Raw genomic sequence first — 117,805 nt, forward strand, 5'->3', positions numbered from 1 at the left:
CGAAAAGAGATAGTGATGTCAAACTTTCTCCAATCGATTTCTACGAGTTCAAGGATCAGTGCTATTGTATATGAGCTGGATTAAAAGTCTGGTTGCCGTATACGAGCTGAGTGGCAAAAAATTCCCCTACTGAAAATCGTATGCGATTCTTCGTATCTTGTTTAACTTCCCCTAGCAAATTTCCAACCATTAAGGGTATAACTAGCAACAGTATCATAAACTACAATTCAAACTGCATAGATACTGATACGGGGGATCCCAAGAGTCTATTACATGAGCTCACGATGTACTGTGATGATCCATAAGTTTTGATAACACATAAAGATACTTAAATATTAGAACGCCAACCTGCAGCTTCTTGCTTTATTCTCCAATAGGTAATCTTGATAGACTTTATCACTGTACCATTATACTGTATCATTGTACCTACTTAACCCCGCTCTCGCGTATAACCTTTTAGATAGGTAGGTATATTTGTATCGTACGAATATTTTTTGGCCGTTACAAGCACTCTTGTTTTTAACTCAGGTAACAGCTTAATTTTTTGATATCTTGTTTGATAAATCAATAACATATCGATTAATGAAATCGAATTGAATCATATGACTTTGTAATAGAAGTTACACTAAGCTCGGCTGTACCAGTAGTCCCCAAGGGAATTTTCAACATCGATTTCTTCCATGGTTCATCTTTCTTTTTTCATTCCGTAAAGAGGTACCTACCCACAGACACCTAGAGTGGTAACTATAGAAAGCCCCTCTGCACTTCTGTGAACATAAAAGAAGTAAACTTGTATTCTCTACTAACTTATAGTGTTGCCGCGAGACGAGACGAGACGAGACTTTCTAAAGTCTCGTCTCGTCTCGTTACCTCGAGACGAGGCCAAGTCTGAGTCTCGTCTCGTCCTGGTTCAGTCTCGTCTCGTCTCGTCTCGTCTCGTCTAGTCTCGTTTGGTCTCGCCTGGTCTCGAGACACTATCCAAATATAATGTATGTAGGTAGAGCAATGAGCATATGGCATATAAAAGACCACGAACTACGAAGGCATGACAAGTAAATAATAGGAGTAATATAGTAGGTACGAGAGCCGGACGCATGGAACCAGTAGTGATAAGCTAACAAGATGAAATCTTTGTTACTGGATTCCTTGCAACTTGAATAACACAAAATGAGTTTTCTGCCAGCCTTTTTCTGGCCGGAATGTTATTAAAAATAGGCACTTCCGGTGAATTTTTTTCCGCAAATTAAACCGAAAACCAAACCACCTGAAATTGATAACCGTAGGTTGAGGGCGATGGGTTTTAAGGAAAAATTCTTTTCTACCGAGTTTTGTCCAGCCGGAAATAGCGGCAGAAGCGGATTAATTGAACTGTTTTTTTGTGAATTGCTATACTCATAACACAACAACTGGAGGCCTCAAGATGGCCTCCGTGTCCGTGGGCACAATTAAACAAGATATGTACGAAGAATCGCATACGATTTTCAGGGAATTTCTTGACAGCTCGTAATCGGAAACACGACTTCTAATCCGCAGTGATCCTTGAACTCGTAGAAATCGATTCGCAAAAGTTTATCTTTTTTTGTTCTCGATTTAGACTATTCCGCTAAAACAGTACAAATAAATACAAACAAATTCGAGACCAAACGAGAGTCTGACGAGACTCATGCTTAGTCTCGTCTCGTCGAGACGAGACGAGACGAGACTGAACCTCGGTCTCGTCTCGAAAATTCGAGACGAGACGAGACGAGACGAGACTGAGTCTCGTCTCGGCGGCATCACTATTTACAGGTACAAGGGAGGTTCTTGAGGCTGTTATTAAGTATAATTTTATAAACATTTGTATATCGGCAGTATCCATGTTATGTTTTAATTCAAAAGGAGAATTGGAAGAAATTAAAAACTAAACCTTCCCCATACGTTTGAATTTAATGCGACTAGTTTCGGCACCAACGTCATCTTCTGGCTATAAGTTTTCAATTACACAAGTATAAACCAGTTCAATTTTCCGCCTTGTTTTGAAGATTTGTACTCCATTGCTTTAAATATCTGTGTAATTGAAAACTGATTACCTATAGCGAGAAGATGACGTTTGTGTCGAAACTAGTCGCTTATTAACACATTAAAATCTGACGTATGGGGAAGGTTTAGTGTTTAATTTCTTCCAATTCTCAAAGATTTGTATGACTAAGTTCAGAGAAGTTTTGCAAACAGATCTCCCAAGACTATTTTCTTCAGTAGCTTTCCATAAGATAAGTTTACCACTTCTCAGAAGGTTTCGATGAATCCCAATGAGTTTTCAAGGTTTCCAATATGGTTTTCTGGAATCGCTCGCAATGCATCATGAATGTTTTCAAAACGCTTCTAAGCTAAAAAAAAGTAATTATTCTTAAAAAGATTTTCAAAACGGATTCTTCCAAAATTTATAAGAAAATGTCACGGACCGATTTTAAGAAAGTTCCATCAGATTTCAAAGAAGATTCCCGAGGATTTTTTTCCAAGAACCTTTCTACAGTGGCGTGACTACCACGAGAGTTGAAGGATGTTGATTTTTAGGCTGAGGGGATCAATATTTCGCATTTTCGGATTCCTCTAATTTCTTCCCTTCAAAGTTGAATGACGAAAAGAAGAACCACCGATTGTAAAATACAAATATAAATGTTTGTACAAAATGTGGTTAATAAGTTTGTAGATTTTAGAAATTGGAATTGGAATGGCGCAAAAATTTAATGAGCATATGTTGCCAAGATGACTCTTTCTAAAAACGATCCTAGAAACATTCCGATTTTTCTGTTTTCGAAGATGTTTCCAAAGGAAGTTTGAAAAACGAATCCTAGGAATATTTATAAAAAAAATTTCACGACTACGGTGCTTCAGGAACAATTTTAGTGCTAGTAGGTATCTCGACATTTAGTATAATATTGTATTAAAGTATAAAGGTGAAAAATACCATTTTCCCCTTTTTTTAAATTCTAAAGTACCTAGACCTCTATAGCAAAAAAATTGAAGTGCTTTTCCAATTTCAGAAAAGCCTCACGAACAGAATTTTATACACTCTAAGCCATAAGCCACAGTGCACCCTTCGTAATTGTGTGCCACAGCGTAATTATTACAATAGCTCCACTTCCGAAGTGGTTCCATGTGCATGTTGATATCATAAATAGAGCCATTGGAAAAGACGAAATCACCTTAAAATCGAGACTTCGATTTATCTGAAAGTAAGAGGCAATAGCTTTTGCGAATATAAACATTATATTTGTAGTTAATATCAAAAAACAAAGTAAGTAAATATTTACTCTCGGATTCTAATGTATGAAAACTTCATATGGGCATATTACGCAGTGTATATTTCCACATTAACAATCCGATCAATAATTAGGCACGTAGCTAGGAGAATTTTAAGAATGGGCATTTAGACTGGGCCAAAAAGGGCTTTGTAGCATGATGTTTTGTATAAAAAAGACCTGCTGTTGTTATATTTGTACCTTTTTTGTTTATAATTTGAAACAGAAAAAATATTACCACAGGCAGACTTTAACAGTTACTCAATAATTGCATGCGCGATTCTGCCCAAAAACTTTTCATCCCTTTGTTTTATGTTTAAGAATAAGTGTACCAAATATGGTTCCACCCGGTTCATCCCTTTGATCGGAAATTAGAGTACAGACAGACAGACCCACATCATCGAGATTTTGTTTGATTCGGATTCCTGGTGCTTCAAAACGTGTTTCCGTCAAAAAGGGGGGGGGGCATTTTTTACCCCAATGCAATACCTCCCTTATTAACGTGCGTTGCCGTTTATTCAACTAGAAAGTGGACAAGAGCGCAATACACATTATTGTGCATCAGGAAAGGACGTTTCCCCGACGAAATTAATGGATTATTATTTTGCTCAACTTTGGAACCCTGTGCGCCTTACACATTTTTGATAATAGCGGTTAATGTATACTTTAATAAAAAAAAGGGATTTTCGGACATGCGGTTGGTCACTAGACCAGTGGTTCCCAAAGTTCACTGGGCCCCGACCCATCTAACAAAAATTTCCAATCTTGGGGCCCACCTCTTAGTTTTTTTCCGTAACTTAACAGGTATTTTAATTTTTAGCAATCATTAATATCTGAATGAAATTTTAAATTTATCACATATTTTTGTGAATTTTTGCAAATTTATTTGTGAAAAGGTACCTTTTCATCTCACTTTGGCCGGGCGCATAAAAGAACGCTTGTAGAAAGACGAGGAATGTACCTACTGAGGCCGTCTAATTAACAACCTTAGGGGCTACATGATCTGGGCGCCATCCCCGAGCATGGTGATTTTTAACTTTTTTTCTTCTTTTACAGTTTTGGTCCGATTTTTTCAAATTGGCGTCGTCGGAATTTTATTTTTTCCTGGGGGCCAAATGAATCACCTTTTGCAAGGCGCGCGTCTTCGAGGGGCAGCAGACTTCTGGCACCCAAAAGTTTCTTAAAGTTCGAATTGCGGCCTCTCTTTCTCGAACTATAAAAAGTGCCCCAAAAATTGAGTATTATTTTGTGGAGGGAAGTGGGTACCGACAAAGGGAATATAGTAGACCCCGACAAGATCTCTTTGATGATGGAGTCAAAACAGGGTAATAGAATACTGATCTGCCACACAAAAATCCGCTGAAGTCCTTTCGATCTCACATGAGGACTTTGATCATTTTTGATATTTATGTCTTATACAATGGCGAATTGCCCATTCCCTCTCTGGGGCGTGACCCATAGTTTGGGACTAGACTATTATGTATAAAGAAGACCATTTTTAATAATTTAATTTGCTTCGGATTACCTAGGTCTTTAGCTCCCGATGGTTCCAAGATTCTTACTTCAACATGGCGTTCTAAATGTGTTGAAAACACTTATAGGATGCTAGTTTCCAAGTTATATGTAACGAAAAAATGAAACGCTCAGATGTTAGCGAGCGGAATATGCGAGACTGGGGAAGGGCGAGCGACTTGGAGATGCGGCCGTTCCTGAAAGTGAATTACTGGCGGTTTGTCATTGGTAGTGGTTACATGTTGAGTAATAAGCAAAGAGGTAAGTACTTATAAGCATTTTTTAACACAAGATAGCCAAATGCAGATGTAATTACGATTACTGATAATTTGTTAGCTGATGATAAACATATATGTATACGAATTTTTTAATGACCAAGTTAGGAAAAAATCCGATCTTAACGTCGGAAGTGGGTACTCATAAAGGGAAACTCGTAGGTGTTGTCGAGACGCATAGAGTGGTACTCGTCTGCGGGTGCGGTTGCATGTTTATTTTTAGATCGCTGCTTTAAGTCACCCTACATACCATTGGAATCTAGTTCCATTTTGGTAATATGTGTACGTATAATAGGGAGTAATGCAGTATTTCGCACAGTTGTGCTTCTTTCCCCTGAGTAAAGTTTCTGCCTTCGTGTTGATGACATGCAAATTTTTCTCTTGGTACGCCTTTAGTTTTACCGACTTCGTGTCTTACCGTTTGGCTGTCACCATTTATCTTTGGAGTGCTTTCACTTTCTTCTTGATGTCTGTGCTCCTTTAAAGCGCTTATGCATATGCATTTGCATATAAACAGTACAAGGTATGATAAATGATTACTCGGGATACCATGTTTTTAGGCTTTCCCTCAAAGTTTTCCTATTGCTCCCCTTACGTTCTTTCTTTTGGATTACCTTTTACGTTCTGTTTTATTTGGATATTACCTACTACCTACGTAGTACCTAAATGATATCGCATTTTTACACCATATTAGGAGTGGTATTGGCGCGCCTTACGCGATGGATGTTTCTACATTACCGGCTTGAAAAATTCTACCAACATTACATGGTGACTTATTTATACCTGGAGATTTCAAGATAGTTCCTAGAACTGCAAGTATTAACGAAACCTCTTTCTGATATACCTGATACTACGTTCTTTGTTTTTGTCGCTACCGTGTTATTGGTGATATTAGTACCGTTGCTTTGTAAATTAGTTTTCAAAGCTACCGAGACTTTGTCCGAAGCCGATATCTGCAATTTTTTATTACGTTATTTGTTTTACTCCGAAGAAATTGTTAATGCCAGCTGATTTACATTTTTAATTAATTATCATTACTGTTGAATATAAATTTAGTTATTTGTGCATCGTACAGTACTTTTTTACTGTTTTATACAGATGTAAGGACAATCGTAGTCGAAGTTGAATTATTGGTTCTTATTGTGTACGAGTAGTAATTACGGTTTAGTATCAGATTGGCCTCCGTGTCAGACGTTAGAATTGCTTATGCAATATTTTACGTGCCGCGCTATTTACTACCCCTCTTGTTGTTTGTTGTGTTGTCTGTTACAGATATGGCCAAACGCGCCCTTTTGGGCTCACAACGTTGCGACCCGAAGTGCAAAGGTAATTTTTTTTGTTTTCGTCGACTTCTTGATATAAGTGCTTTTCGATACAATCGAATTGTAATTACTACCTTTGGTTGAGATTCATTTAACGATCCGTTGTTTTCTACGGAAGCACAATTTCATATTAATACTTTCTCCGACTACGTGTTGATCCCCTTTTTACAAAAATTAGTATAATTTAGCTCTTGATATTGCAAATTATCATTTAATCAAGTATTGTATTTCTTTAGCTTATCAAGACAAGAACGAGGATCTCTTAGTCTGCCTTGTGTTCTCTTTTTTGTAAGTATTTTATATATTCTCTTTTGAAATTTACTAAAGAATAAGTGGCACCTGACACCTGGTTTTTGAGTGCGACCGCCATTTTGAATTTTTTTAAATAGCAACATAGGTCATGAGATACGTCATTAGCCAGCCAAGCGTATGGCAAGGTTTTTCTAATTTTTCTGCATTATTTTACCACAGGTATACGTTTAAGAGAGTAAGAAAGAGAAAAACTACGCTTTCTAATAACTATCACATGACGTATGTTGTAATAGTGTCAAAATTTTTTTTAGCTCAAAATAAGTGAATCTCTCAAACGCTTTTAGGGTGAGAGCTTTGGCTCCATTTTTAATAGCGACCTTGTATGTTATTGTCATAAAAAATTTGTCTCTCTGATGTAATAATACAATTTTCTTTCATTAATGTTATTTTGGAAAGATTTCGGCAAGAAGAGAAAGTGCACAGGCAGGGATTGGTCCCGGAGAAACGAAACCTTCCGTAGGTACTATGGTTATAGCCTCAAATTGGAACTAAATAAATATTTTGCAAAATAGAATTATGGAAAAGGAAAATATTTTTTCCAATACACTTCTGGTAAACCATTGTTATGATGGGTGAACAAATGGAGTAGGAAGTAAGTCACTTGTGTGTAGAAAACATGTTTGGTTAATACAACTTCCAAATCCCATAAAAAATCCTAATATACAAACATGCCTATTCTTGGCAATGAAGAGTTTTTTGGTAACTAAATATTTAATTAAGCTGACAAGTAACGCAATATGGATTAATGGTACCTACCTATATTCAATATTATCACAGATTAAATACAATCTGTGATATTATGTACCGTATTTGGAATAATACATTTTTATAGCTTAGATAATCGAAGCCATGTAAAATCAACTGCTTTTTAAAATACGCCACCTCCAATACGATTTTCCACTTTGAAACAAGAGCGACTCTTTGAAACGCGAATTTTCTTTCGAGTATTTCTATTATCTACCGTTTCGAAGACTGTTTGCGTGCTACACAGACAGTCGGTATTGATTTTCTTAAAATGAAATCTGTACCAAGTACCGGAAGCGGTGATTGGAGCAAGTAATTTTCCTTCCATATGTCATATTTGTCAGAATTAAAATGACGGACGCGCATACACCCACTTAAATTTGGTGGTAGCTTTAGCGAAAGTGAAGAACAAGCGACAATGAACTTTCGTCAGGATAAGCTCAGGAATATTGAGCCATCCCCAAGTGCACGAAATGGAGGCGCAAACAAAAATGTACCGAACTTTTTGGGTCAAGGATAATTTCGTTATTGACATCCATTTGCAGCCCTTACAATCCCCTGAATCCAAAATATTTTGTTACAAGCTACGTACTTAATGTAGGTCATGAAATTATTGATGGAACAATTAAGCGTGGAAAAACCGCCTTCTTTCCATTAGAAATATTGATGCCGAAAAAAAAGCAAAAAAAAGTGCAAAAGCGATGATAATACATACTCATGTCAAGTGGTAGCACTACAATGAAACTGTTAGGGTTGAAACACACACAGTCTTGGATGACACAATACGTTCAAATATCCTTCATCGATCCCACAGGCACCGGTGACTCGGTCACATGACGATCACGCGCATTCCACGTGACATTGCCAGCTGGAGAGCCTGGAATTTCGAACCCAAGAGCAGCTGATTTCAATTTAATAATAGAATACATCGTTAATTGCACTCAATTATTTACAACTATTAGGAAACTCGACGAAATCACGACCGTTTCGGGTGTAAAATACTCAACTCAATCAATATCCAGCTAATTTACATGAAATTTCAAAGAAAAATGTTGCACGTGAATACAATAGGTTAATCATCATTATTCGTTCTTCCGGTAAACGACAGGTGAATGAGTAATTACGACCGCAAACAAGGACAATGTCATTTACACCATTAAAGATTGTTTATTTTTTCCTAAAATATCCGAATTTTGCTTGGTTTCATTGAAGGAATTAAAATATTTCACGGAGAAACAATCCTTTTTTCATTAATTGAATTCCTTCCCTACTGGGCCATCACGCTCATCACCCGAATGGAAAGAAAAGTCGATAAGACGACACGAAAATTGGAGGAAAATCCAAGGGCGGCATGTAATTGAACACGTTTTTTAAGCTACTTCAGAAGCTCGATTCCTTACTGGGCGCATAATAAAAGAATTTCCACTGCGGACATATTTCTATGAATGGTGGAAACTAATGGAAATTTCCAAGCGCCTCATGGAAACATTGGAGATATCTCTACTTTGAATCTAAGCAAAGGTTTTATAGGTACGTGTTTGTGTAGCTAGTAGTAACATGATACGGATTAGGGGATCAAGGGATTGAAGTGATCCATACGGGCAATGAACGCAGTGTTCAAAATATAAAACAAGATTACGATATTAATAGACACACATTTGTGAGATAGGTATAATCCTGTCAGCCATTTTATTAAGCGTATTTTATTGGACTGTAAGTTGTTCTCGTATTCTGCCTGAAAAATATGGAATCGATACTTTCCGCGAAGCGCGAACGAATCTTCCTGTTGACCAATTAATCGAGGATAAGACCAAAATTCTGGTTGGGAAAGGATTGGCAACTGGGTTTCTGAAGAATCTGTACTCGTACTCAACAAAGAATGATTTCTAAAGGTGCAATTATTTCTAGTTCAACCTTGCGGATGGTGTCGATGAGGGACAACACTTTTTGTGATGGCTGCGGAGCTGGAGGCCTAGCTCACAGCCTGTGAAATCACGCAAAAATATAGTGTGCTACAGTCACAGCTGCTATCGCTATTGAAAGGTGTGCGGTGCTATGTGGGTTTTAGTTTCTTGCTCAATGGTTACATTTAAAGGAGTTTGAATGAAGGGGTGGACAAAATGAGAGACAAAGGGGGAAAAGGGCCACAAGAAAAGAGACACATGCTAGCTAGGACAGGATACTGTTTACCTCCAACAATACTGGCTGGCACATAGGAAAATCTGATAAAAACGTTTTATGGAGCGTTTTGTTTGTTATTACAGAGAGAAGAGAGAGAGAGAGAGAGAGAGAGAGGACGAGAGAGAGAGAGAGAGAGAGAGAAGAGAGAGAGGACGAGAGAGAGAGACAGAGAAAAGTAATGTTCTTTCAAATATAACGTATGAAACTATAATCTGGGACTGAAATAAAAGATCTACTCAGGGTCGCTTTGCACAAATGTCTTTGGATCGTATCCTTTGCTGGAAGCTTGCAGAAAGGCACGTGATTTAGGGTATGCTGCCAAAACTATTCCAATTTTTAACCGCAGCATTGTTTGAAAATTTAAATGGTGCGCCAATGGATGCGTTTGATATTTATTCCATGTCACAATCACAATTGTCGGTGCATTTAAGATTTTGTTCGTAAGTTGCTTCCTATTCATTCACACCTGAACTTTTCATATTCTTTATAATAGGCCTTTACATTTGTGCAAGTATCATCTTTTTTTCTGTTTCTGCAACAAGCCACTGTTTGGACGGTGTGTTATCATTTTCAAGTCATTTTAATTACAAAGACGGCGATTTTGATAAGCAAACTGTGACATTCCAATGGCAATCAACGAAATACGGTTACTCAGCCCACGGAATTAGAAATGTATTCGAGTGCAATATTTTAGGTTTAATTTTAGGGTATTTAAGATGGCTACATTTTAATCTTTTATTTAATATTTAATATTGGCGTTAATAGGTCCGACCCTAGCCTTCGACTGCCTCCTTATTTAATATGCAATAATTATCCGTGCTACTTTCCAGTATGCATACATTGAACGCCTTTGGATGCACAGTACACGCAGGAAGTGTGACGTAGAAAACAAACATACTATTTGACTTATGGCCGTTTGCACTGACAAATTTAAACGGAGCTTAGCTTAAGCGTAGCTTAAAAGCTTAAAAGCGATTATTGAAACAATGGTTGCCATGGATTTTAAGCTAAAACGGCCATTAAAGATTTAGGGCAAATATAATTTCCGTGTGGCTCACCCTATCCGCGGTATCTTTCTCCTCGTCCGAAGTAAGGAGTGCGGTTGCACGTTTATTTTTAGATTGCTGCTGTAAGTCACCCTATATACCATTAGGATCTAGTTTTTACCACCACACGAGTTGTACGTAATACGATTTTATTTTATTTTCCTTATTGTTAAATTATATTGCAGGTGAAATTAAAAAAAACACTCTAAGAAACGCAATTGATACATTGATGCAATTGATGCATTGTCTCCAACTTCTTTATCGTGCTGTATAAAAATGCACCTATACTCCTTCACAGTTTTGTAAGACTCGTTCTTGGGTCGGCGATCTGTGGAAACCGCAGTAATTTGGATATTATATCTGGTGGTTAATTCCGGTCAATTTTTTATTGGCACTTAATTGAGAATTGCTTTGTTTTGGAGTCCTTTTAAGGTTTGTGCATCTTTTTCTTACAGGACTCAACGCACTTTCCATCAAGCATGCGAAAATGGTTTAACGATCTTTTAAAAAGTCAAAGCCTAAAATCTGCGAAAATTGCCTCGTTTTTGCATTCTTTTCGTGTGGTTTTTTTAAAGAACACATATTTCCATTTGTTGGAGCAGCAACTGTCTCGACAACGGCAATGTCACGTTGAAAACGCCGGTTCATATCCAGCGGGCGCGGTCAATACTTGAACATATAATTAATAATTTATTGTAATTCCTAATTAGAGTTAATTCAGTTTTGCCACAGATATACGTAATATCTGTGGTTTTGCAAAAAAAAATATTTTAGTTTGTCATCATTTTTTATCAGTTTTTTTGTAATGAAACCTGGCACAATTTTTTGTTTCAGAAAAATAAGGTCTTTCGATTACCCTACCTAATAAAAATTTTAAGTTGCTTTTTGAAAAAAAAACATCGATATCGATGCGGCGCTCCAAAAATTTGTTTCAAAAGTCCGTTACTTTCCGTTTCCGTATGCGAATCTTTCGACCCCTTACCTTGGAAAATTACCAACATACGTACGTACATACAGACGGACAAAATAGTTATTTGTGTACCAAGGCCGTAAAAGTGATCTTTTTTGGCCGAAGCTGCTGTTTGTGGCCGAGGCGGTAGCCGAGGCCGCAATTCAGATGAGGCCTAACAAATCACTTTTGGCCAAGGTGCACACAACATTTTTTAGGCGATCATTAAAAAAGAATTCAAAAATTTGCTCATAAACAAATTTTTTCTGAAAATCATAGCTATCTTAGACAATTAAAACCAAGCATTTCCCGAGGCATTTCCTGTCATATGTAATAAATTATAATTAGCATCTTTGCGTGTGTTGTGCGTATCAAAATGGGTGACAGTTCAGATACCCAAAATGAAATTTTGGAAGCTGCGAGCGTTGCGACCCTAAGTAATAGGTATGATATAAGAGCAGGCGTTTGAGAGTAAAAGTACAATCGCAACTTCCTCCGCTGCACAAGATTTTAATAATGTCAAATGCAATAGGTCCTTCGTAACTGTGGCTTCCAAGACCGTATAGTTAACATGCTGTACAATTATTAGAAACCTGATTATTGCTGGTGATTCTTCGTATAATAATGTAAGCAATAACATCTTCCTCATGTTTTGGTTCTACACTTCAAAAAGGTCTGCAAGCAGCAAAACGTCAAACTATAATTTTAAATGTGAACATTGTGATTATGCAAAATGATGTGAAACATTCCTACAAGTCCGAAAACGAAAAAAACGCACGTGGATGGCTCAATCATTGATGGGGCGAGACCAGATAGACGCTTTGTATCAAACAGATTACTGTTTCTCACACATCAGTTTCAAATAAGTACAGTTTGACAGATGTGTACAATAAAGTAAAGTTTGACAGAAGCGTACAATAAAGTGAAACTTTATGGCCGCAAAAGCGACCATAAAATCAACGCTTTTGTGATGATAGCCTAAAAATGTTATTCTTTGTTGCTTAAAATGATGTAAAACGTCGACATTTGATGAAATTTTGTCCAAAAATAGGTGAACGCAATAGCTACCCTAGCTCATGCTACGAAGCTAAAAATTAGTTCCCGATCCAAACCGGGTTTTTTATGTAGGTAAAGTGATTCGAAATTACGGAAAAATGCGTAATTAAAACAGCTGAATTTTTCCGCGAGCGATATCTCGGGGGTTGAAGGGGTGGAAAGTGATATTTTGCCATTTGTGGCAAAACTATTTTAGGCGAAAGTGTTTGAAATAAAAGTTATAGGGTATAAAAAATGAACAACTTTTGTATTTACACTTCTTTCACATAACCTTACGTTAATTAAAACAACTTGGATTGCCGCTATTAAATATTTTTCGAAATTAACCCGTATCTCTCTTTTCTTTAATGTGAAATATTTTCTTTTGATTCCTAATGCTCAACTACGTTAATTAAAACATCTTTATTACTTCTTTTTTCCCCATTTTTACCGCAATAAAAGCAATTAGAAGTAAAATCGAATTCTTTCCTGAACAAAAAAAAACAGTTTTTCCGTTTTCTCGCGGAAGATTTTAGGTTAGGTATGTGAAAAAAAGTGTAGACACAAAAATTGTTTATTTTTTATTCCCTACGAACATTTTCGCCGAAAGTTAATAATTTTGCCACAAATTCCAACCCTTCTCAACCTCCGGGATTCAGCTGTTTTAATTATTTTTCCTCAATCTCTAATCGTTTCACCTGCATGAAAAACCCGGTTTGAATCGGGAAATAATTTCTTTAAATCAATTATGTTAGATATTTAGCATGGACTATTAAAAATTGATCTCTACAGCCACCATCTTTCCGATGGGCACGAAGCCACATGTATTTTATCCAAAAAATCGTTATTCATTCACCAAGATCGTTGGGAAAAAGGCTAAGAGCATTATCTCAATGCCCAAGACCTGAAGCCCGAAACTGCTTGAAGTCCATCTAACATAGTATTCGCAAATTTTATAATTTGACTTTGAAATCCTTGCAAAGTTCCAGTTCAGTCCTGACATGTGGAATCTGAGTCCAACAACTCAAAATCTAATTTGAAATACCGTAAAATCGAATTAAACATTTAGGGGGAGATCTCAATTGGTTACCCTTCTGGAGTCAATTCAAAAGAATGATATATTACGAGATAAATTCTAGACAATATTGAATAATTCTGGCTTCAAATGGACCAAGCCTCATATTCTACATTTTTGGGCTTTCAACACAAGCAACTGAGAGATACATAATTGCTATTGCAAAATTGTCTTTAGAGATCTACCCGAACTTGGGAGTGTTTAGCTTTAACATTCAAAACTGATTCTGATAAAAATAAAAGAGTGCAAGTTTTGAAACAATCAATCAACGTCAAATTTTAAAATTGGGGTAGTGCAGTGACATCCTAGGACAACAATCTTTTACAAAACGGTCATTAGGCGCTTCTGCTTTTTGAAAAGTTTGGGAAATCATTTGCAAGTCAATACGAAATTCTAATCAGTCATATTACACTAAATCAATATTGTACAAACTGGGTAAATATGTAACTAGGGTAATCTATTAACACGATTTACTCGTATTTTGGAGTACACTATAGTGTTCGTATCTTTTTAGATATATGAATGTGTTAATTTTTTTGTACAACTCTCAAACCAGGAGACTGTTTTTTGTTACTGCGAAATCGCTTTCTCATTGTTCACGGCGATTTTCCTATACAAAGTGTACTATCACCTTTGGCAATAAATATGAATCTAAACTAACGATCACGTGCAATTAATAGCTCGGAATTATATCCATTAGTGGATATAACCTAATTAACATTCCACAGGGTCAGATAATTTTTTGTAATGCTGTATGGCGGCTGCTTATCGCTCATATATCAATGCTATGTGTGGGTGACTTTAATATGGGTATTTGTTTACAAATCACACTTAATACTGCTAATTTTGTACGGTTCAAGTGTGTTTTAATGCTAGTTAGTTTTGCACTTAACTTACCCCCTTATGCATTAAGAATTGCCTGCACACGTTAATTTTAAGTACATTGTCCGTCAATACACGCTTCTCACTTACTACTGTCCTAGATGTAGATAGTCAAACGGAAGCTTCGGCGTCAGTTGGCATTTGGGATTAGGCTTTGTGTGGTGTGGTTACATGCTGCGTTTAACACGCACAAAGAACTGCAGCATTTTATCTCTGTCAATAGGGATTGTCTGTATGGGGGCGAATGTTATAAGTATAGACCCTATGGGTACCGTTTCCATCACTGCCACGGTCGAATGTAGGTATAAGTCTTTGTTTGAGGTTTCAAGATGTTACGTAGTGTACATTCCATCAATTATAGCATCTGGTGTGTTTGACCGACTTAATGAATACAGTTCCATTCAACCACTTTATTTAAGTACAATTGCGATTCGTATTCTGTTGATGGGTGATTAAAATTATTCCAAAAACAGTACGTTTCCATTGAAGCAAATCAGTATTGACACTGTTTTATGACGCAATTAGGTAATCCACCATCCTACAGGGCACAAATACACTGGTAGCGAAGGTAAAAGGACTACCATCAGGAAGGGTCATAACACTGAGTGCACGAATAATATTATGGTCGAAAGAAAGTTTTACTTTAAAAACAAAATCTGGTGAATGTTGAATGTTGGATAATTCACTTTGTCGTCTCCAAGTAAACTTTTTCTTAAAGGGCACAGGTAATTCGCTCTCCGAAAATTCGTCTCTGGAATGTTCTTTCCCAAATCAACAAAATCTTTTACCCAGCGATTTGGTGCTGTGAACTTATTGTCAATTGTAGGCAAGTCCAGACCAGCAAACTCGTTTTATTATTTTGTCCTCAATAAAGGCTTCAGTCCCAAAGAACTCCCAAGATTTTCCCCCAAAGGGAACGCGCCCCCAGGTAAATTTCAACTGGGAACATTGTAGGCGGATAACCTATTGACGGCTGTGGGAACATCCGCTTTTAAAAATTAATATAATAGTCGTCCTCCAGGAAACTTCTCTCTAGGAAATTCGCCCTGGAGAATATACGCTCACCAGAAAATCTTTGTCCGAAAGGTTTACTCGTGACGTAGCGTTATACACCGACGACCTGATCCACAGCAAACTGCAAACATCGCCGTCCGAAGGATGCAGGCATCCATCGATGACAACGCTTCTGCAGGCTGGAAGATGTACGTCAGTAAAACCAACGCCCAAAAGATGGAAACGGTGTAGTCCATCGCCTTACGAACTGTCAGCAGGGCAGGTAGGTTCGTAAGGAACGAAGACATCCGGCACTTCCCGAAAATACCCATTCTACTCGACCACTTCCGCTCGCTGGCCGAGAAGGTATTCGCGAAGCTGGGGAAATCCGATTTCGGGCACATCAGAAATATCGCACCTGTGGCTGGAATACAGGAGCGAAAGTGGAAACGGCCCAAGAGGATGCTGCAATAAGAAAACTAAATGCATCCATTTCAGCTTCACCATCAGCACGGATGACGCTGTCTGATGGATTCCGTGCCTTCAAAACCCAACCGGGGACCGGAATCGGTAAAGCGCAGCGCTCCAAGATGAAGAAGGGCAGCCACAGCCCCAACCAATGGCGGATGTCAATGTCATTGATTTATTTGATTTATTATTCCTCGCTTGTTTTGCGCCCTCAACAGTCTTGCACCCAATTATAGTCTCAGTGGTCGCTTTAAGGGTAAAGTAGACTTTCCCACTTTCCCGCTCGCCGTGGTGTTTGGATTGGACGCGCCGCGCTGACCAATAGGAGGCTCGCTTCGTTTTCGGGCTCGTCCGACCAGTCTAACCGCCTTATTAATGCTCTTTTGGTGTGGTCTTGATATCAGGGTAAAACTCAAGTAGTAATAGCATTAGTATATCTCCCGGGAGATTCTGGTAACTTACACTGTGAGAAAAACAATCCCCTTATTGTAGGGTGTGACTCAAATGCTCACCATACTACAAGGGGGGGCACCAACGTCAACCCTAGGGGTAAATCATTACTTAAATATCTGACAAGTACCTACTAATCTAGAAATTCTCAATCGGGGCAGCGAACCCACGATCGTAGATTAATTTCATTTGAAATTAACTCTAAGCGAGCCGTCCAGAAGCGTTATCGCAACCCCAGGGTAACCTTACCAACTCCAATGTTGAGTATAAACTTTGATTATAAAGGTTATCTGCACAGCTTAGTATAACAGTGCGATAGTGCGATCCATTTTCAGTAGTAGACACGTTCCAGATTGATCACCTACGTTTTCACAAAATAGAAGGTAAGTGTTACTTTTCCTAATCCCATAACAGTTCTAGAATCTCCCAGTCTTTTCTCAGGCAGGAAATCTACAAATGGCTCCTCAATACAGCACCCAAGTCACCCTTGCGACGACCACAGTTATAGCTGTGACAGCACTCGCCTACTACCTGCGCAGAAGGGCTCGTAACAGGATCCCACAACAATGGGAGCCTGTGGGTAACGTTACAGAGATGTTCATGTACCCTTTGAAAAGCGGCAGACGTGTACCAATTGATAACGCAATTTGTACTGAGTTCGGGTTCCAACCCACCGATCCTTCCCTTCCTCATTTTAGAGATCGGTAAGAACCTCACACTTACAGTTTAACTCACTTCCATTAGATGCCTAGCAATATACCAGGATCCAACTAAGGAAATCAAATCGGCTCGGGATCAACCGAAGATACTTCTCTTAGAGGCGGGGGTAATTGATAGGGACCATTTTTGTTTGTCTGCTTCAGACATGGGTAGCATCATTTTTAAAGTACCGGATCAAAAGGTGCGCGTGATGTAAGCACCAACATTTGTATTTTACTTACTTACAGATGTTTCCAGTTTAATAATGTACACCGAAGTGGTACCGACATTGGATTGTGGTGACGAAGTGGCCGAGTGGATTTCGAATTACGTACTAGGCAAACCAACTGGTCTACGTTTAGGTTTTCATGACGGAACTCACGGAAGGGAGATCAAAAAATATTACCCGAAACAGACAGCAAGGAATCCGCTCCTTGATAACTCTGCAGCGGTAAGTTACAACTTACAATGATATCAGAAACACTCATTGGTTTATTATAGGGCCTTTATAGTGACTTGGCCACTTTCCATCTCTTCACAAAGTCGTCATTGGAAGATCTAAAAGCGAAAATTCCAAATGCAAATATCACAATGAATAATTTTAGACCGAATATTGTAGTGGGCGGCGATATTGTACCATATTCTGAGGACGATTGGGATTGGATTAAAATTGGCGACGTCATCATAAGGAAAACCATGACCGTTCCGAGGTGCAGAGTGACTACCCTTAATCCAGAGAGCGCGGAACCTTTAAAAAATTATGAGCCAATTACGTCTATGAAAAAGTACACGAATACTCAGCACAATATTGTGATGTTGACTATTTGCGATTGTAGGTTTCGACCATTCCAAGCTTATGAAAATGAGCCACCATCGCCAACTTTCGGCATATATACCCGTTTGTGTAGTCCTGGCCTGATAAAACTAGGAGATACGGTTTACCTTGGAAAGTTGTAAGGAAGTACCCATCAGGGAACGTGTACACTGTACATGTTCTTTTGAAGACTGTAGGATAACATCATCATCTACTGACTGTGAGTTTTTCAAAATCAAATCAAGTGAGTGAGTGTGATGGGACATTGCTATACGTTGTTACTAGGTAGATTTAATATGACTTTTTTATACAGGGTGTCCATTATGTATGGAATATAGTATATATCTCGGTAAATATCGAATGTGTACAAAATGTTTGTATATGAAAGTTGTTGTTTTGCTGGTTCAAAATCGTGTTTATTATTCGACGATTACAAATCAATTCATAAAATTCACAATCTCTTTCCACAAAATAAAATAAAATTAAACTGCGCAAGGCAAGGGAAAACCAAATAAAATTGGAGTTTTGTACATAGTCGGCCCCCTTGAAATATTTAAGATAGGTAAGTATTTCAACTAAATATTATTCAAAACTTAAACAATTGTTATCATTACTAAGTTTGCCGTTATAAACTTCATCACAAAAAATATTAATGCACATACAGTCAACAATAAAAAAAAATATTACAAAACATTAAGTTATTAACACTTGACAGCTTGTTAATTTGTTGGTAACACACACAATCGCACTGATGGTCGTTTTACTTCACCATGTGACATTTTAATTATTGCTGCACGCACAACGTTATCTGGACCATGATGGACTTTCGTGACACGACCTAATTTCCAATGACGTGACGGAGCGTTGTCTTCTTGAAGTAGCACAAGTTGACCAACGGTAAGAGTCGTATCTCCCAGACCTTTCCATTTTTGACGCCTTTGGAGCTCTTGGACATAATCTCTACTCCACTTCTTTCAAAACTGCTGCCGCAACTGTTGAATACGTTGCCAACGAGACCGAAGATTGGGCTTTTCTTCGCTTAAATCAAGTTCTGGTAAAACACGCATGTGGTCACCAATTAAGAAATGACCCGGGGTGAGAAAGTCGTGATCATCAGGATCTGAGCTCATAGGGATTAACAGCCGAGAATTTCGATAACTAAAGTGTAAAGTTCTATAAACTCCAAATTTGCGTGAGCTACGATTTTGTAAATGTGATTTTTAAAAGATTCTACCGCAGCCTCCCATAGACCACTGAAGTGAGGCGCTTTTGGCGGATTAAAATTCCACTTAACACGATATTGCAAAACTGCATCTGAAATTATTTCTGCGTTCTTTTCACTCTCTAAAAATTTATACAACTCCCGAAGCTCATTGCTTGTAGCAACAAAATTGGTTGCATTTTCACAAAAATTCAAAGGGCTGTAACTTTTGAACTAGTAGCCCAATCTTGGAACTGTGTGAAATTATGGATTCTGCAGGCCACATTCTATAAGAAAAATTTTTTTCCGGGTCGATCTGAGACAATTTTTGTTCAGGGCTCAAAAAAAGGCAGTGTTTTACCTTCCTTTTTTACCAAAAATCGACTACACCAAAATTTCTCGGGAAAGCACTGTTTCTTATTAATTTGGGTGCGTAGAATCCAAATCAATTTGTACTTTTTCGCAGAGCCAATATTTTTTGACCTGGCCCCCATAATTGAAATTTTTGTTATCCATCACCTTTATCTTAAACTAGACATTTTTAATCTTGACTACTTAGATTTGAAAGAGACAGTAATTGATCTAACGATCTTGACTCATAGTCGATCTCAAACGGTTTTTTACCTAGCGAGCCTTCTGCCACTGTGCCGTAATTAGGAAATTTTGCTCAATGGTATGGTTTTTTAAATCTTCTGCTGTGTATTTTTTTTATATTGTACTCTCTCATATAGAGATATGCATATATGCAGATTTCTGTTAAAATAACATGTTTCAAAATCTCTTTTGGCCGGGCCCCTAGAATATGACCGGGCCCCGGGGCAAATGCCCCGGTTGACCCCTCTTATCGGCGGCCCTGCTACCACCCTCCTTTATAAGGAATGGCCCAAAATAATCCACCCCCACTTTAGCAAATGGACGATCAATTGTTAATCTACATTTGGGTAAATCCGCCATTTTGTATTTTAAAGGAATTGGTTTATTTGTAAAGCATACTACGCACTGTCTAAGAATTTTTTGAGTAGCGCTTCTGCCATGTATCGGCCAATACCGCAATCTAATTTGCGACAGTGTTGTTTGCACACCACCATGAAGTGCTTTGATGTGCTCATTTGGAATAACTAGGTTTGTGAATGCGTGCGATTTTGGCAATAGTATTGGAAATTTTTTCGAGAACGTTAAGTCAGAATGATGTAACCATCCTCCTACACGCAAAATATCGCCATCCAAAAACGGATTAAGCGATAAAATGGGCGAATTAGAGTTCAAATTTTTGGATTATTTTAATAACCTAATTTCATCCCCAAAGGTTTCTCCTTGTACCATTTTCACAAGCGTCGCTTCTGCTTCATTAATTTCCAATGGTAAAAATTTACCTACCACTTTTTTAGATTTATCTCTGCAATTCTTTATAAAACGTTTGCAGAATGCGCGTTACTCTTATAAGGGTTTCGAATGTAGAAAATTTATTAAAAATGAAATCTGAGACTCTGTTGAAATTTAATTTTTTTGCATACGACATACAATATAGTAGGCGAGTAATTAGGGTCTTGTAAAAACTTAGGACCGCTCCACCATAATTTGCTACTTGACAACTGTTTGGGTAATAATCCACAGGAAATAATATCGGCACGATTGTCTTGCTTTGGAACATGAACCCAATTATTGATGTTAGATTTAGATTGGATATCTGCAACCCTGTGCGCAACGAAAACCTTCCACCTACTTGGACAACCCTTTATCCAAGACGAAGTGATTGTTGAATCGCAATAATATATAACTTTTGCAAATTTTTTTTGCGATGAATTTAAAACCTTAGCAACTAACTCAGTTAGTAGTAGAGCAGCGCATAGCTCAATCTAATTTGGGCAAAGTTAAGGTTTTCAGCGGCGCTACTCGTGATTTAACGCATAGCAGTTGCCATCGTACCGAATTATCTACTAAAATTTCCCTGATATAGATACAGGCACCGTGCGCCCTTACAATGGCGTCTGAAAATCCGTGTAATTCTAAACTGGAGGTAGGATCTGTTGCCACGCATCGCGGAATTTTTATTACCCCAACGGTAAGTAATTGACTTGAAATCTCCTCCCAACGATGCTTTAAATTTTGCGAGAGCTCCACATCCCAACCAATGCGTAATTTCCAAATGTCCTGCATAAGCGGCTTTGCCATAACCGTGACTGGACCTACAAGACCTAAGGGATTAAATATTTGTGAGACGTTATGTAAAATGAACGGTTTTGTTACGATTGACCTCGTGGAATTCATATGCGCGTTATATTGGATCAGGTCTGGAGAAGGAGCCCAACCTACCCCTAATGTGTTTCAAGATTCATCGTGATTAAGGTTCAGTATTACATTTGTGACGTTAGTCGTATTAAGCCCATTTGAAACGTCTGGATTGTTTGACGCCCATTTGCGTAAATGAAATCCTGCTTCCGAAAGTACCTATATGATTTACCTTATCACGGATAAAGACTAATTCTTGGGGGTTATCCGCCCCTGTGATAAGAGCATCCATGTAAAAATCTTCCGTGATAATTTTTTGAATTCGCGGTTGATCTTCAATTGCTAAAGCCGGCCGTGTCCCATACGTTAATGTAAGTAATTCAAATACCTTTATCGGCTCACTGCGTGTTCAAAACGGTAAAAAAACGGTCTGCAGTTACAACGTATTTGTGGAATCGAAATCTAATTAGGATACTAAATAAATCGCTTTGGATTACCGGGCCAGTCATTAAAAGATCATTAACGAGACGCCCGTAGACGTTTTTGAAGACGCGTCGCATACGACCAATAAAATTAGAGTTTTGTACAGTTGTTTAACATTTTATTTCCCCGTAATAAAGCAACATTCGGTTGTTTTTATGTCCGAAAATAAATGAGTAACGTTAAACAATTGAATTTTTTTAAATGGAACCTCATTTTATATAGATTGTTTTCTCTTATTCCCCTATTCGAGAAAATGTTATTTTCCATAATTTGATCAATGAGATTAATCCAGATATCCTACATCAGAATAAAACACGTTTCTTATTAAACCTTGAAGACAAAACGAAATTAGCCGTAAAATGGTTTCCATCGCAATGAATGTTCAAAATGTTCACCATTAACTGCAAGACAGTGGCATAACCTATCACAAAATGCTTGAATTAAAAATTAATTTCTTCTACACGAGTAAAACTTATTTTGTTGTCTGCTGATGTTTTGGTTCACTTCAATCCAGAATTATAAACTAATTTGTCTGTGGATGCATCACAATACGGTATAGGTGCAATCCTTTCTCACACATTTGAGAATGGAAGTGAAAAACCTATTGCCTATGCATTACGTTCCTTGAATGAAGCAGAGAAAAAATATAGTCAAATAGAAAAGGAAGGTTTAGCGATAATTTTTGGGCTTCGAAAATTTCATCAATATCTTTATGCTAAAAGATTTACTTTGGTCACTGATCATAAACCTTTAATTTCTATTTTCAATCCGAAGAAAGGTATACCTCAATTCTGTGCAAATCGTTTAAAACGATGGACAGTAATATTATCGAAAATTATGAGATCGAATTTGTTCGTTCTGAACATAATATGGCGGATAGTTTATCTCGATTCCCTTCTCCGTCACAGGAAACTGAGGAATCTGATTTTGATTATTGTAATTTTTTTGAAACCAACAATGATTTTCCTATCGGTTTTAAGTTAGTTAAAGATAAAACTCAACAAGATAAAACTTTAACAGAAATTATAAAACGGGTTAGGTATGGCTGGCCTGAAAATGTAAGTTTGAAACATGATAAGAGTGATCTTAAATGCTACTTCATTCGTAGAAATGAATTGACCATTGAAGATGATTGCCTTTTGTGGAAAGATAGGTTAGTTATTCCCAAAGAATTAAGGAGCATTCTCTTAAATCAATTACATTTAATCCATATGGGTGTAGTAAAAATGAAAAGTATGGCTAGATCGTATTTTTGGTGGCCAAATATTGATAAAGACATAGATAATACTGCTAAATTTTGTCAGTCCTGTATAGTAGTATAGTACATAAAAAGTCACCTTCAAAAACAAAATTATCTCCATGGAACTGGCCCAATTCTCCTTGGGAGAGACTACATGTTGACTTTATGGGACCATTTCTTGGCAAAAACTTTTTCATAATTCTAGACGCTCATAGTAAGTGGATCGAAGTTTTTCCAATGACTACAATTACCAGTGCTTCCACAATTCAGGTACTGCGTACCATGTTTGCAAGATATGGCCTTCCTAAACTGTTAGTTTCAGACAACGGTACCCAATTTGAATCTCTCGAATTTAAACAATTTTTAAGTAAAAATGGAATCAAATTTATGACCCCACCACCATACTCCCCTCATTGTAATGGAGCCGCAGAAAATGCGGTAAAGACTAAGAATGCGCTTAAAAATGCGCTAGGTAAAAACACCAAACTTGATTTAAATATTATTTTAAGGAATTTCTTCTTTGACTATAGAAACACTAACCATTGTACAACAGGAGTATCCCCCGCATATTTAAAGTTAGGTAGGAATTTAAGAAATAGATTTAGTTTAATTAAACCAAACGAAATTGTAACAAGTAGGGTTAAAGCTAGTCAGATTAAGTAGTGCAAACATTATAAGGGAAAAAGTGCAGTGCGTTATGAACCGGGCGAAGAAGTGTTGGTGAAAGATTATCGTGTACCTAATAAACCAGTGTGGGTTCAGGGATTAGTTTTACAGCGCCGTGGTAATTGTACTTATATAGTTAGAGTTCCTGAAATTGATAAAATTTGGAAACGTCATTGTAATCAGCTCCTGAAATTTAAACCAGTTTGTAGTCAGCCATCAATTCCTATGCCAAATTCAGAGACTCCATCTATAACCACCCAGGTACCACATGATGTAATTAGTGATAGTGCTATTGACAATGTACCATAAGCATTAAGTAGGGAGAGAAGACAGATCAAACCACCCGATAGGTTTATGCCATAAATTTAAGGTGGACGAGTGTAATGTATTGGGTTTTTCCCAATATTGATATCCGACTTCGCCGTACAATTCAGTATGGAATAAACGCTGTGTAAAGCCTAATGAAGACTGTGCATTGCTATTTAAAAAAAATTCAATTGTTTTTCGTTATTCGTTTGTTTTCTGAAATAAAAACAATAGAATGTTGCCTTATATAGGAAATAAATTGTTGAACAATTTTGTATACGGTCGATATTTACATAGATATGTACTATATCCCATACATAATGAGCACTCTGTGTAATCATATCTGTAAATTGAGTATTTATAGAGTTTTTACATAACATTGTACATAACAGATTAGACAAATATATTTTATTATTATTACTATTATTAAAATAAATTCTTTCAAATATGAACTTTATTGAGCTTCCTCGAGTTGAATTGAAGTAAGTCACAAAATTACGTAATGCCTCAACAAAGTAGTAGGTAACACTGGATTGTTCAGACATTCCCAAATCTTTCAAAGTAGAAGTTCCTGTTAGCACAAGCAACGTTTGGAAATCATAGATTGCTATCGCTGGTGCAGCAAAGTATTGAAAGAGTGAAACTATACTTTCTAAGAGTTATAATGTCCATAAGTTAGCCGGGGCTTTCTTGAATATAAGGATTCCTATTGGCATAATTAAAAAAAACATGGCGGGCTTAATAATAATAATAATAATTTATTGTATGTGTTCAACAAAAACATTGACATAGACATTGTCCAGTTGTACCTTAATAAATATCGCTTAATTACATGTGACATAAAAAAGAGGCATGTACTAATTAACACCAAATGTAAGAGAACAATTAATAGGGATTCAGGATATAGCAATCGAGACGAGCAATGCGGTCCACAGAAGAAGGTCTTAATTGATTTGTTTGCGACAGAAGTATCCAAACGTTTCCAAAAATCAAGTAGGAAAAGTTCTCAAAAAAGATTTCTTTCGCATAAAATTGGTTTCCGTGCTAAACACGCTGCCACTTGTGGCCGTCCTGAAGAAGTGATGGTGGCAGTGTCGGATTTAAGGCACTTGCGACCCTAGGCCAAATTAACACGAGCGACCCCCGCTCCCTAGGTGGAACTTCCTAGGAGTGATCGTTAGAGCTGAGCATTGTGGGCAAACCATATTTTTTCTTATTGCATGTTGTTTAACATCTCACTGAGTCTTTCTATATCCGATATGTTGTTGGCCTCGTCAGAACACGCAAGCGAAGTTCCACTGCTTCCACCAGAGCCACGGTGCGACCGACACGCTGCCTTGGGGAATACGGGAACATGTTAAGGCGAGGAGCACCGGGAGACCGTTTGCAAAGATGCTGTAGAGTTCGTAGTCCACTCTGGTGTTTCACACGAGAGAGTTTCTCCGGTGTGGATTTGTGCTGGGACAATTGCCGAAAGCTCGCGCAGTTTCTCCGCGGGTCACTGGTCTGCTGCGTGGGGCGGCTGTGGTCCGGCGGTCACGATGGAGAGTACGGCATCGGAACGTATTTAGCGTATTCATTATTGGCCTGTTCTGGCTCAAATTGGTGCCGCTGCGCCTCTCCTAAAAACGACCAGTGTCCCTCCGGGATGTTGAGTAGCGACCGCGCACTACTTGATCAAGTCGACGCCTGGTAATGTTCAACTACGCACGTCCGGAAGTACGAGGAACTCGGTATTTATCATTTATTTGGATTTTTCAGCTGCACTGGCCTGCACTTTGGTCGGGCGCGATCTACCGTGCCAACACTAATATTTACATCGCGGTATGGCCCGCTATACTCTGTCGCGCACCGATATCAATGAAGGCGCTTCCGGTTACGCCGGCCACGGTAATTTTCAATATTAGTCGCACGTATTGTAGTGAGGGAACTGGAAGTGAGATGAAAATTACACCAGGTTTGCTCATTCGAAAAAGGAAATGGAAGCTGTTTCCTTCCGTGTGGCGGCCTGGGTGATGGAGACGTGTGCCTTGTGTTGGGCAGTGTCGGCGGATCTCTTCTGCGTTTGGTACTCCCCCCTGGAGTGCCCTTGGGGCTTGGAGAAGGAACAGCGTATCTTATTTACATCGTGCGAGACATCCGGAACCTTCGTGGTCGCCAGAAGATAATTGTCTTCGGTCTTTCGAAGCTCGCGACGGCGGTTTTCAAAAGTGTTGAAAAACTTCTTCCGGATCCGTCGGTGTAGTAAACACTATGAAGTTGATCTCGTACTCTATTCGAGATAGCCCGTTTTATCGAGATTAACAGTTCGGTCGGGCCGCTGGGACTCTGTTCGCTCTCAAATAGCTCGTGAAGTAGCTGGTGGGGTGCTTCCCAAAGGTCTTCAGCGGAATGACTGTGTACTTAAACCTTTGCAACCAGGTTGCGGCGTTCGTCTCCAAAGGCATTGGCATACCTGTTAAGGCGTTCTCTTCGGAAATCGCCGTGCAATCCTTGTACGTCGTGATGTTGTCCACAGAAGCTTGCGCATCGCTTCCCCGTCGAACCTACTTCGCAAAGAATCCGCCGCTTGGCGGCCGGGTTGTCTTCAGAGACGGATCGGCTGTTTCAACATGTGGACGCTCATGATGAGCGCGGAGGCGTTTGCTTCCTCCATCTTCCTGGTGGCGCTTCTTGAGGTAGGCGACGTCGTGATGTTTGTATTCTTGCACCACTAAAGGTGCACCCGAAAACACATTTGTAGCTTGTACGGCAGAGGACCCGAAGATTGGTTGAGAACTGATCCCGTCTAGCAAACTCGTTGCTCTTCTTGCCGTTGGGAGGAATCTGGGTTGCGTCGAGGTCCTGCGTGTGAGTGTTTCTTCTCGTTAGCTCTGGTGGCGGCAGTGGTTAAGGGCGATACAGGAGCGCGTGTACCTGTTGCTAATGGTAGTTCGGGTGCATTGGCTTGGAATGGGGTACCCTTGTTGGTATGCGCTACACCCTTAGGGAGTGTGGGCGTAACAGAGTCATTTTTCGTTTCCGTATGCCTAATACACATTACCAAAAATTTAAACAAAATTCGTAAGTCCGTTACTTCAGAAAATTGTACGTACGCACGTACAGATGGAAAAACAAATTATTTTGTAAAAGTAGCTTAACATGATCTAAAACGTCGACATTTGATCAAGTTTCCGCATGCTCAAAAAATGGTAATCGCAATAGCCACCTAGCTCGAGTTAGGAAGCTAAAACTAGACAATTGATTCCTCTGGTTAATGCTAAAGTTACTTAGTTTTATCGATGAAGAGATGTTATTTTAGTTGCCTGACTGTTAAATTAAACTAGACGAGGCGCATGCTGGGTCAAAACTCAAATAGGATCTTAATTGGATAACATTTTTGTCTTGATTATCATTTAATCAAGATAAATAAATCGTTCTAGCTAAAAATAGCACTCTCATTGCACCTATTCCTGATAAGCAAGAGCAACGTCGAGTTTTTATCTTACATTGAATTAATTCATAGTTGATTGTAAAGGTTATCTGCACATTATACGACTATTATGAAGTTTTGACAGCTTAGTGATTAGGCACGTAAACGACTCCATTACAGTAGTAAACACGTTCCATCTAGATTATCTACCTTTCACAATACAAGTAATAAAAATGTTACAACAAAATAGAAAGTGATGTGATATTTTTCTTCAACCCATTTCAGTTCTAGGTTTGATTAATCGTCTAGTTGCTTTTCAGGCTCCTCATGGCACCTCAATACAGCACCCAAGTCACCCTTGCCACGGTCACAGTGGTAGCTGTGACAGCACTGGCATATTACCTGCGCAGAAGGGCTCGTAACAGGATCCCACAACAATGGGAGCCTGTGGGTACCGTTACAGAGATGTTCATGTACCCTTTGAAAAGCGGCAGACGTGTACCGATTGATAAAGCTAATTGTACCGAGTACGGGTTCCAATTCACTGATCCTTCCCTTCCTCATTTTAGAGATCGGTAAGCCCTCTACACTTTGATTACAGTTTTTTTTTTTACTTCTTCATTAGATGCTTAGTAATATACCAGGATACAACCAAGGAAATGAAATCGGCTAGGCATCACCCGAAGATACTTCTCTTGGAGGCAGGGATAGTTGACAGGGATAATTTCTCCTTAAGTGCTGCAGACATGGGTAGCGTCATTTTCAAAGTACCGGATTTGACTGCGGAAAAGAACCACGTGATGTAAGTACCAACATTTGCGTTTTATTCTACAGATGATTGCAGATTAATAATGCACACGGAAGAATTGGTATCCACATTGGATTGTGGTGACGAAGTGGCCGAGTGGATTTCTAATTACGTACTCGGCAAACCTACTGGTCTACGTTTAGGTTTTCATGACGGAACTCACGGAAGGGATATAGAGAAATATTACCCGAAAGAGACAGCAAGGAATCCGCACCTAAACAACTCTGCGGGGGTAAGTTTGAATGATACTGGAACCATTTATCTAATTGTATTTGTAGGGCCTTTATAGTGACTTGGCCACCTTCCATCTCTTCACAAAATCGTCATTGGAAGATGTACAAGCGAAAATTCCAAATGCCAATATCACAATGAATAATTTTAGACCGAATATCGTAGTGGGCGGCGACATAGCACCATATGCCGAGGATAGTTGGGATTGGATTAAAATTGGCGACGTCATCATAAGAAACGTCATGACTGTGGCGAGGTGTAGATTGACCACCCTTAATCCAGAGAACGCGGAACCCTTAAAAAATTACGAACCAATCACATCTATGAAAAAGTACACGAATTGACGAATACTCCACACATTTGAGATATTAACCATATTCCATTGTAGGTTTCGACCTTCCCAAGGATTTGAAGTTGGGCAGGCAACCCCAACTTTCGGCATATATGCCTGTTTGCGCAGGCCTGGCCAAATAAAACTAGGAGATACCGTTTATTTTGGAAAGTAGTGTCACTTTTACTTATTAATTAATACAATCAGCGAACGCTTCCACGTTTCTTTGAAAATAAATTCCTCCAAATATGAACTTTATTGAGCTTCCATTTCCAAATTTTCCAAAGTAGAAATTCCTGTTAGCACAAGCAACGTTTGGAAACCACAGCTTACGTAGAACGAAATGTCTTGAGGTAAACTAACACCGTTTGTTAAAGTTTATGCAAAGTATTTAGGTAATTTTCAAATGATTCTCCTATTAGTAACACCCTAGATAATGTTGAACTTATTAAAAACAAATTCTTTAAACCAAGACTAGGGATTGCCAAAATTTGTTGCGCTTTTACCGGTAACTTTGTATAACATGTGCAAAAGGCCAGGACCTAAAATCTTAGTTGACTTGCTTGGTCATTTCACCAATTGACGAAGTTTCCGATATTGGAAAAAAATATCTCACGCTGCGGCCAGGTACATTAATCGCATTTCCACTCAGGCAGGAGATACATTTTGTAAGTTTAACGTAACTTAGATTAAAATCAAGATTTTCAACGGCCTTGTCTTTCCCCAAGTCCTCAACTCTACCGCAGTGTATAAAGAGTTCCTGTAACCTGCATCAATTTAAATGCCAACTTAAAAATTATTTATAAATGAAAATTGTTTTTACTCCATCGCCGAATATTTCAAATTTTGCAATGAACAGCAGTCTGTTGAACTGTCTATTTTATGTTTGTCATAGTTTAATGTCTTATTAATTGTTTGTCATATACTTATACTTACCATGACACTTCCTATACAATATCGTTAATTGTCCAAAGGAATTATAAATAAATAAATTTAAAAAAAACAGAAGTTATAGACTAGAAACCAATTTCGAAAAAAAATTCAAAGGGGTAACTTTTGAACTAGTAGCCCAATCTTAGAACTGTTTGAAATTATCGATTCTACAGGCCACGTTCTACAAGAAAATTTTTTTCCGGGTCGATCTGAGACAATTTTTTTGGGGGCCTCAGAAAAAGGCAGTGTATAACCTTCCTTTTTTAGCAAAAATCGACTGCACCAAAATTTCTCGGGAAAATACTTTTTCTTATTAATTTTGGTGCGTAGAATCCAAAACAATTCGTACTTTTTCGATCAGACTTCTCAATCAAAAGTTATACTAGAAACCAATTTAAAAAAAAAATTCAAAAGGCTGTAACTTTTGAACTAGTAGCCCAATCTTGGAACATGGTATTTTAACCCTTCCCAGCTTGTACATTCTACATTGTATATTATTCATAAAAGAAAACATTGCTGATTACCAGTTTTCATATAACATACATGAATACTCCACTAGGTGTAGAGACAATATTAGCTCAAAATCTATTCGACTTACAACATCTCGGAACTGTAGTAACTATTACGGGATAAAATGTTATAATAAGTTACCCTCAAATCTGCGTCTTTTATCTTTCAATAAATTAAAAAATGAGGTAAGTAAATACCTTAAATTACACCCTTTTTATTCTGTCGATGAATTTTTAAGTGCGGAATGGCACCTGTAACTATTACTACTTTTTTTTCTTTTGTAGTACATGTTTTTGTTTTGTTTCTTTAGTGTTCGTTTTATCTACGCTACTTGACGAATCTGATATAGTCGCAGCACTATCATAGAGTATTTACATTATTATTATTATTATTATTATTATTATTGTTTGAAATTATGGATTCTACAGGCCACGTTCTATAAGAAAATTTTTTTCCGGGTCGATCTGAGACAATTTTTTTTGGGGGCCTCAGAAAAAGGCAGTGTATAACCTTCCTTTTTTACCAAAAATCGACTGCACCAAAATTTCTCGGGAAAACACTTTTTCTTATTAATTTTGGTGCGTAGAATCCAAAACAATTCGTACTTTTTCGATCAGACTTCTCAATCAAAAGTTATACTAGAAACCAATTTCAAAAAAAAATTCAAAAGGCTGTAACTTTTGAACTAGTATCCCAATCTTGGAACTGTTTGAAATTATGGATTCTACAGGCCCAGTTCTATAAGAAATTTTCTTTCCGGCTCGATCTGAGACAATTGTTTTTGGGGGCCTCAAAAAAAGGCAGTGTATATATAACCTTCCTTTTTTACCAAAAAGCGACTGCACCAAAATTTCTCGGGAAAACACTTTTTCTTATTAATTTTGGTGCGTAGAATCCAAAACAATTCGTACTTTTTCGATAAGACTTCTCAATCAAAAGTTATAGACTAGAAACCAATTTCGAAAAAAAATTCAAAGGGCTGTAACATTTGAACTAGTAGCCCAATCTTGGAACTGTTTGGAATTATGGATTCTACAGGCCACGTTCTATAAGAAAATTTTTTTTTCCGGCTCGATCTGAGACAATTGTTTTTGGGGGCCTCAAAAAAAGGCAGTGTATATATAACCTTCCTTTTTTACCAAAAATCGACTGCACCAAAATTTCTCGGGGAAACACTTTTTCTTATTAATTTTTGTGCGTAAAATCCAAAACAATTCGTACTTTTTGAACCCGAAGGAAATCAAAAAATGTTGGTCACTTACTATTCATCTAAAACCGTTTTCCCATGATATGTTCTAAGCAGAAAAACAAAATATCGATGCGATATTCTACAATAGTAACGCTTATAGTTTATGGGTTGGCAGAGAATACTCTGGAGAAACCTCACTCACCACCGGAAAAGAAAGAAAGTAAAACACAACGCCCGACCTCTGGATCAATACACTCCATTTACATTAAATAATGATGGAAAAATTTCGATTTGCTATAATTTAAATAATTGGAAGATACAGTAGTTACATTTACATATTTTATAAACTACATAAAAATGTTAACAGTCTACGTAAAGTTATAAAACGTACAAAAAAAATTGACAGATGCTACAATTATTTCAAAATTAACAATTATTGTACAAAAAGAAATTCTAGTTTCATTGCAAAGATCTGAGCGTTTTCTGAATATGTCGCATTGTGCAAGGGGGGACCGCCTCCATCATTGCTTTATTAAATTGTGAGTGACCAAGGAGATTAGTAAACATCATCTTCGCGTGTTTCCTGAAAACAGTCTTTAAAGCCGTCTGATAAGTACTAGGAATTTACCTCGTATCCAGATTCCCTTCCATCAGCATATTCGCGCCGGTATGCAAAATCTTATCCCTAGTATCCCTTGGAAGTTGAAACGTTTTTTCGGCGCCTAAACGATTCGTCAAGGAACAAAGGAGCCGGGCAGCGGCGCAGCGGACGATTGCGTTTTGGTGCACAGCACCCTTTGTGGTGATAATCGACACGACACGTGGAGCTGCCATGTGGAGACACATCTTATCCAATGCCCCGTTCGCGTCGCTTCTCAAAAATTTATTCGTATCCGCCGTTCGATGCAAGAGCGGAACGGCGATTTCTTCCAACTCCTAAAAAACACATCGATAAAGTCCTCCACAACTATCTATTAGTGTTAACGTGGAAAATTAGGTCATCAATAGACTGATACCTTTTGAACCCCATCAATTTATTATTGCATCTAATATTAATCTAGGTTAAACTACTGCGCCGCACAATTACCCCCCTGGTTTCATTTCCGCAATTTGAATAATTCATGTATGGTAATTTTCAGTAGTTCCACTTACCACTTCTAAGGGTTTTTTATGATTCGAAAACATTTCCGAAGCTGCCAAGGATGCAGCCCTCGCCACCTGCGAGCGCAGATTTCGGATGTGCCTCCCGAGAGCAACGCACGTTGGGTGCATGTTCAAATCGAGAATCTCGGGATGATGTCGGGTCAGTCTCACCATTCCCTGTAACCCTTTCATGGTCACCTCCCAATCGGGATGCTCCAACTGCGATAGGGTCTCGTGAAATCCATCCTTCGCCTTTGGGAATGGGTTTAGGTAGTCGGGGAAGGGAGTCGTGTCGCGCTTCGATGACCTGACGGAGCCCTTACGCGAAAACTGTCTGGTCAGTGGTGGTTTTTGCTTGGGCGTTTTCACTTCTGGGCATTCGTGCTTGGGGGTGTACTCCGCGAGGGAGCCAGGAAGGACGGTGATCTCCACCGTAGATTCTGTGGTTTCTTTTTTGTCGTAGCGAATAAGGTCATTGAGGGGAGGTGCGGAGTTCACCGATTTGCGTAAAATTTCTGGGGAAATTTGAATGTTTATTTCAGACTTGGAAAGTTTGGTTTCTATGAAGGTTTTCGGTAGAGAAAACGGTTCGGGATAATTTTTGTGTGCAGACTTAAGTGTTTCTTGCGAGGTATGGGCTTCATCACTTTCAAACTCATCGTGAGTTTCAAAGGAGTCCTCGCGTTTTACTCGAGCATCCGCCGAATAAAGCTCTTCGATGATGTTCAAACTGTCACGGTCTAAGTGCGAATGTGCCGATTGCGCACGACTAAACGTTTTATTTTCTTCTAAAACATCTGGTGCGCTATCTTCGATAACGGTAAAATTCTCGCTGTGGTATCTCGGACTGTCCACTTCTACGAAGCTTTCACTCTGACGTGGAGACTTCAGGGGCGATTCTTGTAGGCTATGAGTGCAACTCGTTGCAAGATGTGGTTCCGCCGGTGGTGTACATAACTCGGATGTTTCAGAACTTGAAGAAAACGGTTGCCGGACCAGCACGCTGCGCTGCGAAATCGACTTTCGCTCAGGAGTCGCCTCTGGACTGGGAGTCTTTGTTCTAGAAATGAAAAAGAAACCTGTCAGTCTCACCACGGCAATACAGGAGAAACATACAAGTCATCCGCGTGCAAGTACCCCACGGCCACAATCGGTGTGCTAATTTTCGGTGGCGTTACGTCGACCACTTTTCGACTCCTAAACCAAAAATTACAACACGATGGGAAGGACTTCCAAGCTTTCGACTTAGTCTCTTCCTTAACACCCCACAAATTATGAGTGACCGCAAATTTTTCTTCGCACAACATTTTTAAGGCATCGCGAATTGGTCAACTATTTCAGTTGCGAGTTTGTACTAAACTGAATTTTCAAACCGGCATTGATTGAACTGACCGTTTCCCCCTCCACTTTGTCTAGTAAAGCATGGTAATTCTATATTACAACATCGATCTTGTTTTTAAAACTTGGTCTCAACCGTTAATGCGTTGTACGCATATACTGAGGAAAACAATCGATTTTTCCGTAACTTAATGAAAACACAAGTGTGTTGACCTATATATAGAATATATATACCGTTCAGTAAATCGATATGTGGTATATTTACACTTTAACACGTATTGAGTTGTTTAACAATGAAAAGTTGAGGATCAGACTAGCAACAGCTCCTGTAGAACTATGAAACACGCCACTTTACACAAAGAAACATTGCGTGAGTGACAAATATCGCCCAAGTGGTTAGTGGTCTTACGGTCTCATCGTAGTTTCAGCATCTTTCACCATAGACCACATGGGACAGAGTAAATTCTTCTTAACCAGAAGGGGTTAATCTACTCTGTGTCAGTGGCCTCTGCACCTTCACTAGTGGGCTAAAAGTAACGCCATGATCGATTGTTTGAAGCGTGTCAGCTAATTGTGGGGTTAACTGTTTTGCATAAGTAGACCTTTGCTCGCAGTTTCCCGTTTCGAAGAAAATGTCTGCGTCATATCACCCACTTTCGGTATGACCTTTCCACGAAAAATCTCAGTTGTGAATAAAACTTAGTGGGGCGAATAATTTTTGACCGAGAATAAAACTTAGATAAAGGGCAACTTGTTGAAACAGATAACGGGAAATTATCGCGCTTCGCACTAAAATAAGTGTTTATGACCCATCTTCCATGCGGTTTCAACTATCTCTTACAACAAACCGGAGAGCGAAGTCGAAGCCATTTTTCTCTAGCTCTAGCTCTTGCTGTGCAAGAAATTGAGGGATTCAGATTTTTATATGGGTTTCAGATAATAGGCATTTTTTACTTTTTTGTCTCTTCATGGTTAATTTTTTGTATCGTACCTCTTGTTACAAAGTCAAAAAGACCAGTCATTTTTGTTGCTCACACTAGAAAAAAACATTGAGCATTGTAATGACAGAGTTACTTTACGTAAAAAATGTTTGAGATCTTTTTCATTGCAACAGGCGGAAGGAAAAGTTTGCAAGCTTAGGCCATATTCAACCAAACAAATATTCATTATGCGATTGTAGTTCAGCAAGCTATATTTGTAATGTGCACAAAGACGCACATTACAAATATAGCTTATATTTGTAATGTGCGTCTTTGTTTTAAATCACATTTGACATGGACATTTGTTTCGTTTTACACGATAAAAAGAGGTAATATAATGTTTCATTTCTTACACTGCGAATGAAGCTTGCCTTGGTAAAATTCTGTTGATTCAGTTTTTTCTGTAGACAACCTTAGAGTTGGTGAACGAATTAAAGCTAACGAAGTATCGCCGTCATTGCTTTCCATCATAAAATAGGCGTTTTAAGTAAGGTTAGTCTAGAGAGAGGGGGGATGAACTTTGTACGAAATTAGGCGGTCGCTTCTGGTCAGTCAAGTCAAAAAATTCGATTAGTGCTCGTAAAACTAGTTAGAGCGATAGATGATGGTTTTGAGTAGTCGACCTAGTCAGAGAAAACCAATGGCGTTTTCGTAAAGCGACCTTTAACGCCTATTAAGTAATTAAATTTGGCGTTTGGGAAAACCGAGCTAAAAGAGAAGAAATAATCTAATTCAGAGCGACAATATTAGTGTCCAGTAGTCTTTTGGAATTTATCATTTTGCCTCAGTGGAAAAAATTACGCGAAAAAGATAAGTTCCCATTTTGTATTATAATAAAAAGAAGTGTATGTTAGTTTTCGCGACCCTTAGCAGAATTTGCAATTTGCATCACCGCGTTATAAACAAAGTACTATTCATTAATATCCACAAACATTTTTCCGCGCTCTATGCACTGCAATACATTAGAAAGAAGGATACTCTAATATCCTGTAAAAAGGAAAATTGCGATAAAGAAAACTGTTAGCAAAAAGTCAGATATTTACGTTCATTTTCGTGCAGGTGAAAAGGGATTTCCCACCCATTAAACCTAAAGTTCAAGAATAAACCTTTAAAAACGAGTTTATGCTAGTACTCGTTTCTTTTGCCAACCTAAAATTTTTACTGACCAGAAGGATCAACACCCGAAATCTGTAATTCAATCTATCATCACCAAAGGCATTCCATTCCAAGAGCTGTTGTGGGAGTTATTTATATGATTTTAAGAATGCATCCTGGAAATCCGTTTGTGCCATGGTTTTTATTTTCCTATCTAATCGTTCCTTTCGCGATTCTGTACATACTCTACCGTTTAAATTTCGTTCCTCCACTACTCTCCATCCTATTTCCTCTACCCTCCCCCACATCACCCTTAACATCGCCTGAGGACCCAGCAATATACAGCAAGTATACTGTAGTTAAACAAATTGTTTGTATCCCAATAATTCCCTATAACTCTATGTAAAAAAAGGAAAAGTAACAACTTATTATTATTATTATTCATTATTACTGCCGGTTGTAATTGTGAGATCTTGCAAGCAGTCACCTAAAGCAGTCTGACTCACAATAACTTAAATCATTGATTGTTACCCTCATCCCTTTTTCCTCCCCTAGATTACTTCCTTCAAAAAAAAAGCAAACAGTTTGCATTTATTATCCAAGTCATAATTTATTTTGCATTTTCAAGAAAAGTCCCAGGCGAGATTAAACATTTTTTATGCTCCTCTTAATTAATCTTTCTTATTTTCCCCCTTCTTTTTATAGCCTTGGCTTTCTCGACCACCAGAGGGCTGTTTTCTAATTTTTGGGCACGGCTCCCGAACAGGGAAACAAGAGTTACTGGCGCCAGCTTTTCCCAACATATCTAGTGTCTCCGTAAGCAGCCGCAAGTTCTTTCGTTTTTAGGTGTATTTTTGTCCCCTTTTAGTTCGTGTCCTTCGACCACGTTGTTACATATTATTATCATTTAAACTGTTGTATGTTGTGTATTTTTTCTATTTGTATTTTTATCTTAAGAAACCCCTGAATTTGTTACCAGTCTTTTCACACTTTTTAATCTTGCGGAGTCAACATAGGTTTCCATTTAAATTTAAACCATTTTATAAAAAGCAATGTATCAAGGAGACGTCCTCAATATTTTCCGTGTTTATTTTTTACCAATAATTTCTGGTTGCAATTTTCACCTTAAAAAAAAAGAAAGGTAATTTGTCTCAGTCAACACAGTATCCTCTAAAATCTTCCCTGATGCTTCACCTTGATATTAAAGTTATAAGGAGCAATTGATTGGCAATACATTTTCCTGAAAGACAAAAGTCAAATTTTTCGAGTTCTTATGCCATGAGGTATGGTTGAATTAACCCAAACACCCTGTATGTTCAGGATGGGAATGGAAGGACTGGGGTGCCGAAGGGAAGATACTACTCCAGCAGTTTTTCCGTAGGTTTTTACTTAATGTTAGCCTCCTTCCCTCAGTACACGCCGACTCATACGATACATTCCCTTCTCTCTCCCTTCCAAAGGTTGGTACTATCGGGTAACCCCTAACACGTTACACGGTAGGATTAGAAAAGAGTGTAAAGATTTAAGGAAAAAGAGTCTCCATAATCGCCTTGCTTTATACAGGGTGTTCATTTGAAAACTTCCCACACGGATTTAGCGAAAACCACTGATTACAGGAAAAACGCCGAGACACGTTAAAAGATTTTTCAAGGGGGACTTTCTATCCAAATATTACTCCACCTTTCACCCTCTGTCACCCCCTTAAAAGTTTTAAGTGACAAGTGGTATCGAGTAATAGCTTGTTTGAAAGGGCTTTTATTTTGACGTTCGATTTTTTTAATTCAGTTTCTTTAAATCAATCTCAGACCCAAAAATTATGCTTTTTTCTTTAATTTTTTTTTGTAACCATAATACATTTTGTACTTTAAATACCTATATTGAGAAGGGGGGCATAAAGCTGCAGAAAAGACCATAATTTATGCGCGATTGGACCTTCCAACCAGTATCGCTATCTTATATAATAATAGACAAACATAAAGAAACGAACATAATTCACAATGCACAATTATTGAAGTCATTCGCAAACTTTTCCATAGTGAACCTTCAAAACATGTGAAAATGCTCGGTAAAACACATTATGTTATTACAGGCAGAACCTTGACATGCTCTAGTTTTCATTAAAAAAAAATGATCTGATCGTTCATAAATTCGTGATGGCATCGATCGCATTCTTTCAAACCTAACCTAATTTTTTTTAGTAAAATGAATTAAAATTGTATGAATCACTTATTGGCTCATTTGAATGTGTATGATGCTTTTTTCTAAGATTCAACGTTTGAACGTTTGAAAATTTTCCAAAACAAGTTTACTTAAATACGGAAACTTTTATCATTCCTGAAGCCCAACCGTTCAAAAAAAAATGCAAGCAGTTGAGGCATTTGATTTTGAATTGCTTGACACCTCGGCACTCTTCCAAACTCGAATTGCAACTTCAGAGAAATGAAAAGCATTACACTAGGCGAATAAGGGCCCTAAAAGCCGAGGTATTAAGAAGAAAAGCATTTATTATTTACGGTCAGCAGCAGACAATTGGTAAGTATTTCAGCCTCGGCAACAATATTCTCAAAAATTTAAGAAAAAAGAGAATTTACTTGAAGAAATGAAGATAAAAGGTGATATGGATAACATTCAAATAAAAGTGTGAAAATTCGGATACTTTAACTGTTGATGATGGTATTAATTACCCTTGCTTTTTTTGCAGATTGCACATACCAAACGCAGAAACACGGAAAAAGAAATTTCCCATCTAAATAACGCGAAGTAATTTCTTTTATATCATCACTAATGAATAGCTAACAACCCGCATTGTATCGGTTTTCAGGAATCGCGTGGAAATCCGTTATTCTATACTGTAAATAACCCTGATAAAAAAAAATTAATTTAGCAGAACACCTTGACCTCCACGAATCGATACAAGTTCGTTTTCTCATAATAATACAGGCTGGCTCACCCATACCACCACGAAATGCCAATAAACGCTATAGTTGTAAAAAAAAATGAAACACAATAGTCTGTTGAACCAAGTCGTATCAGACGAGAGCTTTGACGATAGCTTGATTCGTCGAGGTTGATTACCTAAAGGGCAGATGACCCTCGCGTTGACCATTATAGCCTGTTTTACCTTCGACCTTTTATTTATTACTGATTTATCAGTTCTGTTTTAGTCATGCTCTGCCGATCAATCTTTTCTGAATTTATTAGAAATTAGTTTGCATGCCATATCAGGAACGGACTTATCCTCGTGTGAGTTGTGTCGTCTCATATTCGGCCATTTTGCCTGTTAACATAACCATTCATCCAAAAATGCGCCTCATCGCTAAAGACGATTTTTCGTAAGAAACCTACAGGAATATCTTAGCAGGAAGAAAGAACCTTCTTAAATCTCAGAAAGTTGTTGTTTCTGAGGAATTGTTTCAGGAATAATTACCAGTAATCACCTAAACGTATAAAACGATACCTACCATATGAAAATATTTTTATTATGAATATCAGTACTTCATAAGGGTTGGTATTTAAAAAATCAATCTGTTTCTATGCCAAGTTTCAAGTTTAAGTCAACTGTTAGTACTTTTCTATGTAAATAATAAACATGTTTTTGTATTTTGTACTTCATTTACCAATTACCTACTAATTAAAAGCCTGGGATAAACATACGCTGAAACATTGTACATTGTAACATCCATCAGGTGTGCAAATTCAATAAAAAAAACTTGTCTGAAATTGATTCATAAATCAATGACACAGAGCCACAGACTCCTGCTTTCAAGTTTATATTCAAATTTGAGCTTTATCTTGTGTCAAAGCATTTTTGAGTTCTTGTGCAAACGGTATCTTCTCTATTACAGAGATGCAAAAAAGCCCTCGGCGTAGGTATAACAAACCACTTCCCAGGTCCGTATGTAGTCTACTATTACCTACTCATAAACTATTAAAAGGGCGAAAATGATTGTTAATTGAAGCATTCTCATCGTAAGTGCATAATTAATTTAAGTTATGAAAATGTGATCTCATTCGAAATTAGTTTTATTTTCGCTTTCAATAAGTCATCAATTTAGAGCTGTGAATTATATGCACGAAAAAATGGTAAAATATGCGCATTTATGTGCAGAAGATTAGTGCCAAATATGCAAACAGGATATCCAAACATATGCAAAATTATACATCTTCCATATTTCCAAGAACAAAGGAATTAAGATAAACACTAGCAATAAGACGTTTGTCTAAGTTTTATGGCAAGAATGATTGCCTCCTGTCGCTAAGAATTAATTTTTAAGCACTAAGCAGAGAAACTTCTCTCTACATCAACAGAAGTAGGTATAAGAGGTGCATTAGCAAGGGCCGACAAAATATTAGGAGCAATTTCTAAAGCTCCCCCAATATCACCAATCAACACCGTAGAAAGAGAAAATAGTTTAGTTTAGAAATGAAGAAATTAAACGTCAATTAAATCAATAAATCTACCCTTCGGTTATTACAGTATGTTTCATGATCGCGCCCGTTACAAAAATCCGTAAAAATCTATTAAAAATTTAAATTAAAATCGATTAAAACAAGCACAAATGTAAATACGCAAGTAAAATATGCAAGTTTATAATGTAAAAGCATAGAATAACAAAATACGCAAAAATAAATTGGGTTTAATCGCTTCAAAATGTTGAAAATCGAAAGTGCACAAAATCTCATCCGAGTGCAACCAAAAATAAACGATATGCATTTTGCATGTATTCACAGCTTTAGCTCATCATACATCTCCCAAGCTGAATCATTCTCTTGCATAATTTGCAATAATGGCCCAGGACTGTTTGTTAAAATGTTGATAAAAGCGTGACAGATCTTAAAAGTTAAAAGTAAGTATTTTCCTTTAATTCTTATGATTATTGGTATGTCAGACAGTTGCAAGTCTTCGGCTTTTTCTACATTTAAAAATATGAAGTAATGGAGCAACTGGATTTCCGCATATTCCACACGGTACTTCATCCAGGATGCAAAGATAGAATAGCTACCTCTAATCGGTCTAATCGATTGTGGTCACATTTTACTAGCACTTGGGACATATCTACTCTTCTCTTGCACAGTAAAAGTCGTTACAGACCTTTTGCAATGCATTGAGGACATTGTCGTTACATTTTACTAGCGTATTGTCAAGCTTATTATTCTTCATTTCATCAATCCATGTGTTAATAGAATTCCCATTACGATCACCAGACTCATCTGCAAACTCTTCGTTTTGTATAATTATAACTACTCTCGCATTTTCGCTTGGACGACCTTCATCTCCGGTTTCATAAGCTTCTTCGTTAATTCCTGCTATAAGCCTCTTCAGTAATAATTTAGAGGCTTCACTTCGAAGCTCTTCAATCTCCATTTGCCCATTTTCCTTCATAATAACTGCTGCATGTTACAAGTAAACTATCAATGATAGCTGGTGCTCCATCTAAGTTCTGATCAGGCAGGCTAAAACTTTCATGTAAAACAATTATGTGATAACTACGTTACGATATAGATATATACAGAAGTCTTTCTTGAGCCGAGTAATATTGGTATAAATATCTAAAATAGGTAATCATTTTATCATCGAGTAGTTACGTTATGTATGTTCGCACCATGATCAAATTATTGTGTCTGCCCAGTCTTTTATTTAGCAACAGGAAGATGGAGCATCTAATATAATAATACTATGCCTCAAAATTTGTAATGTATAGCTTTCTAATTGATAAAAAAATAACATAATTCCTCAGCAACGGTTAGTTCTAGAGAGTATCAAAGGCATTTTTTTAAATAATGAGAATGGAAAAAGCTACCTCATAGTCAGTGGCGTATTAAGGGTCAACAACGCCCTAATCCCTATCGGATTTTGCGCCCCATATCAGACACATGATTTTTTTAGTAGTCAATAATAAACCAACTTTTACGAAATTATCAAGACATAAAATAAATACATTGACATAGAATATAAAGCGTACCCTAACGTACATTTAATTACGTGATTTATTTATTTACAATTAATTAACAATAAATTTATGACAGTCTTGAAATGAATTGTGTTATAACAGTTAAACTATTATTTATCACAGAAATATATACAATTTCTAACAGCGCGAACTATTTAATACTTCGACGTTGAAATTGGAACTGACTGAAACACAATTCGATTTGCTTATATAGCATACGCCCCTGTTTCTCGAACGTTTTTGAACACTTCCAAACCAGTATTAATTCTAGAATGTTCTCGAACAAAACACGTCATATTTCCCGGAGAGAATGCGACACATTGTTACCACCTTACAAACGGTTACATCCGCATTCGTTTCCTATCGCCGATGGCTAATCTTTTATGGCTATCGGGATTTCTAAAATATTCGCTACTTCAACTTTTCCTCTTTCAAGATAAATGGAGAGAAATTCTTGTACTCACACAGTACAGTATAATATACTGTGTGTCCCAGGTTGAACGCACCATAAGGAAACAGAGTTAGTGTATTTTTTCGCGAAGGATCCACGAAGCGTTTGATATGTATTTGAAGTTAGCGTTCAACGTACGTTATTGCACTTGTCTGATGCTAAAAAGAGATTGGAGTAGTGCGTTTCAAAGGTCTCATGGATCCTTCGCGAAAAAATACATCCCCGTTTTCCTATGTAGTGACTTATCTGAGACACACTGTATAAATACGTAGTTATACAGGGTTTCCTGGACGGAGCTATAAGAAAAAATTTGAAAATTTCGGAATCAAAAAAGGGAGAGATAACGGGCCGTAAAAATTGCATTTTAGATAGTTTAGAACTTTCGTATACTAGGGAGTTCTGTTGGAGGATAATAACCGCAAAATTTTTCAATTGCAGCCCTAGTCGAGTTTCACCAGAAACGTATTCCCGATCTTACGCCACTTCGATTTTTTCTTTTGAGGGTTTGCAAAAATTAGAGTGTAATCCAGAATCCAGAAACAATAAATGATTCGAAGAAATCCCCAATATCGCTAGGGATCTGCTTCAAAGGGTTCAAAATTTGTTATGTTATTATGTACACTGTGGCTCAGAAGTTTCAATTATCGGAGTGGTACTGGTAAATATCCGGCTCGCTTGGATGCGGGGATGCTCCATCTATGAGCGTGCTAGACTGCTACGTATCCTGTCTCGCGGCGCGCCGCAGGGGCCTTACGATACGTTAATCTTTAATGAGCATTTTTTGATTTTTCATATAATGTTTTGTTCATTCCCTTCTTTCGCCTCTATAAAATTCCGGCGCCCTAAGTACGGGCTTTGTCGGCTTATAGGTTATTACGCCACTGCTCATAGTCTCAAAATTCTGAGAAAAAAACGATTTTTTCACGTTCCAGAAACGTCTATGTATAGCAAATGGCAAAAACGTGTAAGAACTTGGAGAACGTAGCGTCCTGTCTTATCGAAAGACCGGCGTTTGTGTGCAAGTAGATTTCCGCGAAGAACTCTCTTGTCAATCACACAATTGAAATTTTTCTAGGTTTTCCTCACCGTAATTTTCTTTGTTAAAAATTCACCTTTCTCAGTTATTATTGTTATTTATCGTTTGACACCACCCTTCAAGTCATTTACCTATAACTTACTGCAATTCTTTCACCTGCTAAATAAACTTTAAGCTCTTGAATGTTGACGTACGATCATCTTTCATTCTCCAGGAATTACAGTACAGTAATTATTGAAATGCAGAATAGCTGATATCTCCCATCGACCGGGTACTAAAGCTCTGTAAATGGCGGGTTTATACAATGATTATCATTAGTTCACTATCAAAAATCGTTAAGAAATAGCCAAGAGAAACAAAGGTTTATTGCGCGTTGCGAACCAACGAAACCCTCCTGAGCTTAGTGAACTAATGATAATCATCCCTGTGATGTATCACCAACGCTAAACTTGCAGGTTATCTGTAGAAAACGTCATTTTGCTCATAATAAATAACGCAAAATTTTTGCTAGATAACTTGCACGTTAAGTTTGACGTTTCTGATACATCACAGGGTTGAATGATTGTGTAAACCCATTACAAACGTTATCAAAATCGGAACAAAACAAAAAAGTTAATTGAAGTAAAAAAAGGGTTCCAAATAAATTTTGGTCACCGCATATTATGAATTTAGTAGTCGTTTTGAGAAAGACGAAGTGTTTTACATAAAAGTTTACAGGATTCCAAATAAACCTCTATGAATAAAAGATATGATTACCAGCATTGATTTAAAAATAATCTTTTAATCAATGTTAATGCTATTGTTGGTGTTGTATGTTTGTTTTTCAACCTTTGAAGGATAAGAGGTTGAAAATGAAAGGCATAGTAAACCAAATTATTCAAATAGGGCGATGATTATTATGTTTAGAAATAACACAATCTTTAGATTTAGGTGAGGATCCAAACGATAATCGTTCGAAGGCAGTTTTTGACTAAAATAATCGAGTAAGTACCTACTTGATTCAAGTATTTGTAAAATGAGTACAATACATCGCAAAAAAGAAGTTTTCTTAGCAGAAAACGGCGAAGCTAATCTAAACAGACGCATTGGCCATAGGATAGCCAGTGTTACTTAATTACAAAACATTAGAAAATCAATTTAAAAGCTTTCCTGTAGTTAATGGGCTCGTAATGGAACGTAACTCCATTACTGACTATAAGTAAGGCTATTACACATTATAGCTGTTTTTACAGGTCAACATGCTTTGAGTTGACCCCTGAGTTGACCAGATGACTTACCTATAAAATTGAGGCGGTATCGAGACTGGTCCTTTGGGAACCTCCGTTTGGTGTCGCGTGCGAAATCGTAACCTAGTATCGGAACTAACTGGTACAGGTATGGCGGATTTAAAACTTTTCTGCCACAGCCCGGAACGGATCGATGCATCTGCAGAGAATCGTGTTAAACCATCAATCATCACTTGAGGACACTTACCCGAGTTTGAGGAGGACGTACTTCCCGATTGCGTTATCACGTTGGTGCGTATCAGATCGGAAGAACCGCTTTTGTGCAGATCTTGAAAGTAATTATTTTCGTTACTGACGGCAATAAACCTTTCCCTTTCTTCGTTCTTGGTGACGTTCTCCACTTTTCTTTTGGGCGGTGAGTACGATCTGCCCCTGGGCGATCGTAGCGCCTTATAACTCTCGGCCGAGTTTGTGGAATTGGTCTGATGAGCTTCCCTCTGTATTAAATATAGCGGTCGCAAAGTGCCTGTAATTTTATTAGTATCGACCAAACAAAAGGGAAGGTAATTTAGAACTTACCGTTTGCGGTTGATAATTTTACAGGTGTTGATAGGGTCCATGGGTCCACGGCCCAAATTTGTATGTTCTCGGATTTGGGATCATCCTGAAAACATATCTGTTAACATTTTCACTTAAGGCAAAGTTATTTACCGAAAAGTAATGATTTAATACTACCGGCCGTAGTGGTAATAGTCGGTAGAGCATCATCTCGTTAATTTACATAGTTATAACTTGTAGGAATAGCTTTGGGTACCGAAAGGATAATGCCAAGTTAAGCATTTTTGGTTGCAGCTGATTTGAAATGAAACGCGTTTGTTTACCGGAATTGATCGAAGCCAGACGTCGCCACAGGTACGGCGCCGTGTCCTTTTAATGACATTGCATGTAAAATTCGTTTGACGTCACACCTAATATGCAAACGGTACGAATGAGTAAGAAGTTTATCAGAAAAACCGACCTTTACAGTCGAACGGTGATCGAATACTACCCCGAATGCGGGAAGAATGGGTGGAAGAGCTCAATATCCTTCGATTATTTAAATTGATGGTGTACGTGCAGCACATAATCGTCAAATGGAAATACATTAAAAGGAGATTAGTTTTTTACTGCCATTATTGCGCTCAAGACTAATTAGACATCAATAGTTATACTACAGACATTACAATCAAAACGAAAGCCCTACCCCGATGTCTCCCTAATTGAAAGAAAATAGAGTCCTTCCACTACAGATAGTCAACGTTCTCCAATTTATTACCAAACTAAGGTGGATTCCTCTTTTCAGTAGGAGGTTTCTTCCTATGACTTGGTTTCAGATGAGATAGGGTAGGTACGGGTATAAAACACAATTTACTTCGTACCTACATATGTTAATGATATTCCGATGAGGTTTTTTATCTCACTATTGAGTGACATGTTAATAACAGAAGATTAAATGCTACAAAGTAGGTTTCCAGTTTTGCGAAACTTCGGTCCAGCAAATCAAGCGCGTATAATTAGTAACAATTAATTTTAATGAGTTAGGTACAGAAAACCCATCGTTTGGTGTTATCTCACAAGAAGCGCGCTTAAAAAACTTGAAGTCTGATATCCCTTTTTCCGATAACGACAGGCCGAGTATTTAATTAAAAAAGTTTTAATTTTTGAACGCAGTATAAGGTACGCGAGCGTCTCGGAATTTCTTATACTATAAGTACCGTGTTAATCTCTATCATTGCCCTAAATTCATTGTGCATCCGTACCGTTGTATTTTTTTTGCATTTTTTGGAACTTTTGGCTACCGCTCCGTTAACTTCAAGGTGAGCTTTTAGTTACTTTCCGTTTCGTCAGTTTTAAGGGTGCAATATTGTTTGCTTTTCAACCGTTTCACCGATTTTTGTTTTGTTACCTTTGCTCCCGCTAGGGAATTTGCCGTAATTTTGTTTCAGTTTTGCCGAAGTGACCCGTCCGATTCCTGGCTGCCGTTTCTCCAGTTGCTTTTACCCGAGGCAACCGACATGTACCCGCCAGACTGTTGGTACCGCCGACCTCGATCAAGGGCGAAATTTTTCGCTTGGTTTCACCCGAGTCCGTCTGTCCATTTCTGCCGTTTCTTGCCGCCGTTCCTCCTTCTTTTGCCGACAAGTCAGGTTGTCGCGGACTGCCGCTACTGTAGCTGCTAATTAATATAATTTGTTTATTTATTTATATTTATTTTGAAAGTAAACTGAAATTATTATTCCGCTAAAATTCTTTAATTTTAAAGCTCATCGCTTGTGCGCGGACTACCCCAGTTCGTCGCAGTAGAAGTGCCGCACTCGACTTAGAATTGTACTCTCGAAACCTTTCATCAAATAGTTAAATGGCTAGGAATCGTTAACCTCAGAATAAAATTGTTCTCGAAACCTTTGTTAATGCTTTTTCTATTTGAGAGCATTAATATCACTGTAGGGTTACCTATTCCAAGCACGGAGTCTAAATCCTCTTATTTTACTCACGGTGCAGTAAAATAATACGAAAGTTTTTTTATACCTTAATTCGCGATTACGGCAAAAACCCTCTCGGTGCTTTTAACCGGCACGTCTTTGGTCTAAACTCGGATGTGTTTCTTTTCTGTGGTCTATATTTAGTCTGTTTTATTGCATAATAATGCGTTATTGTAGCCTAATATTAATCACGTAACCCACTTGCAAATATTAATTTATCTTGGTAAAATCAGCGTATATTCACCTGAAACGGCTAGTTTGACCGTGATTACGACGTGAATTAATTTAAACTTTATCGGGGACCCGCATAACGAATTAATTTTAATTTTCTCTCTTCTCCATCTTCTCCAAAACCAAACGCCACACTTGTGACTAAGCACGGTGGTGGTAATTAAGTCCACCATGTTTTTTAATTTCGCCAATAGGAATCGTTACATTCACAAAAGCACAGAAGAAAAAGATTGGGCCAACTATCGAAACCCCGTTGACTAATCTCCTTCGGATCAGGAGGAAATATGGTATAACTCCTAGAAATCTTGGCGCTTGGCGCGAGAGGTTTCCGAAACCCATTCAGAAACAATGTTCCATAGAAATTAAACGACGCACAAAAACACACCCCATTTGCACTGAAGTTTCAGGGACAGAAGGCAGTGATAACGAAACAAAAATCAGTATTAGAAACTGAAAACAAATTTGACTAGTACATGCACTTCACTCGTTTCGTAGGGGGTGACTTAATGAAATCGGGGGTCTCCATTTTCGTTAAATAGTGAGGTTACCGCCGTCGACAATGACTCTTGGTCAACGCAGAATTTGCAAAGGGTAGATCAATGTAAGTCCTCCTTTCACCAGCCACACGCCCCCATACAGCCAGTTGTAATGAAGTGGTCTTGAGCAATTTTAGAGGACGTCTCTACTCATCCTATTGGGTTCCAGCTTCAATCCCCATCCACTCTAGGACCTGGTGGTATGTCCTCAAGAAGTGGAAATGTGCTGCGTCAGTGGCCGGGGGGTAGTTTAGCCAGATTAAGTTTGACGTGGTAATTGTCATTAATTTTCTAGGGAGCTCAACGCTACCATACAGGGTTACCAAGATTTTCTTCCCTCCCGCTGATGTTTCTTGGGGACTGGCGGCAAGATCATCGAACCTCTTCGCCTGCTCCAGCAATGATTGGTCTTTCCTAAGGAGTTGCCAGAACTGTTTCTTTCCAAACCCGAAAATGTGGTGGTGTCACAGTCCGATATTGAGTGCAGGAGCGAGATACAGCCTTTGAAATTGTACTTATTGTTGTATATATTATTTAAGTTACTTATGTAGTAGTTAGTAGTGGTTAGTAGTATGTAACGTGACAGGATGCTGTAGATGTAATATCACAAAGGGACATAAACAAACATTTCAATCTGAGAAAAAATCAACAGACATTGGTGTTCCCCAGGGCTCGGTGCTGGGTCCCACATTATTTCTCTTCTACATCAACGACATTACTCCTCACCTTGGTGTCGGTATAGCACACTTCCTATACGCGGACGATACCTCCCTATTGCTTTCAGATAAGAACGAGACACAACTCGAAAAATTATGCAACGAGAACCTTGACAAACTACACAACTGGTTCAGCAACAATTCTCTGGTATTGAATGGAGGGAAGACTAATTTTGTTAGATTTCATAACTTCCAAAAACCAACAAATATATTGACTTTAAAAATACAGGGTGAAGAGGTGCAGCATGTACACGAAACCAAATTTTTGGGACTACATATTGACTACAATATAAATTGGAAAAAGCACTGTGAAAAGCTGGCTGCTAGGCTGAGCTCCTTAAATTATCTGTTTAGAAATTTAAAAAATGTTATAACGCTCGCGCAATTAATAAACATTTACCATGCTCTGGTGGGCACTATCCTTCGATACGGGATATGTTTGTGGGGCACATCTACTTACTCTCACGAAGTTCTTGTTGCACAAAAACGCATTATTAGGACGATTGCGAATGTTTCAAAAATTCATACATGCAGGAATCTTTTCAAACAATTCAACATTTTATCTCTAACCAACTTATACATTTTAGAAACATGCAAACTAATTTTCAGATACTCACATACATTAAATAAAAACAAAGACATTCATAATCATAATCTCCGCGACAACGACTTTTACAGAATTCCGCACACCAAATATAACATTGGCTTGAGCTCACCCTTTGTACTGGGAGTAAAAATGTTTAACAAATTACCCGAACAAATTAAATGCTGCAATACACTAAATAACTTTAATAAGAGATTACTTCTATACTTAAATAATCACTGTTTTTACAATATCAAAGAGTTCCTTGCTTAACTGTGATATTATTTGTCTGTTAGTAATTATATGTGTATTTGACATGTCCTATACCTACCACGGTCCATGGAATAAAAATATTATTATTATTATTATTATTATAGATTATTAATACACGGTCTTCCTCTAAACTGAGATCGTTATTTATCAAAGTATACAACACCACTTATAGGGTCAGGCGGAGAAAATTGCGTATTCCACCCGCTGATTTTTGGTGTAGTCATTTTTACCGCAGTAGGACGAGTCGGTCAGTGTTTTCCCCGGTAGTTATCAACCTACCAGCATATTCAGAGGCTTGGTCTGTGGCTATGATTGGACATGAAGTTATCCTGAGGTGGCGTTGACGTTCTTGCGTATTCAGCAGTCTAATCCTGGCAAGTTTCTCCAAAGATCGTGCTTCTGTTCCATACAACATTGTGCAGAAGGTATCCCCCATCAACAACGACCATGTGGAAGTAGTGGGAAAGCTGCGTATGTTAAAGATTTTGTCCCTTTACGCATACCGTTCTCATTAAACGAAGACATGGGGAATGGTGCGAGTTCATACGACAGGTAATCCTGCAGACTTTCTGTCAATTGTTTCGCGTCATCGTTTTCCTTCATCGAGTTTTTCTTTCTTTTTTCTCCTGCGCCTCCTACCACTTGATTTTGGTAGCAATTAACCTGATCACTTCTCACTACTCCAGAGTTAATGTTAATAATTAAATAAGTTTCAAGGAAGGGTGAGTGTTTGGAAAGCTAAGTAGAATCCCCACGTCGTCGTGAGCGTCACTATTCATCACGTGCTGTTCCGAAGACTTCGATGTCACGTTGCTGTATTTCTTCATTTCTTGAGAAATTATGGTCATCCTTCATGCTCAACTGCCGGATCAGAACTTGTGTGATCTTCGAACAGTGAAATGACCCTTCGTGATGAACTTTTGAAACTCAGCGGCTAATTTCTCTTACAGAAACAGCATTTCTTGCATATACAGTGATATTTATTAAGAAGTAGACATAGGGATTTACGTGTATGGCTATTCCTTCTCCCTCTTTTAAAGAGTGCCTAATTTCATGCATCCAAAATAACTGCTTGAAAAAAATAAAGATCTGGATCGCACATGAAAGAAAATAAAAATACGGAAGCCAAAGAAACAATATTCATATTAATTATTAATAATGGCATCCAGGTGTTTATTTGTTTTAAAAAGTTGTTTTGGTTGCATAAAATTAGGCGCCCTTCAAACGAGATTTTGTCTTTTATAGGTCGACATAGGGAAAAACAATGCACGTAATTCCATATGTCTACTTCTTAATAAATATCGCAGTTTCTACATAAAGCCAGTTTGGCAGTTTGCTCTCTTTGCTTCAGGTTTAGATTTGGCAGTAATTGGTTTGAATTCTTCACATTTGTCCGTTTCTAAAATGACGTTTTTAAGTTCTGGATTGCCATCGTGGCGAATTTCATGGGATCAACCCTTGTGCTTGATACTATCACATTTCTGTCGAGCGGCGAGGAGAGCTGTTTATATAATGTTGAGATTTCTTGGTTGAGGATTGATGAAGGGAAGGTAAACCGCTTTAGATCGTTATAATTTTCTTCAGATGTGGCTTTTCCCATGAATCAATTCCATCCCAGCCCAGCACATTAGTAACTACAGAATGTCAGTTGCCAATGAATGGGGGACAAGCCATCAAGATCTTTGATAGCCACAGTTTTCAATTTCAAAAATTGACATTCTTCAGAATCCTCAAAGAATGACTATTATCTTCCATCGCCGTCTCCACTGTGGGGTACGGCCTACAGCCTTCCTCTGAAGGCATATGAAATAACCTCCTCTAACAAAGATAACGTTATTGTGCGTCAGTCGCAACGCTGTCCAGATCAGGACGAATGTGTCATCATTCGTCTGTTTCTGGACCGTACTTAAAAACGTGTCCCTTATCAAGTGCATCTGGAATATGGGAAGTAAATTCAAATTTCAAACTGATTTTATCTAAAATAAAGTACCCGTAGCCATTTTTAATCCGATTCTAGTCCCAAGTTCGATCTGTACAGCTTTTGGTTTGAACGTTTTAATTTTATGTTTCAGTTTTAAAGCAATTGGCTTTCCCTGTCAATGAATATCAAACTGCCAAATTTGGGGTTCAATTTCAAAGTTCAAGCTCCAACTGAAAGTCTAAGGTTTAATGTTGTCTGTTGAGTTCAATAATGTGACTCAGCACAAGGTTGACAGGAATTTTAAATTTTATTGAGAAAGACCAGTGCCATAATTTTGATATTGAGTGCCTAGTTTTGGGTTTTCTTTATTGGTTTAGATTTTATTTGTCGTTAAAAGTTCGATGAACCTACTCACCAACTCTGACTCAACAGAGTAACTGTGACTCTTTTAAATTCTAGAGACTGGTAAGGATCACATACTACAACCAACCGTCTCCTATTCTTCATCATTAGGTTTCCTCGAGTAAAAAAAGGACTGGACCGTTTGCGCAGAGTATGCGGGACAGCAGTTCTGTGTATGGGAGAGGAATAAAAATCGACCATCTTATGTCCACCTTCCGAAATAAAGTTTGGGAATACAGGAAGAGGACCTTTTTTAAGATAGGAGTGTCGTGACTGTAGCTTCACGCTGATGTTCATCGTATTCGACAGAAGTAAATGTGCATAACCCATATGGTAACGGCTTCAGAAAAAAATAGATAAAACACTATGAGTAGATAGAAAGTATATCACCAAAATTCAGCTGATCAAGGAATTCCCTTAGTGCGTTAAAATTATCGAATGCCGTAATCAATTTTCTCTGCCCCAAATTATGGAATCATAAGATAAATTGTGTCACCCTTAAGAAACGTTCAGTTATAGGCAACCCTTATTGCACGCATGTTGTACGAACGGCATATCATACCCTGCACGGTCCTTCCGCTTTTAAAATAATTCTCCATTGGATTATAACTGTTCTATTGTACTGTCTTTTCAACTGAAATCTGTACTGCATGCTAGCAGATCCCAATCACGCGTTTCTTCCAAGACGGTGATATTTTAATTAACGATCTGATACTATCTTTAATCCATTCTGTCATTGGGCGGTCAGTTCCAAATGATTAACTAGCACCCCGAGTGTTTTATGTGAAATATCAAAAACCAGTCAAGTTTCTACAGGAAATTTCAATTTTTGTAACCAGTAATTTATGACAGCTTATCAGATATAATATCAAAAACCTGATTATAAAAATAAATAGGATTTCGCGCAGCACCAAAGGTGAAGGTGAGGTACTTTGTCATTTCGCAAACATTACGTGCGCTTTTTAACACTTAAGATTATCGGAATATTGCAAGAACGCAAATATTATGCAGCGGAAAATATAATATTTAGTCACGTATACTTGTACCTTAACATCGTTGGATTCTCGTGACCAGTCCGATTCTTCTTCTTTTTCAAAGCTTGCAGTGTTCTCATTGTGACGTGCGTTACTTTTCCAATAGTTAGCAACCTTGGCTGGGTCAAGCTTTAAAGGAGAAGATACGGAGCTATCTGTGCTTTGGTTGAGTATATTGTGCTGTGTGCACAGAGGTGATGGTGTCGCACTTCCAATGGAGATCCATTCGAGTTCTGATTCTCCGCTGGGCGCTGAGTAACTTACACTTCCGTTTAGATCAACCGCTGGTAACTGTCTTCGTGCCAATCTGAAAGATGTTAAATAAGTGCAAAACGACCATACAGTTGGCATGCTTTTATTACTGCGGTATGGAGAAGTCTTCGACTTTAAGATACCTACGCTCATAATACATGCAAATATTTGTCCCGTACAAAAACCGGACATTCCGAATCAATACGGCATTTAAATGAGGTCATTTAAGACCCCTAAGAACAGCGGAAAAAACTAGAAGTAATCACGCGAACCTTTAACCCCAAAAAAATGTAAAAACGTAATTGCTGCTTTGGCAACACTTGTGAAGTCAATAGCACACTAACACACATTTATAAACCTACCTCGCTCGCACGACTCGTTTAAGTTGCTCCCTGTCCGGATACTCAGCGGCCGTTCTTGAGACAATTTCCAAAACTGTATTTGTGGTTCCCAGTTGAGCTAAGCTCGCTATTGTCTCTAAAGATGCACGACGGACTCGCTTCTTTCGATCTCTCAGTAAAGGTGTTACAAATTCGGTGGCTTTTGGCACGTTAATTTCGGTACTAGGGAAAATTCGACTTATCGTCATGAGGATTTGTAAAGCACCTTCTCGTATCTGAAAATTTAAACGATGATAGAATGTATACATTCTTAAAATCTAATTACGGCATACGAAGCTATTTTAAATGATGGTTCTGTGACACTTTCAGGTCAACTATTGGCTACCATTTGGCGTTTCATATGCCTTTAATCGATACGGTTGTAATTTAATGTGCATAGCGTAAATCCACCTTGAAGCAATATTCATGTTTGATGCGCTACCACAATGCACGATTACACTTCAGATAATAAAATTTGAATGAGATAAAGAACATAATAAATCACTTTCGTGATTAATTAAAGGTCAGGAATTAAACGATATAGGTGCTCCGTACAGATTAGTAACATCAAAATATCTGGAGGAATTAATAAAACAATTCATCTCAACAGCTTTGAAATTTGAATGGAGGCACGTAAACTCTGCAACTGCATTGATTCTGTAACGATGAATTCGAAAGCTTCCCTCCCCATTTATAAATCAAAACAACCGAATATCTGCTTGATTGCCCTTTGATTAATTGTAATTATGGCTTATTAATTTGAACAAACAAAATTACCTTACTGCTTTTGGCTCCAAGTATACTACTACTGAATAAATGATCCAAAAATTCCTCCGCCGTAATACGCCTCATCAATAAAATACTGAGCCTCACGCCCGCCGGTGATCCCATCTTACACAAAGCGGTAACGATTTGTCCAAGACGGCCTTGTAGCTGCTCAATTGAGGCATTAGCAAAAATAATCTTCAAAGCGTCCTAAAAATGACCCTCAACCAAACTTTATTATAATAAAAGCTTACCTCGGCCGCCGTTTGTAATCTCACGTACTGCTCACATCCGAAAAGGAAAAAAAGTAGCGAAGATATTTTCGGTTCCAAGGCCTTGACTGTGTTCGGATTTTGTAATGATCGGTTTAAGTCCTCCAGACCCTTTAATCGCATCCTCCAATCATCCTTGAAATAGAAAAGACGGAATATTAAAACGTGCCCTTTCGTGTGCGAATCTGGTTCAAGTTCGTAAGTGAAATTTTATTGGTGGTCTTTCACGATTTTCCGAAAAAAATTAAACGGTGAGGTCAATATTTATGAGTGTAAAGGTTACAACGTTACTTTGATTGATGCCATGGAAGGCCTTTTGAAGAGGTTAAAACTGTATTTACAACGCGAGTTGTAGAAAATGTAACCTAGTTTACCTATGAAATAAATCACGCTAAAACAGCTGGTCAGTTTAAGGGTTAGTTTCATTTTCCATGCTCGGGGAACTATCACTTTCGCCGTCCCACTAGTAACAGTGATTAAGTTTGTAGAGTGTTGCATGATGTGCCATTCTAAACCACTTTTCTTTGATATGTTCATGCCAATAATTAATGTAGTTCGTCTTTTCGCAGGCAAAACGCTTATTCTAATTCCAGACGATATAAGAAGCTTATAAAAATTAGAATAATAATTAGTATGCATGAATTTTTAAATAGTCAGACAGGAACTGTGTTTTATTTAATATACGCCGATTGTACGGGGTGATAAGCAAACATGCCAAAATTAACTTTTTCTAACATTGATTATTTCATTATTTATTCAGGTTAGCGGGTGTTGGGCATTCTTTGAACGTTCGAGAGCTTTGCTACCTACCTATTCATTTACTAGAAATGTACGCAAACAATACTGATTGAACGGTACTCAACCTTTAATCAAATTAAGTGTTACTTGGAAGTTCTGGCTCACTCAAATCGTGATCCTTTTAGAACCTCGAAGATTCACTAATTGTTACAAGCAAATTGATTGACGTTGTCTTTATAAGGTTGTCCTGCAGGATTCCAACCGTGTTAACCTTGTCTAAGTCAAGTAAACAAGTTACCAATTACTATATTGTTTTGGGTTGCAATGTTTATAGCCATTTTCAAACACGAAGTTGCTCGGGTGCATTTCCCATCATACTCTTTAGCTTCCAAATGTAATATATTCGCATGCCCAATTAACTGGTAGTTGTAAACGCCTTNCCTTAGTATTATCGATAGTTAGGTACCTAATACATTGGCAACTACAACAATAGAAATCGTTCAAAACTGTAATGAAAAAGAGCACAAACACCACCTGAGCTAGTTAGGTAGTAATCTTCAACTTCAACACTTGTATCTTGTATCCTATTGGCTATTGCATCTATGGTGCTAAAATGAAACTCACATTGCAGTAAGGAATAGGGATGTAAAAACCCTGCAATACACTTCCAATCTAAGTAAAAAGTATTTATAAAATTCTTGCTCGCTGGCGTGCATTCATGGAATATAAGTGAGGTTACGTTGTATTTTGTATTCCTTTTAAATAGACCATGACATTTGACACTTGACAGTTCTAATTTTTAGTTCGAAGTTCGAATATTTAGAACCAAATCAATCAGAATCTATCAATCTTTTATCAATTATATTCAAGTCGTAGAAAAAGTATAGTACATAATTCGAGTGCTAATGCCTATTACGCACTCGATTTTATTACAACACTCGCTCGCTGCGCTCGCTCGTGTCGCAAAATACTCGTGCGAAATAGGCTTCTTAGCACACTTATTATGCAATATACTATTATGTCATACTTGATCATTATTCAGGTATAATAATCCTAAATCAAGATATATTAAATGACAAATAATGCACTCCACCATGACAACCCCAATTATGCGTAGCAACGGGCGTTATTTCTATAACGCCCTTGGGCGTTATGTAAATCCTATAAATATGGAATAATGAATCTATACGAACTTTTTATTTTCAACAACTAAGTAAAAAGAACTGTGTTGATGTCGCATTATCCATTATTCTTTGAAGTAAAAAGAACCATTCTGGAAATGTCCAGAGAACACCGCACCAGCTTGGCCCAGACCCATACATTTTCTTTCCTCTTTGTACATCAGATACTGCGGATCAGGTGCTTCTGTAAGAAAGGCGACTATCTGTTCGCGAGTAAGGATTTTTGATTTTTTTGGACGATAGCTTTTCTGAACTTGTTTTAAATACCCTTGTAGCTGCACAAATTTTTCGAAACTCTTATAAACTTCTTCTTTACCATTAACTCTTTACGTAGCATTGCAAATTTCGTCCAAAGCGAATTGGGGGAAAATGACTCTGACTGTAAATCACCTTTCCGATTAATGACTAATAAAATTACTTAAACATACCAACTCTTTGAAGTAACCCAACATAACGGTTTCGTTTATTGCCTCCACAGAATTACTCACCATCCATTTTTCAAAAGTAGCGTACTCTTTTTTATAAGAGGATTTCTCGCGCAAGAACGTGTGCCTGGTAAATGAGACGCTTCGTCTGCCATTTTTCAGAAAGTTTTTAGAATGTTTGACAAATATAATATCTATCTCCATAGTTACGACCATGGATAACTTAATTTTGATGATTCTCATTATCTTCTCTTTTAATCATCTGTCACCGCTAATTCTTGGAAAATCTTCAAGTATGACATAAAACGTTGAAGGCACCACGGGCGTTATGAACACAACGCCCACGGTCAACGTATAACCCTCGGGCCGGAGGCCCTCGGGTTCTACACTGTTGACCTGGGGCGTTATTTAGTTCATAACGCCCTTGATACCTTAATAACTATNGGTGGTACACGAAATATTTTTGTTTGTTTCGCCGATTACGTTTAAATGATATGCAAAGCATCCCCCAATTGCCTTCTAAACATAAAATCTCGCCCCTCTTTCAAGTTTCAAATTTTTTTAGGAACATTTTCTAATGCATGTAGAGCAATTCTCTATTGCGGGGGTTGTAACTTTCGTGGTACACGAAATATTTTTGTCTGTTTCGCCGATTACGTTTAAATGATATACAAAGCATCCCCCAATTGCCTTCTAAACATAAAATCTCGCCCCTCTTTCAAGTTTCAAATTTTTTTAGGAACATTTTCTAATGCATGTAGAGCAATTCTCTATTGCGGGGGTTGTAACTTTGGTGGTACACGAAATATTTTTGTCTGTTTCGCCGATTACGTTTAAATGATATACAAAGCATCCCCCAATTGCCTTCTAAACATAAAATCTCGCCCCTCTTTCAAGTTTCAAATTTTTTTAGGGACATTTTCTAATGCATGTATAGCAATTCTCTATTGCGGGGGTTGTAACTTTGGTGGTACACGAAATATTTTAGTTTGTTTCGCCGATTACGTTTAAATGATATACAAAGCATCCCCCAATTGCCTTCTAAACAAAATCTCGCCCCTCTTTCACGTTTCTAATTTTTTAGGAACATTTTCTAATGCATGTATAGCAATTCTCTATTCCGGGGGTTGTAACTTTGGTGGTACACGAAATATTTTTGTTGTTTCGCCGATTACGTTTGAATGATATACAAAGCATCCCCCAATGCCTTCTAACATAAAATCTCGCCCTCTTTCAAAGTTTCAAATTTTTTTTAGGACATTTTCTAATGCATGTATAGCAATTCTCTATTCCGGGGGTTGTAACTTTGGTGGTACACGAAATATTTATGTTTGTTTCACCGATTACGTTTAAATGATATACAAAGCATCCCCCAATTGTTTTCTAAACATAAAATTTCGCCCCTCTTTCAAGTTCCAAATTTTTTTAAGAACGTTTTCTAATGCATGTATAGCAATTCTCTATTGCGAGGGTTGTAACTGTGGTGGTACACGAAATATTTTAGTTTGTTTCGCCGATTACGTTTAAATGATATACAAAGCATCCCCCAATTGCCTTCTAAACAAAATCTCGCCCCTCTTTCACGTTTCTAATTTTTTAGGAACATTTTCTAATGCATGTATAGCAATTCTCTATTCCGGGGGTTGTAACTTTGGTGGTACACGAAATATTTATGTTTGTTTCACCGATTACGTTTAAATGATATACAAAGCATCCCCCAATTGTTTTCTAAACATAAAATTTCGCCCCTCTTTCAAGTTCCAAATTTTTTTAAGAACGTTTTCTAATGCATGTATAGCAATTCTCTATTGCGGGGGTTGTAACTTTGGTGTACACGAAATAATTTTGTTTGTTTCGCCGATTACGTTTAAATGATATACAAAGCATCCCCCAATTGCCTTTTAAACATAAAATCTCGCCCCTCTTTCAAGTTTCAAATTTTTTAGGAACATTTTCTAATGCATGTGTAGCAATCCTCTATTGCGGGGGTTGTAACTTTGGTGGTACACGAAATATTTTAGTTTGTTTCGCCGATTACGTTTAAATGATATACAAAGCATCCCCCAATTGCCTTCTAAACATAAAATCTCACCCCTCTTTCAAGTTTCAAATTTTTTTAGAAACATTTTCTAGTGCTTTAAACCATTCTTTCAGGAACAAAAACTCTTTTTAATCCCTTGTTACTTAATATACGATTTTTGCAATTAAATTAACGTATTGGATCCGCGCTAATAAAAAGTTTTTGAAATCTGTCTTCTCTCTCCTCTTTAATGTTGCTAAAATGTTTTCTTTTGTTTCCTAGTGTCCAACTGCCTTAATGAAACAAACGACATCTTTATTATTTATTTTTTCTGCATTTTTACCGCAATAAAAGCAATTCGAAGTAAAATCTAAGTCTTTTGCTTCCTGAACAATTTGTTTTTGTTCACTAACTCTTCTTCCTCCCTGTTTTACAGCTGATGGGATTAAGCTGGGCCTGTTGATCGTTAATTTACAGGAATTATAAATAAAATCCTTGCGAAGTTTATTCGAGGTTTTTACATCTCAAATCATTTGCTTTGGCCGGTAAAACTAACGTTCTATTTGCAGATTTTGCAAGTTTATCAACAAGCCCAACGGAATTGCATCAGCTATAAAACAGGCAGGAAGAAGAGTCAGTGAACAAAAACAAATTGTTCAGGAATCAGGAAGCAAGATAATTCGATTTTATTTCGAATTGCTTTTATTGCGGTAAAAATGCAGAATAGAGAAATAATAAAAATTGTTTTAACTAAAACAGTTGAGCATAAGGAAACAAAAGAGAATATTTTAGCAACATTAAAGAGAAGCAAGAAGACAGATTTCGAAAAAATCTTTAGTAACATCTAACATGAATTAAAATTTTCAACCATTTACCTCATAATATAAGAACCTGCTTTACATGGAAAAAATTTAAAAAGAAATTGTACGAGTATCTAGTCAATGGGTATTTCTACAACATACAAGAATTTTTTATATCTTCCAATATTTAATTGTTTGTTTGTTTAATTAATGTTATATTGACTTGTTCCATACAAATTTTATTTGTCGAAGGAATTAAATAAAAATGAATGAAGAATGAATGTTGATTTACCATGTCAAAAACCGTGTATATCTTAAAACTGTTTTTCTAGTTTGTCGCTATAGGAGTAATATTTTTTTTATTTTTGTTTATTAAAATATAAGTCTTCCCGAAAATTCTGCTACCCCGCGCAACCTTTGTACGATGAAAAAAAATAGATTTTTCATCCCCTTGAAAAAGATGTGTTTATTTCCGAAATCGTGAGATCTCGGAAACGGTTCAGCATGAAAAACCGGTTTTGAACCGGTAACTAATTTTTTTTGTAAAAAATATTATATAGCCTGGACTATAATAGGGTAGTGGCTAGTCAACTATGGGCAAATCATTCCGTTGCACCCATAGATATTAATATTACTATTACCTAGTGCATTGCATAAACTTAAAAACTCAGGCACTATTTTTACCTACAACTACCTCAAGTTTTATTCAAACTCCACTATTAACCTCAATTACACCACCGTAGACTTGTTTTATTTAACAACGCCGGACGAAACCAATGAGGGATGATAGATATAAGTTATTTTCCCTATTCAAAAACTACGCATTACTCATACACTTAAACTTGTTTAGCTACCCCTTACATTACGGAGAAATCAGTCCACAGCACATTAACAACCAATAGTCAATAAGCGAGTATTCCTCGAAAGCTTACTCGAAACAATGAAACAATTTTTAGGTCAGTAACTTATAATGACATGAATTTCCACCCCAAAAAATCACGATTAGATTTACTTACCTTAGACTTGAGATTCTTAACAATTGACGCATCGATAACTCCAGCATCCTCCCAATTCTCAATGATGTAGATATCGCTGCCCGAACTGGAACACGTCAAGCAGTCGCCGGTATCGTTCGTTGGTATTGGAGATTCGGCACCTGTTGATGAACTAAGCGAGCCCGTAAATCCGGGAAATACGTGGAAACTGCCGTAAGGATTGCTTGCAACGATGGACATGTTGGGGTGGTTGGGCATTTCACCGGCGGTATGCACCTCACGTGCGTTTGACTCCTCGCCAACGCGGGAGGTTGCGATGTCTGCAGTTTTTATCTGCCTTCCTTCATCGAACGGCTTGGGAAAAAACGGCTCGGAGTCCCTTCGTTCTGGACTTCTGGTTAGATTGTGAAAGATCTCGATCTCCTTGTGCGAGGGACAACCTTTCTCGTCCTTTTCTTCTGTTTTGCCAATTTTTAGCGGAGGCGGTTTCGGTTTCACCTCCTTTTTAACAGCATCCACTTTTTTCACTTCGCCACTGTCTTTTGCGGGGCAGGGATCCGTAAATTTGATTTGAATCGTAGTCGTATGCGAGGTCTTTTGGTCCTTAATCACACTACAAGTCTTATCAGTTCTTCGAGGTATCTTAGAGGCACTACTAGGAACTTTATTACCACGTAAGTCGGGAGTTGAATGGAACTTTTTCGCTTTGCTTTCACTACGTGAAGGGCTGGTCGGAACGGACCGCACAGGCTTGGACTTCTTTTTTTGCGAAACAGGAATATGACTAATTGTTCGATTTGTTTTTGTGTCGTTATAGTGGATTTCGATTAGGGGTTTGTTGCAATTCTCGTCGCGCGGTGTCACAATTATTGTCGATTCGTCGGGTTCACTAGCATGATTACTATCACTGTCGGGGGTACGTAGCTTAACTATTTCACCCCCAAAGCGGACGCGCCTTGGTGTTCGTCGAGACTCGTAGTAATCCTCACTATGACTATCGTCGTTCAATACTTTAACGACACCGACTGAGTTACTAGAAAAATATATAAAGGTTAGTGCAATTACATACATCAAGGTACTTCGTATTTTAATAAAAAAGCGCTTAATCGACCCGTACCTGTTTTACTCTATGATTCTAGAAAAGAAACTAAGTTCAATAACTCATGTACATTATACGACTGGGAACGGGAACAGTAAACAAGTTTGCTTGTACAAATGGAATAATAATTCTCGGTACCTAACAAAAATATGTATGTTTTATACATGCACTTGCAATAAACATCTATTGTAGCGAATATTCTAGAGCGATATCGGGGCTAAACCACTAACATGCTGATGACCACCAAGTCTGAGATTACTACTAAAAATTATAACACTTTACAGTGGCATCACTGTTACTTTTGTTTGATAATAAACATTTTTTAATCTCAGGTTGTCATTCAATTATGTGTCTTAATTCAATTTCATTCAATTATCATGCCACATTTTGAACCGAATCGGCCCAAGAGTTTGGCAGCTATCGTTCTCACGGACGGACGGACGGACACCATTGATTCCCCTATCGCTTTGCTCTGCCGCTTAATAATTTTTCTCGAACGGTCTACTGGACTTCAATCATTTCGTTAGCAAATAATGTAAGTATGAGTAAGTCAAAGTAATTAATGCGGCAATTATTCATAATGACTGGTGAATTTATGAGTTAAGCACAAAATTGTAGAGCTCCTTTAATTGTACTGGAATTACGAGCTATTTAAGAGCTTTCTTAACAAGTAATTCCAATTTTTAAGCACCACTCAAGAGCAAATAGATGTAATCGTTGGGGCGTTCAGGTCCACTTCAACGTAGCCCGTCCTCTGTTTTCCTTTACTTATTTAAGTTAATTTTTATTCATGAATTACAAGCTATAATTCTAATTAGCTTCACCCTCAGGGGGGCAAGTAGCTATAAACGTTTGGAGTGGCCAGGTCCATTTCAAATTAGCCTTTCCTCTGCTTATGTCAGATAAATTTTTAGGCATGAATTACGAGCGATTTAAAAGTATCACTTGCAAGTAATTCTAATTTTTGAGCTCGACCCCTATAAAACAGATATACATACTCCTATGTGCAATGGTAAACGGTCACTAAACCATCCGCCTGTCCAGATAGCGCAATTAAGTTCAGACACTAACAAAATCTTTCCTATGGCACTCGATTACGACAAACTGCCATACACTAATCAAAACGCACACCAAAAAGCAACGTTTCACGCCCGCCTCTGCTATTTAACGACTGTTCCTTTCCACACTTTCCGTCTCTACTTCCTTATCAAAATTAATGCGCGTGTTTGAATAACTGAACACCTGTGTTTCTTTCGGCGATAAAAGCATCTGCTTATATTGAAATTAATTAATCTTACGCAGCGGTAACAAACTCTTATCGCACTGACCGGAGATAAACTTTTACAATAACTACACGTAAATATGTCCAAACGAATAAACAATACGCCATTCAGTTTTACAATTACAAATTCAAATAAACAAAGCAAATATTTAAACAAAAATCAAGCATCTTTAAATAAATATTTCTAAATAAAATTAACATTGACTTCAGATTCACATATGATCGAAATTAACTCGTGTTTAGTCTAAATGATGATAATAATATTCACTTTTTGTTTAAAACTTTAAATTAGTTCACTATTTGTGCATAGCTCGTAACTCGTGCATAAAAATTTCTTTGAAATAAGTAAAGGAAAAAAGAGGAGTGTAACGGGATCTCACCGTGAGAAAACTAAAAGGGAATTAACAATAAAGTCAAAATCACTGTTAGGAATGCAAATTCATTTCACATGTAAATAGAATAGGACCATGAACACTACTTTAGGTATGTATATTCGGAATGAGGCATGGTAACAAATTAACCGCAAGGAAAGTCGATAAACATGTCTGTTCATACCGAAGTCGAATTGACAAACGCTTGTAGAAGAGGCGCGCAGAACTTAAAAACGCGCCTTCGTCGTAAGATAGGCGGAACTTAATTACAGTAGACGCTGCGAGAAGGGGTATAAATGTAAGCGGATTTGTGCTCGTAAGTTAAGTGATTCTACGGTCATCTCAGACGCTGAACCTGCGGAGTCAAACCGTCTTCGCACCGATTCCTAGAAGAACGAGAACCAAGGTATCATCTCCATAGAGCTGTTACAGCTCTATACAGCTCAGCTGTAGCAGCGCCTGGACGAAAGTTCCAGCAGCATTTTGAGAACGAGGTACTACTTTCCACAACAGAAGACAGCGCATTTGTTCCATGACCGGTCCGTGCAAAGCCCACCTGGGAAGTCAATTCTATTTACCCATTGAATCAACGATAAACCACGCCTAATTTCCGGTCGGCTTCATACTCGGTTTCATATACGGTTCTAAATATTGAATTTTAATGTCTCATGCCAATGCGAAGTACTTTCAGGATCGATCCGCCTCAACACGATTTATTAAAATGTGTTCTCTGAGTGCAAAGTCGATAATTAAAAAAAAATAAGATCCCTTCAAATTTTATAAAGATTATTGAGTTATTATTTATCCCCTTACTCTTATCATTGAGGCCAGAAAAGGGTTATGAACCGACGAGCAGCCGAGGTATATTAATAGAATCAAGAACCGCCCAATTTTATCAACCAAAAGAAGTAGGAGAAAAGGAAAATTCATCCGTCATATCCGTTACAGTAGAGACTTCCAAAGAATTATATCTATTTGATCTTTTAAGATTGACTCTATAAATTGCATTTGGTTGCAAATGAATGTTCGTAATTCGTGAATAAAAATTAACTTGAAATAAGTAAAGGAAAACAGAGAAGGAACTACGTCCAAGTAGACCTGGTCGCCCCAATGATTACATTATCTATTTCCTTTTTTAAGAGCGGCACTCAAAAATTGGTATTACTTGCAAATGAAAGCTCTTAAATAGCTCGTAATTCCAGTACAAAATTTAATTTGAAAAAAGTAATTCCAATCAGTAGTTGGGTTGAATCCAAGTAGACTCGGTCACCTCATAATAAATTTTAGATTCCTAGTGATTTAAACCAGTTCTTAAACTTTGTGCTTGCAATATGAAAAGCTCGTAAATAACATAAATTGGATACAATTCCTAAGTTAATTCACAATAGTGGGGGTGGGGGCTTAGTCCAGTGGGGTATATTCCTTTGGGTGTACGTAATTATTTTTCTTGTAAATTTGAATTCGCCAACCCAACCGAACCTGTAAGTATAATAATAACAAAGATAGCCATGTTATTCCCTGACACCTTGACACCCTGTATTTTAAACCATTCTGAGATTTCTATGCATTTATTGAAATTTTATGCTTCATATTTATAATTAAGAATCGTGTGAGAAAATAGGTATATCTAATACAAAATTGTGATGCTATTATTTCCGCACCCTGCGCCCTTATAAAACGGGATGAATAGCCATTCAACCTCTTATTAATAGTGGTAGGTATTTGAATCACCGCGTGATTATGGCACATTCGAAGACAATAATCAATTAAGAAACCGTCTTATTTTAATTTAACCCCTTCCATCCTTTACAAGAAGGGATGATTATTTCAACCCCCTATTTAGTTGTGATATTGTACAATTATTAAGATTGTATCCTTTTCGAACATAATTTACAAATCATTATTTTATATGAACATGAATAGTAAATTTTTGATTTGTACCAGTAGGAGGTTGAAAGTTGAATTATGATGCATCCTCTTTGGTAGGGGTGCAAGGTGGAGGGATTTATCACACGATAAATGCAAGATATTTACTCATACGACTCTGAATTATAGACATAAGGTATGAAATTTCGTTAAAATATCAAATTTCGGGGGTTTTGAGGGTGGTACAGGGGAAGCACAAGGGGTGAGAGGTCGAAAACTTAGATTCTTAACCACCACCAGCTGTCTATGACATGCAAAAGAAATTGGAACTACTTCTCATTTTGCAAATTCAAAGTCTCTAATCCCTGGACTAATACAAAAAACGAAGATACTATGGCCCCAACATTAGGTTTTCTACCACCCGCACGTTCGTAAAGGAGGTATTGCTGACACCCCATTTTTTTTTTACGGAAATACATGTTTTGTAGCACCGCGGGAATCTGAATTAGAACTAAGCTTGGTATACGTAAAAGGAAGATGTGAAAAGCCTTTGGACAGAATCGCGCTTGCGTCAGTGTGTGGATATGGCATTTAGGTGGTGCACACTATGAAAGAGATATGTGTCTCTACTAAAAAAATCTTGCACTCCGATTTGCTTCACGGTAGATTCTGGGTCAAGTGATTCGAATTTCTTGAGTTCGAACATGTACTATGCCATTACTATGGTAGGTACCATTTAATTACCAAAGGAACTGCCTTTACTTGTTTAAATTCCGATTGGTATATTATCAATTTCTTCCAAACTTCGGGAATCAATTACAATTGGGACTTTCTGAATTCCAATTAACCGGAATTTCATACATTTTTTAGTTACTACTGAAAAGGTATACTAACGGTGCTATATAGTTCAACAAGAATCCCTATATCTGTGTAGTTTAACGGGATATTAGGTATAATTTCGAATAAAAGAAGAGGTGAAAGCGGCGAATGATGTTAATAAAATATAAAATTCTTCTGTTGTGTGGATAAATATAAATTATATTCCTTTAAGCTTCAATTTACTAGCCAAAATTAACAACGCACGAGTTGTGGATATCAAACCACAATCCATCACTTAGGTAGTACAGATTTGCTGCTATTCGAAAGGAGCAAGTATTTGTGTTTTTTAAGGTCACATGTTATCTTACAGACCAACAGCGAATGAAAAATTCTGTTCAACAACCTAAATTCCATTCCAGAATCTAAAATTCCTTTGAAATTGACTGAAACGAAGTTGTGCCTTAAAAATACTATTTTAAATCCTTGAACAATATTGAAGGAAAACATTCTGATAGATTTATGTATCTTAAATAAATAGATATCAAATAATTACTTGTACTTACCGTCTCTGATCATCACTCTCGCCTCCTCCCAAAACACTTTGCCTGCTCTCTTCGTGAATTTGCATCGTAATCGCCGGTCCAGAATTCAATTTAATCTCAGTCTCTAAAATGACTTTATCCTCTACAATTTCATTTAAAGTTTTTCGGACTATTAAACTTGATTCCACATCGACCTCCTCCACGATATTGTCGTTAAAATCGCTCCAATAATTCCTCACATGGTAAGGAGAGCGTTCCGCACCCCCCTGATTAAAGTTCCTTCCATCAACGTTATAAACGTCGCTTAATTGCTCAAAATCTTTTCGCAAATTAACCGAAGTCGATTCATTGAAATGTTCATCCCCAATTAGCTCCTTAATCCTGACCAGAGCTTTTAACGCAACCTCTTGGTAAGTGATCTGTACCATTTTATCGTATATTACGCGAATGATATACGTAACCGTATCGTGCGATACTTTCTTAATTAGAAATGGTAACGCGATTATGACACCGGTAACGACATTCGATCGCGTCTTACTCTCGCTGGATTTATCGACACAATTTTGCACAATGTTCCTCAAAATGTCGTCCGAGTTATTGCTGCAATTTAGGTAAACCTTTAAGCAGTCGACCGCCCCCTTTCTAACTGCCGGTCCGATGTGGCCTAAATTCGTTACCAAATCTGGAATGATTTGCTGCATTTTTCCGTCTAAAATTCCACTGTCTATCACAGGGATAACTTCTGCGAGAACGCGAAGGGCGTGTTGTCGCACTTCGCGTTCCGGATTCTGGAGACGCTCCTGGATGACTTGGAAGAAGACGTTGAGATCTAGCCCATCTGTAAAACAACTTCGACGGTGAGCGAATAAGTGCATCGGGAAATTTACCTGGAAGAGATTTTGTGCGTACTACGAATTCCCATAGTGGAGTGAGTGAAAATCGACTGTCATGTGCTGAAGCTGATGTAATTCGGGGAGGTGTCGGGGATGCCGATTTAAATGTTCCAGTTTTTAGGGGCGTTGATAACACCTGCTCCGAATACTTAATCATTTCATACACGAATTTAAAAAAAATATTACGCCGGTAGTTCCCGTGACACGGAAGCACATGTTAAACTTGCGAAAGTAAACACATAACTGAGTAGCAAGTACTGGATTTTCCTACCAAAGGGTGTTCTTTAGCCCGCATTGATTACTGTAATCAATAGTCTTTTACCCGTACTTTTCGTACTTTTGTTTAATTACAAAGAGGGATGTTTCATTAAAATTGGTTATAGGTATTATTAATTGCCGTAAGTGTTGTGTCGTGTTTGAAAATGGGAATTTTGCTGCATTGTAATGCTTTGAAAGGTAGATGACCTGCGGCCGTACATGCATGTCATCATTGAATAGGTAATTTAGGTATTGAATACTAGTTTAATGAGGGTGTCACTTACTTGTTTATCAATAATTTAGCTGTGTTTTCGTGTGCCATCTATTTATTTTTGGGGTGGTTTTCGCCCATTAATAGGTGCTACATGAGCATACTCTTTTTGGTCACGCTTTCCATTCTGCAGATTTTGCTTCTGATAATTATTGTAACAGATCTTTAGTCTTTGTGAACCGATACATGATATTATAAATGCCAATCTAATTTGCTCTCGATGGTTGTGAGCTTCTGTCTTGGGTTGCTGAGCCTAATTGCTGAGTGTGAAACCAAATTCGCGCGTTTACAGCAAAGAACCTATTGAGAGGTGAAGCGAAAAGGTGGAAGTATAACGTAGGTGGAAGTTTGTTAGAATTATATCAGTAGATATTCATAACTGGTTAACCTGGACTCCTTCCAGTGAACAAAATTCTACAAATGCTATACAAATAGATAAGTGACTAGTTTTGAGTTAGTTGTCCACCCTCTTCATTCTTCTGATTTAACGTCCTCAGACTAAGCAACAACGCAAAATGAAACTATCCAAAATCGAATTTAATGCTCAGGTAAATAAATGGGTTAATAATAGGAGATAATTTAGTTAATTTAGTTTTCACAGGTAGGTATCTAGTTAATGTTAATAATTTGTGAGTAACATTTGATACTCCAATATGCCTGGAGAACTTATGCAATTTTCATAATTTGGTGTACCTCTGAATTTCAAACCTTTCGTTCCTGTAGTAAAGAGTACCTAGCCATTGTAATTATGAATGCAAAAGGTTACGTTAATTAGAATACATTTATTTTCTTTTTATTTTCGTTTTTCAATTTATTTCTTAATGACCTTGTTACTTTCTACTTTGCAACAGTGTACCATTATATACACATACCCTTTTCTGTTACTGTTTATTTACTTCTTTCTTACTGATTTGTAATAAATATATTCCATTTATTTTTTTTTTACTTTTCCTATAATAATAATGTGAATAATGCAGTGTGTATACGCTTCTATATTTACTTTTATATTTGTTCATTTATGGATTACTAAGAATCTGTTGAACAATAAACGTTACTGATTACTGATTACTGATTACCCACCACCAACGGAGTACCTGCGTCTATGTAAGACCTCCAAGGCACTTCCGCACTATAACGAAAGCTCCATACAGTGACGTCGCTTAGTGAAAAGATATTTACCAACCGGATACAAGAACCAAATCTTGCATGGGGCTTCCCGCGAACCCCTCGCAAAAAATCCGCGTTAAAGCGGTACATGCAATTTTTATGCTTGCACAACTTCCAGTTTGCATCAGCAACCGGAAGTGGACGGTATACTGTATGCTACTACTTTAAAGGTCTTGTCATGGCCCACAAGATTGTAGGGATGAAAAATGTTTGTAAAAATTCAAGTTGGAAAAATCTTCAATTTTCAGGGGTTCGAACCGTTACAAAAAAGGCTCCCACCGACCCCTCAAACTGGTAATCCTTCGGAAATTGTTTGTTACTGTGTCGAATGTGAACAACCCTCACAACTGTAGGTACAACTTGAGAGGTTCCACTCAAGTTACCTTAATTTTACTTTTACACTTCCAGATAGCTCAGGTAAATAAATGGGAATAATTAAGTTAATTTTGATCTTTGCAGGTACTTGGTTAATTTCAACAAATAATCAAAATTTGGGCAAGATGTTACTATCGAAATTGATACTCTAATATATGCCTGGAGGAGATAGGTACGCAATTGTCATAATTCGGCGTACGTTTGAGTTTCTCAGTTTCAGAACCTTTTGTTCCTGTGAGTAATAAGTAGGGAATGCAATACCGGGATCGCGGGATCCCGAAATACCGGGATCCCGCAGCATTTTTGCAGGATTAATCCCGCACATAAATGGAACGGGATCCCGCGGGATTTGCGGGACTGAGGAATTTGTCTACCAAGGGGAAGACTCTGTTTGCTTTGTTAATGAAACGCATAACGGAGAAATTATTTTTAAATTAATTGTTAAATTTTTTTCGTTAAAAATGTGCTATGATTTTTGAGGCACTTTAAAAGTTCACCTTTTTGGGCTTTACAGGTGATTTTTTTGAGTTCTAAGTTAGGCTGAAGGAATTCTTTTTGTTGAATATTGTGATAATTAGCAATTTATTTTAATACATCAGAAGTTAACCGCACAAAATTGCTTATTTGCCAATTTATTTAAAATCTTGCGGGATCCCGCAAATACCGGGATCCCGCGGGATTGACATCTAACGATCCCGCAAATACCGGGATTGAGATTTTGCTGCGGGATTGCATTCCCTAGTAATAAGTTAGTGTTTGTAGTAATTACGATTGCAAAAGGTTACATTTATTTTAACTAAACACACAAATATATCAAGTAATTACAGTTACGTTGAACCTCAAAAAACCTAAACCTAAACTATCTAAACAATTCGAATTTTGGAAAATACTTTAGGACCTCACTCCGCGGGTTAAATTCAAACTTCGTAAATAAATTGTCGTTAATTCCCACGCAAAGTTACCACGAGTTTTAAAGTGCGTACGCCGTTGGATTTATTTATTTATTATCCCTCTCTTGTTCTGGGCCCTCAACAGGCTGCGCCCAATTACAGAGTGACCCGCATAATGCTTTTTAGAGGTGCCTCTGCAGAAGGCCTTAAGTTGTTCTGTACTACTCCGGTATTTACCTTACGAATTAGGAAAACCTAATTCGGATAGTAGCCGGAAAAATGCTCGAAACTGGTCTAAGGTAATTCCCATCTCTGCTACAGATGAAAAATTCACCTCAACCCAGGTACGAACACCCGACCTCCGGATTTATAGTTCCAACGCTCTACCACTGAACCATAAAGCCGGTTATTTAATTAGTATAAAGGAATATTGTCTTTTACCTTATGAATAAACTCCCTTGATTTAACGGGAGTTTGTTGAACTCGATTTGGTCGATGTCGAACCTTGACATTTTTTCTGCGACTCGCAAATTGTCGACGTCGTAGATGACCACGTCCTGGTTGTTATGACTTTTGCAACCCTCGGCTGCAGTCTCCTTGGATAAAATGGACTCCACTAACTTGATTTGTTTTTAAATCGTCCCTGCTCCTTGGTCAAATTTGAAAACAAACGGTAGCAATTAAAATTTGCAAGCAATGAACAAAACGCGTGCTCTGCCGTTGGTTCTTTTTATCGTAAATAGTTCGTGAACCTTTTTAAACTCACTTTGGGAAACTTTCCCTCGAACTTTCCACTCAAATATATTTGCACGTAAGTGGTGGTGCGCGTTAGAAACCTGCGATTAGCATGCGACCTTCACAACGACTTCAATCGCACTGATTAAAATTACCGTCTTGCTTCGGCCAAAGTACATTCCCTCTATTCTAAATTTATACTTACAACAAATGATACGTTTACAAAACCTAATATACATTATATACGGTTAATTACAAAATTTTATTCCTTCACATCCAGGACAAAAAGCATTATGTGTAATTGAAAATATTCACACCGATTACAAGTGATCTTACACTTACTCGTATATAATAATAATAATAATAATAATAATGGTTTTTATTGGTTAAATAATGGTTCCTACACCATAACCAATGGGCACAAGGTCAGGTAAACCCGTTGATATGGTCACCTGTTCTTCACCTTGAAACCCCCTTGTGTAAATACAAATAAATAAAGTTATTCTGCATTAGTTAAAGTTATTTGTAAAGTAAACAATTATTGACAGGCAGCTTATTGTTTGGAGATGCAACGGAAACATCGTAGTGGTTTCAATTACGTTCGCATTAACATTCGCTCTCTAATGATTCGGTGTTTGATGTTTCTTTTGAAGACTGCAGCAGGCAGATACAGTAATTTTGTATTTTTGGGGTTGTTGCAAAATTTACAGATGTTGAATAAGAAAGATCGTTTGAATAATGATAACTTAAACATAGGAACAGATAGAAGTCCCCTGTGCCTCAAATTTAAGTGGTGCACGTCTGTACGAAAGGTAATTTTGCTGTAGAGATACGGGGGAATTTTACTGTTTAATATTTTATGAAAAAATAAAGAAGAGTGAACTAGCCTTCTTTCCATCATATTGAGCCAGCCTAGCATTGGTAAGGTATGTGAAATCCGTTCGAACTTCCTAATTCCAAATATGAAGCGCAAGCATGAATTTTGGACACGCTGGATTCTATCACAGTCTTTGAGTAATAAGCACGGTCCATATACCACGTCGCAATAATTGAACCGTGATAGAACCAGTGCATCACAAAGAACAGCCTTCTGCTTGATGCCAAGAATGTGACGACTAGAATACAAGCATCTTAACTGATAATAAGCCGAAGCAATAAGGTTGTCAATGTACTTAGTAAACCTTAATTTACAATCAATAGAAATGCCCAAATTTTTTACACAATCGGCTATTGGGACAGGTTGGTTACCAATTTGCAAGATTATTTTGTCTTGAATGTGCTTTTTAAGTTTATCGCTACAAAACACGATGAAGCAAGATTTAGTTGCATTTATTTTCAAAGAGTGATTGTCCGATGCCTTGGCTACCCTTGCAAGATCTTCGTTGATCTTTGCCACAGAGGAATTCAATTCGCTAAAAGGAAACGAATGATATAGCTGTACATCATCAGCATAGAGATGATACTTACAATGGTTTAAACCAGACAACAAGTTAAAGGTGTAAAGAGTGTATAACAAGGGTCCAAGGATAGATATCTTAACCAACCGTTTATGCCAGGATGTGCTTGTGAATTACTTTTCAGTAGTTCGGAAAAAAGGAAACTGCCTCATCATCGTCATCTAAACGAAACAGTTTAGAAAATACTAGTATCACCAGAGAACATTGTGCTGTGAACTATTTTGCGGGGTATAGTCGGGGCTAAAATCTCAAAAAAACTCAACGCAACGAAATGGCGTCCAAATTAGCCCAAATTTAAGTGTTTTTCTGCTTTCGATCGTATGTATGTAGTACCTATGCGATCCAGGTGTCTATTCCTATGTTTGCGGGGGCGTAGAACACGAGTAAATACTTAAAAACGAATTTGGTGCATTAAAACAATATTAAAAGTAAAAAATTCACCAAAATTCGAAAAGTTATGTGGAAATGTGTAGGTATTAAATGCTGTACTATGTGTTATGCTCTATATTTTGAATATGTTTTTAGGATTTATCAGAGTATACTGAAATTAATGCTATTCGTCATCCTCACCCTAGTCCATTCATGCACTTCGTTTTACATTTGCACAACCTTGTGCAAGGGGCCCAGAGCTCTTCCTATCTAAAATGGTGACATATAAATAGGCGGAGGTATTTTTCTATTGCCTTAGTTTAATTAGACGTTCGTGTGGAAAAATGCGCAGGTTGTATGTCCCGAACTACCGGACCCTAAGGATTGTGGATGGAAGATCAAAAAACTGGATGTTCACATGACTTTACCTACCATCCATTCCGAAGTCATGCTCGGAGTTTACTGTGTGTGGCTGCAAAGGACTCTGCAGACTGCAACACTAAGCTGCGTGGGTGTCTTCCACAAAGTTGTGCAATTGTCAAGCGAAGTGCATGAATAGGACAGGTGAGGATGATGAATAAAGAAAGTATTAATGTTAATTTACTCTACTAAATAAATATCCTAAATACCTGCTTATTTAATTTTGTGGCAGGGGTACTAGAAGAGTGCTAATTAAACTGACGTGCAGCAAAGTGTAACTGATCAACGTGGTCCTATAACTTCTTTGATTCGATCCCTAACCAAACTCTTAATAATTGGCAGTCTCTATGGCGTTTTTTTAATGAATTTTCTTTTCCTTTATTCTTTTATAGGCGTTTAATCATGAGAAAATTGATAACAACTACTACTTGACATTCAGCACACACTCCTACTCCTAACTACTTAAATAAAAATATATATTTCTTTAAAACTACGTACCTATAGGTACATACCTACCTATGCTACACGTCGTCCTCGCAGACAATACCTGTTTAAAATGTAGCACCATAGTATAGTATATATGGTAGCACGTAGGTAACACATAGCACAGCATTTAATATACACATTTCCACCTAACTTTGTTTTGGTGAATTTTTGTCAAAATAAAGCCTTTTACTAGTATTTTAATGCACCAAATTCATTTTTATTCGTGTTCCACGTCCCCGAAAGTTGGCAGATTCGGATTCAGCGGTGTGGAAATATAGGGATAACGATTTTAACTCAATTGTATTACATGAAATGCTTCTTGCCTTTGGATTTCCGCAAAACGAAAAATAAAACCCGATTATATATGTACCTAGTTCCTATGGTTTCCATAAAACTGTAAAAAGTAAAAAGAGTATTGTCAAAGACTATCCGATAGTCGTTGGTATTGTTTACCAAAATTCTATTGCCAGAAAAAGATGCAAATGACAAACTTCAACTGTAGGTATACATTGTTAACAACATTTACGAAAAACAAGAAAGTTCTCATGGACTATTCTTCTCATCACATCATATCTATAAATTATGTGACAAAATGTTACTATATTCCACAAAGAATTTGGAAATGTGTTTTACGAACAAGGCGTAAGGCAAAAACTAACATTAAAATTCTAGCATTTGTTCATCTCTAAAGACTTTTGCGCTATTGAAGAGTACGTATAAACATTTCCTTTTAAATTTACTATTATCTACTCAAATTCATAGAGTGTATAAGTATGTGGCCTGGTATGTGGTCATTGATGCCGAAATATTCAAACAAATCAAAGTTAAAGCATAAATAATCTTCATATGTGTCAATAAATTAAGCTTTTCAGTTGAGTTTTTATTATTGGGTAGTAATTTCACAAATAGTTGGTGAGAATCTAAATTAGCCTCCTCCTTCCCTGACGCAAGACCTAATAATTCCATCCCTTCTTGCCCCCCCCCCCCACACATTCATTAAACATTACAAACATAAGTTAACAGATATAAGTAGGTAGGTATCCATTATTCCAGATCCATGAGAGTTGAAATAACAGGACAATTTAATTTTTGTTGTTATTTCAATTTATATACCTACTTAAGAGTTTTTCTTAAGAGTGAACATACGAGGTCTGTGTAAAAATTAATGTTCCCAGGACCTTTGTCGTACTTACTACAGTGACTCAATTGGCAAACGAGATGCTAGGTCAAATTCGGCAACACCGCCGTGTTCACTAGTTCAACCACCCTTGTTTCTGTACCCGAATAAACAAATGGCACTGACCTGACGGCCATCCGCTAGCGCCAGGTGCGAAATTTGGTGTTTTGGAACCGTAATGGCGTCCTTCTTAACGCGTTTGTGTCTCGAGGAACCACCATTAATTCAAAACGCTATTGCAAGACCTTGCTAAAACTAAGACGAGCCATCCAAAAATCGCCGAAGGGGTGGACTACAAAAGGCGTAAGGTTGCACCATGACAATGCGCGCCGGCCCGTCTCTCACCAAAGCATGAACTTAAGGACCAAATTTGGTTGGGATCTCCTGCAACATGCCCTTATGTAGCATCTAGTTATTTCCATTTGTCAGAGTGGCCAACGTTTCGAGACGGTCAAGGGACCAAATTCCTCACTAGACTAGCGGTCCAAGTTCATTTCCAATAGTTGATTACTCGTCAACAAAAATTTCTACTTAGAAACATCTGGTGATTATGTTGAATCATAGATGAAAGATGGAAGCTTTCCAATGGTGTATTTTTCAGTTCAAACAAAAAATGCCTTATGCTTATACCCACCTGAAAAAATGTGGGAACCTTATTCCAAACAGTAACCATGCTCTTTCCTTATTCTTTTATACAACCCTCGTACTTATAAACTATCTTTGTTCATTAAAAAAAAGCCATCAATCTAGTAAGTAGGTGTGGTATTCTCAACCATGGGATAAAGCTAAACCTTTTCAAGAGCAACTGAGTTATTTACCTCAAAATTTGACTTACTTTCCTAAGTTTGAATTAGTTATGTGAATGTTTTGTCCATCCACCATACCGAAACTTCCACTCCTCAATCTACCAGGGGACCGTCTCTGTCCTACACCTTTGATTAGAGCTATGATAAAACTAGAAAAAATTACCATCGCATAAACAATGAAGGAGGCAATAACTGATTTGGGTTAGCAAATGTCTCTCATAGCACAGTCATAAATATCTGAAATAAAGATAGAATACAGGATGTACAAAGAGGAATAGTTTAATAAACGAGTATACACACCCTTTCTCACAAACTGTTTACATAAATATATTAATTCGAGATGTCATTAATTAGTGGAACCAATCTTTATGCAAAAGTATGTAGGTAGGTATCTATCACAATTTCACAGTTTATTTCACATTATTGAGTTTGTAGTACAAAGTTAGATCTGAAGACATTTTCCAAATAAAATATTTTACAGTTCGGAGATCCATGCAGGGGTCCAAGACCTGTAACATGCAAAGTTACCGCAAGAACTATGAAAGTGGCAACAGACCTGATCATTGCACATTAATTCTATTTGGTCTGCCGTCATTCCGTTCGTTGGAGCATTCGAATCGGTATCGGCAACGCCGCCCGGCGATCCCGCGTTTCCCTCGCCCAGCAATTTATCGAGAATGTGCTCGGCCACTTTTCGGCACTGAATAAAATCGTTAGCCACAAGACGATCCGGCTGAAATTGGGTATGACTCCACTATCCGACTGTTGGGTCATCCTTACCTTTTTCAAGCGATCTTGCTTCAGTAAGTGAGATGGAACACTGGAATGTGGTTGTAAATAGAATTGAATTTTAATAAACTTTCCTGTGCAGTTCTCCTCCACATTTGAAGTTACCCAGCTTGGCACAGTTTCGTTGAGTAGTGATGTTTCCGTATCGCCTGCCGCATCCCCGACTATTACCCGGTAAAGCGTCCTGCCACCAACTTCACTAGATAAAAAGGTTTGTAGTTTAAAAGAACAAATTCAGAACAGGTAAATCCGGGATATTCAATCTTGAGGGAATAAATTGGGGAGAATGGATTTCTTTAATAAAGTAAAAAATAACACTATCCATATGATAAATTAACCACATACCTAAATATTAGGGGAGTATGAAGGGGAACACTAAAATATAGTTTATTTTCAGGATCAGTATCGACACCTCGCCAATGTTCCAATAAGGCCTGTAAAAGCAGTTTTCCATAGTTAACTTTCTGTTCTGGCTCAGGTGCGTCCTTGATTCCAGCATCTCGGGCGGATACCCACGCCGAGAAACAATCGACTTCATCTTGGCCTAAATGAATTGTTAACATCTGCAAGCTCTCATTGTTAAAATTAAAAGAATGAGTTGCCGCCGAAACGGCCATACCCCAGTCTTTAAATCCACATTAAACCAATTCGGCACGTAAACTATTTTGAAACGATTCTTAATTTCTTGTTGAAAATCCACTTGGCCAAGATCTTCAACTTTTTGGGCCTGCCGAACAAAAAATGAAAATGTACATGTTGTCTGAAATTACTGGCAGCAGGATACCTTTAAAACGTCATAAACGGCAACGTTGTTATCAGTGTCCTTTGTAATAATATGCCGTTTGTCATTCAGCACAACAGCTTGTCGTATAGCGGCACCTCCTGGTATCAAAGCCATTGGCTTGGTAGGCAACTTCGCTTCTTCTTTTATATGCTTTTCGTTTGGAAGTTTCCAACAACGGATATTGGAATCAGAGGTAGAAACCCAAACGCCTTGGTGGTCAGCTGTAAAACACATCCTGAGGACCGGCGCGTCTTCCACACAAACCACAATACTATTTTGAGGATTTTTTAGTTCAGTCATGATAACCTGCACAGAAGATTACGTGAAACTGGCTTCGGAGGTGTGTGACATACTTTTTTATCGCGTCCGCCTGAAATGACATATTGGAAATTTTCAGTCGCCAACAATGCCCATACGGAATCGGAATGAACACGGATAGTTTGAGTACACCTAAAATTGTGGGGAGTTACAAAGGGAACGGCTGAGGCGAGTCACAATACCTTTGCCCACCTAAACTCCACACTTTAATTGAACCATCACTACTGCCAGATATGCAATGTGTCGCGTCCCTCGATACGACTAGAGCTTTAACATTATCTGTGTGCCCTAAAAAAATGACATTCAATTACTTCATCAGATTTGCCCCTTGTAGTAAAACATCCCATTCTCATTAAGTGTGTAACATTGAGAAGTTAAAATGAATGATAAATTTAATTATAGAGCACATTTATTCCCCCCCCCTCCCACCTCAGCCCTCGCGGATGTGCCAGGCGGTCGAGGCTAATCGGCGGTCCGTGCGGATAAAGCGTGAACACCCTTTTCATCCTTGAGTTACAAACAAAGCATTGATCGTCAACGTTTGTGGTTTCAGCAAGATGGCACACAGCGCCAGAGCGTCAAAGACCATTTTTCGCCCCTTGTTTCACAACCATATCATTTCGAGATTTGCTGACGTTTTATAGCCCCATCGGTCCCTCGACCTGTCCCCATTTTTTTCCCATGGGATTACCTCAAGTCACGTGCCAACGAGGACAAGCCCTATTATATACTTACACTAGAAGAATTGAAGAAAGCGATTTAATGATAATAATAACTTTTATTGAGCTTCAACTAATGTACATAAAAAACTTTCCAAGTATCTGTTCTTCCACTTCATCCCGAATTAACAAATTATTGTTATTGTCAAAAACAAAGAACAAAGAGAGAAAGAAAATGCGCGCAATGAACCCAAATGATACATCAATAATATTCAAAATTAATAAAAAAAATAAAATGATTTGCTAAGTGAATATTTACATAAATAAAAACAAAAAAATAATAAATGTGTAAACAAATATAGCAAACGAGCTCCTGAGTAAGGTTATGGTTTGTGCAAAACTAAATTTGAAACCTAGTGTTAGATTTGTATTTAATCCAAGTGCCTATGCATCAAATTTCATTTAAATAAACAAGTTTGCAATTCCATAAATGGTCGAGATGCGAAAAGGGCACTGTGAATGCTGAGTCGATTAAAATTAACTGGAATTACTTATTATATGGCTTAAGCTATGCCCATCCCATATTGAATTTCATGCAATTTGGTTCATAACTAACGGAGATGTCAAAAGGACCTACCTTATTTTTTTGGCCTATATTGCCAATTCGCGAACTCCGATCCACCTTGAAAATTTCATCGTAATCGGTCCACTCGTTTTCGAGATATCGTACTAACGTGCGGACGAACGGACAGACACAACAAAATTATGAACTCGTCACGGGCGGCGCATGAGGAATGTTCTCTGGCAACTGTCATGGCTGACTTTGAGAAAAAAAAAGAAACCGTGCTTTGTGCCGAAATGCGAAACGGAGTACAAAAGTGTTAAACAAAAAACTTCTGTTTTTAAAGCCCCAAAAGATGCGGAAATGCGTAAAAAGTGAATGCTTGCGATTCCAAAAAGTTGTTTTAGGCGTTTACTGAATTGGATAGAGAAAAATTCGGGGCAAATTTTCTAGAATGAATGTAGGTACCTCGAATGAAAAAACCTGATTTTGCCTTCAACGTTTACAGACCTTTCCCGTCGCCCCTAATTTCCGCCTACAATTATCCGTCTATTCATATAAACTAGGTATTCCGTATTTCCATTGTGACATTATAACTATCATCGTTCTTTTTAATTAAAATAATTAATACAAAAAGTTGTCGCATAAATTTAATGAACCTATAGTAAGAAAAAAGCGCGCGGGCTGGGATTCGAACCCGCGTCGTCGTCGGCGGTTAATCTTTATAATAATAATAATAATAATAAAACTCCTTCTTCACAGTAAACTCCATTTAATAAAATTACAGGAATTATTATAATGATTTTTTTTGTTTTGTTTTCCTCTTTCCTGATAGCGTTGGCTATTGTGCCCATCAATAGGTATGTTGGTAAGTACGAATTACATACTATCCCTAGATGTCCAATGTACGTGTCTGATTTTTTTTTGATTTTTTATTTTTTAAGGACCCTACATAACTTCACCAGACACAGACACTAATGGTTGCTTGATTTTAATCCGTGCGATTAGTTAACCAGGCTAGATCTGAGTTCTCACAAGAAACACCGACCATAATAATAATAATAACATATATTTACCCAACAGCATAAGACCAATAACAGGGCAAAACCTTCATAAGCTATAACATGCTAACCATAATGCTTAAGAAAAATTAAGTATGTAGTAAGTTAAATCTAATTAATTTTAATACAATTGACAAAAACAACAAATTTGAAAATATCAGAAACACTCTAATGAGGTACAAATACGTTCTTAGCAGATTCTTAACATGTGACTTATAGAGTCGTTGTGGATATCAACTAAATCACAGATAAGGTTGTATCTAGAGCACATTAAATGGACAGGAGCTCTTGGTAGTAAATTTGTACGAGATTGGGAGACATAAAATGCATCAAGCTGTCTACTATTAAGCCTAGGCACACGAAAATTAATACATGCTAAAAGTTGAGGACAATCAGTAATATTGTTTAGTAATTTATATAAGAAAGTAAGACATTTTAAAGGTATTTTAACCATAAATATTTCAAAAATTTTCTTTGGATATTTTCAACTACCTAAGCTTTTATTATATTTATAGTGGGGGTACCAAATCATTGCGGCGTATTCCAGTCGAGGACGAACTAAGGTAAAATACAAAAGCTTTATAACATCTATATTATGGAAGTCTCTTGTGCTTCTTATTACAAAGCCTAACATTTTGTACGCAGAAGCAACAGATTCTGTAACATGATCATTGAATGACAAATCTTTATCAAATAACACTCCCAGATCGCGAGTACGTATACATTGGGATAAAGTAATACAATTCACGGTATACTTGTAATCAATTTTATGTACTTTTCTCGTTACCGACATAGATTTGCATTTGTCTATATTTAATTGTAATTTATTAATTAGACACCAATCAATCAGAAATTGTATAAATTGATGAGTAGATTTTTACATCATCAGCAAATAGTAGTACATTCGAGGATATTACTTCACATAAATCATTAATAAATATGAGGAATAATAGAGGACCCAAGTTAGAACCTTGAGGAACTCCAGAGGTAGCTATATATTTATATGCAATTATATACGATATGGCGCCTGACAACATACTTCAATGACTTTTTTTAATTTTTCCTTTACGTCCAAATAATAATGTCCTAGTATAAAAGATCGCGACATAGACAATGTGTTACAAATAAACATTTTTTAGTAATTAGCGAAGTAATTAGTTAACAGAAGTGGTTGATGTAATGGGTACCCTACCCACAATGCAGCACTGCCTGTATGGCTGCCTACATACGCATTTTCTTCCATTGACAGCATGATGCTATGTAAACATACTTAGTGATGACGTCATAATACACCAATGACGTGCGCGCAAACTAAGGAAAATCCTATTATATTAAACTGATTACAAATCCATAACTGTATGTCAATATCGTGCTTCGTAAGTGGGCTAAATAGCGTGCCCATCAAAATTTACCCTACCCTGGTAAATTCTGTCTTAAAAAGTATGCAACTGCAAGAGGAAGGGGAAACTGACTCCCAAATGATCTCAAGAAAATGAACTTGCAATGAATAGGAGAAGAAAGGATAAGGGTGAATATTCCAGAGCGCAATTGTTCCTCCCTTTGTTTACAGAGAGTCCAGATGCTAGGAAAGGTTCCCAGATCAAAACAGAACACCTATAGAAAGGAAGCACTTACAAACCCTTGGTTCAGGTGACATTTCAAGCATAGTTGATAGCATTACCCTTAAAAATTACTTATTAATTGAGAAACCGACTCAAAACTAAGGAATTCCTCTTGCATTGACAAGACATGGCCCCTTACTAACAATAAGCTGTAAATGTGAAAGCAGCCAATGTTTACCACAGTGACGTCTATCTCGAGAAACGAAAGTTTTGTATACCCACCTTTAAGTTTAAACAATTTCGCGCACGTTCTAGGATCCCAAAATCTTAAAGCTTTCTCAGTTGACCCGCTAACGATCACACTACCAGAGGGATTCATGGCTAAACTATAGATAGATTCCTTATTTCCCACCAGACTAGAAGCTTAAATACTTTATCAACACATTTAATTCGCAACCACCACAACCACTTACTAGTTACTGTATTATTACTAGCTGTAAGTGCAGTTAAGGTGGTCACATCCCACAAGTAAATTGACTTATCGAGACCAGCCGATGCTACCTGCTCACGGTCCTTTGCGTACGCCAAAGCCTTTACGTAGTCTTTGTGGGTGCGAAGCGTCGACATACAGAAACCTTTGTGCGCATTCCAAACTTTAACGGTCGTATCTGAACTGGCTGATATTACTAAAAGGAGATCTACTGTTGTTTTAGTCACCAGGTCAGCACACTTACAATTCCTTCCATTACAACAAAGCACAATGTCGTTAACCCAGTCAGTGTGATGCTCCATACTTTGTAGGTATCGTTCCTGCTCGTATACTCTAACAATACTGTCACGGCCGGCCGAAAACAAACGGGAAAGGCTTGCATCAAACTGTAGGGCGTTAACGCCGGACCGGTGCTTTTTTTCTTCGGCTTCGCATATTACCATCGATACCTTTCAAGTTGCATTCATTTAAAAGTTGCCATACACAATATGAGGGAACTTACTTGGACTTTCTTCCGATTTGTTGGCCCACCGGCTTTGAGATTCGCCATGCTAATAATTACTGTACATGGTCAAATACAAATAAATAGACAATACAAAATTTATGAACAATATAAACAACTTGTTAATGGTTCATAATAAACATTTGTCATCTGTCAAATGTCAAATTCAGCTGCTCGATTACGTTAAGATAGGTTTACACAGAGATTTCGTCTAAGGCCTGATTTACACCTCAACATAAGCGCCCCCAAACTAAATCTCAAAAACTACATATATATCAATCAATTTGTGGTGCATACAAGAACGAAAAACGTTTCTTGTATCTTTCGTTACAGAGCTAGATTAGCCGTCGTGAGCGGGATGGCAATAGTAGTCTTTAGCATGGCCTTCACGTCGATCTAATGCGATTTTAATGACTCGGGGTTCATCAAGGATCACTTAAATCTATTCTGGCTTTAAAAAAACCAAATTGAAACAGTTGCCGAGTTAATTATTCCAAATACTCGTCCAGAAATGAGAGGAAATCGCCTTCGATGGACGAGTTGAAGAGCTGGAGAACAAGAAACCGTTGCACGTGCCGATTGAAATGAGTTTAGAAAGACCTTTCGCAAAGCCAAGGCCGCGATATATATAACCACAAGTAGTGGCGAATGCCAATAGCTCTAGGTACCTGATATATAAAAGAGGCGCCGTGAGGTGACCGCCAACTATTCCTTTAGAGATTATTAGACAAACATATATTTGATCAACGTAGGAAAATGTGACTCTTTGTTCTTCCTATTACATACAGAGCTATTCATTTAGAAGTAGACATAGGGATTTCCTATGTCTACTTTTAAATGATAAAAGTACTATTGAAAGACACCTAATTTTATGAAACATAAATAACATGCGCACGCATGTTGCATTGTCATTTTAGATTTTAATAAAAACGACAGTAAATAGTGTGCTTTTAGGTCGCTATTTCCCTCAAGTATCATATGGGATTCTTTTTCTTGTTTACGTGGATGGCATTTCAATAACTACTAATTTTAAAGTAATCAACACAGAAAATAAGTCTCTTACGCTCCTTAAACTATTACCGGCCCGATACCAATTGACAATATCAAGTTTTTCTCCAGTTGAATATATCGCACACGAACGAAAATAAAAATACGGAAGCAATAATATTTCAATTAATTGATATGACAGCAAAATTTTCATTTGTTTTAAGCAGTTATTTTAGTTGTATAAAATAAGGCGTTCTTCAGCAGTTTTTGTCATTTAAAACTAGACATAGGAAATGTCTGTCTACTTCTAAATGAATAGCATTGTATACAGTGATTCCCATTACTTCCGAAGATATGCTAGAAAAAACACTTTCTCATTACAAGAGTTCTACTAGACACTGTTGAGATAATTTCAATACCACGTTTCGTTTCGGAGAAATCATCAACTTAATTGTGCCGTAAAAAAAGTACATACTGTATTGAGTAGCATTTTTAATTACGAACGGCGCCATAATCGTACCAGAAAATCTATCGGACAATTATATTTTGGACATCACCTTTAATTTAATGAACAATTTACGCTTCTGAAAACCCATAGCAAGAATTGCCAGTTCTTATATATCTTTAAAATCAAGGATATAGAGTGAACAACACGCTAGGAAACTGTCTATATATGAAGTCTGTAGACCCAGTAGAAGCAAAGTTGTAGCTCATGAAAAGTATAGGTTCTCATTCGTCAAATTCCAAATCGAGTACTTCAACGTGAAATAACAAAAAAATGAAGCACTTTTCGGGGAAAACTTATGAATACTTAATACTTATACTTTGAAAACACCTTTCTTTTTGTTTTTAAGAAAAGTTCCTAGCATCAAAACTAAGTGAGTTACGCTCAAAATAAAGTTGGTCCTTTTTTTAGGTAAAAAAAAATCGAGAAAATCGCCCCCTAATTAGCACCCCAATTGTATTAAGCGTTACCGCTTTACAGTTTACTTTATTTATGTATTGTTTATATGATCTGTAAGTTTGACCGGTGCAAAGTGCTTATTTTTGAAAAATGTAGTTTTGAAGTAAAAAAAATTTTGAAATTTTGAAAAATTGCCTTTTTTTTCAAAATAACTTCAAAAGTATTAGTAATTAACATTCGTATAAAAATTAATTTTATTTTTTTCTATTTGTTATTTAAAATCTAGAGATCTAAGATTTATATTTGAAACAATAAGGGTTGTTTTTTTAATTGAAATAAAATAAATTCGTAAAATTTTAATTAGAAAAATTACTGTATATATATCTAGTATCAACGAAGAAAAAAAATTACTACAACTATTCGAATTTCTTCGCAAAGGTTGGTTTTTATAAGGGTATAAATTATCTGGTAAAAAATAAAAATAGGAAAGAAATCTAAATTTAATGTTATTGTATAATTAAATAATCCCAAATTGCTCGAATTTACAATTATATGATTAATAGGGGTAGTTTCCACCCCTAAAAAATAAACAGCAACCAACGGCACAAGTCCAATTTTGAAGTGGAGGGTAAGAATAACCTAAATCCAAATTTTCATGCAAATCAGTGGAGTCAAAGTATTCTATGACATTGTTTTAAATATTACTATTTTAGAGATAAGATTTAGGGATTAAACTGTGATAAAATCTTAAGTTATGTTGTTTAATGTTAATTGATATTTCTTCACTCCTTTAAAAGATTAAATTTGCAATTACACAATTTTTTTCTAATAGGGGTAGTTTTTTCCCCTAAAAAATAAAAAGCAACCCTGGGCTCAAGTTCAACTTTGAAGTGGAGGGTAAGTAGAACCTAAATCCAAATTTTCATGCGATTCGGTGAAGACGCGGAAAATTACACAGTATCGCCGTATTCCACGTTCATTTACTGGCCTTCGCGAAAAAATATATTCATTCTGTTTTGCCTATATGGTGCGGCAAGCTAGGACACACGGTATAAACATTTTGGGGTCGATTTTAACTTTAACATCTAAAACGTTTGATGTGCACCTATTTTGTAGGAAATGTTTTTCTCCGCAATTTTCCTCTCTTGAGATTTTTTCGTTAAAATGCTTAGTTTTAGAGTTAAGAAAAATTTTAAAAAAGGTGGATTTTAGTCCACTTAGGGGGTGGTTTTGTGGTGACGGGCTCAACGCCTCGTCGCTGGGGTTTCAAGGTGTATTTAGTACCTTGAAACAAAGTACCTTGCCAAATTTCAGTTTATTGTCTCTCATTTATTGAACGTCATCTGTATGGTTTATTGCATATAATAACTATAATAATATATTAATGATTATTAAGACTTTTTCGCATTGCTTTTAGTCCTGCTGTGAGATATTGAAATATTTCTGTTACAAATAATATCCTCTTCTGCTTTTTGTAAAACGACACTTGCACTTTAATACAATGCTTAAACATTAACAATTTCAAGAATTGTATGCGTAGGAATTAATGTGTGGAATTAAAAAGAAAATCGAAATCGAGATCAACTTATGGCAGGTGTATTTTGTAAAAGCAGGTGCGGTTAAGTCATTTTCTATTGGTCCACGGGCACGTACCTAATTTTATTGCTAGAAATTGTAAATACGCCACCTTTGATTAGGAATTAATTTCCCAAACAACATAATCTTTTACGTTTACAACACAAAAATTAAAAGCTTCGCATTAGTGCAGGATTCATAATATTAAGCTGAATAGAAACTCTCGGGGGTCCCAATTCACATTTCTCTTCCCATAAAAAATGCGCACCAGTTTGTCCACGAGCGAAATATTTTTTTATAGTGGCAGGTGTACCCACCTATCGTCATTATTAACGGTACATGAAGGCGCCCTTACGTAAATGCATATACGACGTAATTCCTATCTTTTAATGACTTTGAAATGTGATAAATTAATCGAATGATGCTAATTAGTCGTTTCAAAAGCAGTTTACTTGTATCGCCATCAAATTAATTTCCGAAAAGTTTATAGCCGTCGTAATTTAAATTAACTTGTATTTAGCCGCAATTACTTCATGATCAATTTTTACATGCACGTATAGAGAAGGGCTTTTTGTTTTACATTGACTTGAAAGTTTAGGGTTAGGCCTCCAAATTGAAATGAGAAAAAAACTACGAAACGGACAGCAATTAATTCGTACAATTAGCTGGGATGATCCATAATGCAAAGCACAAAGTCTTGTTAGAAAACTAAACTAAAATATCCTTTTAGATGATAAAAACGAAACTACTTTTTGACATAATTACCTTTTGGAACGGTACCTTTCTAACTTCCCAGCTTATATATCGTGAGTGATTTGGCGTGATTAATAAGTGGTAGTTGTTATACGCATAAAGATAATTAACACACCAATAAAGTGAATACGAAAAAAATATATCAATAAAGCTTTTCGTTATAATCGGAACTAATTAAGTAGATGATTTGAACAGGAAGACCACCGAAGTAGATCCAGTCACCACATAAACGTAAGGTATTCCTAATTATGAACCGTTTAATGAGTGAAGGATAGCATCAATAAACTGGATTTTAGTGCACTAATTGATAGTAGAGTTTCGCAAATTGTGAGCAACTTTTTACCATTTCGCTAATTTGAGTAGGTGCTACTGATCTACTTACAGAAGGTGATTGCATGTGAAATTACATGTTTTACTCGCAATCGGGGACAATTCAAAAAAAGTGTAAAATTGGTAATTGTCATTTCAGCGATTCAATTTTACATATTTATTATTCAACAAACTTTCTTTGTCTGCCGGTAATTTAAAGCGCTTAATTTCAAAATTCCAATAAGGATGATTTAATCATGGAAACGCGTAGCCTCCTTTACGTAAGCGAACCAACTCAAAAGATATACGAAACAACTATATGCATAGTTTTCTAATTCATCATTTTTGCAGTACTTTTGCATGTGTGTACAAAAATAAATGAAATATAGGAAAGCTCTTTCATTCAAATCCAGGCTCAAATCTAACCAGAGCTATTATTGGCTAGTTGAAAGTAAATCTTCAAAAACGCCTACAACAGGATATAGAGTATCGATTCACATAACTCCAGAACATGTAAAACAACGGTTATAGAAAGGGGCACATTGTACCTTAGTAAGCATGCGTTACATCCCTCTCTTCCTCACTGTAGTATAAATTATAAGGACGTTTTATAATAAGCATGTATTTTCTTATTCTGGATAAGAGCGAATTTTTTTAAAAAATTACAAAATTTAAAAGCGAGAAGGTATTTTATTTTTCTGTGGTAATTAAAAGGTTGCATGTAGATCAAAAAAGGATAATCTATGAAAGAGATTAAATTTTTCTATGCAGTTAAGAGCAAAGTTTCTTAAAAAATGCGATATTTCAAAGCGAGAAAAGATTTTACTTTTATCTGAGAATTGGAGGGTTGCTTGTAGACCACTTAAATATACCTAATCCACTAAAATTTTAATACAATATAAAGAACGATCATTTATGCATAATTTATTCTTATGTAATGATGGGCCCATGAATTTGGAGATTTTTTACCTTGAACTTGTAAGAAATCAACTTTAATAACACACTTTAATAGCGCATTTTAAACGAAAAACTGATTTTCCATCAAATGTTATATACAGTGTGTTGTAAAGCCATGGGGTATACAAGTGGGATTTTTTTTGTAAATATTGATTTATGAAAAAAATTTATTCTTCATAATATGTTTTGCTTGCTTTGAAAGTACCAATAACGTTTCGATTGTTTGTGGTTTGATAGCAATACGCTATCTTAATTATAATGTAGAATGATAACTTTCAATAAAAAAAATTAATTTTATTATTTTTCCAGATTTCTATAAATAAATTATAGATTATCGAAACGTAATTGTTACTTTCAAAGCAAGCAAAAAATATCATGAAGAATAAATTTTTTTCATAAATCAATATTTAAAAAAAATTCCCTCTTGTATACGGCTTCTAATCTGGGAGATTTGAGTAAAGCTATGAAAATTGGTACATATGCTCTTTGACTGGCGATAAAATAGGCGTGGTGAGGGGGGGGGGGGTTGATTAACCACGCGTGTTGTTAACCCTACACTCCACTACCCCCCCTAATGCAATATGGGCGTCCAATTGGAAATTGATCACAGTTGTGCATATTTTAGGGTCAAAAACTCTAATTAATTACCTGCCCCTCTCCCAAAAAAGATAAAATCGGTTACACAGCTAGCATCCGATCAGCGACTAAATAAAAGGTCAGAAATAAGCCAGAAATTGGACTTTGTGTGGGTATCGGAAGCGCGAGAATGGAGTGGAGTTAATAAGTCCCGGGGTTAATCCCACCTTCCCTTTTATCCTTTAAATTAGAAAGCTAACCATTATTTGTCCGTCTTGCGCATGGCGAGAAGCTAAATAGTCCAGTCATATAAATCGTAGATGACATACCCGCTTAGCAACACTCAAAGGGCACTTAAGGGATTCCTGAGTGCCATTAAAACGTTATGTGATTTAATTCCTTGTAGCTAATTATACAACTGGAGCTAAAACACCCGATTGCAGGAACGCGAATTATAATCAAAATCCTAGATTATTTGCCAAATCTGAGTTTAAACGAGAATTTTGACATTTGATTGGCTGCCTATTGCAATATAAAGCCAATCAAATGTCTTAATACCGGATTAAACAATAATCCTGGATTATTTTTTTGTGCAACTGGCCGTGAAACACATGTAGAAATGGCTAGTTAGCGCCAAAGTGGGTAGACAACCTCGGAAAAAAATGGCCTAGTCATTAGCAATCAACATTTGTGTATGATATCTCTAAGACATAATAATAAGGTCGGAACGCCCTCCTTACAATGATAGGGAGAAAATAAATCCTGAAGCTGCAGATTGAAATCTACTGACGCACGGTAAAAAATCCTCCAGCGAAATTAAAAGCTCTAGGTGTAGTTTTTTAGGACAGCTAATCCTTGTGTTCATGGATTGCAAGCATGTAAAGAACCGGGAACGTTTGTCAGTAGCCATATATAGCCGATACTAACTCAACTCCATGTAAAATCCCATAAGACGATTTTCAAATCTCCTGAAGGTCATCTGCCTCGCTCTCTAGCGGTGACTTTGAAAACTAAATAGAGGTCACAAAGGTTAATGACCTTAATTACGAAGGTTAACGAACCTATGCATTGAAAATCAAGTAAATATCATACGATTCAATGTGGAGAGGTTAACGGACCCTACAACGTTGAACGGTGGGGTGGAGGGTGAATCATTGATCTCCGGACTTTGGAGGGGAGTAGCGATTATAAATTTCCGACATTCAGGTGTATTGAATAATAGTAATCATGGCATGGATAGCGTATGCTGAACAGGCATGGACCAAAGCAAGCGACTTTGTAACGGCAGTTGAACGCCTCAGGCAACTCTTCTCAGCGTTAGTATTTGACGCTGAACATGAATCCGTGTACGGGAACGGGGAATACAGTGTAGAAGAGTGTCTGGCCATCGCTAACAAGTATGAGTTAGGTGAAAAGATTTGTGACAGTTATTTAAACTTTAAAATATGTGAGAGATGTGTTATACGCAGATTGAAGGACGCTCAGTTGGAGCAATTTAGTAATGAACTAAGTGAGTGGATAAATCCTCCTGACAATGAAGAAGACGGTTGCAATTGATGAATCACTGAATTGTGTGTATAAGATGCTAACGTGGTCGTTTGCTTACCGTGAAGCGCGAAAAGGACCATGGGAAACCGCAGCGCTCGATAGATTTCGTTTCCGGAGTAAAATCGAACAAATTAGTCGAGTTCTGTCTCCTGTATTAGAGCAGAGTCATCGTGATAAAGTTTATCATAACAGACTCTCCCCTCCATAATTTTAGCGATATAAGTGAGACTGTAGTAGTGCTTGAAATCATTCCAAAAGTGTACGCGAAGTAGTTAAAATGGATCTTGATGCGCTAAACAATACGACTTTCTGTAAACCGTTCAAAAACGTGAAGGACATGGAGGAGGGCGAGAAATACAGAATCGTAAGCATAGATACAATAAACACAAAGTTTGGTGACCGGATAGTGGTGGAGACTGCAAATTTCAAATGTGTTCTACCCTTGCGTTTCTACAACTACTTTAAAGAGGACAATCGTCTTGGAACATTCAGAGCCTCTATAGCCAATAAGGATATATACATAGCGAGTGCTGGATCTGCTGGGCAAACGACTAATTTAAAGTTTATGTAAATATAGAAATTGTGTAAATAAGGAAGTCTAAAAATAAACATAATATACGAAATAGTTTTTCATTTCATAATAAAGTATGCACTTCATCATGAAATACCTCAGTTTCGTCATAGTCGTCTAGGTGTGTGGTTCTTATGAAATCAGTGAACATGGATACCAAAAATAGCTTCAATAATAACTACTTTACGTGTTCGTGTTGGTGTTGTAATCGCAACGGAGATGATGATGATGATGATACTCCCTCGCCTCCCCACATTGAAAATATACATAATAAAGTGATCGAAGAACGTTTAATCGATTGTACTTCGTACGATCTCCTCGATGGTCAGTTCGCTGAAGTAGGTTACAGTACACACCTTAACCTTACACCAGTTCTACGAATCGCTTGCTCCTCCGACGATGCTATAGTGATGGTGAAGGAGGATTGGGAAACGCTTCTAAGGTGGCAAACATACCTTGAAATGAAATTTCTTCGATCGCATGAAATTGAAGGTCGTATTAATTGGTCTAATGTTAAAGAAGAGGAAGATATCGAATATGAGGAAAGTTCTGAATCACTTACTAACAATATTACAATTTTTTATAATTGGCAATCGGTGAAGGATGCTGAGAGAATGTTAAAGAGTGTGACAATTCGACGCGGGAACCATTCCTGCACAATGAACAAGAACGACATTGAAGAGTTTTTCAACCTAAAAGATATTATCAATTATCGACTAGAATTATTGGAATCTTACGCGCTGCCCTCTTTCTATCAAAACATCATTGAAGAGGTGAATAACTATCGACACTTTCGGAAAATGGAATTTGGTGACGATGGGGACAACGATGACATCTATCGCGATATTGAGAATGTGTTAAATTATAAGTACAATGTAAATTCTCATAATACAGTTTGCATGATGGAAATCCTACACTATCGACCTACTTATTTAATGTATCACATATATCGACCTCAGTAAACGTTATTACTTTATTTGAGCATTTTCTTTTGATGGATGGTTTTCTATAAATATCGCAACCAATTGCTACACGTCAACAATGTTGAATCGGAAGCGGAAGTGTACGGGTGGGAGTGGCTTGGTTAATACTCTCATAAACAAACTTCCAGTTGAGCTACATATTCCAGGCTATCAGTATTGCGGACCTGGCACTAAATTAGATAAAAGGTTAAAGCGAGGCGATCCCGGAATAAACCCGCTAGACGCTCAGTGCAAAGAGCACGACATTAGCTATAGGGATAACCAAGACTTGGAAAGACGACATCAAGCAGATCGCGTTTTAGAGCGGAAAGCTTGGGAACGGTTAAAAGCTTCCAACGCAAAGTTAGGTGAACGAGCTGCCGCTCTTACAGTAGGCACCATTATGAAAGTGAAACGAAAGTTGGGGATGGGAGTTAAGGGGAAGAAGAGCAGTTTATTGAACTTGCGTAGGAAGATTGCTAAGAAAATGAGGAAAAGCGGCAATACTGTGGATATAATAAAGTCAGCTGTTACGGCAGCAAATATGGCAGTAAAAAGTTTAGGTGGTAGGAAAAATGTAAGCGTGCCTAGAGTAATTCCCATACCAAAACAGGGAGGGTTTTTACCATTCCTGATACCCCTATTTGCTGGTCTGTCAGCAGTTGGAGCTTTAGCCGGCGGTGCTGCAGGCATTGCTAAAGCAGTTAATGCATCCCGTGACGCTCGTAAAATGCTAGATGAAACATCACGCCATAATCGCACGATGGAATCGATCGCTATAGGAAATAAAAGTGGCGGTGCGCTGTACTTGAAACCTTACAAATCGGGAGGCAGTTTAGCCTTGCATTTACGAAAAAAAAAAACTTCAAAAATTGCCCAAGCGGCCGTTGACAGATGTAGATCTACGTAAGCATGCAAGAGGGTGTGTACCATACTTTAGGGATGTGTTTATGCGAGATAGTATGCCTATATCGCCATGGAAAAATGAATCCGGTGTTATTAATTTAGATAACCAACGAGGGCGTGGCACTCATTGGGTGTCTTATAAAAAACGTGGTGAACGAGTGTGGTACTATGATAGTTTCGGTAATATTCCACCACCACGAGAAGTGATTGAGTATTTCCGCGACTGTAAAATTTATTATAATTACGGGCAAGAGCAACAATTTGGAACAACGAATTGCGGTCATCTGTGCTTAAAATTTCTGTATAAATAACACGCATTTTATCTCGGTACCTGTAGTCATAATGTCGACAACCTTCAGCATAGAGGGCGTTGGAAATACAGCCAGTCATGATTTTTATCCACCCATAGAACTTCCATCCGAGAAATTGTACGTAATAGGGGTGGTCGGTTTCTATGGCTGTAACAGTATTAGAAATATTCACGCGGGAAACGATAAATTCTATATTAGGAGAGGTGATAATTCCCACGGAATAGGAATTCCTCACGGTGCATACGAGTTGGAAGAGCTAAGCGCGTATATAAAAGCTCGCATTCCAAATCGCTTTAGTTTACGTACAAATAACAATACGCTCAAGTGCGAACTTAGCTGCGACTTTGATATAGATTTTACTCCAAGAGACTGCATAGGACGCATGATCGGTTTCGAATCGAAGATATTGGAAGCGAACGTTCTACATACATCTGCTTTAGATATACAAATCATTAAACATACCAACATTCACATAGAGTGCAATCTTATCCTATCCTATCGCAACGGAAATCCCGCTAAAGTACTTTATGAAATAGACGTTTCTGTTCCACCGGGTTACCGCTTAGATAAAATTCCCAGTAATACTCAATATTTGCAAGTAAATACCAGTAGAATTAGCAATATAACTATAAAGCTGACAAATCAAAAGGGTGAACCAATTGATTTCGGTGCAAGTGAGCCTTTTACAGTACGATTAGAGTTAAAAGAATATGGGGTTACGTATTAATCAAGGTCCACTGCCATCTTTCCTCAATACTATAAATAACCGAGGTAACCGGAAATCGACTTATTCTCAATCGGGACAGGGCCCGGGCACATTAACGCCTGCAGAAAAATATTTCTTGGAATCCATTGGTCTAAAAGTGCAAAATGGCGGCGGCTGCAGACTCGTTAAACGTCTTTCAAAACGCACGTTTTGATGAGACCATAATCAAGTCCGATATTCACACCTATCTCCCATACGGAGGATCTTCGAATTTTGGGCTTTCCAGTGAAATCCGTATATTAATTCAAAATCAAGAACTGATAACCGCCACGTACGATAGCTTCTTGTACATAGAAGGAAAAATTGAATGGAGTCAGTCACAAGAAGAGGGTGCCATTGCAAAAACATGCAACCTAACAAATAATTTCGCTCCATTCCTTTTCGAGGAAATTCGCTACGAGTTGGGAGGACAAAAAGTAGATGTGTGTAGGAATCCTGGAATTACATCCTCTCTGAAAGGATACATATCGTATACGTCTACTGAAAGCAAAGGAATGCAGCATTTGGGATGGTCACCCACAAACGAATCCGTTCAAGTAGATTACAACAAAAGCAACAAAGAAAAACATTTCGCTGTCTGTATACCGCTAAAACATTTATTCGGAAGCATGGAGGATTATCGTCAAGTTATTGTAAACATGCGACAAGAATTGGTGCTAATTCGAGCTAGAAGCGATACCGATTGTTACATGGGAACCGCCAACGATGCAGTAATATCGTTAACCAAAATTCAATGGAAAGTTCCGCACGTGACAGTTAGCGACAGTGCCAAAATCGGTCTATACGAACGGATTAATAAGGGTGCAACAATTACAATACCTTTTCGACAGTGGGAACTGTACGAATTACCCGCACTGAAACAGGCACAGTCGGATATATGGCCAATCAAGACCTCAACTCAATTAGAAAAACCGCGATGGGCAATTGTGGCATTTCAACGTAGCGGGAAGAAGTTTTCGCATGAGACAAGAGCGGGCGACTTCGATAACGTCAAAATTCGAAACCTAAAATTGCATCTCAACTCTGAAAGTTATCCGTACGAAGCGATGCATTTAGATTTTAATGCAAATAAGTACATAACGGCATATCAAAACTATGTAAACTTTCGACGAGATTATTATGCCAAGGATGAGCAAGACGCTCTGTTTGACTATTTGTATTTTAAAAGTTGTCCAATCTTTGTGCTAGACTGTTCAAAACAAAACGAATCTCTGAAGCATTCAACGGTAGATGTTAAGCTGGAAATGGGAGTCGATGGAGGCCTTCGAGGCGGGAACTGTTGCTTATTGTCTGATCCTGCACGATGCACTAGTTCAATACAATCCTTTGACTGGAGAAGTGAAAAAACTATAAGTTGTATTTTTTTTAATGTATAAATAAAATGTATTGACGAAAATGTTCGTAGTTTTATTTCAACCGTCTAAAATGAAGGTTGTGACGCAGAAGCATAAGCTGTCCATTCAAAATCTGGATACCTTTATAACGACAAATGTAGAGGGCAAAAAACATGGCGAGTTACTTCCAAATAGCGTAAGATGCTTAATCTGCGGGCCGTCTAATTGTGGTAAAACAAATACGATGCTCAGTCTGTTAACTGAGCCCAATGGTCTACGCTTCAAACACGTGTACGTCTATTCCAAATCATTGAATCAAGAGAAATATAAACTTTTGGGGGAAATTCTGCAGCCGATGAAGGATATTGGCTTCTTCACATTTAGCGAGAATTCCGACATTATGGAACCAAATGCGGCCAAACCTAATTCAATTTTTATCTTTGACGATATCGCTTGTGAAAAACAGGATAACATTAGAGCGTACTTTTCCATGGGTAGACATAACGCTATCGATTGTTTCTACTTGGGTCAGACGTATTCTAAAATTCCTAAACAATTGATTAGAGATAATGCTAACTTAATTGTCCTATTCGAGCAGGACGACTTGAATTTGCGACACATTTATGAAGATCACGTCGCTCCCATTGTAACTATGCCGCTGTTCCGAGAGATGTGCTCGGAAAGTTGGCGAACTCCGTATGGCTTTATGGTGATCAATAAGGATGCAGATGTGCAAAACGGTCGCTTCAGGAAAGGTTTCGATCACTATATAATACCATGAGACCGTGTTTATTGTTCAGTTGGAAATAAACGGCTGTCAAGTCAACAGCTTCCAAAAATAAACAGCTTATCAAGAAATAGGTCCCCTGTTCCCCCTGTTTATCTGTTACCTGTTCCCTTGATCGCATCATGGATAATAAGGAGATGGCCTTGAAAAGACGAATAGTTCAGGCTCGTAAAGCGATACAACAAAAGTACAATCGTCTCAAAGCGGATCGTTCTATTAGAGAACTGGAATTTGTACGAACGTATAAACCACTAATTCAACCGCTATCCCAGATCGTAAAGAAAATCGAACCACTGCCATCGGTGGTAACGAAAAAGGAGGAGCCAGAGGATGAAGTATTTACATCACCTTCCAAACGTTTATCACCCGCAAAAAGAAAGTCGCCACCACACCGTTCAACGCCTGCGATACCTTATTACTCGCGAGCGAGACGAAGGCCCTCTTCACTTACCGAGATTAGTCCTCTGGCTAGACTTCCCTACTTCCAAAAATATCCACCAACCGATATTAGCCCAATGGTTAGACCTTTTCGCCCCACGGCTACACCATCATTGAGACAGCCCCCATCATTTCTACAGAGTACAGTGATAGGAGAGCATCAACCAGAGGAAGAAGAAGAAGTGTCCTCTATCGCATCATCATCTGCTTCATTACTCGATATGCAAGGTTCGCAAGCTTTTTTGGAACAATACAACCACCTACCGCGTATATACGTCGAGCGCATGATAAGAGATACGAGTAATGCAATTGACACAACCTTTGGAATTCATTATAATGTTGAGACTGATAAGTGGACAATGGGCAACACACCGGTGATGATTAATGGTGACGATTTAATGATTAATGGCGTTCGATATAAGGGTACAGCAGGTCTATACGAACTTATCATTATGAATGAGCCGGATGAATCGCTAGTATCCAATCAGGATAGAAGTAACTATAAGCAGATAATAATAGCAACTCATGTCGCACGGCGCAATTACGATCCCACCGAGCAGATTCGTGGCAATAAGAGCAAAAAGTATACGCTCATAATAAAGCCTCTATTAAAGGAGGAGGAAGATGCGAAGAGGGGGCGTACGAAATCCGGAAGCGGTATTACTCTATTCAAGGAAGTCGATCGACCGATCGAATACAAATACTGGAATAGCGTACATGAATTGATTCGTGATTTAGAGGTTTTATGGGGTGAAAAAATGGCCGGCAACACTGATGTAAAAAATGACATAATATCAATCGTGGAAGAGATGTACGAGGAGGGTTACATACAAAAGCCCACGCAGCGATTTTTACGTCAACTAGTATAAATACCCCTTTTCAGTCTTTTTGATTACATTCACCATGGATAAATTCGGACGTTCGCATACCCATGCTCAATTTGGAAAACTGCTAAAGACAAAATTTTCCATTACTGACGATACGATAAATGTGGAAAATAAGAGACTAAGTAATGTTGCGGATCCTATTGAACGACATGATGCCCTAACCTTACAACACTACCTATCAACAAGACTAAATCTCAACGAAAACCGGTTAATGAATGTAGGCGAACCAATAGACGACGGCGATGCCATAAATAAGGGATTTTTCACATATTATATGCAGATTGCGAAAGCACCTGTAGACGGTCTTCGCAATTACGTGGAGGTACTAGAGGAAGAGCTGAAAGCGGTCAAAGAAACATTGCATAAAGTAATAAAGGATGCAGCAGGTGGTAAATGAGCTACATAAAGCTGCGCGCAAAAACTTTCCACGTAGACGTACCGTTATTAAAGGGTATGATGATCTTTGGCAAGCAGATTTGGCCGAATTCATACCCTACGCTAAACAGAATAAAGGCTACAAATACATACTGGTAGTTATCGATTGCTTCTCAAAATATTTGTGGACAAGAGGATTGAAGACCAAAACGGGCGAGGAGTTAACAAAAGCCATGCAAGATATTTTCAAAACTACCAGGCGTAGACCGCAAAATCTACAGACCGATGCTGGGAAGGAATTCTATAACAAATCATTCGCCAAATTGATGACGGAAGAACGCATTAATCACTACTCCACGTACAGTACAAAAAAGGCTGCCATAGCCGAAAGAACAATTAGGACGATCAAAAATTATTTATACAGACAGTTTAGTCTCCGTGGAAAGTATGTATGGATTGATGCAATCGAATTGATCACAAATGGATACAATAATCGTAAACATCGAACAACGGGGATGAAGCCGATCGAAGTAAAGGTCGACACGCAGCTGAATGTCTACAACCACATCAAGCTTTTCAACAAAAGATATCGATTTAATGTTGGCGATGTAGTTCGAATTAGCAAGTTTAAATCTATATTTGCTAAAGGCTACACATCCAACTGGTCTAGTGAACTATTCAAAATTGTAAAAGTACAAATAACCAACCCTGTGACATATTTGTTGGAAGACATGAACGGGAAACCTATACTTGGAGGATTCTACGAGCAGGAACTCCAAAGCGCAAAATATTCCGACGTATACTTGGTAGAAAAGGTACTACGACGGAAGAAAGATAAAGTGTATGTCAAATGGTGGGGATTAGACGAAAGATCTTGGATTGATAAGAATAACATTGTGTTGTGAGCTTATTGGTTGTAAAATAAAAAAGTCAATAAAAACATTTAGTCTTTTATTTACCATACAACATATTTTTTTACAGGTTTTTTTTTCCTATCACTATCATCTGTACTCATTATTTTTAAAAGTAACTCATACGTCTTCTTATAATCCATTAATTGGGTGGATGGCCAGATTGCAGAATCTGGCCCACAAGTCCAGCCAAGAATTGCGTTTGAATCACCTTCTCCTTTTTGTATATTTCCCATTATCCATCGGTAAATTTGTTTATGACGAGTATCTTCATAAGGGTTAAATTTGCATTCGATACTTTTCTCTATACATATATCGATAAACATTTCTAGAGCATTGACATTAGCGTACTGTGCAGATTCACATATACTTTCGTTTATCACACAAATAATATTTCTATGAACAGCCTTTGAATTAAGTAAATTGGTTATATAGATTTTGATATTTAATGGTAAGCTATCTACTATTTGATTGCCACTAATTTTTGATGAACTTATAACAGAGTCAACTAACTTATCTAGTTCAAGCTTCCTATCTACAAGTAATCTAATACTGTCTGGACTTATATTTCTAAAAGTAGCACACCAACTGAAACATTCGTCCGGTAAGACCAGGTTCTGTAAAATTTCATTAATTAAAGCATAATTTTGCACGGACGGAATTTCCAAAAGAGCTCGTTTCAAGAATTTTTTATAAACTGGAACAGAAGTGTAATGTAATTCATGCTCCAACTGAATTTTCAAATTTTCATGGTTCATGATGTGGCGGATGTATTCTGAAATGTAAAAAAGGGGCTGTGAGACATTGTCAATGACATTTGAATCCCCAAGGACGGGTATCAATGTTATTAGCACAGATAACACGTTTGTCATCGTGAGGACTCAATACTACTTTCTCCTGCTTCAACGTAAATACTGTATGTTTTTTTGAACGAATAAGATGCTGACTTCGTTTTATAATTAGAACGTTAAACAAAGCGTTCTTGTAATCATTTAGAGTAATTTCTCTGATGCTAGTCGATGTCGAGCCTTTAGATTTTTTGGTCAGTTTTCCCTCTACTTCATAAGCGTACATCTTAGCACGAAGTCCTACGAATTCGGTCATAATGTGTCCATGATTTTCATCTTTCATTAGACCGGGGATTTTTTTATTGACTAATGGAATCCCATATTCATTATTGATATCATAATTTGAGGTATCAAATCGATGTATATCATCTTTTATATTCTCGTATATATTGGGAACTGTAAAATAGTATATTAGGCTATCGGTATCTGTATACAGAAGTTTTGTTTTATCTTTAAACTGTTTGAGAATGTAGTTATAATGAAAGTCATAGAGAAACGTTTTTGATATATCTAAAACGGCAAATCCCGCGTATATTGGTTTATTGAAAAATATCTCTAACCTATCCATCTCTATTATAACCATATCCTTATCAAAAATGGTACAACTGCTAAAGTTTGGCTTCGCTATATACGCACGGGCTCCATACCTTCCCTCCCATTTGGTTAATAGTTTCACATCTTTGTATTTTCGCACGTTCTCCATAAGTTTACCATAGACGCAATTAATCATTAATTTGTAAAATTCTATTTCAAACATATTTTTCGCTTGTTGCCTCATGCGAGTGTTTAATTCAATATACTTTTTCAGCCACGGTGATTGCTTAAACTGTAATACTCTATTTATTTTTATCAACTTTAACCCATGTTGTACGTACATCTTTAAATTTCTATAATGAACTACGTAGTTGTGCTTTGGGTACAAGGTAAGCATTAGTTTCTTTAATTTTGAGTTATTTGGCACTAGATGCTCTGGGGCCAAAGGTAAATCAGAATGTAATCTGTGGCATTCCAAAGGATACTCTAAATCACAGTCTACAATATAACCAACGTCTGAATCATCAGGATGGTTTAGAATATCTAAATTTTGAATGTCATCTACAAAGGAAAAATCGCTGCAAGGCAAGAATTCACACATTGAGGCACCATAAAGGTTATTAATATCATAATACATTAAATAGGTCGTCTCCAGGTTAGGATTATATTTTTCTTTCATGTACGGGTTATTGGCCTTCGCGTATCTCATTGAACATTGTGCTACACCTCCTCTTATACCACTTTCAATAAACATCATTTGATCAATGTCACTTAAAAGTTCTAATTTAACGTCGGTGACTTTAAGCATTGCGTCAAATGCCAAACCCGGGGCGGTGTAATAATGTAACGGATCTAAGCGATAGGTACGCAAACAAGTCTCCCTAAAATTTTCAAAGATATCCGCCAAAAGGAGAACGTCCGTCATCAAATAGAGATCAGAATATTGACCTAAGGTTTTAATTTCGAACGCGTTCCAAATGTGATTCGCATGTTCATAGTCCGCTTCGCTCACAGCTTCATTTTTTAATTGACTAAAAAATGCATCTCGAGTTGGTAACACTGTCTCATTTAATTTCTCCCACGAATCAACGTAATCATATGGAAACACTCCCTTTCGAGTTAACAAATGGAATTCATTTGCATTACGACAATGCGCTCTAGTAATAGTTTTCTGCTCATTATCTAAATACGAAGATAGCTTATCTATACTACTGCTCATAAATCTAAAGGAATCGATAAATCGAAAATCTATGTTAGTGTTCTGCACATGCTTCGTGAAAGAAATATATTTTTCTTTGTTTAAAGGTAAGAGTTTAATTCCGCCAGGAAAGCCGATAGCGAGTTCTCGAATAAAAAAATGGGCATCGTATCCGCTTAAGTTATGGAAAACGACTGGTATAACATGGGAGTGGTTAAAGTTCAAATTACATGCCTGGTGAGCCGCCCCTCTGTACCGCCCCGTCATATGATGGTGATCGCGTACTTTAATTTGATCTTCGGTAAAAGGTTTCTCGCAAATGTGACACACTATAGCGTTCAAATAGTTTTGCATCTGATGAGGACTAAGAACTTCCATGGGAACAATAGTATTCACAATTTCATTTGCCCAATCGGCAATCTCGCGCAATCGTTTAATAAACCATTGAATACAATCAGGTCCTCTGTATGAAAACAATTTCGAAAGCGACTCATCATACGAACACTTAAGGTAAAAGGCAATACTAAAGGGAGTATGCTTTTGGTAAAATGTTGTGTTAGCATTTGGAAGATTGACTTTATCACATTTTTCCAAGATGCACTCAAGGTCTGAATAAATAGTAAATGCCACCTTCTCCATGTTAGAATAATGTGTGAATTTTAGAATCCTTTCCGAGTCATTAGGCAGTCGAATGGAGCACTTATTGACTTGATGACATTTAAGCGTATGCTTTTCTAATAAATCACTCGTTGAAAAGTGGTTCAGACAAATATTGCAGAAGAATTTCTTATGTCCTCTACGAGATAGTTGGGAAGATAACAACGCTGACATATTTTTAATCCATGCAAAATGATAGTAACAGTTATTGGTATTGAGGACTTTATTCCTTTGATCAGAAACCAACACCAATAAATTGATAGTTTTTCTATTATCAACTTTACCACTTAACATAAAAGGAAATATATTTCTCTTAACTATGCAATATAAGTTAATGGAGATATCATTCATGTTCTCAAATTTTTTAATATCTGTTAGTTTAATGGGGAATTTGATAGATCCACGATTTAATACTTGGTCAAAATGAGGATAACTACTTACTCTATCGGCATTTTTATTAACGGGATGCAATGCTGCGACTATTGACCACAGAAAACAAAACTGATCATTATTCTTTACGTTAATAACTGCTCTCTTAGCGGCTATAAAAGGAGGAACTTTGACGTATGTTGAAAACCCTCCCTTAATGGGTACGTACTGATTAATATTGATTTTCAGATTTACTATATCCGATAAGGCCCACCCAGAGTTCTTTTCGGAGAAATTCTCCAACTTTGTTTGAATTTTATCGAAAACGTTTTCATTGTACCATTCCCTAAGATTAGTACCGATGTCAATCGGAGCATTTTTGGTCTGGAATGTTTTCAAGTCTATAATGCTAGTTTGAGGATGAATAAAATTGCAAGTTAAAATGACGTTTACTTTTAACATGGATCTTGCTAACGCTATCTTAATTTGGCGTAAAAAACTATCGTACGCATGATTTAGAAAAATTAGGGGATCCTTATAACCAAAATTAACAATAACACCAGTAATTAAACGGCCATTGAAGCAGGAGTCTAATGTGTACCACGCTAGTTTACGTGATCGACTTTTATTGATGACATCGATCCCACAACCCCTTTTTTTCGTGGAAAAATTCTTTAATCGCTCTTGTAACGTAGCCAAATAGCTTTTCAAGAGCGCCAAATTAGATTCAAGTCTCGAAGAATTTTCATTCGGATTATTGAAATGAACTTGATTGACAATAGCTCTTTGCAATATTCGAATGTTGGTTTTCGCGATTGAAATGTGTTTAACAATTTCAGATTTCTTTTTTAAGAGATTTGCCGAATGTCGGGTTAGGTTAACGATCTCACTGCTTATACTCGAAACAGATTCCATACTTACTATGCTGATCAAAGGGTTTTAATTATCCAAGATTTTAATCTGTGTAAATCCTAGAAATGTTGCACTCATAAGTTATCCGACACTAGTGCGATTAGCTGACCACGATCCTAGATGTCACAACTGAGATACTGCTCGAATGATACTGTATACGTAAGTGAACCTGAGAACAGGAACAAATTCTCTTTATAAGGTGTATTGCAAATGTTATTGCAGGTGAATGCTCCACTTTTTCTGTTACTTAGAATTTTCTTATCGGCAGGTGTGCGCTTTGACCGTCAACCTGCCTGAGAAAAAGTCTACGTTCCCACGAGAGTTTATGATAACGTTAACATTTTCTCGTAAGTGTAAACCTGAGAACAGAAACGGATTCCCTTTCATAAAAAGATGGAAAGGTTACTTCAGGTGCATGCCCTACTGTTACTTAGAATTTTCTCATCGGCAGATGTGGACTTTGACTGTCAACCCGTCTGAGCAAAGTTTACGTTCCCGCGGGAGAGTTTATGCTAACGTTAACAAAATATTCTCGGTATATACCCGTACATGTCTTACATGAATCAGTTTAGAGTTCGATGCAAATCGCTATCATGTCGGCGGCAAAACGTGTAAAATTATCTACGAAAAAGAGTGCACCAAAAGCGAGTGGTAGTTCTTCAACAACGACAGTACCGAAAAATACAAAAACTGCCGAAAAACCTCTTCCGCAAGAAGCTATCATTAATTTAGTGGACGAGGATGGTCCAACTGAGAGGTAAATATGATTTTTGTGCAATTATTTCATGAAGATACTAAAATGAACTTTTATTTTTTAGAATAACAACAACAACGACTCATCTAAGAAACAGCGCGTTTAATACCTTGGATGAGTTGCTGGATCAGTTGGATGGAAACATCCACCACGTGTACGCTCCCCAAAGGTAAAACATTCGCAATACCAAAATAACATGAAATTAATATTTTTTTTCCTTTTAGAGTGGACAACAACATAAAAGGCACCGTCAATAACATGCAGTAAGTTAAAAGCGCACCGAAGTATTTTTTTATACCTTTAATTTATATTTGCAGACATTATCAAACCACCACCAGCCTACAGCCGGCTCAAACAGCACCGCAATCGACAAGTTACCAGTTACAGTAAGTTGCATTGAAGAAGAGTAATTAACCTAACTTTGTCAAAATAACATGAAATTAATATTTTTTTCCTTTTAGAGTGGACAACAACATAAAAGGTACCATCAATAACATGCAGTAAGTTAAAAGCGCACCGAAGAAACTTTTAATACCTTTAACTTATATTTGCAGACATTATCAAACCACCACCAGCCTACAGCCTGCTCAAACAGCACCGCAATCGACAAGTTACCAGTTACAGTAAGTTGCATTAAAGAAGTGTAATTAACCTAACTTTAATATTTATTTCAGTATTCCAGAGGGGACCGCCCGTGTGCTACAACATATTATAATACCACCGCCACCACCACCGGCAGAGCCGCAGTAAGTTGCATTCTCTTAAAAGAAAAACGACTTCTATGAATTTATTTTGCTTTCAGACTACAAGGAGCACAACAACAACAGACGAGTACCGTCGGTCAATCTCAGTAAGTTATTTTGAAAGTGTAATGAAAAGAAAGTTCTAACATTCCTATTCTCTTTGTTACAGGCATGCACAAAAGGACATGAAGCTTCTGAGGGAGGTGTTCGAACAAAGCTTCTATGAGACGATCTCCCAGCCTCCTTCAGAAACTGGAGAAATAATTCCACCGATCCAACTTCCAACAGCCGTCGTTCCCTCATGGATTGAACCTGCAACACCCCGTGAATTGGCGAAGGCGTCGCTTGCATGGTTGCAACAGAAGGCTCCTGAATACATGCAGCGGTACGAAGACGCGCAAAAGGCAACGAGGAGGCTGGAAGAGGAGCTCGATGCAGCGCGCCTCACCGAACGACGGCTGGGCGAAGAAATGACTTATATGAACAAATTTATTAATTTTTTGAAATAACAAATTGTAAATAATAAATGTAGTTTAGATGGATAATTTTATTTAAAATGGTAAAACGAGCAACCCATAACTTCCCTCCTTGAGTATTAACTATGAGAGTAAATAGTTCCATTTAACGTTAATCGTATAGAAAGAAGCGTAAAGCGTACTTCCACAATCTCTGGACCTGGAGCATAGTAAAACGAGCAACTCATAATTCGTCTGAATATGAGAGTTCGATTTTACCAGTACATAATATCGTAAGTTTATTAGTGATCGCATAGAGAAAGTCTGCTAACTTCCACGATCTTGCATATGTTGAGAATGATAAAACGAGCAACTCAATTCGTTTGGGTATGAGAGTTCGATTTACCAGTTCATAATACGTAGGTGATCGCATAGAAAGAAGTGTAACTTCCACGATCTTTGCATAAATGTGAAGAATGAGAGTAGCTGGGGAACACGGCGGATCTTAATGAGATTGACTTAATACATTCTCTAATAAGGTACCGACCGTATACTTTTAATACACCGCGCTTTTACGGTCGCCCGCGCTAAACATCATTCCCTATAATAGACGAGTATGTTTCAGGGGAACTCGGCGGCTTACAGCGATAGACCGTGGTACATTGTCTCATTAGAAGCCGCTCTCGCATTGTGATATCATTCGCTTTCGCTGTATGGAAAACCACCGCAATAAATCCCGCTGAATTTACTTACGGCATCAGAGCAATTTTTTTAAAGTTTTTAAACAAAATATTGTTTAACATTGTGCTTTACTTAAAGTAGGTACCACTTTTCTGAATAAATGTACAATTAAGTTCGTGTACCTTATCAAAATTTCTTATAATACGACAAAATATACTTTTACTAGGATTACGTTTTAAAGATGTAACTCGTTAATGAAAATTAAGTACCTACTCTAATATTCCCAATATAAAGGTGAAAAGAAGATTGAGAATACATTCTTATAGGCGGAGATAAAATGTCTATTTTTACATAGTACCTACATTTATGATAATAAGGTCAAAAAGTGCACAATAACATCTGGAACGATTCGTTTAAATTCGTTAATTCCATTGAGTGTAGGGACGGCTTTTTCCTTCCCCTAAATTACAAAGGGCTTCAAAAATTATCCACCGTGCATTAACCATTATGCCTTTCCATTAATAAGTACTTTAACCGGAACACATTTACTCCTACTTACTCTCAAACTACTTAATTTTCTTAATATTTACTTGGTAGGTGGGTTTAGATACCTAATGGATTTGGCAAATTAAATTAGATGCATTCAAACAAAATTTATTGGTTGCATGTTTACAAAAATTGTAACAAATTCTTTGTTTAGCGAGTAACTTTTCACAAAACATATTCAATTATAGATAGGTAGCTCCTTAGTTTCCATTAATCTCTACAGAAGGTCTTCCAGCCCGAAAACTCCATAAGCGAAATTTCTTCCAACACATCAATCATTTTAAATTTAACTTATTAATTTGTCGTTGGCATTGAAATACTTCAATATCCCACTTTAATTTTTTCAAATTTATGAGTAACTTCTCAAGCCTCTTCTTTTGTGATATATACACTGGCGATACCTTTGCTTTTCTCGCAACTGATTCAGTGGTTTTTGTCATCTTGCTGTCTATCAATTACGTCTAACAACCGACCACTTTATATTCCCCCAAGTAGTTAACCACGCCCTCTTAAGACATCCCCTCCCTCTGGTAAATCGCTGACCTCAAAGTGACTACCAGAGGCTCCATTAAGGTCGTTACCCTTTGAGAGCTCTAGTTTTCAAAATCGCCGCCAGAGGAAGATGACCTTCAGGAGATTTGAAAATCGTCTTATGGGATTTTACATGGAGTTGAGTTAGTATCGGCTATATATGGCTACTAATTTGCATTTATTTTGCGATAAACCAATGATAAATCGATGTGCCGAAAACGAATAACGATTTACCCTTCAGAAAATCTGGTTGGGGCAAACATGCTACTTTTAAAATGGATATATTAGCATAGAAATAGTTGGCCAAAAATACTTGAACGATATGATGTTCTTAACATTTCAGTTCCCCTATTTCTACTCTTTAAAACAATGCTTTGTATTCATTATACATCCATTTACATTTTTCTCGTGTTAAATGGAGCATTTTTAATACGCGAACATCAATAAATGTCTGTTTAAATTTAAGGTATTCGCTTGAGTTGTTGATTTTTAAAGAAACGTTAAGTTAGTAGTGAATCGCGCTCTTGTTAGTTATAAATCTTGCATACAAGTCTCATTCCGCCGGCATCTCCTTTACGAAAATAATCAAACGCCGGCCGTGGTATTTAAATTTCTTTAATGTGCAAACGATTACGCGTCAATTTATCTTCCACTTCCAGTTATTAATTAAGTAACCAAAATTCTGGCTCCATTAATTCATTTATTTACTTAGCGAAGGGGTACGGGGGTTCTTTAATCACGAAAACGATTGTATAATAAGAGGGGTAATCAATCGGGCAGAATCCCACCGAGAACAGATTTCCAGCCAATTTTAAAAAAAGGTAGAAATTATGACTCATAACAAGAACTCTTAAAACGCCTACATTGTCGAGGAGTTTCGCAATTTCCATCTTTTCTACATCCATACTCCTTCATCATTTTTTTCCTAAACCACAGCTCGTTAAAACTAATTAATGAGTTTACTTGTCTGTTATGCAAACAGAACGCCCCCGTCTATTTGCAGGGTGCATTTTATTTTTTTTATTATAGGGCTTGTCACAATTCTATTTCCTCCGTTAAAGAGTAGTTCAATTTATTTAGCAAATGAAGTGGTTAATCAAACCTTCACAAACAGTTGATTGCTTTTCCTTGCAGAATTTCTCGATTAGTGTTTATATTCAACGTTCTTGCAACAGTTCTTTTTATGTTCATTCCTCAACATTCGGTAATTAACATAGACGGAAATTCAAATGAGTTGCAAATTCTTAGCGTTAACCTACTATTTAAATCGTTTCTGTTGTGGCTACGCACATCCCCAATCCTTTCCACATTTTTAATATTCTGGAGATTTTAAAACAGTTCTATACAAGTTTGAATCCGAGGAATGTTAGAGGTTGGCAGACACTTTCTTTTAGAGTGTATAAAACCCAATTCTGGGTTCAACATGAAATAAGATATTTTGAAAATTCCTACCGTAGGGATGGCGCATCGCTCAAGGTGCTACGAGAAATAATTAGATCCCGGCTGTAGATTGTAGAACATGAAAATATTGCAAAAACACATTATTTGTTATGGAATTTAATTGAAGCTATCTAACATTTGAAAGCCCTATTATGGCCACTGTCTCTGTCCGAGGCCTCCTACTCCTAGAGTTTTCTTATAGCTCGGGCACGTCAACCAAGAAAAATCTTGACGATTAATTTGAGATTTTTTTAGTAAATGCAAACATATCGCATATTTTAATAATAATAATAATATTTATTGACGGCCAAGCCAATTTATACATAAATTATTAACAATAATAATAGTATTTTAATTAGTATAACATGATATAGATGTTAATAAATAATACAATAATAAATTATACAATAGCAATGAAAAACCAACATTTAGTAAATATAATTTGTACATCTTAAATTAGAATAATTTATGACTGGGTATTATATATTAGATTAGAGTAAGCTATTAGTTTTATTATTTTACGATAAGGTGGAAATAGGGTATGGTATCAGGGTGGTAACAGTTTAAGAACTCTAAAAACAGCTCCAGTTTGTCATGTGTAATGTTGGTTGCCTACAACCATCTATTCCATGCCATGATACTACAGTGCGATCAATAATGAGTTGCTGCGCCGCTTCAATAAATTATGACGTTAGTAATTATTTGCCGCAACAGGCGTGGTGCACTAATACTAAAACATAACCTTAAACTTCAAACCAAAGTAAACTTTTGACGTCTAACCATATTTAATCTAAATCAACGATTTAAGCACCTTGTGAGTTTCCAAATTATGTGAAACTACACAAATAGTAAATTATTACAAAAATTGAAACGATTTTATTTCTTTTACAACTCGTTAATATCGAAGTAATTGGGTAAATTACATGCACACTATCACAACTGTTCGAAGTGCTCGCCACCATTATTAAGACAAGGATCCACTCTTTTCTTCATGTTTTCGAAGACGGAATGTAACTACAGTTGCGTAATGTTTCAAACGGCAGCTTTTATACCTGCTCGTAATTCGGCAATGGTGTGTAAATGGTTCCGAATACGTTGCAATCTCGTAAATTTGCATTAAACCAATTGCATGCAATAATTTAGAGGGCTTTGTAAATCTGGACGATGAGTTCTTGTAACACGGTTACTTTAAAGGATAAAAGTACAACTTTCTCCAGACAGTAGTGCGACACGTTCCGTATAAGATACCCGTTTGTCGTAGCGGCTGTTTCGGAATTTGCTCAAGAGGTTTCTCGAAACTCCTGTATACACAAACGTATCGAGTACTGCCAAACTCAATTTTCGTCTTTAGTCCCATTACGGAAACAGGACTGCAAATGCATCTGACTCTCTTTAAAGTAAAAGGCATGTCGGAGTAAACTTATTACCTTTTACACGCTACAACTAAAAAAACGTTTGTTTATAATTTATAAGCAATTTACCCACCTTGTAAATATTCGAAAGAAACTGGTAGCCTTGAAAAAAGCCGTTTTGAAATGGACGGAAGTTAAGAATCACACATCGGAATTATAGGTTATGTTTTTGTTTTTGTTTTGTATTGGTACACATATAACTGGTTGCGGCAAATGATTACTAATGTGATATTTTTATAAGAGCGGCGCAGCATATGATTATTGATCTCCCTGTATCAGAGTACCCATACGATTTGATACTATCATGATTCCATGCTTTTGATACGTTTTTTTTACAGTAGGTATACTACATAGCGCATAGAAAAATTCCCTGTATTTTTAGCGCATTTCCACAAAAATAAAAAATAAATGCACTATTGTGGCCACTTTGTCCGTCTGTCCGTCCGCTCGTTGGTTGAGACACTATTAGTTATTTATCTTAAGAGCTATTGTTCTAGTTTTTCGCTATTTGGTTAGTTATGGTGTCGAGGCTTGCACCAAGGAAGGAATTTTTTCTGCGTTTATTACTAAAAAAGTTATTGTAAAAAAAAACAAAAAACCGTTTTTTACATGTCCCATAATTTTACGCTTTTGCCGTTTATTAACGATCCTAGAGATCGTTTATAATTTTGTATTGCTGTCTGTCGTGTGTCTCTTGGTCTGTCCGTCTGTTCCTTTGTCTGTGTGTCCCTCTATCTGTCCGTGTGAACGATAACTTTGTTTACAAATGTCCGATCGCTTTGACGATCTCCGTTAGTTATGAACTGAAATGCATGAAATTCAATATGAGCATAGTTTTATTTTGGGCATGCGCAGTTCCAACTTTCTTATTTAGAAAAGCATTGAAATGAAATTCTTCTTATAAACAGAAATTGAAGTAGCACGTCAAAAATGGATTGCACATGTGCAACGCTCTTTCATATTTTTGGCCGGATTTTTACGATTTTAACAGAAGATGCATCTTACAAATGGGAAGTGACTGCTAGTGGAAATGCGCTTTTTGTAAATCGTTTTCGATTACTTTTTAACTTGTTACAATTTCGTGGAACTTCCTTATGCTTAATTTTTTCCGTTTAATAACTTTATTCCCCATAGTTTAGCATATGCTGACAGAAATAGAATTTATCCTGTCAATAATATCATAGGTAAATAAATAGACACAATTTCCTGCCATCAGGTCTTCAGAATTAATGCGATACTAGACAGATTAAATTAGAAAACTAATCGCCTCTTACCTCCGTTAGAAACTGTAATTTCTTACTGCGGTAAAAATCCGTAGGTGATACAAATTACACAAAATAAAGTTATGACCATCATTAAAATAAAATATTTTATTGTTAGCAGTTACCTTACAGTATAATAAATAAAACTTTACTGTTTATTTTATGAGGATTACATAGCAAACTAAATTGTAAACCATCGATGTCGTAGGTACCTACGTTTAAAATAACAAAGTTGTTCGCTTTTTAAAGGATTAAGGACCTTACCGCTTCTCACATTTATGCAAATTACAAGGTCAAAGTTCTTCAGATTAAAGTACATGTAGGTATTTCTATTTTTATGCGAAAAGCGCATATATTATCATGTATTTGTGTCTAGCTGGAGGTTTAGTTTTTCAGTTCTGAACAATTCTGATGGTTTGCATAATAAAGAAAGTATTCAAAGTATACATGTACAAAATTGACTGCAAAACGAGTTGAACTTGTTTTAAATCTGACAAAAAATTAATTTAGGCTTTCTCTGGGTTTAAATAATTTATTAGTCGAAACGTCACCGGTGTCAACGTCATAATTTCGCATGTAGCGCACCCTGATTGTTTTAATAATATATTACTAGCACCATACCGAGGCACGGTAGAGAGTGTTGGTGTATTTTCCTAAATCAATGCCAACATTTCTTTAATGAACAGGATAACAGACAGATGATTAGAAAGGAGGGTCTGGGCCAGGTGGATAATGGATACCGCATGTAGTTTCCACTTAGAAATCACCGAACACGGAATAGCATTCAGACGGAAAACTGTGCTATTTGCTTTCTAGTTTCTCTTGAGTGTGTCTAATCCCACCGGAATTAGATCGAACATATCTTTTCAGAAATTCACAAAAAGGAAATTTGCCATGTCATAAAATGTGATATTACAAGTACGCGTAAGAACGGTTGTTAGTTATAAATTGCACTTTATGTTCATGAAAGACACCATTCGCAATTTAATGAGCATGTAAACACCATTGTTAAACACAATCGCATCAGTGCATTAACTTCACGTCTTATTTCCCTTATTATATGTGATCATAATTTTATGTCAGCGAGGCCATCGTGCCTTACACTTTATTTCGCATGCTAAATTCGAATAATGCTAAAGAAACTGTCATGTGAACAAAAATAGATGTGCTATAAATTAATCATTTCTTTCTTTAAATTTTTTTGTTATTTTTGCGTATTTGAGGTAAAGAAAGTATTGTTTGTTGATGGCGTCTCGGTCGGCCAATTTATCACTTGACCGCGCGTGATTGCGACTTCAAGAGCTTCTTCGAGTACTAGTGATTAATGGAGGTTGTTTGGAAGGGAAAGTTACGGGGTAGATGAAAAATAATACTGATGGTCACACTTGGGGGCATTACAAAAACGTGGACAGATAGTAATTCATCAAGTTTGAATTTTTACTTCATTCTTAGCAATTGTAGGTAGGATGTGCTTTTATGTTAACATTTCGGTTTGTTTCAGGCGGAGGAGTTAAATTCCATTGTGGGAAATGCATTTCGGATGGCGTACGCGGCTCAACTACAGAAACAACCAACATTACAAGATGTTATTAGCTCACAATTAGATTCTAATACTGATAAAGTACTTTGGGTGAGTAGTAGTATAGATACAGTTCTTACAATAAGCTTAGCGAATGGTGTAAAGTTGTGGAGTAATATTTAGAAAGCGAAGAAGGTTGTTCCAAATGGTATATTATTTGTTTGTAAAAACAGAACCTTACGTTAGCAAATATAGCTCTTGTAAACATAGCATCGATACGTAATTAAAATTATGCATTGCATTTGAATCATAATCATTCGAATTCTAGGTAAAAAATTGATGCGGTTTTAAACCAAAACAGAGTATAGATCCCTTGGTTTGGAATAAATGAAAAAGTTCCCGATAGGAACTTAGAGACGATAGCTCTGGTAGCTGGTTCGCGAGCTAAACCTTTTGTTGTAAACGAGGTTGTAAATCTTCATTTACACAGAACCTTATACAGGTACTATTTATTTCATAACACAAATTTATGTACAATTATTTACAAAATTACAACACCCTTTAATGTAAATTGAGCACTACCAACTTTTGAGTCAACCTACTTCGATTGTAGGCGAAATGTGACTGCTTGAAAACTAAAAAATTGACTAATTAACACCCTAAAACTAAGAACATTTATTGCAACCATATGGGCTGCAATATTAGCGCAAAGGACCGCATGCAAGCGGCTCCTTTTCCTAGTCACGTATTAAATAACTTAAAAATTAGGGTGACAGGCGAAAACAGAAAGAACACGGAAGTCATAAATTGAAATAAACATATGGAATTTGTAAAACCGCACAGAGCGTGTGAAAGATTGAAAGGGAAAAAATTCTAAGAGTTCTGAAACAAAAAATAATAAATGGAACTATTCTAACTTAACAAAAATACTTATAAACTAACAATATAATGACCGGCGGCGTCTAAATTGACAACATCCCTGAAGTTGATTTTTTTAAATATGGTGGACGAAGAGAAAGAATTCTGTCGATTTACAATTAAAACATTTTGATTGAAATCTTAACTGCATGAGCTTATAATGTTTCTGAATTCAGCAGTATATTTAAAAATGGGCTTGATCACGCCGATAACAAGCACAATTTGTGCACAGCCCTTGTACATATAAAGCGCATTTTTATAACCCCAATGAAATTTGCACATTGAGCGAGGTAAAGGATTTTAAAAAAAGACCGCATGCTTAATGCGTGTTATTTAGACAATAGCTTGATAATAATTGTTACAACGCAATCGATATGACAATCTGTTTTCGAGATGAGATATGTCGAAAAGATGTTGGAGAGGAGGGTTGGAGGATAGCGATAGTTGCTAGAAGTCAATTCCTTTGGTTGATACCTTTCATTAGAGTACCATGAAAGATAAAATCAATTTGTGACCCCCGCACCCCTCCCACTGATCTCGAAAAGGAATCGGGGAAGACAGTTGTAGTTTGTAGAAACCAATTCCTGTCGATGAGACCTTTCATTAGAATACCATGAAAGGTTTTAAAGGTTTTATATGGTACCACTAGAGGAATATGCGTATGCAAAATCTGAGACAAATTCGTTGTCCCATGTAAAAGTTATCCGCCTTTTACTTTCAGAGATAACGAGAAATAACTAATGGGGGTGGCCCCCCTCAAGACTACAAAATTTGAACGCCGCCTGGCACAAATTTACGGCATAGGGTACCTATTGTAAACAATTCCAGGCCTCTACGACAATTTTCTTAAAAGTAGTATAAAACGGCAAAAGTGGGCCCGGCCGGATATACGGACAGACAGAACGCAAACAGTAGCACATTTTTTTTATTCTTTCACTGTCATTACTGAATCGGATATTGCTATGATAGTCTCAAAAATTACGACAAACTCTGTGGGCGCTGACGGGGTTAGTTATTCAATGATTACAGTTCGTCTGCCTATTCTGTCGCCTTATCTACTGCATGTGGTTTATTGCTGCCTTGAGACAAATTATGTTCCTAATGATTGGAAAGTAGCACACGTAATTCCTTTAGGGTGCGTTTATGTTGGAGCCGCGATAAGTGATAAGAGCGTCGATGAGAGCAGCGACAAGAGCAGAGTGCCGCGCTCTGCTTTAATGCGGTGTTTTATGTTCGAGCTTCGATTAGCGCAGGACTCATCGCTCAGTAGTCAAAACATTAACGAATTTTACATCGTCCTTGATACTTTGGCATATGCCTGGCTAATTTAGCTCGACGTATGTGTGGTGGAATTTGTGTAACAGTCAAAACATTAACGAATTTTAATACGTAGATACAATTGTGGCTGGTAAGGGGCTTACCAGAATGGAGGGGGGGTTTTGTGAGATTCGGTCCGACGAATTGGTATTTGTCGTGGCGATGATTTAAAGATCTATTTAGCACCAGTGATTAAAAATAAGCAATGTTCCATAAATCCCTGCCTTTTCTTTTGGTCGGGACCTGTTTGCCTGTTCTTATTGTTGTCCACAGTTTGCCTACGAGCCTTTCTTTTTCGACTACTCAAATGCCCTACCCAAACTTCTCAAAAATGGAGATCGGCAGAGGGTACTGCAGTGGCATTGAAAATGAATAGGCCTACCTTCTATTCCGAGGACGTTGGAATTATTTAGACTGTACATCACTATTGCAAAATTTGACTCTACTAAATATAAATAAGTGGGCAACGCGATATAAGTTGCATTACTTTAAGGGGAAACAGAAAATTAATCTACATATTTCTACGAACGAAACAACATTTAAGATTGCATTTGGATGTTCGAAATGTTCTACACAATTTACAATTCTGATGCACTAATGATTGTGTAAATGCTCCACAGTTAATTGAATCAATGCATTGAAATTAATAACTACTCTATTGACTAATAGTAATCACACGCTCTTATAACTTATTCATTCATTATCATCACTTGACCACTACCTCATCATCGGAATGCCGCACATCACAATTAAATTGTACATTGTAATAATTCATTTCCAAAGGAATGTTATTTGCTATTAAGAAAACATCACTCCTTCGATTATTCATTGAATTGGTGTATTTATTTGAAACTGAAGGCTGCGTGAGTTTGCTTACATTTCACTATAATATTTCATAACCATGATATTTTTCATTCGTGTGATACCCCCGATTTATGTGAATCCTCTACAAAACCAGAACGACTACCAGCATACTACGATGTACCTCTGACCAGCCCTATTATAAACTTCCGATACTTCATCTGATTGTTAGCATTTACTCACTCCGTACGATGGGTGAATATAGGTTTCGTCCAAGTATATAACGGGTTTCTTGTCACATTCAGGATTCAGGTTGTTCATTTTCTTTTAATCTTCTTAAATAACGAGATGCCATACTACAATGTCACTTCTTTCCATTACCAACCTACGTTTGTCCGACACTTCTTGTATCGAAAACCAAGTTTCAACAATTGCTTGCGAAGAGTTTTCCTTCCACCCATATATTTGATCTTTTCTTGCACTTTTCTAGGAGCATTTTAAAATATCCTTTATTTATGTACAGATCGTCGCGTACTAAACATTGAAATGGCGGTAAAGAGTATAATGTAATGGGCATGCTTAAATTATTGCTCCAAAGCGTCTGTTTATTTACAAATGGAGCTGAAGCATCTGAAAAGTTATTGCCGTTTTGTTTTGTGATTATGTAACTGAATGCACCCAAAAATCGTGCTGATTCCCTTTCACGCACTGCGCATGAGTCCCAACGGCTCCGCCATTAAAAGTCGGCCACTGTAGTTGGAGTTATTTTTCCACGCGCAGGTCGTATGTACTGCCTCCCTATTTACTTATATACAACTCTGTGATCTCGATCGATCCACAACGGGTCAAGATGTCGCCGTGCAGTTCGCAACATCGTTATTAAGAAGCAGAACGTCAAAGCACCGCACATCAATATGAAGATTTCGTTGTAACAAAATCGACAAATTCGACAACTTCGTAGAAAAGAGCAATCTTCGCCATTGCAAACATCGCCTTCGTTGTTAATGGACTTCGAAACAACACGTAAGTTCCTTTGTTTACATTATCCCTTCGTAACTTTACCATATTCTAGTAGCCGTCGTGCCTACGTCAACCATATTCAATAGAAATTCATTTACTTTGTATTTTTTGATAATAAACACGTATTTATGTGTCTATATTCTTTCATTCCCAGCATAAACAAGGCCTTGGAAGTAATTCATAATTACAGTCCACTTACAATCAAATTCTTTGTTATCGAAGCCCCCTTGTACGGTACAATTGACTTTTTGCAGGAAATATGCAGCAATTAATTGTCTTTAAATTCCCTGCCGAATGCCGCCGTATACAAAATTGTATTTATCCCCCAAGGCGCTGTCCAATGATGTCACTCACCTTTAAAGAATACTTTGCTTTTAACCAGCAATTGTTGATAAATTAGGGCTTCATTAAGGCTTTAGTGGGCTACAATAGTATATTGAAAGACAAGTGTTACAATGCGACCTATTGTAATACGACTATCTTGTGGCACGAGTAGCGACGCGAAACGTAGCCACGAGTGTCCGCAAGATAGGAGTATTACAATAAAGCATTGTAACACGCGTTTTTCATACTATTTTTTCTATTTCGGTGCTTTAATTAATTAAAAAAATCATTATCAGTAACTATAGGGAACATTAGAACTAACATGTTTTATGTTGGGAACACTGTTTATGCCGTTAAGTTTTAGGTTTGCAGCATAGTAAGACTGACATTTTGAAGTTCAAACATGGAAGTACCCAACGAAGTACCTACTTGTACTAACTAGTAACTGCCAACTTAAGAGATGAGTTACAAAAAAAAAACGACTATAATCAAAATATTGTATATAACGCTAGCGCGAAGTTATTTCGCGCATTTGACTGATATTTTAACTCGGCTTCGCCTCGTCAAAATACCTTCAGTCTCAATGCGCGAAATTGAACTTCGCGCTCTTGTTATATAAATAACTATTTGCTATTAAAAACAAAAGTTCCACTAGTATTACGTACTGATACTATAGTTTTTAAAAAATGTTAGAAATTTAATAATAACAATTTGAGAGTCCGTTTATTTGGCCCGTCAGAACTCTTACTCCATTCCAAATTTTTATTTTTGGATGAAAGCACATCCTAATTGCAATTATTACAAAACGGTTTCTCAGTTAATTAATTTCTCTCAGTAATGTTATTATAAAAATT

General features: G+C 37.2%; 6 protein-coding genes and 1 long non-coding RNA gene across 12 annotated transcripts; 4 read left to right on the plus strand and 3 right to left on the minus strand.

The window, feature by feature from the left end:
* The first annotated feature begins 16,807 nt into the window (after positions 1-16,807).
* Positions 16,808-18,392, plus strand: LOC116165131 (mitochondrial amidoxime reducing component 2-like). 2 transcript variants are annotated; one of them, XM_031479436.1, is made up of 6 exons: positions 16,808-16,908; positions 16,967-17,229; positions 17,270-17,437; positions 17,483-17,675; positions 17,726-18,009; positions 18,061-18,392. In XM_031479436.1, exons 2-6 carry the CDS (start codon positions 16,982-16,984, stop codon positions 18,179-18,181), a joined length of 1,014 nt encoding a protein of 337 aa, XP_031335296.1. In that variant the 5' UTR covers positions 16,808-16,908; positions 16,967-16,981; the 3' UTR covers positions 18,182-18,392. The 2 variants fall into 2 exon arrangements, with proteins under 2 accessions (XP_031335296.1, XP_031335297.1); XM_031479437.1 differs by having other exon boundaries at positions 16,810-16,908; positions 16,956-17,229.
* A 9,256-nt stretch (positions 18,393-27,648) lies between these two features.
* LOC116164984 (mitochondrial amidoxime reducing component 2-like) lies at positions 27,649-29,198 on the plus strand. Of its 2 annotated transcripts, none has more exons than XM_031479250.1 (6): positions 27,649-27,799; positions 27,885-28,150; positions 28,201-28,377; positions 28,420-28,615; positions 28,662-28,945; positions 29,003-29,198. In XM_031479250.1, exons 2-6 carry the CDS (start codon positions 27,903-27,905, stop codon positions 29,118-29,120), a joined length of 1,023 nt encoding a protein of 340 aa, XP_031335110.1. In that variant the 5' UTR covers positions 27,649-27,799; positions 27,885-27,902; the 3' UTR covers positions 29,121-29,198. The 2 variants fall into 2 exon arrangements, with proteins under 2 accessions (XP_031335110.1, XP_031335109.1); XM_031479249.1 differs by having other exon boundaries at positions 27,896-28,150.
* Positions 29,199-31,875: 2,677 nt separating this feature from the next.
* On the minus strand, positions 31,876-68,363 carry LOC116164599. The gene is made up of 13 exons (XM_031478792.1): positions 67,710-68,363; positions 66,844-67,660; positions 60,865-61,876; positions 54,667-54,819; positions 54,425-54,622; positions 53,630-53,883; positions 53,028-53,322; positions 45,377-45,461; positions 45,045-45,323; positions 44,849-44,996; positions 32,730-33,780; positions 32,206-32,513; positions 31,876-32,160 (listed from the first exon to the last, which is right to left on the minus strand). Exons 1-13 carry the CDS (start codon positions 67,870-67,872, stop codon positions 32,037-32,039), a joined length of 4,887 nt encoding a protein of 1,628 aa, XP_031334652.1. The 5' UTR covers positions 67,873-68,363; the 3' UTR covers positions 31,876-32,036.
* An 8,074-nt stretch (positions 68,364-76,437) lies between these two features.
* Positions 76,438-83,013, minus strand: LOC116164196 (WD repeat-containing protein 48 homolog). The gene is made up of 12 exons (XM_031478335.1): positions 82,854-83,013; positions 82,596-82,800; positions 82,335-82,547; positions 82,144-82,284; positions 78,200-78,305; positions 78,053-78,149; positions 77,700-78,005; positions 77,535-77,642; positions 77,261-77,478; positions 76,907-77,114; positions 76,683-76,859; positions 76,438-76,635 (listed from the first exon to the last, which is right to left on the minus strand). The coding sequence occupies exons 1-12, from the start codon at positions 82,899-82,901 to the stop codon at positions 76,537-76,539; spliced, it is 1,926 nt and encodes a 641-aa protein (XP_031334195.1). The 5' UTR covers positions 82,902-83,013; the 3' UTR covers positions 76,438-76,536.
* A 16,504-nt stretch (positions 83,014-99,517) lies between these two features.
* Positions 99,518-101,929, minus strand: LOC116164096. The gene has a single exon (XM_031478222.1). It carries the CDS (start codon positions 101,927-101,929, stop codon positions 99,518-99,520), a length of 2,412 nt encoding a protein of 803 aa, XP_031334082.1.
* A 1,323-nt stretch (positions 101,930-103,252) lies between these two features.
* LOC116164295 lies at positions 103,253-105,258 on the plus strand. 4 transcript variants are annotated; one of them, XM_031478447.1, is made up of 10 exons: positions 103,253-103,629; positions 103,680-103,985; positions 104,047-104,151; positions 104,207-104,245; positions 104,300-104,368; positions 104,444-104,482; positions 104,537-104,605; positions 104,657-104,728; positions 104,785-104,832; positions 104,895-105,258. In XM_031478447.1, the coding sequence occupies exons 2-10, from the start codon at positions 103,807-103,809 to the stop codon at positions 105,232-105,234; spliced, it is 960 nt and encodes a 319-aa protein (XP_031334307.1). In that variant the 5' UTR covers positions 103,253-103,629; positions 103,680-103,806; the 3' UTR covers positions 105,235-105,258. The 4 variants fall into 4 exon arrangements, with proteins under 4 accessions (XP_031334307.1, XP_031334305.1, XP_031334304.1 ...); XM_031478445.1 differs by having other exon boundaries at positions 103,253-103,387; positions 103,451-103,985; XM_031478444.1 differs by having other exon boundaries at positions 103,253-103,985.
* A 6,829-nt stretch (positions 105,259-112,087) lies between these two features.
* On the plus strand, positions 112,088-112,682 carry LOC116165183. Its single transcript, XR_004144095.1, has 2 exons — positions 112,088-112,467; positions 112,554-112,682. It is a non-coding gene; the product is annotated as an uncharacterized LOC116165183 (long non-coding RNA).
* The last annotated feature ends 5,123 nt before the right edge of the window (positions 112,683-117,805 follow it).

The sequence above is a fragment of the Photinus pyralis genome, unplaced genomic scaffold (assembly GCF_008802855.1).
Source record: "Photinus pyralis isolate 1611_PpyrPB1 unplaced genomic scaffold, Ppyr1.3 Ppyr1.4_LG2, whole genome shotgun sequence".
In the NCBI taxonomy this organism is placed as follows: Eukaryota; Metazoa; Arthropoda; class Insecta; order Coleoptera; family Lampyridae; genus Photinus; species Photinus pyralis.

Coding starts and splice junctions, on each gene's coding strand:
- LOC116164984 (XM_031479250.1), top strand. CDS start 27,903: ATGGCACCTCAATACAGCACCCAAGTCACCCTTGCCACGGTCACAGTG. Junction 28,616..28,661: donor ACCTAAACAACTCTGCGGGG/GTAAGTTTGAAT, acceptor TTGTATTTGTAG/GGCCTTTATAGTGACTTGGC. Junction 28,946..29,002: donor CCAATCACATCTATGAAAAA/GTACACGAATTG, acceptor ATTCCATTGTAG/GTTTCGACCTTCCCAAGGAT.
- LOC116164196 (XM_031478335.1), bottom strand. CDS start 82,901: ATGGCGAATCTCAAAGCCGGTGGGCCAACAAATCGGAAGAAAGTCCAA. Junction 82,285..82,334: donor TAGTAATAATACAGTAACTA/GTAAGTGGTTGT, acceptor AAAGTATTTAAG/CTTCTAGTCTGGTGGGAAAT. Junction 78,306..82,143: donor GAAATTGTTTAAACTTAAAG/GTGGGTATACAA, acceptor TCATTTTTTTAG/GGCACACAGATAATGTTAAA.
- LOC116164096 (XM_031478222.1), bottom strand. CDS start 101,929: ATGGAGAAGGTGGCATTTACTATTTATTCAGACCTTGAGTGCATCTTG.
- LOC116164599 (XM_031478792.1), bottom strand. CDS start 67,872: ATGATTAAGTATTCGGAGCAGGTGTTATCAACGCCCCTAAAAACTGGA. Junction 67,661..67,709: donor ACGCACAAAATCTCTTCCAG/GTAAATTTCCCG, acceptor GTTGTTTTACAG/ATGGGCTAGATCTCAACGTC. Junction 53,323..53,629: donor AAACGAGTCGTGCGAGCGAG/GTAGGTTTATAA, acceptor AACATCTTTCAG/ATTGGCACGAAGACAGTTAC.
- LOC116165131 (XM_031479436.1), top strand. CDS start 16,982: ATGGCTCCTCAATACAGCACCCAAGTCACCCTTGCGACGACCACAGTT. Junction 17,230..17,269: donor CTTCCTCATTTTAGAGATCG/GTAAGAACCTCA, acceptor CACTTCCATTAG/ATGCCTAGCAATATACCAGG. Junction 17,438..17,482: donor GATCAAAAGGTGCGCGTGAT/GTAAGCACCAAC, acceptor AGATGTTTCCAG/TTTAATAATGTACACCGAAG.
- LOC116164295 (XM_031478444.1), top strand. CDS start 103,807: ATGCAAATCGCTATCATGTCGGCGGCAAAACGTGTAAAATTATCTACG. Junction 104,369..104,443: donor TCGACAAGTTACCAGTTACA/GTAAGTTGCATT, acceptor TTTTCCTTTTAG/AGTGGACAACAACATAAAAG. Junction 104,833..104,894: donor AGTACCGTCGGTCAATCTCA/GTAAGTTATTTT, acceptor TCTTTGTTACAG/GCATGCACAAAAGGACATGA.